This window comes from Suillus subalutaceus (genome assembly GCF_016647625.1).
Source record: "Suillus subalutaceus strain FC151 chromosome Unknown DFJ58scaffold_45, whole genome shotgun sequence".
Lineage (NCBI taxonomy): Eukaryota > Fungi > Basidiomycota > Agaricomycetes > Boletales > Suillaceae > Suillus > Suillus subalutaceus.
The window spans coordinates 1-131,682 of NW_024540294.1; the positions used below are offsets into that span (position 1 = coordinate 1).

At 47.7% G+C, this 131,682-nt stretch overlaps 33 protein-coding genes across 33 annotated transcripts in view; 18 read left to right on the forward strand and 15 right to left on the reverse strand.

The window, feature by feature from the left end:
* Positions 1 to 1,228: 1,228 nt before the first annotated feature.
* DFJ58DRAFT_840916 (uncharacterized protein) lies at positions 1,229 to 3,888 on the forward strand (the record flags this gene model as incomplete). Its single annotated transcript, XM_041392656.1, has 13 exons — positions 1,229 to 1,280; positions 1,301 to 1,302; positions 1,342 to 1,440; positions 1,501 to 2,068; positions 2,119 to 2,180; positions 2,236 to 2,388; positions 2,442 to 2,627; positions 2,698 to 2,855; positions 2,902 to 2,969; positions 3,329 to 3,538; positions 3,610 to 3,641; positions 3,689 to 3,718; positions 3,772 to 3,888. The coding sequence occupies 13 exons, from the start codon at positions 1,229 to 1,231 to the stop codon at positions 3,886 to 3,888; spliced, it is 1,737 nt and encodes a 578-aa protein (XP_041244452.1).
* Positions 3,889 to 4,045: 157 nt separating this feature from the next.
* On the forward strand, positions 4,046 to 10,417 carry DFJ58DRAFT_716108 (Ion transport protein-domain-containing protein; the record flags this gene model as incomplete). Its single annotated transcript, XM_041384184.1, is given in 21 exon segments — positions 4,046 to 4,050; positions 4,742 to 5,452; positions 5,474 to 5,520; positions 5,545 to 5,614; positions 5,667 to 5,837; positions 5,887 to 6,021; positions 6,050 to 6,464; positions 6,561 to 6,643; positions 6,699 to 6,854; positions 6,874 to 6,897; positions 7,336 to 7,771; positions 7,822 to 8,107; positions 8,171 to 8,355; positions 8,394 to 8,465; positions 8,496 to 8,662; positions 8,713 to 9,251; positions 9,282 to 9,502; positions 9,580 to 9,737; positions 9,790 to 10,020; positions 10,071 to 10,086; positions 10,115 to 10,417. The coding sequence occupies 21 exon segments, from the start codon at positions 4,046 to 4,048 to the stop codon at positions 10,415 to 10,417; spliced, it is 4,431 nt and encodes a 1,476-aa protein (XP_041244453.1).
* A 3,671-nt stretch (positions 10,418 to 14,088) lies between these two features.
* Positions 14,089 to 14,436, reverse strand: DFJ58DRAFT_840918 (uncharacterized protein; the record flags this gene model as incomplete). Its single annotated transcript, XM_041392657.1, has 1 exon — positions 14,089 to 14,436. One exon carries the CDS (start codon positions 14,434 to 14,436, stop codon positions 14,089 to 14,091), a length of 348 nt encoding a protein of 115 aa, XP_041244454.1.
* A 404-nt stretch (positions 14,437 to 14,840) lies between these two features.
* On the forward strand, positions 14,841 to 17,335 carry DFJ58DRAFT_716109 (uncharacterized protein; the record flags this gene model as incomplete). The annotated part of the gene is made up of 9 exons (XM_041384185.1): positions 14,841 to 14,919; positions 14,985 to 15,117; positions 15,170 to 15,278; positions 15,327 to 15,520; positions 15,568 to 15,700; positions 15,749 to 15,877; positions 15,934 to 16,079; positions 16,131 to 16,216; positions 17,292 to 17,335. 9 exons carry the CDS (start codon positions 14,841 to 14,843, stop codon positions 17,333 to 17,335), a joined length of 1,053 nt encoding a protein of 350 aa, XP_041244455.1.
* A 2,067-nt stretch (positions 17,336 to 19,402) lies between these two features.
* On the forward strand, positions 19,403 to 20,909 carry DFJ58DRAFT_879839 (UbiA prenyltransferase family-domain-containing protein; the record flags this gene model as incomplete). Its single annotated transcript, XM_041394514.1, has 7 exons — positions 19,403 to 19,487; positions 19,555 to 19,707; positions 19,760 to 19,877; positions 19,929 to 20,017; positions 20,069 to 20,116; positions 20,310 to 20,551; positions 20,606 to 20,909. 7 exons carry the CDS (start codon positions 19,403 to 19,405, stop codon positions 20,684 to 20,686), a joined length of 816 nt encoding a protein of 271 aa, XP_041244456.1. The 3' UTR covers positions 20,687 to 20,909.
* A 1,773-nt stretch (positions 20,910 to 22,682) lies between these two features.
* On the reverse strand, positions 22,683 to 25,556 carry DFJ58DRAFT_784933 (glycoside hydrolase family 16 protein). Its single transcript, XM_041390005.1, has 9 exons — positions 25,501 to 25,556; positions 24,520 to 25,451; positions 24,112 to 24,465; positions 24,045 to 24,051; positions 23,878 to 23,990; positions 23,658 to 23,807; positions 23,442 to 23,605; positions 23,207 to 23,381; positions 22,683 to 23,148 (listed from the first exon to the last, which is right to left on the reverse strand). Exons 2-9 carry the CDS (start codon positions 25,242 to 25,244, stop codon positions 23,118 to 23,120), a joined length of 1,719 nt encoding a protein of 572 aa, XP_041244457.1. The 5' UTR covers positions 25,245 to 25,451; positions 25,501 to 25,556; the 3' UTR covers positions 22,683 to 23,117.
* A 2,075-nt stretch (positions 25,557 to 27,631) lies between these two features.
* On the forward strand, positions 27,632 to 31,190 carry DFJ58DRAFT_879863 (glycosyl transferase family group 2-domain-containing protein; the record flags this gene model as incomplete). Its single annotated transcript, XM_041394515.1, has 16 exons — positions 27,632 to 27,685; positions 27,741 to 27,940; positions 28,008 to 28,113; positions 28,168 to 28,558; positions 28,614 to 28,723; positions 28,777 to 28,814; positions 28,865 to 29,005; positions 29,062 to 29,533; positions 29,582 to 29,651; positions 29,704 to 29,945; positions 30,004 to 30,112; positions 30,158 to 30,292; positions 30,349 to 30,363; positions 30,414 to 30,957; positions 31,007 to 31,037; positions 31,090 to 31,190. 16 exons carry the CDS (start codon positions 27,632 to 27,634, stop codon positions 31,099 to 31,101), a joined length of 2,670 nt encoding a protein of 889 aa, XP_041244458.1. The 3' UTR covers positions 31,102 to 31,190.
* Positions 31,191 to 32,966: 1,776 nt separating this feature from the next.
* DFJ58DRAFT_727257 (glycosyl transferase family group 2-domain-containing protein) lies at positions 32,967 to 36,476 on the forward strand (the record flags this gene model as incomplete). Its single annotated transcript, XM_041385452.1, has 13 exons — positions 32,967 to 33,019; positions 33,076 to 33,276; positions 33,329 to 33,437; positions 33,489 to 33,915; positions 33,965 to 34,074; positions 34,128 to 34,165; positions 34,231 to 34,371; positions 34,427 to 34,901; positions 34,961 to 35,030; positions 35,084 to 35,434; positions 36,061 to 36,286; positions 36,344 to 36,374; positions 36,438 to 36,476. The coding sequence occupies 13 exons, from the start codon at positions 32,967 to 32,969 to the stop codon at positions 36,474 to 36,476; spliced, it is 2,271 nt and encodes a 756-aa protein (XP_041244459.1).
* Positions 36,477 to 38,541: 2,065 nt separating this feature from the next.
* DFJ58DRAFT_905982 (cytochrome P450) lies at positions 38,542 to 40,982 on the forward strand (the record flags this gene model as incomplete). The annotated part of the gene is made up of 13 exons (XM_041394985.1): positions 38,542 to 38,758; positions 38,810 to 38,907; positions 38,966 to 39,101; positions 39,164 to 39,261; positions 39,320 to 39,425; positions 39,476 to 39,548; positions 39,623 to 39,852; positions 39,910 to 39,976; positions 40,041 to 40,239; positions 40,299 to 40,465; positions 40,526 to 40,633; positions 40,685 to 40,732; positions 40,793 to 40,982. The coding sequence occupies exons 1-13, from the start codon at positions 38,605 to 38,607 to the stop codon at positions 40,980 to 40,982; spliced, it is 1,674 nt and encodes a 557-aa protein (XP_041244460.1). The 5' UTR covers positions 38,542 to 38,604.
* An 814-nt stretch (positions 40,983 to 41,796) lies between these two features.
* DFJ58DRAFT_784954 (uncharacterized protein) lies at positions 41,797 to 42,925 on the forward strand. Its single transcript, XM_041390006.1, has 5 exons — positions 41,797 to 42,020; positions 42,083 to 42,107; positions 42,172 to 42,257; positions 42,311 to 42,406; positions 42,526 to 42,925. The coding sequence occupies exons 1-5, from the start codon at positions 42,010 to 42,012 to the stop codon at positions 42,695 to 42,697; spliced, it is 390 nt and encodes a 129-aa protein (XP_041244461.1). The 5' UTR covers positions 41,797 to 42,009; the 3' UTR covers positions 42,698 to 42,925.
* Positions 42,926 to 49,378: 6,453 nt separating this feature from the next.
* On the reverse strand, positions 49,379 to 50,583 carry DFJ58DRAFT_659582 (uncharacterized protein; the record flags this gene model as incomplete). Its single annotated transcript, XM_041382097.1, has 6 exons — positions 49,379 to 49,512; positions 49,647 to 49,820; positions 49,877 to 49,969; positions 50,024 to 50,137; positions 50,203 to 50,248; positions 50,299 to 50,583. 6 exons carry the CDS (start codon positions 50,581 to 50,583, stop codon positions 49,379 to 49,381), a joined length of 846 nt encoding a protein of 281 aa, XP_041244462.1.
* An 834-nt stretch (positions 50,584 to 51,417) lies between these two features.
* DFJ58DRAFT_784968 (uncharacterized protein) lies at positions 51,418 to 52,613 on the forward strand. Its single transcript, XM_041390007.1, has 5 exons — positions 51,418 to 51,706; positions 51,766 to 51,956; positions 52,013 to 52,196; positions 52,246 to 52,400; positions 52,452 to 52,613. The coding sequence occupies exons 1-4, from the start codon at positions 51,535 to 51,537 to the stop codon at positions 52,359 to 52,361; spliced, it is 663 nt and encodes a 220-aa protein (XP_041244463.1). The 5' UTR covers positions 51,418 to 51,534; the 3' UTR covers positions 52,362 to 52,400; positions 52,452 to 52,613.
* Positions 52,614 to 60,770: 8,157 nt separating this feature from the next.
* On the forward strand, positions 60,771 to 61,868 carry DFJ58DRAFT_659649 (kinase-like domain-containing protein; the record flags this gene model as incomplete). The annotated part of the gene is made up of 3 exons (XM_041382099.1): positions 60,771 to 60,840; positions 60,904 to 61,175; positions 61,233 to 61,868. The coding sequence occupies 3 exons, from the start codon at positions 60,771 to 60,773 to the stop codon at positions 61,866 to 61,868; spliced, it is 978 nt and encodes a 325-aa protein (XP_041244464.1).
* An 8,470-nt stretch (positions 61,869 to 70,338) lies between these two features.
* DFJ58DRAFT_879881 (uncharacterized protein) lies at positions 70,339 to 71,454 on the reverse strand. The gene is made up of 4 exons (XM_041394516.1): positions 70,808 to 71,454; positions 70,681 to 70,745; positions 70,518 to 70,626; positions 70,339 to 70,469 (listed from the first exon to the last, which is right to left on the reverse strand). Exons 1-4 carry the CDS (start codon positions 71,228 to 71,230, stop codon positions 70,377 to 70,379), a joined length of 690 nt encoding a protein of 229 aa, XP_041244465.1. The 5' UTR covers positions 71,231 to 71,454; the 3' UTR covers positions 70,339 to 70,376.
* Positions 71,455 to 78,459: 7,005 nt separating this feature from the next.
* Positions 78,460 to 79,654, reverse strand: DFJ58DRAFT_840930 (NAD(P)-binding protein; the record flags this gene model as incomplete). Its single annotated transcript, XM_041392658.1, has 7 exons — positions 78,460 to 78,597; positions 78,658 to 78,725; positions 78,827 to 78,895; positions 78,957 to 79,049; positions 79,102 to 79,215; positions 79,269 to 79,314; positions 79,370 to 79,654. 7 exons carry the CDS (start codon positions 79,652 to 79,654, stop codon positions 78,460 to 78,462), a joined length of 813 nt encoding a protein of 270 aa, XP_041244466.1.
* A 709-nt stretch (positions 79,655 to 80,363) lies between these two features.
* DFJ58DRAFT_785016 (P-loop containing nucleoside triphosphate hydrolase protein) lies at positions 80,364 to 82,663 on the reverse strand. The gene is made up of 8 exons (XM_041390008.1): positions 82,563 to 82,663; positions 82,482 to 82,514; positions 82,326 to 82,402; positions 81,945 to 82,266; positions 81,646 to 81,884; positions 81,396 to 81,588; positions 81,214 to 81,335; positions 80,364 to 81,160 (listed from the first exon to the last, which is right to left on the reverse strand). Exons 1-8 carry the CDS (start codon positions 82,573 to 82,575, stop codon positions 80,537 to 80,539), a joined length of 1,623 nt encoding a protein of 540 aa, XP_041244467.1. The 5' UTR covers positions 82,576 to 82,663; the 3' UTR covers positions 80,364 to 80,536.
* Positions 82,664 to 83,967: 1,304 nt separating this feature from the next.
* On the reverse strand, positions 83,968 to 85,320 carry DFJ58DRAFT_785026 (uncharacterized protein). Its single transcript, XM_041390009.1, has 4 exons — positions 84,722 to 85,320; positions 84,500 to 84,666; positions 84,377 to 84,440; positions 83,968 to 84,320 (listed from the first exon to the last, which is right to left on the reverse strand). The coding sequence occupies exons 1-4, from the start codon at positions 84,941 to 84,943 to the stop codon at positions 84,258 to 84,260; spliced, it is 516 nt and encodes a 171-aa protein (XP_041244468.1). The 5' UTR covers positions 84,944 to 85,320; the 3' UTR covers positions 83,968 to 84,257.
* A 67-nt stretch (positions 85,321 to 85,387) lies between these two features.
* Positions 85,388 to 86,378, reverse strand: DFJ58DRAFT_344621 (uncharacterized protein). Its single transcript, XM_041379951.1, has 4 exons — positions 86,032 to 86,378; positions 85,808 to 85,983; positions 85,691 to 85,754; positions 85,388 to 85,639 (listed from the first exon to the last, which is right to left on the reverse strand). The coding sequence occupies exons 1-4, from the start codon at positions 86,167 to 86,169 to the stop codon at positions 85,577 to 85,579; spliced, it is 441 nt and encodes a 146-aa protein (XP_041244469.1). The 5' UTR covers positions 86,170 to 86,378; the 3' UTR covers positions 85,388 to 85,576.
* Positions 86,379 to 86,750: 372 nt separating this feature from the next.
* Positions 86,751 to 88,394, reverse strand: DFJ58DRAFT_785036 (3',5'-bisphosphate nucleotidase; the record flags this gene model as incomplete). The annotated part of the gene is made up of 5 exons (XM_041390010.1): positions 86,751 to 87,205; positions 87,267 to 87,521; positions 87,569 to 87,768; positions 87,818 to 88,093; positions 88,148 to 88,394. 5 exons carry the CDS (start codon positions 88,389 to 88,391, stop codon positions 86,993 to 86,995), a joined length of 1,188 nt encoding a protein of 395 aa, XP_041244470.1. The 3' UTR covers positions 86,751 to 86,992.
* A 1,398-nt stretch (positions 88,395 to 89,792) lies between these two features.
* On the reverse strand, positions 89,793 to 91,452 carry DFJ58DRAFT_879897 (uncharacterized protein; the record flags this gene model as incomplete). Its single annotated transcript, XM_041394517.1, has 7 exons — positions 89,793 to 89,959; positions 90,004 to 90,063; positions 90,092 to 90,364; positions 90,406 to 90,546; positions 90,602 to 90,844; positions 90,921 to 91,096; positions 91,311 to 91,452. 7 exons carry the CDS (start codon positions 91,450 to 91,452, stop codon positions 89,864 to 89,866), a joined length of 1,131 nt encoding a protein of 376 aa, XP_041244471.1. The 3' UTR covers positions 89,793 to 89,863.
* A 1,210-nt stretch (positions 91,453 to 92,662) lies between these two features.
* On the forward strand, positions 92,663 to 94,760 carry DFJ58DRAFT_659673 (amidase signature domain-containing protein; the record flags this gene model as incomplete). Its single annotated transcript, XM_041382100.1, has 10 exons — positions 92,663 to 93,091; positions 93,144 to 93,252; positions 93,304 to 93,374; positions 93,423 to 93,517; positions 93,569 to 93,667; positions 93,716 to 94,034; positions 94,092 to 94,229; positions 94,276 to 94,403; positions 94,457 to 94,593; positions 94,645 to 94,760. The coding sequence occupies 10 exons, from the start codon at positions 92,663 to 92,665 to the stop codon at positions 94,758 to 94,760; spliced, it is 1,641 nt and encodes a 546-aa protein (XP_041244472.1).
* A 194-nt stretch (positions 94,761 to 94,954) lies between these two features.
* DFJ58DRAFT_344686 (uncharacterized protein) lies at positions 94,955 to 95,917 on the reverse strand. The gene is made up of 2 exons (XM_041379952.1): positions 95,792 to 95,917; positions 94,955 to 95,738 (listed from the first exon to the last, which is right to left on the reverse strand). The coding sequence occupies exon 2, from the start codon at positions 95,701 to 95,703 to the stop codon at positions 95,149 to 95,151; it is 555 nt and encodes a 184-aa protein (XP_041244473.1). The 5' UTR covers positions 95,704 to 95,738; positions 95,792 to 95,917; the 3' UTR covers positions 94,955 to 95,148.
* Positions 95,918 to 97,416: 1,499 nt separating this feature from the next.
* On the reverse strand, positions 97,417 to 99,838 carry DFJ58DRAFT_879903 (carbohydrate esterase family 4 protein; the record flags this gene model as incomplete). The annotated part of the gene is made up of 11 exons (XM_041394519.1): positions 97,417 to 97,856; positions 97,903 to 98,074; positions 98,130 to 98,312; positions 98,360 to 98,407; positions 98,459 to 98,460; positions 98,514 to 98,558; positions 98,614 to 98,634; positions 98,690 to 98,773; positions 98,821 to 98,911; positions 98,958 to 99,265; positions 99,712 to 99,838. 11 exons carry the CDS (start codon positions 99,836 to 99,838, stop codon positions 97,663 to 97,665), a joined length of 1,275 nt encoding a protein of 424 aa, XP_041244474.1. The 3' UTR covers positions 97,417 to 97,662.
* A 2,425-nt stretch (positions 99,839 to 102,263) lies between these two features.
* DFJ58DRAFT_716121 (uncharacterized protein) lies at positions 102,264 to 105,680 on the reverse strand (the record flags this gene model as incomplete). Its single annotated transcript, XM_041384186.1, has 9 exons — positions 102,264 to 102,943; positions 103,218 to 103,584; positions 103,609 to 103,786; positions 103,834 to 104,009; positions 104,060 to 104,189; positions 104,240 to 104,468; positions 104,517 to 104,718; positions 104,769 to 105,286; positions 105,344 to 105,680. The coding sequence occupies 9 exons, from the start codon at positions 105,678 to 105,680 to the stop codon at positions 102,264 to 102,266; spliced, it is 2,817 nt and encodes a 938-aa protein (XP_041244475.1).
* Positions 105,681 to 106,691: 1,011 nt separating this feature from the next.
* On the forward strand, positions 106,692 to 108,842 carry DFJ58DRAFT_727275 (uncharacterized protein; the record flags this gene model as incomplete). Its single annotated transcript, XM_041385453.1, has 6 exons — positions 106,692 to 107,267; positions 107,306 to 107,701; positions 107,758 to 108,078; positions 108,136 to 108,489; positions 108,553 to 108,767; positions 108,815 to 108,842. 6 exons carry the CDS (start codon positions 106,692 to 106,694, stop codon positions 108,840 to 108,842), a joined length of 1,890 nt encoding a protein of 629 aa, XP_041244476.1.
* Positions 108,843 to 109,219: 377 nt separating this feature from the next.
* DFJ58DRAFT_840941 (uncharacterized protein) lies at positions 109,220 to 109,803 on the reverse strand (the record flags this gene model as incomplete). The annotated part of the gene is made up of 3 exons (XM_041392659.1): positions 109,220 to 109,263; positions 109,318 to 109,573; positions 109,624 to 109,803. The coding sequence occupies 3 exons, from the start codon at positions 109,801 to 109,803 to the stop codon at positions 109,220 to 109,222; spliced, it is 480 nt and encodes a 159-aa protein (XP_041244477.1).
* A 364-nt stretch (positions 109,804 to 110,167) lies between these two features.
* Positions 110,168 to 113,099, forward strand: DFJ58DRAFT_716123 (uncharacterized protein; the record flags this gene model as incomplete). The annotated part of the gene is made up of 6 exons (XM_041384187.1): positions 110,168 to 110,395; positions 110,446 to 110,736; positions 110,789 to 111,110; positions 111,261 to 111,293; positions 111,320 to 112,722; positions 112,806 to 113,099. 6 exons carry the CDS (start codon positions 110,168 to 110,170, stop codon positions 113,097 to 113,099), a joined length of 2,571 nt encoding a protein of 856 aa, XP_041244478.1.
* A 1,913-nt stretch (positions 113,100 to 115,012) lies between these two features.
* Positions 115,013 to 116,544, forward strand: DFJ58DRAFT_727278 (uncharacterized protein; the record flags this gene model as incomplete). Its single annotated transcript, XM_041385454.1, has 3 exons — positions 115,013 to 115,589; positions 115,644 to 115,804; positions 115,855 to 116,544. The coding sequence occupies 3 exons, from the start codon at positions 115,013 to 115,015 to the stop codon at positions 116,542 to 116,544; spliced, it is 1,428 nt and encodes a 475-aa protein (XP_041244479.1).
* Positions 116,545 to 117,069: 525 nt separating this feature from the next.
* On the forward strand, positions 117,070 to 117,885 carry DFJ58DRAFT_727279 (uncharacterized protein; the record flags this gene model as incomplete). Its single annotated transcript, XM_041385455.1, has 2 exons — positions 117,070 to 117,432; positions 117,478 to 117,885. 2 exons carry the CDS (start codon positions 117,070 to 117,072, stop codon positions 117,883 to 117,885), a joined length of 771 nt encoding a protein of 256 aa, XP_041244480.1.
* Positions 117,886 to 123,764: 5,879 nt separating this feature from the next.
* On the forward strand, positions 123,765 to 126,641 carry DFJ58DRAFT_727281 (P-loop containing nucleoside triphosphate hydrolase protein; the record flags this gene model as incomplete). Its single annotated transcript, XM_041385456.1, has 11 exons — positions 123,765 to 123,940; positions 123,992 to 124,044; positions 124,098 to 124,136; positions 124,196 to 124,615; positions 124,667 to 124,774; positions 124,947 to 125,209; positions 125,262 to 125,662; positions 125,717 to 125,908; positions 125,964 to 126,081; positions 126,149 to 126,343; positions 126,393 to 126,641. The coding sequence occupies 11 exons, from the start codon at positions 123,765 to 123,767 to the stop codon at positions 126,639 to 126,641; spliced, it is 2,214 nt and encodes a 737-aa protein (XP_041244481.1).
* Positions 126,642 to 127,437: 796 nt separating this feature from the next.
* DFJ58DRAFT_345131 (P-loop containing nucleoside triphosphate hydrolase protein) lies at positions 127,438 to 130,614 on the forward strand. Its single transcript, XM_041379955.1, has 12 exons — positions 127,438 to 127,549; positions 127,600 to 128,002; positions 128,054 to 128,106; positions 128,160 to 128,194; positions 128,265 to 128,299; positions 128,353 to 128,690; positions 128,742 to 128,849; positions 128,905 to 128,973; positions 129,022 to 129,319; positions 129,370 to 129,735; positions 129,791 to 129,982; positions 130,038 to 130,614. Exons 2-12 carry the CDS (start codon positions 127,848 to 127,850, stop codon positions 130,441 to 130,443), a joined length of 2,055 nt encoding a protein of 684 aa, XP_041244482.1. The 5' UTR covers positions 127,438 to 127,549; positions 127,600 to 127,847; the 3' UTR covers positions 130,444 to 130,614.
* DFJ58DRAFT_345091 (uncharacterized protein) lies at positions 130,469 to 131,050 on the forward strand. Its single transcript, XM_041379954.1, has 2 exons — positions 130,469 to 130,620; positions 130,670 to 131,050. Exons 1-2 carry the CDS (start codon positions 130,582 to 130,584, stop codon positions 130,916 to 130,918), a joined length of 288 nt encoding a protein of 95 aa, XP_041244483.1. The 5' UTR covers positions 130,469 to 130,581; the 3' UTR covers positions 130,919 to 131,050.
* Position 131,051: 1 nt separating this feature from the next.
* DFJ58DRAFT_344912 (NADP-dependent oxidoreductase domain-containing protein) overlaps positions 131,052 to 131,682 on the reverse strand; it is a 1,756-nt gene continuing 1,125 nt past the window's right edge. The window contains exons 7-9 of the mRNA XM_041379953.1: positions 131,505 to 131,633; positions 131,406 to 131,455; positions 131,052 to 131,355 (exon numbers count right to left, since the gene is read on the reverse strand). Of these exons, the coding sequence (XP_041244484.1) occupies positions 131,193 to 131,355; positions 131,406 to 131,455; positions 131,505 to 131,633 (342 nt within the window). The 3' untranslated portion in view covers positions 131,052 to 131,192. The remainder of the gene's footprint in view (positions 131,356 to 131,405; positions 131,456 to 131,504; positions 131,634 to 131,682) is intronic.

Here is a 131,682-nt window from a genome sequence, read left to right on the forward strand (position 1 = left end):
TCTACTCCGAGACTTAGGATAGATTCCTATAGTCTACATATCCGCCTCTGTCTTCGGACAGTCCTCACCCGTTAGTTGCTAGTCCGGATCCGATCCGGATTGGCCATTACTCTATATGTTCGATATCCGGAAGTCCTTAACGGATCCATTGCAATACTTATCCGTTTCACTAGACGCGATACTTTAGCTCTCTGAAATAAGGGGCAAGACTCGGGAAAGGGGCACAGCGTACGAGCTGAGGCCGAAGCCCTTCGGATCCGATACTACTTGAGTACGGTCTTAACAGCCACTGTAAACGAACACTGAGAGATGAAAGATTGACCGAACATGATAGCCTCACATATATAGACGAGAGTTGATGTGCGTGCCCAACGTATCCTAAAATAAGAATCGGCCAGACTGTTAAGACCGTACTCAAGTAGTATCGGATCCGAAGGGGCTTCGGCCTCAGCTCGTACGCTGTGCCCCTTTCCCGAGTCTTGCCCCTTATTTCAGAGAGCTAAAGTATCGCGTCTAGTGAAACGGATAAGTATTGCAATGGATCCGTTAAGACTTCCGGATATCGAACGTATAGAGTAATGGCCAATCCGGATCGGATCCGGACTAGAAACTAACGGGTGAGGACTGTCCGAAGACAGAGGCGGATATGTAGACTATAGGAATCTATCCTAAGTCTCGGAGTAGACAAGAGTAGCGTACTCAAGTCCGGATGGATAACGGAGGGACTCAGAGTCCAGACGGAATGAGTGCAATCTAAGATGATATTCGAACTGATCTACTACAGCGCATATACAAAGGTTTATATACTACGGATAGCTAATGGAATGATCATAAGCAAAGGTGCGAGGCTATGTACGAAAGTATAAGCAAAGTCTAAGTGGAGCGTATTGGTAAGTTGGATGGATCACGAATCATGAACTGGGAATGAAGTACAAGTAAAAGCGGATTCGTAAGTGTAGCGGATCAGTAAGCATAGCGGATCTGTAAGCAAAGCGGAAGTAAAGGATAACCGGTATACCGGTGTACAGGAATACCGAAAGGAGATGAACGATAGTTAGAGTTATATGAACAGGAAATGAAATAAGAATCAAAGCGGATCTGTGGACCGGACGATGGATATGTTCATCGGATCTGGATCGGATCTGAGATCCAGATCATCGGATCTGTAACCGGATATATGGTATATGACAGTGGCCCGAAGAACATATCACTCTCGCACGGCCACCCCATGACATCCTGCGGCATGTTGGATATTTGCTTGTTACAAATGACACCACGCGGTATTCTATTTACGAGATAGAGGTAAGAGCTCTATCATGCTGTTAAGTCCTCGTTTGATAGGATGAACGTATTAGGGTCGCCGGCTCCGCTTTTCTCAAAGATTGTAAGACCAATGTTTGCGCGCCCAACTTGCACGGGGGTATCTCTCCCATCTGGTTGGTGAGTACCTCTCTAAGAAATTAGTACATCATCGGGCTCATCATGTTGCATACTGCATAGCTCGATCAGCTAGTCGATGTTCAATTCACCCCAGCAATTTACCCTCACGGATTCCCTCCTCCTTCCCTTCCTATACCCGTCGATGCTCCGGCTTGGCAGACCCTGTTGCCTCAGCCGTTGGCTTGTCAGGAAGGGTTTTTGCAGCCGCCATTCGGCCAATCCCTAGATTTCGACTACGAGCCTACACTCTTCAAATTGACCTCCGTATTCGATTTCGTACCCGCGCCCACTTTGCCGGACGACGACGATCAGGAAATGTGCTTCGTTAGTACTCAGACCTCCGGTGAAACGCAGCCTCCCCACCCAGATCTTCCCTGGAGACACACTTCCCGAGGCGATATCCTTGACAAAAGTCAAAAACTGCTGCTCAAAAGCTTGTTGGCAGCGTCACCGTGGGGTCGCTCGATCAAACTGGCCAAATACCTTTTCGTTGGCAATTTTCTGGTTGGAATGCAGGACAATCCGTTCATTGTTCCTGAGGCAATTTCCAGGCAGTTGATCACAACAAGCTTTTTGAGAGCTCTTCGCTTTAACCAACAACCTTACGAGGAGCTGAGTGAGAAGCCGCGTGAGTGTCTACATCTAATTCTAATTGTCACCAACTAATGTTATGATCAGTGACGATCGTGGATGACGATGGCCAGGAGACTGTTGTGAGATGGTCATACTTGCGCAACCGAGTAAGCTTGTCCTGATGCATTGGTGCTTTTACTCACCACCAAATGTCACCGGCAGTTCATGGACTTCTATATAGACATTACTTCCGAAATCAGGAAAATCACGCGAGGGAGTACATCCCCATTGGCCGAATTTGTGACCCATGAGGATCAGAAGTTAGAGAAGATTCTTAACTTAATTGTCGCGCTCAACTCAGGCGATCAAAAACTGGTAAGGGACATGGAAGCCGCGTAAAGTGAAGGTTAAGACTCTTCTTCCGTCAGGTACAACAAGCTATCTGCGACCTCATCAAAACACAAGCTTTCAAGGAGGTCCTCTGGGCTGCATTACTCCGACCCATCGCTGAGCTTGCTGAAGGCAATGCGAGACTAGCGGATTTATACCCTGACGCCATTCAAACTTGGATGGGCTACCTACGCAAAGGGATTGTAGGCGTATTGATCACTCTTGTAAGCTTTTTCTTTTTCTCGGGTTATCCTTCCTCATATGAATAACGAAAATTGCGCCGATCTGTACCAGATGTATCAAGCGTTTACTTTGCAGATACCATCTGATTCCATGAACCTGAAAGCGGCCGAGTTACACCCAAAAATCATGGCTGCCCTTGACGATATGTATTCGCATCCAGACCGCTTCACCCCCTTCATCCGGGTGGCACGTGAGCTTCCTTCGCTACAGTTAGTCTTTCATGTTCATTTGATCTTTCACTCAATATTTGTTTAGGGAGTCAAACGTCTTGGTAATGGATCCCAAGCATAAAGTTCCGAAGTTTATCACGGACAAGGCGGGGAGTGAGGCGCATGAAGACCATGAACGACCTCAAGCCTATAGATGTCGTTGCGACCTCTGATTTCGAAGTCCCGCATGCGAAATTTGTCTTTCCAGTGGTTAGCAGCAATGTGGAAATGGATCTCAAGTACTTCACGAAAGCTTAGTGGAGTCGTGGTGATTTCGGACTCTCGACAACGTTTTTCTTGTAGATTACACGTGTACTACTAGTTGAGGAATTATATACAGTCTATTCGGATCGGCGAAACAGTGAAAATGACAGCGCCCGAGATGAGATTACTTAGGTGAAGCGGAAGCTTGCGCACAATAATACTATGAATTCTTCTTACATCCTTGTTACTGTCCATGCATATTTCTATAGCTACTAACCTGAACTGCAATCACCAGCACCCATCACGAGTCAGTACCGTCACACCCTCGAAAATCGACTGGACGAGATTTTGTCACACCGGCACAACACCGGCACGTTTATTTGGCATTATTTGGTGCCAATGTTTTAGAGCCCGGCGGTCTGTCGTTCACGTCAATCACTACACAACCGATAAAGCCAAAATAGGAATATTCACGGCAGGTATGTTTAGATATCTCCGATCACACTCAGTAAAATTCACCGTTAATAGACCTACTAAAACATGTCGCGAGTGATTTACGGTCCTCAGATTGGTAGTGGTCGCGTAAGTCGTTCTCGTATTTAATGCAGCCCAATACTTACATTTAACAGACACAGCTTGAGCTGTTAGCGGCAAATATGGTACGCATTTAGTGCCGCGTCGCCGTCGCGGGGACCTGACTTCATTACCCGAGGCGGCCGCTGCTCCGCGAGCGCCAAGCCTGTTCAGCAGATTGATGCGCTCTTGCGCCGACATATGGACCCGGATAGTGGAAAAACTAAAATCGGTGTTCGATTCATTCGCATACTAACAGAATGCTCTAGAATTGAACTTGATACCCACAAGCATATGCATACCACATCGCTAACTAGTAGTCTATACCATGCTCCCGACTTCCCAATCACCCAACATCATTGTATCATGCTTTCAAATCACATCACATCTAGTATATACTGTATAAACATACCATGTAGTATATACTATTAATAGAACAGTACTGGCACACGACATCGAGAATATTTCCAATATTTTTGTCGATCGAATCGATTTAACTAGTCCGATTTCTTGTGTTTCACGCTCAATTCACGCTGATTTCGAGTCTTCAAAGATCAGGCAAATCGGATCGCAGATCTGAGCGAAATCCGATCGAATCATTTTTGCAGCACTGCCACATGTTCACCGGCGGCATCGCAACCGTGACTTCAAGTTGAAAACTCCCACTGATCATCATTTTTGCACATCATACTCTGGTCACACGCTGTGACCACCGTCGCCTCATACACAAACTCCTTCATGATCTCTTGCAAAGCTTCGCGTTTGAGATCTGGCGAGGAAGCACTATGGCCTCGATGTACCGTCCTCCACCTCTACCTGTGAGATCTGGCGACTTTTATGGATTACAAGGTATGCTTTCTAAACGTCAGATGTTTTTCTCGATTCTCATTGTGCTACTGAAGATTCAACAGCCTATTGATATAAATCATGTCACGGTAACCGTAGCTACGGTGTGTATCTTCATGCAGGTGTAACTTACTGTGGTCTGATTGCTTTGTAGATGAAGATACACGCGGATTATTTGTACTTTCCGGTTTCAACGCTACGGTAGGGAACGCGCATGATATGGATAGCCAGCATTTGGGCGGCCAACATCATCCATCTCTCAGTCATTCAACCCAAAGTTCTTCTTCTTCTGCTATCGACTTAACTATCACTATCACAGGCCTTGCCACTTCAAGTTCAGCTCCTCCGAGTCCGAATCCGTCTCCGACACTTCATCCTTCAGTGGATGGTGGTCATTTCGTCGCTCGCAGACGAACAAGCTGGGCAAAGTTAGACGCAGGGCAGGATCCCTTACGCCCGAACCTTTCGTTAACTATGGAGGCTGGTCCTTCACGAACACCGCCCAGGCCATTTACTCCGGATGGGAACCCAGTTTATTCTCCTAACAATGGATTCTTTGCAAACACATTAACGTACAATGGGAATTCGATCTACAGTGGCTTGCTCTATACTGCTGCACAAGCTGGTCCATCCTCCGCTTCCTTAATGTCTACTCCAGAGTCTGACCTTGACTCATCGAAGGACGGAGACGATGTCCATCTCACTGGTACCAACTCTCGATGGAAATCTGCAAGTGGGAGTTGGGCTAGTGCTGATTTAAATGTCGACTCCGAGCGTAGGGGAGGTACTACAGGCCCCACTAGGCGGTGGACACTACATTACAGTTCTCCACCTTCCCCTCTCAAGCGAACGGGCTCAGCGTTCAGGGTAATGTCCAAGCACCTTCGACGCGCGTCTCTCCGCATCGTTAATCTTTCAAACCATCCCTTGGACAATTCCATCCGCATACCGGACGAGGACTTTGACGATGGCGAGTACTCTCCCACGCAAGATAGCAAGGAACCCTTCGAAGAGCAATGGAACGAAGAACAAGTTTTCCTCAGTAGAAAGCTGACTCCCTTGCGAGGGCGCACTCTCGGTTTCTTAGACTCCTCAAGCACATTTCGTCTTCGCCTTTATCGCTTCCTTTCTCACCCGTAGGCCTCTTTCTAGGTTTCTCCCGCCCGACACTATTAATCATTCCTGTAGATGGACAGAACCTCTAGTACTTTGTTTGATAATTCTTAATGCTTGTGTATTGATATCTCAAGCGTCTCACTCGGCTCTTCTTCCCTCGGAACAATCTATGCCAACCCCACAAAAGGGTTTCTTTCGTGCTTGGGAGGATTATGTTCTTTTGGGGTTGTTCATCCTATTCACGTACGTTTCCTATTGGTTACCATCCCCTCAGCCTGATCCCTCCTGTTAGGTTTGAAGCAGTTGCTCGAATATGTGTTTCTGGATTTTTGCTAGATCCTGAAGTTCCAGTATCGGCTTTCTTTGTATCTTCGACATCAGCAATAACCCCTACAGTCGACTTCGAGGGCAGTTTCTTCTGCATCCAGTTCCTTGTCACGCGGAATCTCCTTAAGGCCCTTTTATGATCGTATATCGCGGCCATTCAAACTCTCCGAGACTACCCCTTCACGTTCGATGCCTGACACAGTGTTTGGTCCAAGCCATTTGCCTCATGAGGCTTCGCGTCAAGAAAAACAGGCCATTGTAGATGAACATTCTTCATGCGCCCATCTCCGAAATCCCTCGCAGCCAACTTTCTTCTCCCGGGCCCTTCGGTCAGACCAAACGCCCCCGGACGTGATCTCGCTGCCATTCCGATTAAATATCAATAACGCACGCGACAAGGTGTATCGCAATATGCCATACTTGCGCCAGAGCTGGGGAAGAATTGACTTTATCGCCATTCTTAGCTTCTGGTTGAGCTTTACACTCGCCATGGCAGGCGTGGAGTGTGGGTCTCATCATGTCGCTGCATTCAGAGCGATGAGTGTGCTGCGAATCAGCAAGACTTCTCGCTATCACGTCTGGAACCACTGTGAGTTTGCGGACGGCACTTTATATCTGTGTGCTTACACCATTCTACAGACAATCATGCACTCACTGAAGATCGCTCGGCCGCTGCTTACTAACGTGGCATATTTTGTTATTTTCGCTGCTGTGTTATTCTCGTGAGTCTATCCAGTTTCTTTCTGGATGCTCATCGAACATGAAGCAATCTTGAAGAATAATTGGAATTCAATCTTTCAAGGGTTCTTTTCGACGGAAATGCTATCTTCAGCCCACCTTGGGAGAAAGTCAAACGCAAATATCACAATCTTGCGGTGGTTACATTGACCCGACTACCCTGAACGTCTCTCCCTATTTACAATTGGACGGTACGTCAGGCCCTGCGGCCAAGGGTTATATCTGCCCTCTGGGGCAGGTTTGTCAGGTTCGTCGCTTGAAGTTTCATTGACGGACGATGATCTCATAATTTCGGTTCAGGAGGGAGACAATCCATACAGTGGCATCCAGAGCTTCGACAATATTTATTATGCCGCGCTTCAAGTTGTCGTTGTGACCTCTGCCAATGGCGTACGTGTTCTTTATTCATATTTCTGTCGCGCTAATGTCCTCTCAGTGGTCCCCTATCATGTACTCGATCATCGATGCCGAGTTTTTCGTCTCCTGCTTCTTTTTCACTGTCTGTATCAACATGATCGTGTCGAACATCTGGCTTATCAATCTACTCGTCGCAGTGACCACGAACACGTTCTCTGCCATATGTGCGGATATGAAGAAGAGTGCCTTTGGTGCTGCACCGTGCGTTTCTTGACCTATGTATATATATGCTGATTTTAACGTCAATCCAATCTCACAGACTAGGACCTGTCGTCGAGGATTGCGAAGAGGGTTGGGTGGATGGGAAACACGTTTCTCAGAACAACTCTCTCAAGGAATTCTACACCCATACGCGCTGGTGCTGGGTATTTCTAGCTCTCGCGTCGCTCGTCGTACAAGCCACCGCCAGTGCCGACATGAGTGACCTACATCAACAGATACTTGACAAGTCAGAGCTAGTGCTTACAGTGGCCTTCGACATCGAGATCATCATGCGCATCGTAGCAGAGCTCCCAGCTTGGCGAAGGTTCTTCAAGCATGGGAACAACTGGCTGGATCTCGTGTTGGCTGTGGGGTCGAGCGTCATTCAGATTCCGGCCACTCACAACTCGGAGCTGTACCCCTGGTTGACAATATTTCAACTAGGGAGGTTCTACAGGGTGATTCTAGAGTTCCCAAGAATGAAACCGCTCATGGTGAGTCTAGTCACCATCTGAACATCTGACAGATGACTAAACCGCTTCAGCTCACGGTATTTGGGAATCTGTACGGTCTAGCGAATATGACGCTTTTCTTGCTCCTCGTCAACCTCCTTGCCGCATTGGTCTGCGAGGAGCTCATTCGCGGCGATATGACCGACTCAACCACGTTGAATTTCGGACAGCTGTGGAATTCGTTCCTCGCTGTGTACCAGATCTTTTCTTCCGAGAATTGGACGAACGTCTTGTACGAGGCAGCTGATGCAGAAATCTCCTTGGGGCAAGCGGTGATCGTGACCGTTTTCTTATCTTCGTGGCTTATATTCGAAAATTGTAAGTCGCCGATAGTGCTCATGCGTATCGCCTTGCTTCGTTAACATGCATTGTTTTCTCTAGTCATCGTGATGCAGATGTTCATCGCTGTTATCCACGAAAACTTCAGTGTCGCGGAAGAAACGAAGAAGAGTAAACAAGCATCGGACTACTGGGCTCAACATCACCCGCAAAGAGTCACGCACAAGAGTTGGACTCGCAAGCTGAATCCGTATCGATGGATCAAGGCAGATCCCGTTCGCGTCAAGGTCGAAACCTTCCTTCAAATCTGGTCTTGCCGATGCAGAAGACGCTCGTGCAAGATTACGGGGTTATTGGACAGGACAATCGAAACGGGGCTGTATGTGGTTTTGAGTGTGTGAGTTGACAGGTTACTGATATTTCGAAGAAACCCGTTCCATTGAAGGGTGCAAAGCATCTCCCTTCGAAATCGTCGACAATGCTTCAACAACTGTTTTCTGGGACTACGAATTCTAATGATGTACCGTTGGTAGCCTTACGACAGGGCCGTCGTGATTCGACAACTGTGCAAGACGAAGAGACGGAGCGTTATCTGTGAGTTTCTGGTCACTGTAAGCAGCAGTTTTACTCACACGAACTTGTAGCGATATTCTCGCCAAGGCGAGCAGCGGCGCTGACGCAACTGAGAACGACCATGATGAGCACTCCGAGCGGAAGGCCCAGAAGGCGGACTTCATCATTGACCACCCGACGTATGACAAGACCTTTTGGCTTTTCTCGCAAGAAGATCGTCTCCGGAATATGTGCCAGAAGGTTGTCAAGCCTGCTGGCGGAGAGCGCTTATTCGGATGCCCACCCTCCGACGTTGCCCATACGCTGTTTCAGCTGCTGATCTTGTTGACCGTGCTTAATGGTAACATCACGGAGGGCGTAGCCACCCCTTTGTACCGGTGCAATTACTACATGGAGCACGGTGTGGCGCGTGATACTTGGTTCAACATCGCCGAGATAGCGTTTGGCGCTCCTTTCCTAGTCGAGTTCATTATCAAGATTATTGCCGATGGTTTCCTGTTCACTCCAAACGCCTACGTCAAGAGCATATGGAATATCCTGGACTTCATTATACTCATCGGTATCCTAGTCAACTTGTCGTTCGCGCTCATTTTCGTCAGCGGATTGACTCGTTCCATCCACACCCTCAAGGCTCTTTGAGCTCTCCGCCTCGTGACCTTGATCGAGAAGATGCGAAACGCGTTCGAATCACTCATTATTTCCGGGGCGACTCGTATCTTGGATGCCGCCGTTTTGGCGATCCTGTATCTGATTCCCTTGAGTGTGTGGGGGTGTAACGACAACAGTGTCCAAGGCGTCGATGGTTGTACCAACGAGTTTGTCAACACAATATACGGCACATCTTTCGGATTTTGGCCCCTCGTGCCTGGGACAATCCTTCACCTTCTATGACGTTCTCCTTCGACAACTTCCGATCTTCGATGCTCATTCTTTTTGAGATTGTGTCGTTGGAAGGGTGGATCGATGTCATGTCGGTCGCGATGAGTATCGCTGGGAAGAATCAACAACCGCAGCGCAACGTTTCACAAATCAACGCCATCTTTTTCATCATCTACAATTTACTTGGAGGCGTTGTGATTCTGACACTTTTTGTCAGGTGAGACTTATCCTTTATGGATCATCGGTCTGTTGGCTTATGGCTTACTTAGTATCATCATCGGCAACTTCTCATCTAAGACGGGCTCTGCATTCCTGACCCAACCTCAGCGAGAATGGATCGACCTGCAGAAACTGATCAAACGCCAGAAGCCGTCAAAGCGTCCTCAGATTCGGCCTACTCAACTATTTCGAGAATGGTGCTACGACCGTGCAATTCACAAGCACGGCTGGTGGATGCGAATGATGACGTGCTGGTTTGTCGTACAAATTATCGTTCTCATGTTTGTGCCTCTTCCTTTGCTGGTTAATTATCTGAACTTATGTTTTTCAGGACGCAAACATTTACAGTCCATGAAGCTGTTCCAAAATTTCAAGGTTAGTAATGGGTTTGCTTCTATCTCCTTTCGGTCCTTCAATGTACTTCCAGACGACTTTTCGTTGATCATCACAACGATGTACGTCATCGATATCGCAGTCAGGTTCTACGGTGTTGGCTGGAGGAGTTTCCGAGCTAACGGGTGGAATCTGTTCGATGTTGTGGTGGCCGGCGGCAGTTTTATCACGACATTGGTTGTCCGGTTTGGGTACACGGGTTTCGTTGTCGAGCAGCTACAGAAGCTATTCCTCGTCAGCATCGCATTCAAGCTCGTACAGAGGACCAGCTCTTCAAGACTGTGATGTAAGTGGAGCAGTCATGTATTGATTAACTGCTGACTTTTTGCAGGGCGAGCTTGCCCGTCATCTTGGACCTCCTGGGACTGTGGTTCATACTCTTTATCTTCTTCGCTATCATGTACATGGAAGGATTCAGCTTGACAAAATGGTATTCTGCAGAAACTCACACTCAAAACTACCAAACCATGGGCTCGGCACTCGTGATGCTTGCATTCATGAGTACGGGGTAGGTATTTTCAACGCTTTCTCATGATATTTTCTGAGATGTCTACTCGTAGCGAGGGCTGGAACCAATATATATGCATGATTTGTATGTGATCAGACGGTCCTTTTTTCTGATGTTGACGTTGGTTTAGCACACTGGCATATCCGCGGTGCACTATCAAACCTACCTCCGACGTTGCCCATACGCTGTTTCAGCTCCGGATCTTGTTGATCGTGCTTGGTGGTTCAACATCGCCGAGATAGCGTTCGGCGCTCCTTTCCTAGTCGAGTTCATTATCAAGATTATCGCCGATGGTTGAAACCGCTAAGAGGCTCGCTCAGCATGACGTACGTCTCCACGGCATCGTTCTCATCAACTGTCCTATCCTTTAATACCATTGTAGTACCATTATCTATTGCATTGTCTTTGGATATACAATTCAGTGAATATGTGACCTGAATCTGTCGTTTATATCTATAAGAACCTTCTCACTGGTTTCCTGATGCTCACTAGTAGACCACCGCCCTTACATCTTTACCAGTGGCTAGGAGGATGCTGGGTGCATAGCTGAATTCTAGTTATAAAAATTTTCAATGCACTGTACTTGCACCGTACAGCATGTTGATATTCCAAAAGAGGTAATTACAGCAGGTAGCCGCATGGCAGTGCGGAAAGAGTTTGTATGCACAACCACGACTTCAACTACAAGCTGGAAAACTGATGGTAAGTCAAATTGTCCTGACGTACATACTTCTAAGGTTCGCGTCACACTCTAGGCTCAACAGCAAGTCGCGAAGTTGCTCGAGCGGGGTATTGGTATTTGGCCAACTCAACTTCCACGGTACGCTGAAGTAGTGATGCTGTGAGTTCCCGTCTATAGCTACTAGTACTTTAATTCTGATTCAATTATCGGTTTCTCCACACCGTAAGTGCAGACGATGCTTATGAAAATACCTCAGTCCGGACGAAGGAAATTGATAGCCCTCAGTAGGTTGCCTTTGTCACTGCTTAATGGCCTCAATCTAACGCTATCAACAGACCCGCAATATACGGTAATTGGCAGGAGTTGGTTCACCCGTTGGGAGGTACTTACTATCATCACATTACAAAGGTGAGCGCTGATCAGTTGTATGAGTAATGCGCTCACATGATGTAAATTTAGAATGCGTTTACGCCGATGAACCTAAGGCGTTATCTGGATCTTCACAGCCTTGAGGATTTTATTGACGCGTCACGAGCCGCAGCAAACGAGGATGGGTGGATACTGGTCGTTCTCCCGACGATCTTTATGGGAGAAGAACGATTTCGATATTATTATGTGGTTCCCAACCAGCACGTCATTGCATGGCTAGAAGATATGAATGGTGAAATCTTATTCGGAGAATGTATCCAGCCAAGTGAATGGGGACATAAGAGTATGTTACCTTCCCCTTTTCTTTTTCTTGGTTTGATTTTGATTATACAGGACTCGAACTCGAGGCTCAATATTGGTGAGTAGTTACCCAAGGATATCACCCTGATTGACTAAATGTATTCACTGCTTGATAGGAAACACTTCGAGTTTTTTCCGCATCAATTCCAAATGGCAAGCTGGCAAGTGAGATCTATATGAAGAGAATTTGTCTGCTACATCGGAGGTAAGTCCTATACTACTTCAGCGAGTGCCAAAATCACCCGAGCGAAACAGAAGCCACAACTTTGGGTCAATCCTCTGCTGTTTCGATGTTCTGGACTCTTGACCAGATGAATCAGATTGGTACACATTTGGCTACTATCGGTACGTGCTCACGTCTCCCTTGCGCATCATCCTGACGACTGAGAAACAGAAAGCCTTGCCAACAATGAGATTATAGAGGAAACTGGCACCGTGTTCTGTTGTACGTGCGCTTAGAATTTTTTGCCCTTTCGGATGCCGATTTCCATTTTAAAAGGCAGGATATTGTATATACTGCGTACGTGGTTTTCTTATGATCAAATGTCATTAATATTTTAGACCACGTAGGGCACCACCAGTTTCTGAACCGCCACAATCAACCTGAAGCCCGTCTTATTCGAAGCCATGTGGTGAGAGAGACGCACAGGTCGTGTAAACTTTTTATTTTCATGAGCAATGCGGCAGCTATGATGCTGTGCATGCCAATCACGATTGGGCGCATTAGGAGTACTTCTATTGACGGCGTCTTGAATGGAGTGGAAGTGAATTCGTTTATCGACGGTTTCAGCAGCCAAGCGAAAAGTCAAATCGCCCTGGTAAGTTCTTTGCAAATGTAAATCCTCCTTGCTTATTTTGCCTTGACAGGCAGGAGTCTCTATGGCCATGGATATCGCCATCCTTGCCATACCGGGTCTCGGGACAACAGAGACCTCACAGACTCTGTGCTCCTGCTCTTTTCTTTTCGGTGTTGGTTGTATTTTTGCGGGCACGATGGTGCAACACTTTGGCGAGAGAATGAGATCCATGGACTTCGCGGTACGATTAAACATTATCTTTCTGTAGCTTAAGCTTGACCTTTCTGACCTCACAGTCATATTACCTGCGACAAAAGACGAAAATGTTTATCGTTATTACAGGCATACCAACTACTTTCTTTGTACTGAGGTAAACAAATTCTCATTATGATTGCTTGCGTCTCTAATAGAATCACCGGCAGTGTGACAGGTTCCATTCTCGGATTTCTCTCTGGTGTCGCCACTGATTTCAAGCCATCCGCACCGATAATGGCCGCAACCCTTATTACGCTTGGCGTTGTGATGGGTTCGCTGCTTGTTTGGTGCTTGCCAGTTATGGCCCAGGACCTGGCCAGGGTGCGGCCCCAGTGATATCCTTGTCTGGATATCCTTGAAGATACTCTCTGGAGCAGAGTACCGCAAATAGAGTGGAATGTACTTCAAGTTGGACAAACGTACTCGTACGTGCTGCACGAGTACTTTCAGTCCAGTACCCAAAGGGTAGTTAACGAATGCAACATTTCCCAGCCAAATATGCACCCCAATTTCCCTCATTCTTCTGATGGATTGCCTACTTATCCAGGCGTTTTTTGGTCAGCATTTTCAAGCGTTGAAACGGGCGCCGAAAACCCACAGCTTTATTGTACTTTTATGCTCGCAACGGGCATCCAGCTTATTTGATCAGAGCGCAGATGTTCATGGTTTGCTATCAAAATTCTACATTACGACAGTGAGGACTAACGACGCTAGACTGACCTTACGCTGTCGATGTTCTCTGCGCTGCAGCAATAGTTTTTACGGCGGTGCTACGGTATATCTTCTCCTTTCATCCATTCAAAGTCGTCATCCATTCAACGTCGTCGTCATTATCGCCTAAGTAAGCCAGTCAGTTTATTCGAGGAAAGGCTGCGTCTGACGCACTGAAAATGGGAAATTGAATGGGAAAAGGGGCATCCCATTCAATCTGACGAGGAGAACATGTGCTGACTCCAATCGGCACATATTCTTCAAAGATTCTTGCTCAATGATATTCCTCCAGCCAGCGCAATCTGTATACTTGGTACTGCGCTTGAAGCCTCGAGCAGCCCAATTCTGCGAGCCATAGTTGCTCCTTCAGCTTGGCTATGGATTCTTCCTCGCACCTTTCGTGGATGTGCTCCGGCAAATGAAGTACTTCTTTGTTCTCTGCCAAGGCCGAGCTCTTCTCGATATCCGCCTTGCTGGTATATGATAAGCTTTGAGAAATGACAAGGATCATGTCCATGCACCTTACACCAACAAGCCCCTCATGCTCGCTCTTTTGGTTGGCATTGCCTGTTATTTCGATTCTAGGGAACAGAGTTAACAAGTCCTGCCAGCGAGTAGGCATAATTGGGTTTACTGGAGATTGACACTAATGATATTTCCAGATAGATTGAAGGTCTGAGTCTGACGCAAGGATTGCTGCATCTTTGGGTTGAACCTAGGCGGCCGTATTCTCTAGTTGTGATATGCAAGAAAATGCAACATCAGGGAAGCTTTATTATGCGTATTAATCTGCTAACGCTTTTTAAGCCGTGAGGTTAATTGCCATCAATTTGACGAAAGGTAGTTCAGCCCTGGTGGGCCATTTGTCACTCCCCTGGCTGACGGCCTGCGCCACGGCCAGCGGTTCGCCCTGCCTGCGCCATCAGGTACGCCCTTGCTAAAAATCTCACACGACTCAGTACTGGAGATAAAAGGCTGAATTTTATCCTTTGCAAAGTCCAATCTATCTTTTCCTCGCTAGCTCTCATGACCACTGAAGATTCAACTTCCAGCATCCCGAGCAAACGCGCCACGTCAGCCCTTCAAATGGGCCTCTGCAAAAAGTGTAAGTTGTCCCTAATGTTGGGGACAGGTTTGGCTAACTCATCTTGTCGGCCAGCTCTTCGGCAGATCCTCTTGTATCACACGGGCGCCACTTCGGTCGAACGGTGTTCGCGTTATGCAACTATCCCTCTCTGCTCACCAATGGAGTCCTTAGGTTAGAACAAATGGAAGACACTCCTCTGGAAAATTTCTCGGCTGAGTAAAAAGATATCATCTTTGTCTGCTAGCTTATGGACTGACTCGTTTGGCAGAGAACGACGCGAGCATCGCGTATTCGAACAGCTCTTAGACTCTTACCCTGGCCTATTAGAGCGACTTAGGAACGGTTCCGAAGAGGAAATTCTGCACGTTGGAGAGCTAGTATGTTTGTTCTTTACATTACCGGGGTTCAAGCTTACGATTTTTAAGATTGGCAAGGGAGCGTCAGGCGCGAGAGGTGACGACACTAAATCTTTGAAGTCTGCAATACTCGATTGGATTTCCCCGAAAGGAGCCTCGATCCAGCCTCCTTTACATAGGAACTCGAAGATCGATCGTGGATTCAACCATGAACTTACCGGGTCACTACTTTGCCCCGCAGGGTTAGACTGGCACGACCCAGAGTATGCTTTCATTCTTTGGTGTCCGCAGTTCTGACAACTTGAAACAGGACGAGAGAGAACCTGCGCAGTGGTGAAATCTTGGTCTGCGGAGACCAATGGCCCGTTTTCTTATATGCCAATCAGACCTATGACGATGAGGATCCATGGTGCGGCCTCCTCAGGAGTCGCTTGCTGACATCTGTAAGTGGGCACACATATTCACTGATCCGTTCACTATACTATTGTCAGGCTTATAAGCATGTCTTCACATCCCCAAGCTCGGTCGACAAGGACCCAAAAGCCACGCGATCCGGAAACGCTCGCCTCCATGGCATGAGCTGTGTCACCATCGCCTCCATCGCCTATATTGCTACTCAGGTTCGTCAATGCCATATGTTTATAGCTCAATGATCTTGATGTACATGCGTTTGAAGGTTCGATTTGCGCTAAGCTCGTCCTCGGTGTTTTCACGAAGCGACACATCTACAGATTCAGAGACATTCTACCACAGCCTCCTCGACCTTTTCGAGGACCCGGACGAATCTAAAGAAGTTGACGAGCTACTAATATGGTGGAATCGGTATTGTCATAACTTTTGACCATTTCGCCGAGCTCATTGCTTTGTATCCAGTCAGGTCTTCCCTACTTCCTCTGCCGCCCAGCGGCCTATTAGTGCCAACAGTGCCCTATCGAAAATACGAATCAAACGTCTTGCGAGTAAAAACGCTACGGATCCGAATGCATCTGTAGCCTCTATATAGTCTTCATTCGATGTTTTATATATAGTAAATACATATACAACCTAATACCAGCATGATCTGACTCTCGCAACCAAGCTAACGCGCTAAAAGTTCAAAAATAACGAGTTGCAAGGCAGATGATACCGCATTGTCAGTTAAGCCGCTCCTATGGACAAAAGGCAGCGTAATCCAAGACGGGCTGCTCTGAAATTGATTATCTAGCGCCGGCGTTGATGACCAGTTGCTGCAGTATGGTACTACTGATATCATTGCTCCACATCCATGGGCCGAAGGCAGCTCAACCCGACACAGTCTACCCTTGGAAGATATACAATTGTGCCAGTATTTATGGGGAATGGATGAACTCCCTCACCTTGCGATTGATGATCACGGCTCAGCGGGCGCTGGAGTATGGCACCACAATATCATTGCTACGCACCCTTGGGTCGAAGGCAGCTCAAACCGAGACGGCCTACCATTGGAAGGCATAGTCTGGGGCTGGCATTTATGTAGAGTTTGTAAGTAATACACCGACTCGCTCGCGTTACAACTGATGATCACACCTTAGCGGGCGTTGGAGCACGATACTACAATACCATTGCTCCACACCCTTGGGCCGCAGGCAGCTCGAACCAAGGCAACCTATCCTTGGAAGGCATAATCTGGGGCTGGCGTTTATGTAGAGTTTGTAAGTAATACACCGACTCGCTCGCGTTACAACTGATGATCACACCTTAGCGGGCGTTAAAGTACGGTATTGCAATACAATAGTTCCGCACCCTTGGCCCGCAGGCAGCTCGAACCAAGGCGGCCTATCCTTGGAAGGCATAATCTGGGACTGGCGATTATGGAGAGTTGGTGAGTAATGCACCAACTCGCTCGCGTTACAACTGATGATCACACCTTAGCGGGCGCTGGAGTACGGTATTGCAATACAATAGTTCCACACCCTTGGGCTGAAGGTAGCTCGAACGAAGGCAGCCTACCCTTGGAAGGCATGACCTGGCGCTGGCATTTATGGAGAGGTTGTGCAGGATAAAATAGTGAGCTAGCATTACATGTCATGAACATATGCCGTCAGGATTGGGAAGGCTGATAGCACATTGTCATTACTTATTCACATTCCGTACTCTACCATGGCTCTACACGATTGCACCCTCGGCAACTTCGATCCCACGTAGTCCGGCCATATACGACTCTATCTGACATAACCATTTTTATAGAGATTGTGAAGGATGAAAAATCTGCCAAAGGTTATATGTCATGACCAGGGTAGGGCAAAGTTATTGTATATTACAAGTATAATCTACTAGGTGATTGTGGGGTACTTGAAAAACACAATATTGTTTTGTCATGCTGGTAGGCGTGACAATGTAAGCCACGTTGATGACGAGCTGGTAGATAATTGTAACAAAACTGACACATATGTGTATTTGGCGGGTTCTATCCGACGTAGTCCGGGTATTCAAAGCTTTCTCAAGTGAAATATAATTATGATATATATTATACGGATTGTACTTCAGACAAAGCTTTCTCAAACCTTATCATTTTCGGGTCGGTTTCCTGATGTAGTAGTGTGGTATACACCGCTTTTACTTAGGTGAATAAAGTCATTCTCTCATCCTTCCTTTGGATAGCAGCTGAGTGCAGTATACACTGCTTTTACTTGGTTTTGTCAGATTCAAGTTGAGGACACTCTCCTTTATTTGCCTTATGAACTTCTACATACGTAGGAGTCTTTGAACCGACCTTAGCCTGACATTGCTTATCACGTTGCTATACGTCAGAACTATCCCAGTTCGCAACAACTACATGAAAATGTCTCTAAACTTAAAGTGCAAACCTTGTGACGAGCCCACTGTCTACAACCAGCCTGCAAAGCGGCAGAAAATCACCAAGGACAATCCTCAAACTTCAGCTCATTCTACAGCCAGTGAATGCACTTTTTCTCACCAAAATCTCACACTCTCTGATTGGATGACAGTCTATTATTTATTGATTCACATCCTACTGTGACACAAACTGAAATTGTCAAACACTTGAAATCTCTCAAATCGGGTGCACTCATTTTCACGCAGTCAATATCACACAAGTTACGGGAATGTCCAAAATGGAAGCACAGGTCAATGATAACCCTAGTGCATTGTCATCAAAGCAGCCAAGAATTGTGACGAGGCCTGATGTCGAGCATGCCTTGATTCTATGGGTTAGGCACAATATGGAGAATAGATGTGAAACAGTGATTGGGCCTATGCTGCGGGAGAAACGGAAAAGGTTTGAAGACGAGTTTGATGTCACACTTTTGGCGGAGGTCACATGTGTCACAATTATGTGACAAATATCGTCTTGCATATTCCTCATAAATTATAAAGCATGACATTTTGGCGGTCCCATCGGTATGCATTATGACCATTTCAACTGTACTACAAACCCTAGACTGGTAGTTCAGTAGCGAGATATTTACAGTGTAAGCACAGAAAAATATGTTCCACCAATCGCGTTGCTCCATCACCAGCGCCGTAAGCTCACCGTAAGCATCAAACTTCTTTTTGACAAGCGAAAATTATGGGTCTTTTGCTGATGAAAGTGAAAACTTATCGCGCAAGCTAAGCGAGAATGGACGTCAGTCAGGTATAGTGAGAATAAAACATACAGTCAGTTCCTGAGCTAATACTGGTCTAGACCTGATAACGTTCCTCGCGCATCAATCTTGGTTGTGTGTGTCTTGGCCTGCCAGCTAACGGACATCGGCGTGTATCAAAACCCGACTTGGAGTGTAATGACTTTACAACAACTCTGCACCGACAGACAGTCGAGTTGTTAAGATGGCCACGATTCGGCAACCGTCGACCCAGACCGAAGGATTCAAGCATGCCACCTCCCTGAGGGCACCGCACACTCAAACTTTTACAGATTTGAACGTAAAATCAGACGTTATTGAAGATGTTATTGACAATGAGTGGGAACAAGGAATTCCCATGCCAAGTAGCATGCCATACCCCTCCGGTATTGCAAGCTCAGGGATATCTGTTAGGAAGCTCTCCTTAACAACATATTCGAAGACGGTCGTTCCAAGCGCTCACGGAGGCATATAAAATGAGCACGGCTGGTGTACCTGGTTTTCCGTTCCAGTTTTTTCCCTCCTTGCACACTTCAAGTCACAATGCCCTCCAAGGCAAGAGCGTTGGCCGAGCTCACCAGGATTCACTGGTTTCCAGTGGGGTGTGACTTCATGTTCTGGCCTTTCGGTGAGTCATAGGATGCATGCGGGACGTTACTTGTTGGTTGATTTAAATCTCAATTCATCGTACCTAGCGTGGGGCTCCCTGGCGGCGTCATACCATGTGGCATTACCCATGAATGAAGTTGTCATAAACACTTTGTTCTATGCATTGTTGGGAACACTGGTGCATAGTGCAGGCTGTGTCATAAACGATATGCTTGATCGCGACTTCGATCGCAAAGTTGGTATGTCAGTTCCGTCTTGACTGTCACTCATCTCTTGACGCTGTTCAATCAGAACGTTCGAAAGGCCGACCGATCGCGTCGGGAGCTGTCACTATGACAGAGGCCTCGATTCTTCTGTTCGTGCTCGTTGCTGCCATCTTTTACATGTTTTCGACTGCTGGCACTACGGCGTAAGTAGATCATTCAACAAGTATCAAGACTTCCCTGACATGCAATTCCAGTCTCACACTGGGTCTTGTTGGACTCCCTGCTTGTGGCGGGACATATCCACTGATGAAGCGTTGGATGTATTGGCCGTCTTTGTACCTCGGTACGGCTTTTTTGAAATTAAAACTTGTTTATCGTCTTATCCAGTTCCAAGGTTTTGCTGCTAGCTGGGCCGTCCCATTCACGTGGGTGGCAATTACGGGTGAGTTCGATTGGGGCATGATCCTGAACGTCGCAGTTGCGTCGTGCTGGTAAGTACCAGCAAGACGTTTTTTCTTCGAAGGGCTGACGGTGCCTCCCTAGCTGGACGTGTCTTTACGACACTATCTACGCGTGCCAGGTGACTAGCCCATTTTATTTGCATTGAAACGTGGGTATTAATTGCATTATCTCAGGACAAGAAGGACGACGAGAAGGCTGGAGTCAAGTCCATGGCGGTTCGTCTGGGCGATGGCATTCGTTTGGCATTGAGCGTATTGATGTGATTTTCTTTGCGTGTCTTCTGTGGGCTGGATACTTGAACGACCAACATCTCCCGTTCTACGTGATGAGCGTCATTGCGCCCTTCCTCCTCTGTCTCTGGCACATATGGTCATTTGATCATAACGATCCTAAAGACAGCTGGGAGAAATTTACAGTACGTTGGACTGATATAACCACAAGCTTATTCTGATATCCTATTGTACTACAGGCAGGTCGCCATGGTGCAGCGTTGGTTTGTGCAGGATTGTTCGTGGATCATTACTTCAATCTTGCGTCTCTGGCCATTTGAGCATGCACTTTCATCTCGGCTGGATTCATGGTGGCACCTTCAATAATCATATTAATGTGCACACTCCAGTGACCTTGCGCTTTCGTGTTTTTCTCTTAGAGTATTGCTTATGTTTTCCTATCTAACTCATAGACAACTGATGACATAGTATGATAATTACATCCAGATGTCAGGCTACAAATTTGGGGATGTTGCTTGCCGTGCATGACTTTCATACTCTGGCAACATATTAATGTAGTCTGTCTACATACGATGATGCAGAGTATTGAGAGTTGCTCCGATGTATACGGCTACAGAGAAATCAAACAAGCCTGTCGTCCTTCCACTGTGATTTACTTGGAAGGAGAGACTAAGTAACTATATAAGCAGTCCATAGGTGCGTATTGCGCATAGCGATTCGTTGAGGTATGCCAATTTAGAATCGAAGGCCCTCCTGAATCGAGATGCTACACTAAGACCTTCATAGTGCGAGTTATGAGATTGGATCCTCATCCGTCCTCATCGATCATCTCTATTAGCTAAGAAGAAGAAAGGTCTGCAGTTCATCCGCTAAGTCAATGGCCTTGTAAGGATGGCTTCGCCTCTAGCGATGGATGCACGCTGCATCAAACACTTCAACGATTCTGACTTCTCCTTCACATTTTCCCATTTTGTTCATATCCCTTAATTATCTCTCGACTATGCTCTTTCACTGCTTTAAGTTTACTTTGATTATCGTCTCATTTTCCTTTACACTTATACCGACGCTCTTCTCTTTCACGTCTCAAGATCTCACCACAGTGAATCAATTCCCCACAGAAATCATCGTTTCAGTCCGCCCAAAGAACTCAGATTATTCGGAATCTATCTATATACCAAAGTCTCTCAAAACTCTTGCCATTTGTATTCCCCTTCGAACTCGTCAGCACTCGAGCGATACACGTCGCATCCGCTTTACACCCAGACACACTACAGTCTTGAACATCGCGTCTCGGAAGTTATACTACCATTAAGTCTACACTTGATGTCCGTGCAGCCCCTCGGGTGTCCCTTAATCGAGACTGTGTATATCTTTGATCAATGATTACACCGATACGTGGACCGCCGACTGGCTTGACGACAGTCAGACGACTCCACTGGGTTTCCGTAAACGGGATATCCATATCAAAAACCATTCACCATGATGCACATGATGCACAAATCAGATGTGCATTTGCAATTCATTTGTATGAAGATCTGGTCCGCGGTGCCAGCGGCGGTAGCAGTGGTTGTACCGAATAGCGATCAACTCTTGCGTCATTTGAATTTCAGCAACACCATTTGGGTGATCTGGCAAAATACCTTGAACGAGCCGAAAAGCTGCACTACGATCCGGGATAATCCTTGGAGTTAAGTACGTTAGGCTTCCATACGAATCTGGGCTATCCTGATTAGCCAGCGGGGGATCGTGGAGAGAGGCGGTGGCCACGGGGACGCTGGTGCATGCACTACGATATGCTGTGCATTGTGTCCACGGCGTTTTGTCCCTGATGCATTGATGCGGAAACCCCGAGCATTGAACAACGCTGCGTATTGGATAAAGACAAGAGCTTACAGTGACAACTCCGACGTGTAAGAGGCCAAAGCCCATGATCCAAACCTCCGTTCAAGGTTGAGATCTATTATATGATAGGCCTCGAACCGGATGCGCAGCTTTTAGAACGATATTCCGGGTTTGCGGTTGTAAACATGGAGTGCCGCGTCAAAACGTAATGATTTCGTTGATACTCGTTCGAACTTCTTGAACAAGTCTGTCCAGCTGAATGAGTACTAAGTACTACTTGAAGGTAGACGGATCGTTCGGATATCTCTTGAGCTGTTCAAACGTTAGCATTTCCCCACGTGGGTGTCCCTACTCCTAGTCAAGAGTCATATAGAAGGGAGACTCTCTTGGGAGTTGCTTGAGACTCAGAGTCAGTCAGAGATAGAGTCGCAAATTGTTCAGGTGGCTGTGTTTCTGCAACTGTCACATGTCACAACAGATTCGTCCAGCCTAGCATGCGGTCCCGGACCTCACTGATGCACCTACGTGCATCTCGAACTTCGAAGAGGCCCCGCCAGTCGGCTCTTTTCCCGACCTGTCTTTTACCTGTGACGCAAGTGATCAGCAGTCCTTCGATGAAAATATCGCTCGTCCCCAATTCCCAACGAATCGTGGAGCGAGTTCCCGTTTCTTCTCACCCAGACGCTAACTCTCGATCAAAGAAAGGAACAACTGTCTTTCTTATTTCCAGTCCTGACTATTGAAGACAAACGCTAATTTATAATGGGTATTTAAACAAGAACTCAGGAATAGCGAATTACAACGATATGCAAGGTACTATGCCACAATGTCCACATGATATGATCGAGGTAAGTCTATAATATGATGAGATATGGCCAAATCTTAAATCCGAGGTTTTACATGGCTCTACTAACAGAGCTCCCACATCTTGACGGAGTCCCTGCGATATATCTCAATGTCAGAAGACGAACAACACGTTGAGGCACCAAACGACTTACACAACGAACGAACCACTCTCCCCGTCTGAACCCCAGGTGGGGTACCACGTATCCTGTGCCTGCGCAAAATCAAGCATGGCTGTTGGCGAGTTATCCAGCCATGGCTTGTTGTCTGCGTTATCGGGGAACCATCCGTTAGTCCCGCCAACTGCGAGATTAATAATGAGATAGAATGCTGTGTGTCGATCGGTGAGGTCAGGATACTATGCCTTCATAACTGTTCATAAGAGCTCACGTTGGTCGAAAGGTGTTGCATTGGTCCCGTTGATCCAAGGGTTCTGAAGAACAATGGGCTCTGATCCATTTTGGACCACAGCAGGGAAGTCTCCACGTGAAAAGAAGGGCTCGTTGAACGAAAGATCAAGCATATAGTGCAAACGAGTGTCAACGTAAATGCGACTGTCGAGTCTGTCAGAGGGTTGCCTACATTCGGAAGTAACTTGAAACTCACAGGAAACTGTCTGTCCACTCCAGTGCATAGGTGTGGAAGCCCTCCCCATAGTCGGTGCGTCTCTGTGTCCACCAGCCGAAAGTCTTGGACACGGCGTTCAAGAATGACAGGGGTCCCCAGTTGAGTGATCCGCGGACATAGTTGATACCCCTGTCAGGCAGATCGGCAATACAATCGCGGTCAGCAAATCGCGATTCTGTGAAGTGATCAGATGCCTCACTGATCAGGATAGCTGGGACCGTTTCCGCGTGATTCCATGATGTCGATTTCACCGCTCATTGGCCATGGTCCGTAGGTGTTGTTCACAGGAAGCATCCAAATGGCAGGCCAGAGCTGCAGAGCCGGTCAGTAAGTAATACGGTCTTGTTCTGACGGTGCAATACTCACCCAATCACTACAGGGAGCCAATGGTAAGTCAGTCTACACATCATATTGAAAAAAGAGTAATACGTACCCCCGTGGAACCTTGGCCACCACCTCAACACGGCCATATCGCATACTAGCTGAGTTACGTGTGGTGATCCTTGCACTTTGTATAGGGTTGATTATCGTGCCAGTGGTACTGTTGCTTACTGCACCGCAGGATTGATAGTAGGCAGTAGCGTCAAAGGTTGTGGTGTTTGTTGAGCCCGGATTTGCTTCCGGGTTCGTCACGTTGTACGTGCAATCGGTAAGGTTGTATGTATAACCGTTGAAGATAGCATCCGAGCCGATCATGTTCGATGTCAAGGTAGGTGTTATGTAAAGGTATCCGTCGGACGTGTATGAGTTGTTTGATGACGACGTTGTCATCTCAAACTCGCCGTTCCTGGAAGAAGTGTAAGTAAGTGTTTCTGTTCACCCAAAGTACAAAATCGCTGACCCAAATCCGCCTAATGACACTTCACGGAACCAGTTTCCGTTAGGTCCGAAAGTCGTATCGGTGTCGGAAGTAAAATCTTCATCCAACACCATGCACAAGTTACCAGTGATCAATTGTACGCTCTTATAACCAAAGTAACAGCGCACAGCAGATGCTGCTATGCCAAGGAATGCTACCGAGTAAGTCAAGAGATAGGCAATCCTTGCATATGGGTCTTTCGTCGTTACCCAAGGTTTGTCCAAGGTGGTTGGATCTTCAAGCATGGTAGAACGCATCCGGGTTGTCTTGCTTGGAGCTAGGCTCACAGAGGTTGAGACTGCTGTCAAGGGACGAGCTGGTGGTGCTGCGAAGGTTTCACGAAGACGAATACCGGAGGTCACGCGACTGGGGTTATCCCCAGTGTTCGGGCGGGTGCCATAGTACGATGTACTGCGAGGAAGTGCGGTCACGCCAAGACGAGGTACAGGATCTTGACCCTCTTGTTGTCCTGTTGGGGCAATGGGCATCGAGGCGTTGGTTATGGGATCAACGCTAAAGCTGATGATGCTGGCAGGTGGAGAGAAAGGGTTGACGATAGAACTTGCGGCAGTTCCTGCAGTGGATGGACGAGAGAGGTTGGAAACTGAAGGAGTGGAGTGAGATTTGTCCTTGATTCGCTTTGAATTTTCGCTGAGATAGAATGGTGGTGGTGGCTTGACGCCATCCTTATCTGCTGATGTCGACATGATGGAATCAAGATGTAGAGCGCTGGCAAGTCTCACGGACTGTATGGGGAATATTTGTTGAATTTCATTGCAGCTTTAAGGACTGTAAAGCACAGAACAAACTGATGCAAATGATCCCTGAGACTTGCAGACCTGAGATCACAGCCATGACAGAGAGCAGTCTAGATCGGCATATGTGATTATGTTGGACAATCATCACGCGAAAGGCACGCAATTGTTCCCTTGAGCGTCAAAAGTTTGATTGAATCTCGATAGGGAGATTAATCGGTTTTCCCTTAGTTAGCTCAAAGCTCCATCATCATCGGAGATTCGGAGATAATAGAATTGACAGGACATGACAATGGGCTTAATACAACAACTGTGATCCGCTTTGACCAAAATGGCAGCTCTGCTGTGGCGGGGTATCCTCGTTCGTGGATTGCGATATTCCTCCGCACCAGGTTGCTCTCATCGCAGAGCCGCTTCACGCGCTTTGGCAAGGTGTGATGTTAACGTCCATGTCAACGATATGATGCTTAGTGACGTAAATAATGGTGTACCCTGGGAGGGAACAAACAACCTGCAGGGTGATAGAAGCTATGCATTGAGTGCCCTTGATTGAGGGCCTGAGCCTGATAACGATACCAACAAAATATCACACGTGTGGCAACAGAGAAAGGCCGATCCATTTTAGGGAATTATACAGCCCTACTCGACGCCGGTTGTGGCCCTTGCCTTCTTCCTTGCTGATCATGCCATGGCAGTGCGAAGAACCCGGCATGCCGAATTGATGTTGCGTGCGACTTCCAGTAGCACCGATAAACTATTTCGAGCTTCTTCCGCTGAAAAATAGCGAATGGCACAATTACCTTTCTGACCCAGATCTTCCAATGCGGGAGGTGCGGCCCAGATGATAACTTGCCTATTGCACGTTGCTCGCCTTGATTACAAGCAATCTGATATTCGACTTTGCCGCCAGCAAATCAAGGAAGCAAGGTATGATGAGCAAGTGCCAAACCTTGCTTATCGCACAGGAAGTGCAAGGATGATCTATTGATCCAATGAGTTCCTGATGAGCTTCGTCTTCGGCTGCAGTCAAAAGTGAGCGATAACACCAAGTTGGAGAAACCATCAGGGCATTTTGAGTGGAACACGTTCAAGTTCCGGATGATAGGATCATGATCGTCATCATCCCTGCGATGCACGGACAGGCGACAGGCCCATCCAGGGCCAGGAGATTTCGTAAGTTGGAAAATATCACATCGAGTCTTTATTGATTCCTGTTCAGTAGGGTACGAGGATGTCCTAAAATTATGACGAGCTAATCTGAGAGTTGAAACTGGACCGTCATCAGACTGGGACGCACGATGCAACGGAATCCTTTGAACCAATCGGCGCCTCTCTGAGCGTCACTGAGCTTACACCGATTTGCCAAGATCACCCTGGCAGATCATTGCAAGCTTTGACTCGGAAGTACTGTTTAGTACCTCGGTGCCCGAGTGATCTGATACGTAATATCCATGCATGACGAGGTACGGAGGATAACGGTCACTAGTGCTTCCAATCTTCGGCTTGAAGGAGCTCATCAAGCATCACGTCCACGTCAATTTATCTTTTTTTTCCCTACAAACAGTCGCAGGCCGCTGTCACACGTCTCGCCAATTGAGTTTAAAATTCGTTTCCGTGTCGAGGCCTCTTATTACTGGTCGCGGAGCTAAAATTGACTTATGTAATCTAATTGTGAACCACCAACGCAGACTCGGAGCAAAGTCTCACTGTGACTAACGACATAGGTTACATTCTCAGAGGCCCTGTAGGGAACTCGGAATTTGTCAGGGATATGAAGGCAGTGAGTCTAACGCTCAAAGGCTAGACCGTACGTCTTCAAGGGGTGGGCTTTTCCACTGGCAGGTCACCCGTGTATAACTCCCACATCCTTGAAGTCACGAGCTATTCGTTGACCAAAAATAATTTTTCCAGGTACCCGTGCTACAGTTTGTCCTGAGTGGCCTCCGTTGGTGATATCGGATCCTTCTCAAGACCGTTCACTAATTCGAGTTTTTTGCCCTTGCGATTAAGTCTACAGGCATATCCAAAGAAGATACCAGCCCGATGAGGCACGATCGTTCCCATTATTACGGTATATGATATTATGATGCTACATTCAGAGCTTTGGCATATGCTGTTATCATCTTTTGATCATTCGAGCTATCGTTCAATTTACACTGCTTCATGTGGAAGTTCCAAATCCGGTGTCAACCTTTCAGCGCTCTTATATCCCTCTACAAATCTTGAATGAATCTCAAGTTCAAATTCTTCCCATATCCCTCCTCTGAGCTACGAACGGTCTCTATCCCGACGCTACTTGTTATTTCTTCTCCTAGCTCTTACGTCGGGCTTCAACTACTATGGCTATGGACTATGACGCGTATGATGCACTCCTCCACCACATATTTAAGCAAGTACGTGTAAATATTTTGATATCGTCTTCTGCTCATAAGTTCTTTGTGCCAACAGACTCAGGGTGACGCTTGGTTCAAGCCAACCGAGGAGAATCTTTCTGCTGGGGTCTGTCTCCGTGTCGAACCTGGTCACTTCCGTGTCTTTCCCTACGAGAACAACTACCTTGCGCCTTTTGAGGCAGCAGTGCGCATCTTAAATCCTGTCGTTGCGGTCAAGGTGAGGAGTGCTGCAGTTCATGCTGCATTAGCAATTGTGTATGTTGTGTCTCCTCGCTGTCGGTTATCCGGTGACTATCTAACGGTCCGTATTCCGTAATTCTAGCCCCGAAGATGCATCTGCCATCTACGTCGATCATAACACACGCATTCAGATAGTACCTTCCATGGCCATGGTGCCACGAGCTGAGAAGGAACAATGCGGTGCTTTTGTGGCAAGTTCCGCGTCTCACTGCGTCATCATAATTTTCTGATAAAACCCTTAGCGAGACGAGGCTGTCCTCATTCTCTGGTCCGACAACTTGGACAACATCATACCCCTATGTCGCGACTTTGAGGAAAAGCTGATCAAGCTTGTCTGGAGACAACGTACCAATGTCACCGCAACTCCCTCTGAGATCATACCATCTACTCTACCGTCGCATGACAACTTGCCAGCAACAAAGGAAGACTCTCCGGAAGAAATACCTGTTACTGAGAAAGAACTCACAAATCGGAAGCCAAAGCCTAACCCGTCGTCACCATTTTGGAAGATTTTCAGCTGGAGCACTACACGTCAAGAGCACCAAGGTGACGCCGAGAAGGGTGCGAAGAAAATCCGGCGAACCAAGCTCATTGCGCCAATCTACAATGGGTTAGGCTGCGGTTTATCAATTTGTAAACAACTATCGACTTTACATATTACCAAACTTGGACTTACCTCTTTTGATAGTCTTCATCGGTACTGGTGCCAGCATGCTCTTGCAGGAGTCCATGCTTGATGGCCAATGGATTCGGTTCTGTCTGCTCATTACAGCCCCGCTTTCATTCTGCGTTTCTCTGGTATGTCGTAGGCCCCAAGACGTTTCTTGATTGAAACTGACATGTGATCTCAGTTTTTCTCCCTCCAAATTATCGGCAATGTCGGCATGATGTAAGCATTCATTTACGCTCGTCTTGACCTGTGTTCATTCATTTTCGTAGTATCGGTCCCGTCTCCCAGTATTATGAAAACTCTCGTTACTATTCCGCTATCAAACCCGAGGAAGATAAGGATGTCGATTCGGCTCTCCCTCATGTTACCATCGAGCTTCCTGTCTACAAAGAGAGTCTTGAGCAAACAATGTAAGGTCGCAGTCGATTTCTTTTGCCTGTATTCACGGAATTTCTATCTTTCTTAGCGGGCCATCCGTGTACTCACTCAAGAAGGCCATGCAAACATATGCACGCCAGGGTGGAACATCTTCGATATTCGTGCATGATGACGGTCTACAGCTCATTTCGGAGGAGGAACGCGAGGAACGCATTGCTTTCTACGCTGATCACAATATAGGCTGGGTCGCACGCCCTCCCCATGAATCCTCTCCAGATGGATTCAAACGTGCCGGCCGGTTTAAAAAGGCGTCGAATATGAACTACGGGCTCGCGCTTAGCTTGAAACTCGAGAAACATCTGAAAGTACTCCTTGAAGCAGAAGAACGAGGGGAGCTAGAAGACGACGGTCAACCTCTGGAGGATCGCGCTTTGAATATGGCCTGTGACGAAATCTTCATGGAAAGTGGAGAGAAATGGAAACCGTGGGCTTGCAACGGTAAATCTATTAGAATGGGAGAGATCATTTTGCTTGTCGATTCCGATACCATTGTGCCCGAGGTGAGCGACATGTCGCCTCCTTTAATCACGAAACTGACGTTGTTCTAGGATTGTCTCCGTGATGCTGCTCGTGAACTTGCGGAGAGCCCCGAGGTTGCGATCATTCAGCATGAATCAGGTTAGTCAACATTCATGTTCCTGTCTTAGCATAACTCAATTTCGCACACAAGATGTCATGCAAGTCGCCCACCACTACTTTGAGAACGGTATTGCCCACTTCACTCGGCGGATCAACAAGTGTATATCCCTTGGTTGTGCGAACGGCGAAATAGCTCCTTTCGTGGGACACAATGCTTTCCTTCGTTGGTCGGCACTCCAAGACGCCGCGTTTGTAGACCCGGCTGACGGGGAAACGAAGATTTGGTCAGAATCAAATGTGTCCGAGGATTTCGACATGGCTTTGAGACTTCAGGTACGTTCTTGTATTGTTGGACCTGACGTTTATCTGACTGATGTTCCCATGTCTGCAGCTAAAGAAGTACGTCATACGGTGGGCGACATACTCCGAGGGCGACTTCAAGGAAGGTGTATCGTTGACGGTCGATGATGAACTGAATCGGTGGCAAAAATACTCATACGGTATGGATGAACGGTTATGCCAACAATATTTGTGCTGATGGCTAGGATTTGGTAAAGGCTGTAGCGAGTTGATTTTCAACCCCCTTGTTCAATGGTGGAGGAAAGGTCCTATCAACAAACAGCTGCGTGTCTTCGTATGGTCCAATGCACCGGTCCATTACAAAATCAGTATGATGGCATGTGAGTAAGACTCATGAGAAGTCATGGCCAATTATGCTGACTTTTGTTTTCGAAAGATATGTTTTCCTATTGTGAGACAAGAACTTTTGTTGTACTCGTGCCATGCTCACGGATTTGACAGACGGTATCGCAGCCTCGGCAGTTTTGTCGGTCCTCAACTATATCCTTCTTGGACTGGCATTTGAAACGGACGGCTACTATCTTCACAGCTTTGAAGTGTTTCTCGCGATTCTGGCCGTGTTTCCTGGATCGGGCAATGTTGGCTATATTCTTCTTGAATACAGACTTGGGCACCGTAGCATGTGGGCCTCGCTTGTTGAGACCTGCACATGGATCCCTTTCTTGTACGTCTCCGTCGCTTATGTCGGGCCTAGGCTCACACCGTTACTCGTAGCTTTTTTCTTTTTTGGTGGTCTTAGTGTCCACCTCACCACCGCTGTTTTGGCCCATATGTTCTCATACAACATCACCTGGGGAGCAACGAAAAAGGAAGTCGAACGTTCGAATTTCTTCATCGAAGTCCCCCGAATTATCAAGCGATTCTGGCTTGCCCTTCTACTGTCTTTCGCCACGTTTGGTATGATCATTATCTTCAGTCTTTCCAGTATTGTCGGAGTGGATTGGCAAATTCCGGGTTCATACTGGGCAGTCATCCTCCCTCTTGCGTAAGTGGTTTGTCCAGACCGTCCCTCCACATACTCAAATTTCATATAGGCTCGTTGCTGGAAGTCACATTCTTTTCCCTGTGCGTACTCGTCATTAAGACGCCGTTTCCTGGTAACTGACTTCGATTGCAGATCGTTTCTTAATCCGTGGTTGATGATTTTCTCGTATTGAGCGGTGAGAATGCCGCTGATAGCCGTTTTTATTGAGACCCGAATGGACTATTATCAATCTGCTACTTTTCTTGATCATTCACAAGTCCATTGTAGAGTTATCATACGAAGATATCGATGTAATTGCAACATCCAATCATTTATTCGCTGATAATAATCAGTCGTACATAGCCTCTCACACAGTACAAGGTGTACCTAAATATATACTATTTTATACGTGTTTTCTTGTATACTGCTCTAGACTCTGGCTGGCAAGCACGTTTTGACAGTTTTTGACTTGCGAACATGTATTCATGGACGACTTGTTTGGAACACGACTTGCTCATGTTGGAAATATCTTACTAATCGGGCGATCTTCGATCATGAGTGATATTAGTGTGGGCGTCCAAGGGCCCAGCCACGAACTCGTGCAGCGTTTATGACAGCTGGACCGTCGCCCGATAAGTATCCCCGGGCCCGCCTGCAAATCAGAATTAGGCGCGAGGCACGATTTCCTTTTATATTTTTTTGCCTTGTAAAGGTTGCTTTGATTCCGAGTCAAGATTCGCATGTAGTAGTACTTGACGCTGATTCACATGGCATCGATGATCGATCGAGACCCGCGGCCAACTGGACATATGATCGTATAGAGAAACGACTATCTATGGTCTGCCTATAAGCTACATGGGTATGTATCATGATTGATTATGATCTCATCAAACTCTTCCACTGATCTGCCTCCAACTTCCAAGGAGCACGGTACCGTACGTTCGAACCTGGAGTGTGAGGGGACAAAATTAAACAAATAATTGCGCGGTGAAAATGAAAATTCCCGATTTCTCAAAGAGGAAACTTTTCTGACGAGTCACCGCCACTCATTGAAGTTGGAACATTCAACACAAAAACAGAGTAAGTAGGTCTCCATTAACAGTTTCTATGGACTCTGCAATTTCAATGGATGATTGGGACAGACAGACCGCGATGGCTGCCAGTTTCAATACATTTCTCTAGACTGAAGGTCAACCGTGGCACCGTTCATCTAGTCTCAAGAGTCCAGACCAGTCACTGGACGCTCCTCGAGGCGTTGTCTGTCAGAACAATCTCCTACAATCTCCTACAATCTCCCGATGTTCTGTACCATTTCAAACTTCGACATTTGGAGATTGGGAAGTCGGGTGTACTAGTGAGGTGGCATGCTTGAATCTTTCGGTCCGGGTCGACGGTTGCCGAATCGTGGCCGTCTTAACAACTCGACTGTCTGTCGGTGCAGAGTTGTTGTAAAGTCATTACACTCCAAGTCGGGTTTTGATACACGCCGATGTCCGTTAGGCAGGCCAAGACACACCCCTTGAATCTTGATCAACCAAGATTGATGCGCGAGGAACGTTATCAGGTCTAGACCAGTATTGGCTCAGGAACTGACTGTATGTTTTATTCTCACTATACCTGACTGACGTCCATTCTCGCTTAGCTTGCGTGATAAGTTTTCACTTTATCTCGCTCTTTGTTCATCCTTACGTTCCTGGTATCGTAAGTAACCCTGTCTGACTGCCACAGCCACGTTCGTTCCCTTCAGGCTAATCATGATTGTTATGTCAATGATCCCGGCCCCACGTCAAATCTTTCCGTTACCGACAAGGCCTGGCCAAGGGGTAGACTCAGTTCGGCAGAAGCGAATGCATATTCGACGTGGTGTGTGCTCTCAGCCCTGATAACCGGTAAGAATTTCCCTTCTGCCACATCAAATTTCATAAGTGCAGTGTAGGGTCAATGAGGGTCAATGTGAGCGACCCCTTCAGTCCCTCCCACTTATATGCAACGTTCCCTGGTGCCATCTGTTATTCAACAATCCAAACGATATGGATTATGATCCGTACGACGCTCTTCTTCATCACGTCTACCAACAGGTCAGGTGGTTTAACTTGTGTGCTAAACGCGGTCCGTTATTGATATTCCGCATCTGAACAGACTCAAGGGGAGGCGTGGTTCCGGCCTACGGAAGAAAACCATCGCAACAGGTGTCTGTCTCCGAGTGGCTGCAGGACACTACCGCGTTTTTCCGTACAACCAGCTGTTACTAGCTCCCTTTGAGGCCGCAGTCAGACTGCTCAATCCAGTCGTTGCTGTTAAAATCCGCAGTGCCGCCGTGCACGCTGCATTCAGTACAATGTAAAGATCTCTTGTCCTATACAAAACTTTTCCATAATGATGAAATCCACAGAACTGATACAGATGCTTCGATCTATATCGATTCCGACACGAAGATACAGGTGTTCGATTCCATGAACTTCCTACCTCGGGCTGAAAAGGAACAGTGCGCAGCTTTCATTGTTAGTCGACCCCTTTCTTGATTTGTATAATACTAACACATGGTACTACAGCGCGATGAACGCGTCATCGTTATATGGTCAGATAGCTTTGACACTATCATACCTTTGTGTCGCGACTTAGAGGAGAAGCTCATTAAGTTGGTCTGGCGTTTCCGTCATTTGGCGTCGCCTGTATCTACCACCCCACCATCTACCAACTCTGTATCAGTTACCGCTTCTGCCGCTAATTTGGTAGAAAAGGACAGGGTCCTCACAGAGGCCATCCCTGTCACAGAGAAAGAGCGAAACAATGCACGTTCGAAGGCACCACCCAAGAAATCGAGGTGGGCCTGGAGTTGGCGCGCATCACCGGAGAACAGAAGCATGTATGCCGACGAATATGACTTAGAGAAGGAAGGTTCTCCTGGAAGTCAAGGGCCTCGGCCCCTTCGTCTCTACGCCCCATTTTACTGTGGCCTTGCGACGGCATTGTCGATATGTAAGACACGTATTTATTATCTGCTCCCGCATCGTCTAATCTGTCCAAGTTTTTATTGGCAGTGGACTCAGTGTCCTTTTGGCCGAATGGCTTCTCGATGACAATTATACACGTTTCATCCTGCTCGTCACATCACCCTTCCTCTTTTGCATATCACTGGTGAGAGACTGATGACATTTCCTCCGGATCCTTAATTTGATCACTAGCTGTAGTTCTTCTGTTTGCAGCTTGTGGGCAACTTGTCCTTGGTGTATGTCATTTCATCATTGACGCGTGGATCCATGTAATCATGTATTGACAAATTAATCATCTTAGGCTTGGTCCGGTTGCCCAGTACCATGAGAATTCAAGATATTACTCCGCAGTTCCCCCATCACCGAACAAGGCAGTCGATGCCGCGCTACCCCACATTACCGTCGAACTTCCGGTGTTTAAGGAGAGTCTAGAACATACAATGTCAGATCCCTCTTTCGGTGGCAGTAGAATTGAATGTGCTGACGTGTTCCATCAGTGCACCGTCGGTCTTCTCGATCAAGAAGGCAATGCAGACATACGCCAGGCAGGGTGGCACGTCTGCTATTTTCGTGCATGACGACGGGTTGCAGCTCATTAGTACCAAGGAGCAGGAAGAACGCATTGCATTCTATGCGAATCACAACATCGGGTGGGTCGCGCGCCCGAAGCATGATAGCGCACCAGGCGGCTTCAAGCGCGCTGGCCGGTTCAAAAAGGCATCGAACATGAACTACGGGCTCGCGTTAAGCTTGAAGCTTGAGAAGCATTTGAAGGTGCTCGAAGACGCGGAGCAGAGGGGGGAACTGGATGACAGCAAATATGAGTGTCTTGAAGATATGGCGTTGGAATTGGCCACGGAGGAGGTGTACAATGAGAGTGGTGGGAAGTGGCGGCCCTGGGCAAACAATGGGAAGTCTTTACGCATTGGGGAAATTATCTTGATTGTCGATGCAGACACGATCGTGCCCGAGGTAACAGACCATCTCTGTCTGACAAAGTGACAGATGCTTATTTTCTATTTATTTTGCAGGATTGTTTCCGTGATGCCGCACGAGAGCTTGCAGAAAGCCCCGACGTCGGTATTATCCAGCACGAATCGGGTATGTCTCACTCATCACAGCGACTGCGAGATGCCTGACACGCTCTTCACCAGACGTAATGCAAGTCGCGCACCACTACTTTGAGAACGGAATTGCGCACTTCACACGGCGGATTAACAAGTGCATTTCTATCGGGTGCGCGAACGGGGAAGTGGCTCCCTTCGTGGGACACAACGCCTTTCTTCGGTGGTCGGCTCTCCAGGATGCGGCGTTCATCGATCCTGCAGATGGAAAGAAGAAGATATGGTCTGAGTCGAATGTCTCCGAAGACTTTGACATGGCTTTGCGGTTGCAGCTGAAGCATTACAGTATCCGATGGGCGTCGTACTCCAAGGGTGGATTCAAGGAAGGCGTGTCCCTCACTGTCGACGATGAGTTGAATCGGTGGCAGAAGTACTCATATGGTAAGCCATTCTCGCTATCCAAAGGATCTCAAACTAAGATAAGTAGGATGCAATGAGCTTATATTCAATCCGCTCATCCATTGGTGGAAGATGGGACCGATTGCTAAGCAGCTCCGCATTTTTGTGTGGTCTGGAGCTCCGGTGCACTATAAGCTTACTATGATGGCTTGTAAGTGCTTCTCATCGCGTATAAAATGCACCCATTGAAATTTATGCAGACATGTTCTCGTACTGTATGATGATTTCTTCTATTTTACGTTCGGTGAACACTGACAGCACTATGATATGGAAGACGGCATTGCAGCGGCGGCGATTCTCTCTTTGGTCAACTACCTTTTGCTAGGGCTTTCAAATTGAAGTCGACGGGTTCTTCTTAGCACAGCTTTGAAGTTTGGCTAGGCGTGTACTGTTCGTCTTCCCCGGGGTCGGCAATCTCGGATTTTCACTTCTCGAGTACCGTCTGGGTCACCGCAATCTTCTGGCTTCGGCAATCGAGAACGTGACCTGGATACCTTTCTTGTGAGTGCCAAACCTCTCTACGTCGACAAACAAATACTCAGAAGTACATCATCGTACCTGATATAGTTTCTTCTTCTTTGGGGGGTTAAGCATTCATCTTTCTCAAGCATTGCTCTCCCATTTATTTTCTTACAACATCACGTGGGGCGCTACGAAGAAGGAGGTCGAACGATCAAATTTCTTCATTGAAGTTCCGAAGATCCTAAAGCGCTTTCGCGTTGCACTGATATTATGCACGATTACCGTGGCGGGGATGGTCATACTCAGCACGTCACTGGTGCCCGTTGGGTGGCAGGTGGAATCGACTGACTGGGCAGTTATCCTGCCGCTTGCGTAAGTTGCGTGTTTGCGCTGCAACAAACTGAAGCTTATGATTACCTGACCGTGCAGCATCGTTGTCGGAAGCCACATTCTCTTTCCTGTACGTCACGCTTGCTCAAGTCTTAACCTCGCTTCCTCACTGACGGGAATTTGACTCATATAGATTGTCCTTAACCCCTGGTTGATGATATTCTCGTACTAGATCAGTATCTTGAACTGCACAAATGTTTTGCACGCGTTGTGATCTTTTTTTAACTTTGGGATACGTATGCACTCATTATCATCTTTCTACATGGACTAATGGAATTATCCTCATATTGGGCGTATATGGAGGTCTATTACAAGAGAATACGAAGCTAGATCTAATCCCATTCCTGTCGCCGGTACCTTGTACATAAACACTGTACAGCGGATAAATGGACCACATTTCATGATTCGAGATGCTCGGGAGCGGTTCTGTTACGCGACCAAGAAAGGCGAAGCCGCAGAATCGGACGGGGAACTATATCTTCAGAGTGCATCCCATTGCCTGTAACTTGTGTCCACGGGTGGTCACACTAGGTTCTTCCAACATCATCCTACCCAGGCGCGACCAATCTGCCAAACCAATAGAACTTCCAAGTTTTGCCCACAATCATATTTTCAGGATATAAAAGCAAACCCGTCCACCTCAGAGTAATTCAGAGTCCCTTTTGCAAACCTTTTATCACTTCGCATAAACCATGAATTTCTCCTTTCTTGTCATTACTGTTTTGCCAGCATGTATGTCTGTCACTGCATGCAGTGCCCAATTCAAGACCTGAAAAACGGACGGTGATTGCTGCGGTGACTTGCGCTGTAAACTGATGTCAGTGAGTATGAGTAGTTTGCTTTGCATCCACGATTCAACCCCGTTGCTCACCCCTTGCACCTTGCAATGCCAATAGCCTAGCGGTCACAAAGCATGCAACAATTGGACTGCTTACCGATGGGCTGGCAGCCTGTCTATGAACACACCTGGACAGTGAGTGTGTTTCTGCTTTCGCATTGGTGCTGTGGCTGATGGCACAATACGCAGTCGTTGCTGACTTGGTCAATATGGTTGGTCCTGGAGTCTGGACAATCTACCCTGCTTCATGGGCAATGGAGGCGCCTTTGAATATTCAATATCGACTAACTTGAAGGGACGTGAGGAGTGATTTCAATGTCGAGATTTGTACTGCGTCATCCAGAGGTTGCGGGTTGACCGGTAACTGGTCGTATTTTGGTGATCGATATCAGTATCACATAGCGCATGATACAGAGTACGTACTAATCTTCAAACTGCCTTGTTGGCGTCCAGTCATTTAACTCACCCACGTCGAGGCCTCAGGTCGCTCCAACTATTATTGATTTTAACTAGAATACCCACGGAGATCGACGTGCACCTTCGTTTGCTATATATACCTGTTGTCCTCGAGCTCCTTTTTGAGTGTATTCCAATTGGCCTAAGTTAGTACTCAACGCCTCGTATCTCAATCCTAACTGCGAGGCAATGGGGCAGGAGTACTGTAAAGTCCGGCCCGACATTGGGCCGGCATTGCCTACCATGACTGACACGTGGCCTTCAAGTGCAAGAGCGTCCTGAGGCCAACTTTAAACAAGCGTTCAAGACTTCAGACCGTCCTACTTATGTAATTCAAATCCATTCACACACAGAAGGAACGACTATATCCTTCTATATGGTCTGACTACGGGAGGCTACACTCTTGACTCAAGTCCCAAAAAATACGACCATCATAACCCAGTGATAACTAAGCCACTGCATGGGCCGAATGATTAATGATTCGTCCTGTATCCTGGCAACCCTACTCCGTGAATCAGTGCATGGCTGTCATCATCTGATCTCGGTGAAGCGCTCCCGGAGGACCGCTCGTGACCTAGTTTTGCAGGAGTGAGTACTATATTACATTTGTGTCGTTATGTCATGATAAGAAAATGACTGTCGAATCATTATAGCTACAATCAGGACGCAGGAGTCATCAAAATACGTCGGTAACACTCCTGGCAGGGGACTCGGATGTTTTAGCCCGCTGTGTGTAAGTTCCCAAGAGCTGGAGCCGACCTACCGCCTACAGAATGATGAATCTTTGTTGTAAAGCCCTATGACATACCCAACGCTTCATATAGATCTGATTTTTCTCTTTGCTGCCCGAGTTGTATCATCAGCGCCCAATTCACGCAATCATTAGCTTGTAAAAAGATCAGGAATAGGCAACTTCTGGCGATGCACGCGCGGCTACTGAGGAATGCGCATCATGCTTTAAGTGTCATCTAGTCCATACGAGAGACATTAATAAAGCTGCCTTCACATGCTTTTTGAAATCGTATTTCTTGTGACCATGGATCCTGTCTTTATCGCTGCTGGTTTTGTGGCTCTAGCGATTGTCTATGGGGTGTACCGTCGATACTCTCATATCTCTTTGGCAGACGTTCCTGGCCCAGAGTCTGCATCGTTTATCATGGGTATGTCTATTATCTCTTGCTGTATCACTCCGCTGCTGATATGACCACCAGGGAATCTAAAAGAACTCTACCAAGGTCAGGCAGCGGAGGCTGACTTCAAGTGGCAAGCTCAGTTTGGGAATATCGTTCGCTTCAAGGGCTCTTTTGGCGTAAGTAATAAAATCCACATTTGCGGCATACATTTCCTGATCCTCCGCCGACTCATAGGAAGACCAATTGATGATTTCTGACCCGGCCGCCCTGCAATACATATTTGCAAAGTCAGGCTACCGGTTTCCCAAACCACCTGATCGCCGCGTCCTCTCCCAGATGGTCAACGGAAAGGGAATCGCCTGGGCGGAGGGTAAGTCTTTAGCTACCAAATTAAAATTAAAACATGGAATGATCTGTGGTTAACTTTTGAAGGCGACGATCACAAACGACACAGAAGAATAATGCTCCCTGGATTTGGTGGACCGGAGTCCAAAGCCTTCTTATTATTATTCAAGAACTGCGCCGAGTCTGTAGGCATCGAAGTCACTCAATACTCTCAATGCCCGTCAATAACTTGAATTCTCACAGATGAGCAACAAATGGATGGAGATCATCAGTAAATCTAAGGAGGGGTCAGTAGTGTTCGATATTCCTGCTTGGCTGTCCCGCGCAACCTTCGATGCTATCGGCGAAGGTACATGCTATCTAGGGTACACAAGCACCTTTTTCTCATGTCATTTTCAGCTGCTTTTGATGTCCGCTTCAGCTCCATTGATAATGATGAAAGCGCTCTTGCGCGCTCATACAGGAGTGTAATGTCAGTCTTGACTATTGCAAAGCATCTGGCTTTCCCGTAACTGATCTGAATTGAATGCAACTTCGTTGCAATAGGGCTGACGTATTTGGATCCCCGTCAGATGGGCAGGTACTCTTTCAGGGGATTTCAAAGTATATCCCACCTCGGATTCTCCAATGCATCGTAGAGATGGGAAAAAACCCACGTATCGCGCGCATGCGTGAGACAGGTAACTTGGCAACATCTGTTGCAAAGCAATTGGTGAAAGAGAAGGCAGAGATGCTATTGGAGGGCAAGGGCAGCCGAGATGTCTTTAGCTTACTTGGTGGGTTGTCGTTTTCAACAGCCTCATTCAGATCTAGGCCATCTGATTATAGCACAGTCAAAGCCAATATGGATACAGATGCAAAGGCGAAGTTAACGGAAGAAGAACTGTTTGCTCAGATGCGGTGGGTCCGTTCCGTTTGTCGTAATTGTACAGCTTTCCGATCACAGATTGTTATAATCACACAGTACCATCCTCTTCGCAGGTCATGAGACGACCTCGAACACTGTCAGTTGGGCGCTTCTCGAACTAGCCAGACGCCCTGAGATCCAATCCCGCCTCCGGGCAGAAATAAGGGAAACAGAAGCCGCTGTGCACGCACGCGGCGATGTCAACTTCACAATCGCTGATTTTGACGCTATGCCATATACTGATGCTGTGGTGAAAGTGCGTGACGTTGTGCGAGCAATACTTGGGCTGTCATAACATTGCGCTTGTCATTGTAGGAAGTTCTGAGATTTTGTTGTGTCGTATATCATGCACACCGATACGCCAGCCAAGATGACGTCCTTCCGTTGTCACAGCCAATCACCACGCGATCCGGGAACGTCATCCGTGAGCTACCAGTTCCGAAGGGTACCCAAATTGTTGCATCAATTGCAGCGTATAACCGGTAGGTAGTTCCGCATAGCGTCAACATACTTTGTTCTGACGGTGCGCTCATATCGGTTAGAAACAAGGAGCTCTGGGGCGAGGATGCGCACGTGTTCAATCCGGATAGGTGGCTTAATGGCACGGTGAAAGAGAAGAAGGTGGCGTCAATAGGAGTGTACTCCAATTTGTAAGCATTGGTCTCTATCTTGCAACACGCATGAACCCAATTTGTTTCTAGAATGACATTCCTCGGAGGAGTGAGGTCATGTATCGGATGGCGCTTCGCGTGAGTGTTAACGGGTTGTCCGGCAACGGTAGAGTAAATCTAATATGAACGTTTACTCAGGGTGATCGAAATCCAGGCATTTCTTACGGAGATAGTTGGAAAGTTTGAGTTCGCCCCAACTGATAAAACCGAACTTATTCGGCGGGAGGCTTGCGTTGTGATGGCTCCAACAGTAGAAGGTGAAGTTGGAAATGGTGTTCAGCTGCCGTTGAGGGTTTCACTGGCGCCACACAATGGTAAAGGATGTTAAACGTCATCCGCCCCGTGATGCAAATAGTTATTTTGTCTGGTTGTCTCGGTGGCCCGACAACCACCAGTATTCGAAGATTAAAGTCATGCGCCATTGGCCAAGTTGGGCAGTGTCTGGCTCCTCTTAGCTCCTCGAGTTGCGAGTGTGCGGGACTCCGCTGATCGACGTTATCAGATATGTCAGTGGAGCTGGCCGAACGTTAGCTGCGGACGTACTTACACTAAACGTTTTTTATCACCAAAGATTCATCCTCTCTTTTCCTACGTTTTTCTCATTTTTAAGAACAACGAGTAAACCGGTGAGACTACTTTATATTACTTTATATTGTTTTATAACGTCATGTAGAGGAAACAGGTACAAAACCTGGGAATATCTGAGTCTCACCGGTTTACTGATCCGTGGTCGTGTCGATTGTATACATGCCATAGAGATGGCGGGTAACAAGAGAACTGATGGCAGAACTAATGGCGGGGTAGGATAATCAGCGGATGATATAATACGGCGGGCACTGCGGCAGACAGACCTCCAACGGGCGGCTGCTGCGCACTGGCCGGAAACTCCCGAACACAGACGTCTGCGTCAAGTCTGCCAGACAGCTTACATGCACACCAATTGACTCTCTGAGCCGGTCATGGTAAGTTGTCAAAGGCCAGTCCTGGTATACGTGACCAGAATCTTGAGTTCCCAGACACCACGACTTCTCGACGGACTTTCTGCTAATTTGGGAGAGCTGAGGGAACCTAACGTTAAATTACGTACATCCTTACAAACGTCATACTTAAGCACAGCTTATTTAAATTTCCTCGATCACTAAGCACTTTCAACATCAAACAATTAGTAACTAGGTAGTAGACGCTCACAAGTCATCTCTCCCCAGAATCTATTCCGTTACCACCCACTTCTGCTTGAATTCTATCTACGCATATCTGGTCTTCGAAGTTGCCCTCACAAATTGACGATATCACGCTTGTTAGTGCTTGTTGGCTCGTCGTTATTGCCGTCGTGTGCTGCCTGAAACATTTAAACAATGGCTTTCTGGTGTGTTCCCTGTCTCTCGCCTTCTAAACCATTGCCTCATGTCTATATATTCATGCAATCAGGATTGACGTGTTCTCCTTTCTAACCGTGAGCATAAGGCCGGCGTTTCTCACCCTCTAATCGTCACTCCTAAACTCGGCTGAGCCTGCAGATAACGTCCCTTTTTGTTGGGACCATCCTCGGCATCGTCTTCCTTGCGAAACGCTTCTCAGCGGCCGCTCAGAATACGAAGGAATCGTATGTTGAATTGTGTGCTCACCGAGTCTAAACACTCAACTGGGTTTTTGTAGTCTTCAGAACAAAGGCATTTCTATATCGGACAAGGGTATGTCGATTAAGATGTCGAAGAGGTTTGACAGGGAAGATTACATGGATGCGACACAACGGTCAGCACCAATGATTACGCTGTTATTTTCGTCTCTTGCTCACGTGAACATCTTTGACCGGTTACTTTGCCTCTCGACTGCGTCCCTTGTCTATTCGTCCCATTTCATCGACTCTACAGCGGTGTGATCAAAGTTTTAGACGCATCCAACGTCCACCCCGCCGGCGTGGATGACCCTTACCACATCAAATCTAAATCAAGCAGCGACCTGTTATCGGCAGATCATGATGGGACCACTCACAGCGCAAAGATATTTGGGATCCGGCGAGCGCACAGCGGGGCGAGTAAGTGAGAACTAAGAGCAGACCTCTGGGTAGAGGTATAACCCTCCGTGGAATTCATCCTGTGCACTCGTGCCCAAATTATTCCCAGGGAGCTATTGGGAAGGTAGGTACTATTTTATCAACTTGTAATTGCGTGCGGATAGCCTGGATAGTATTAAATAAGTGTATCTCGAACTTCGTTTTAACTATAATATCTGTCTCTCAGCCATATGTTTCTCGAGATATTCGTTTTGCACAAGCATGGTCAGTCTATTTTTAGTCTCCTATTCATCGTGTCCGGCCAGTAATGTAGGTGGCGTCCTTGCCCGCGAAGGGCGATACCAGATTCGCGATATCCTCTGCCGTTGCAATCCGCCGCAACGGGATGCATGCTTGCTAGTGCAGTACAGGTCAACTGATTGGGAGGTAAAAGTGAAATACTGAAACATACATGTTGGATGAAAGTCTTGCCATCAGGAATCCCCAGCTGTTGTGCCATTTCTTAAACACCAGAGCATACGATGTGTTGTGAGTGACAAGCGGCCAGGCATATCGACTGATCCAGGAGCGTACGCGTTTACAGTGATGCGGTGTGATCCAAGCTCACTCTCACTCGCTGAATGTATAACAGTGCGAGTGCCTGTGTAAACGATGGAAAGGCAGCTTTCGATGCACTGCCAGAGCTGGTTAATGTCGACCATTTGCTCCCTGTCACCGATGAAGCGGCTATAACAACAACAGATATAATCATCAAAGTGCGAGATAGTAAAAGGTGTGCATACCGATAATCCTTCCGCCACGCCTACGTTCGATCATGGCCTGCGTTGCAGCGCGCAAGTAGAGGAACGTCCCGCGCCCATCGGTGTTGAGGATCCTGTCGAAATCGGCGGCGAGGGTGGCTATTTGTGTTTGTAATCAAAGTTACAACATCGAAGCCGGTGACTGAAGAGGGGTCCAGCTCATAACCAACAATGGACTTCATGAGGATTCGTGCAGCAAATATGTGCTACCATCTAACCCATCCGTCGAACTATCTGATATGGTTGCAGCTGGTGAGAAACTAACAAACGGCCAAGCCATCAGACTCTTACTTCGTAGCCCAGTAGGCACCAAGTAATCCGTCTTGTGTGAAAAGCGAACTCCTGCTTTCCGTAGTTTTGATATTATAGACGGGCAATCCTGCCACCTCATGTTAGAGAGCGAGAACTAAGGTAACGCGAGTCTCAGTCAATGGAAGAAAGACTTGTTCATGTATGCTAACCTAAGGTAACGCGAGTCTGTAGGGCGCTAGTAAGTATCATGTATAGTATAATGTGAATGGTATACGCACCTCAGTCAATGGAAGAAAGACTGAGGTGCGGGTGTAGCGTCTAGCCATCCTTAAGTAGCAAAGAGAAAAATGGTCAGTAACTAGGGTGGATGACAGTCAGTAACAGTGGCAGCTAAGGTACATAGAACTGGAACCGTTAGATATATCTATCTGGAACCGGCTCAGTGCTCTGACGGATCACCTCTCAACACTCCCACTCGTCAGAGCGCCTGGCAGGTCTTGACGACGTAGTCCCATGTTTTCCCGATGCTGGACCCCAGCTGGGCGAGGGTAACGCCTTCGTTAGACTATCAGCAATCATCTCTGAGGTGGATTTGTACTGGAGTTCGATCTTGTTTGTGTCGACGAGGTCACGGATGAGATGGTAGTGGACGCGAATGTGCTTGGCTCTTTCGTGGAACCTTGGATTCTTCGAGAGTGCAATACTGGACTGGTTGTCTCCATATAGGAGTGCGGGGTCGTAGAGTTCAGGGTCGAGGCGGAAGTCATGTAGAAGCTGGATCAGATATAAGGCCTCGCGTGAAGCGTTCGATAGACCGATATATTCGGCTTCCGTGGTCGAGGTAGCGACCACAGATTGCTTCTGCGACTTCCAACTAATGGGCCCTCCGAAGAGTTGATAAACATAAGCGCTGGTGGACTTGCTATCGTCCCGATCTGCAGCATAGTCCGAATCCGAGTGCCCAACGAGTCCCTCGTTTGACGAGCCGAAGATAAGTACTAAATCCGTAGTTCCACGAATGTACCGGAGAAGATGTTTGAGTTGACGATGATGGTCGATACTGGGATTCTCCATGTATCGGGAGAGGCATGAAACTGGGTAAGCGATGTCGGGGCGAGTGGTTCGCATAGCGTAGTTGAGTTCCCCGATAGTTCGGCGATATGGGATTGACGCAATGGCGTCCGCTTCTTCACTCGTTGGGGGGCGAGTGGCCTTCTGCAAGGTTACTCCAGGTGTCATAGGCGTACTGACGGGATTGCACAGTGTCATGCCGGCGTTCTTGAGAATCTTCTCAAGGTAAGCCTTCTGGCTAATGGTGAGGAGCCTCTTCTCTCGGTCGCGCGTAATGTGCATGCCAAGGAAGTGGCGAGTGGGACCGAGATCTGATAAGTCGAAGCGTCGCTTTAGCTCTGTCTTGAACTTGTCCAGGTAATCGCGAGAGTTCGACGCTGCGAGCATGTCGTCGACGTAGACGACTAGCCATATGACTTTGTCCCCCTCGTGGAGGACATATAGACTGTGGTCAGCTTCGCTCCTTACGAATCTGAACCCCTCTATCCGCAAGTACTCATCCAGCGTCTGGTTCCACTCATACCCTGCCTGCTTCAACCCATAAAGCGCTTTCTCCAGCTTCCACACCCAGTCCGGATGTTCAGGGTCTTCAAAACCAGCCGGTTGCTTGAGGTAGATGTCCTCCTTGAGGTCAGCGTTGAGGAAGGCAGTATGTATGTCCATCTGGTCTAGTTCAAGGTCGAATTTCGCCGCGAGGGCGAGGAGAATACGAACCGTGTCGTACTTGGCGACAGCCGCGAACGTTTCTGTATAGTCGATCCCCTCGACTTGCGTGTATCCCTGCGCAACGAGGCGTGCCTTGTGACGTGTGATGTTGCCTTCTTCGTCAGTTTTTACCGTGAATACCCATCTCGAACCAATCGCTTTGCGTCCTTCTGGGAGTGGCGTGAGTTTGTGAGTTTTGAGGTCCTGCATTGACTGCAGCTCAGATTTGCAGGCGTCTGACCATTGAGGCCACTCAGGTAATGACCGAGCTTTGTTGATGGTTTCGGGTATGATTATGTTTGAGCGTTTGGGAGGTTCGGTAGCTGTGTGCATTGCGGATTCGGTACTGTCGTTGTCGTGCTGACTGGTCGAGGACTCTGGTACATATGTCCAGCGTTCGGCAACGGGAACTCGTCGCGTTGGTATGGCCGTTGCGCTGGTCCCAGAGGGTGCGATATGACCTGCTTGTACCGGTTGGCGTGAACGAGTGCTGCGACGCGGAACATCTGAAGGAGGTGCAGGAGGAGGAGGTACTGGAGGTTGCTGTGGGGGGATAAGCAGTGTTGCCTGTTCGGTTGGGCCAGGGATTGTTGGCGGATCGTTATGGTCAGGTGGGTTGTCACGTTCTCCCACTGACACCTGTGGTACGCAGTCAGCAGGGGTCAATAGCGGTGGCTCACCAGCCTGTGCTCCCACTGGCTGAGTGACACCTCCCACCGATGAAGTGGCACCAGGGAGATCCGCCGAGTCAAGAAGGAGAGGAGCGAGGGGTGAGGAAGCAGGATCCCCGTAGAATACGTGTTCATCGAAGTGGACGTGACGGGAACGCACGACGCGTTTGGTAGAGGGATCCCAGAGAGTGTAGCCTGCATTCCGCACATGGCCGAGTAGGAAGCAGCGACGAGAGACAAAGTCGTACTTGCGACGAGTGTCCTCTGGTATGTGCGCATAGGCAAGGCAACCGAATGGACGAAGGTAGCCAACATCCGGCTTGCGACCATAGAACGCCTCAAAGGGTGTGCGACCAGCGAGAGATGAGGAAGGGAGCATGTTCTTGATGTGGGCTGAGTTAAGAATCGCCCAGCCCCAGAACGAACGCGGGAAACCGCTCAGGTGGTGCGAACTGAGTGCACGGGTGACGATGGTTTGGTGCCCGCGTTCCGCGACGCCATTCTGTTGGGGAGTGTAGGGCATGGTGGTCTCATGCTCAATGCCATGTTCCCCAAGGTAGGCCAGAAACTCCCTCGACATGTACTCGCCTCCGTTGTCACTGCGAAGCCGTTTGACGCGCCCCCCAGATTGTGTTTCTATCCAGGGGATAAAATTCCGGAAACGATCAAAGACCTCGGATTTGGCACGCATCAAGTAAACTACGGAGTACCTTGTGTAGTCATCAGTGAACACCACAAAGTAGTGATCACCGGTAGAGGAGGTGATGTTGACCGGTCCCCAAACGTCAGAGTGAATGAGGTCAGCTGTCGCTTTAGCGCGGCGTGCGATGGTAGGAAAGGGAAGCCGTTTATGTTTTCCCATAACGCAGGACACGCAATGTATCGTGTCGGCGCCGCCGACGTCATGATGCAGGGTGGTCTCATCGATGTTCATCCCGCTGACATGTCCCGTGGCCTTCATAATGGTCGAAAAACCAGCATGCCCAAGGCGACGATGCCACGTATTAAGAGATGGAGGCATGGACTTTGTGAGCATTGCGCGTGCAGGGGTGGAATCAACCGTATGGTACGTTGCATCCAGCAGATACAATCCGTCTTTCTGGTGCACGTGGGCGATGTATGGCCCATTGCCGTTGTTAGAGCGCAGCGTTCCTCCTTCAGAAGTAGTCGCGAAGGATATACGAGCAGAGGCGAGGGTGGATACCGAAATGAGCGTACAGCGCAAATCGGGGACATGCAGGAACTCGAGCTCGTGTTCCGTCAACGAATCACCAAACCGCAGTACAAGTTTCACTTTACCCCATCCTGGAGCTAACACCACATGCTCATCAGCTAAGGTCACACGGATAGGTTCACGCAGTTTCGTATAGTGAGAAAAGCGTGATATTTCAGGCTCCATGTGAGCCGTCGAGGCAGAGTCTACGTGGAAGGACCCAGCTGGTAAAGCAAGGGCTGATGAGATACTGGCTGAGTGATCCTTCAGCGTAAGGATGAATGGAGGTGGTATGGTAGACTCGTCAGTTGGGTCTGGCAGGGAGGGCACCGGGTTAGCGGCGGTTGTGGCAGGGGAGGAAGGACGAGGTGCTGACTTTGGAGTTTTGTCGTCCTTAGAGAGCCGTGCGCGACACTGTACCCAGACATGGCCGGCCTTTTGACAATGGCCGCACTTAGGTCGCCATCCTACTATCCACCCATCTCCTTTTGTCTCATCAAAACCTTTCGGCGGGACACGATCGCTGGTCTTGGGGTTGGAGGAGTTTCCTCCTCGATGTCCAGACAGCATGGCCACATGGTCACTGCCACTGGTTCCAGCGCGGTGTAATTCCTGAGTCTTCAGGCGGTTGACGACATCGCTGAAGTCCAGCGAAGTATCGCTGTTGACGAGGGTTTGACGAAGGGGGTCGTAGTAGTCAGGTAGGGTGCGCAACAGGACGTGCACGAAGATCACGTCCGGGATCTTGTACTCGTCCTTTGCCGCAGTTGTAACGACACTGGAAGTGGAGGGTGCGACTGCTGTGGTGACAGAGAGAGCTGCAAGGTCGGATTTTAGCACGGTGAGGGTTTGCATAGTTTGGGCGATGGAGGAACTATCATGCGCCTTGGGAATGGTGAACAGGCGGTCCAGGTATTGATTGAATCGAATAGCCTTTTGGGGAAGGTACTTCTTTTCTAGAGCAATCCACGCCATGTGCGGGTCATCTATATCGCAGAGGTGGACGAAGTCCTGCGCATCAATCGCCGTGGACATAGCGCTGAGGGCGAGAAGTCGGCGTTGTTTATAGACTTGTACTCGTTCAGCGTGTTTCTCTGCGCGAATGATGTTTTGATCCACGTCCGTGAGTGTGGCTGGGGGGGATGGCTCCTTCTCGTCGCCGTTGACATATGGCCATAGCCCAATGCCGCCGGACCACATTTTAAAGCCAGTGGCCCATTGAGAATAGTTGGATCCGTCGAGGGTGAGCTTCTCATGCGGATATCGTTCAGTTTTGGGAAGGGAGTCCGAAGACGACATGGTAACGTCAGAGCCGAGTATTATCGGCGGGAATGAGAGATTTTGAGGAGAAGATGGCGCTACCCTTTAGGCAGGGCTCATAACCTGTTAGAGAGCGAGAACTAAGGTAACGCGAGTCTCAGTCAATGGAAGAAAGACTTGTTCATGTATGCTAACCTAAGGTAACGCGAGTCTGTAGGGCGCTAGTAAGTATCATGTATAGTATAATGTGAATGGTATACGCACCTCAGTCAATGGAAGAAAGACTGAGGTGCGGGTGTAGCGTCTAGCCATCCTTAAGTAGCAAAGAGAAAAATGGTCAGTAACTAGGGTGGATGACAGTCAGTAACAGTGGCAGCTAAGGTACATAGAACTGGAACCGTTAGATATATCTATCTGGAACCGGCTCAGTGCTCTGACGGATCACCTCTCAACACCTCATCATCGAATTAGTATTATCCGCCGAGTACGAATATGCACCGGGAAAGGAATCTTTCCCTGCCTTCTTCACGGGCTCTTTTCGATCATCTTGGTTTCACCCAAAACACCAAGTCAGCCTGATGAGAAGGTCATATGGACCAAAATGTATCAACACGCATCTTAACGAAAAGGCAAGTGAAGATTTCGTTGTACAAAGAGTCAGGATATACTTACACGATTGGTTTGAACTTTGGAGACAAGTTACATTATTTAGTATGATTCTCGGCCATAGGCACGAGATTAGTCCATCCAGCCTCCCCCATCAATTGTGATCGTCTGGCCAGTGATGAAGCCAGATTCGTTGCCCGCGAGGAACGATACCATGTTCGCAACGTCTTCCGGCGTTCCAACATGCTTCAGTGCCGAATTCGCTGCTTGGAACTGCAAGGCGATTCAATTGATTAGGAGGCGGGGACCTCGCTGAGAGATGGAATCTAATACATACACCTTGGATCATTGCCTTGCCATCAGGAATCCCTAGCAGTTGCTCCAATGCATCTGCGGAGACTTGCACTGTATGTGTACATGTCAGGATCAGGGTACATATATAAAAGAAAGAGAAAATGTGTGATGGACGGGAGGCAGTAGGGTAGTGGAGGAGACATGAACATACAGAGAGGAGTATCGATTGGTCCAGGCGCGTAGGCGTTCACAGTGATGCCGTGCGACCCGATTTCACTCGCTAGAACGCAAGAATAGTAAGACAAGATGAAGCATTATGACCTCTGGAATACATACCGAGTGCCTGTGTGAACGATCGAACGGCAGCTTTTGAGGCACAGTAAATGCCGTTTAATGGCGTCCCTTTCTTCCCTGATACCGACGATGCACCTATGATAAAGGGTATTATTATCCAGATGCGAGACAACAAATGGAGGTGCATACTGATGATCTTCCCGCCACGCCCTCGCTTGATCATGACCTGCGCTGCAGCACGCAAGCACAGGAATACCCCGCGCACATTAGTGTCGAATACATTGTCTAAATCGGTGAGAGTAGCTATGGAGTTTGATGTTACCATCAAAAGCTAAATATCATAGGGATCAAAGACGGCGTGGGCTCACAATCAATCATAGTCTTCACGAGGAGTCGTCCAGCGTTCGCTACCATCTACCCAGCTGTCAGGCGACGTCGCAGTTTTCAGCAGAGGAGACACCCACAACGTCCAAACCATCAAATTCTTTCTCCGTAGCCTGCACCATGCGTTGGACCTCCTCCTCCTGTGACACATCACATTCCAAGACAATGCACCGCCTCCCCTTCGACCTCACCTCCTCTGCGACGCCGTCGAGCTTCGTGCGTTGTGATGCTAAGTCTGCGATGGCAATGTCCAGTCCGTCGTCTGCGAGCCGCAGGGCAATAGCGCGCCCAATGCCCTGGGCTGCGCCGGTGATAAGTGCGACGCGGGGTCGGATGGTCAGTATTGAAGAAGCGAGATCAGACATGGTGTAGAGACTTTGGGACAGACGTCCTGATCCTTATATGATAGAGATGGGTGAGACTCGGAAATAATATAATGCAAGCTCAGTGGGTACCTGAGGAATTACACCGGCGCCCTAATGAATCGCCCTGAATTCAGTTAGATCCTTCCTGAATGAGATCATCAACTATCGTGAGGCAACAACTTCACGGTGGTGCATGATGCATTCATATGGAAAACCGCGCCCAGACACTCACGGTGGTCGCGGATCAAGCCCTGCCGGAAGTAAATATAAGACAGTCGACTTTTACTTACTTAGGTTACGCCATGATCCATGATTCTCTCAGCCATATGATCCCCATCAATTGTGGTTGTCTGGCGTCCTTCAAGTTGCCCGCGAGGAACGAACAGCGTATTTCCAATTTCTTCCGACTTTCTTACTAGTTCCAATCCGCGTCGACGAATTGTTCTACGCTTCGTGTTGTAAGGCAATTCAACCAATCGAGGGGCGCAATGGGCCTGAGACTGATATATGCACTTTGGATCAAGGACTTGTCAGCATATCAGAAGCCCAAAGGCAGCTGGCTTGCACTGGATACAAGCATGTCAGCAGCGTTTATGCATTTATATACTAAAATAGAAACGAGCATTGGATGGGAGGGTAGAGTTGGGTATAGGGTAGCAAAGATAAATATAACGAACATACAAGGAGGCGTATCAAGTTAATCTGATCACCTGGCCCAGCGGTGCGCTGAGCGTTGAGCCTACAGCGAGTTTACAAATAAGTCTGTTTGGTCTTGATGCTTAGTAATGATTGATGTTGACGAGGGAAACCCCCACAACATGCTAAGCACATGTGATAACCAGTAGTACACCATATCCCCAGTGACGTCCAGAGTATCAACTCACTTGAGCCACAATTAACCCCCACAATCAAATCCCTGTGTCTCTCGCATCTGTCGGTGTATCGCACATCATGGCTCCCATTTCCAAACGACGAAAGCTTTCAGACCTAACTTCAGGAGATACAAACGAATTGCTGAATAAGATAGAGGAATTTCGTTCCAACCTTGATGAAGGAGGCGAGGATTTGCCTGATGGTCTGATCGATAAACTCCGAGAACTGCGCGACAAATTGGAAAACGTTAAGTTGTTGATGAAGGTTGAATGACGCTGAATTGTTCACAGATCTGATTAGCCTCTCCTTAGCACACCTCCTTCTCTGAGGTGGATCCAATAACGCTTGCTTCATTGAAGATATCGTCTGGTCCACTTTTTCTGATCAGCAACAAGCAGCAACAAATCGAAGACCTTGGATTGGCCGAAATACCAGGCTGTCTTCTGATTGATACTACGCGATCTCTGATAAGTTTAGTGCGCGGCCACGTTGCAACGGTGGTATGTTACGGTGGCTGATTTCCATGATCGACTGTATATTCATTTAATTTCCAAAGACGGAAGCTGGATGTCGCATCTTGATCAACATACTCTTGTTGAGAGTTGTATCGGTGTGTCCGGGTGTGAACATAATTCCAGAATTCCCCATCCCCAAAACGACATTCAACCCAGAGTCTGGCAGATGTTCGTTTAGTGGCGTTGTCGACTTCTTGGTGGCTAAAATCCCCACTCAGTACACCGGTTAGTCATTTTCTGTCGCGTGCTAGAATGGATTTGAACCATCCTTTAGCATACCTCCTGAGCAATCCGAGCGTAGCACTGGGGTGTCCCGGAAACATCAAGGAACCAATAACGTCCAACATCTTCGAAGCCAAGCGCGATAATATTTGGGCCGGTCTATCTTAAGCTACAGTTTTCTGCGGCTCCGTATTGTCAATTGCAGGGGTCAGCTCTCTGTCGTTCTATGTTCCGTGACGTAGTCTAACTTTATGATAGCTTATTGTCATCAGGGGTGTTATCACCAGCGGAGAACAGTGGATGTTCTTCGTGTACGAAAGGCACACAGATGGTACTGGGCGAGTCCTATATTCTCCCGAATACACTCTGGGACCGAATCTCGAACATCTAGCCTTCGTTCTTGGCCTCTTGCGGGATTCGGTGCGACTGAATTCTCGTATCTCATTTTTGCATCCTCACTGTTTCGAATAGATTGATAACGCAAATAGCTCCAACCTTGCATTCTTCACTACCCCGTGACAGATATATGGTCCCACAGCACGTCTTCTTGATAAGCTCCCTGTAGAGTATTTATATTTGTATTGTTGGATGTTCAACATCCTGTGTTCCTTTTCCTCGTTTGTCCATGTCATCACGGACTCTACTGTACTACATAATTTCGTTGTGTTGCGTTATACCAGGACCTAGAATAGGTACTGGTTTAACAAAATTAAATGTCTGTCCGCCTGATCATCCCGAGCCTGCAGAGTGGATGTCTACGGACACCGTTTAATTCTGATAAGTTCAAAAATTTGCCCAGGATGATAGGCGGTACAGTGTGGACAGCTTCTGGGTAAACCTCAGATCTGTTGATGTGAACTAGGTCGAAGCCAATCCTGGAGTTGCACGGTTTCCAATGCTCCCCATCGCGTCTGGGGCATTTTCTATCTGCTGTTCACATAATGTACACAACACCCGCCTGATACATGTTTCTGGACTCGTCTCATACTTTACTGATACTTCTTCTCTAGATCATAGATTTATATTTCACTCTACCACCTTTCAATCTGCTGTGCTATTATTTGGCTGTGCATATCCTCCCGTGTAGTTCAGCAATTCAAATGAGCCGCTATCTGTCATGACACTCACCGCAGCTACAATTCTTCTGGCACGATGTATCAGAGTCCTGACTTCGTTTAATTATTGATGTGTCCCAACCTCGGCCTTCAAGCTTCATGCATCACTTCAGATCAGCATCCTGTGGACGATCGAATTTGGTGTAGATCTTGGTAGATGATCTCCACTGGGCCACTGGCATACCACACATGAACTTGAAAGCATAGCGCTGCGTGTTTTTTCTTGTTCCATATTTGAGGCTTATTCCCTACTGATAGAAAGACTTTCTAAATTTCGAGATTGCGGGAACCATTGCTTGAAGTCCGCCAGATAGTTCCGATAATAGTACAGCATGACATAATAATTGACATATGTGGTTTGTCCAGACTAAATACTATTCAATCACTTCAGAACACCAAAAAAACACCAAATAAATACCGCGACGAAACTGATAATCTGTATGCTCCCCGCATAGTACTGTGGTTCATCGTTTGGATCGTTTACGTGCTACACATCTCCGCCGGTCAACACATCTCCACCAGCTTGGAAAGCAATGGATGTCATGCATGTTCCCTCGTCGGACCTGGCCACCATCTTAGCATTATTTTCTCGAACACTGAGGATCAGACGCGGTCCCAGAATAAACATCTGTAACGCCTGAGCAAATGTCATAATGCCGTTATAGGCAGCAGCTCCCGCAGAAGATGTGTACTGTAGACATGATGAGGAGTGGTCAGATGCAGATATTATGCGAGGGTTAGCGCACCGTTATATATGGAGACAGAGCGCCAAGAGTGAGGCAAGTCACAACAAAAAGCTAACACATGCGGAACTTCAGCGAAAAAAAGAGATAATAACGTCCAAATGACCGAGCTCACACTAGAAAGTAAAACACGTGGCTTTTTGCTAACGCCATGAAACAGTCCCCAACGGTCGACCCGCTCGGCGATTGTCGCAGTTCACGGAAGTGTTTTATAACAATCCAGACCGCAAGACAAAGGACGAGGATCTCCCATATAGCGGTGGATATCAAACTCTCGTAACCCAGATTTGCCTCGTTTTGCGTGATCGCGGTCATACACAAACGATAGCCAGAGAGGATATATTCCTCTGGTATTTGTCCATGAGTCTTATGCGCTCAAGGCTTTCATCAACAACTGAAGCTTACCCCCTACAGCGCCGATGTATGCTATCGCCGTGATAACTGCGGAGGTGATCGTGGAAGCCAGTAAAACCACCACAAGAAAGATGAGCATCTTTTTGGATCGTTGATACATGGCATGTATCCGCGCCATCATGATGACTTGCATGATATTTCAGTCGGGTCAGTATCAGTAAGGTACCCCAGATGAACTCACCGCCCAGCATGGCATTGACGACGACAGACATCCATGCCTCTGCGAACCAAAAACCAGTGCCTGAAAACCCAGTGACTTCAATTTGGTGGAACAAATGCTTCAAATGAACCCACAGCTGTTGAAGTTGTTATCTTGAAGAAACAAGACGGTTGAAAATATTACTCACGCCTATGGAGAAGCGCAGTTAGTAATTGAATGGGAATGGCAGCCATCAGTAGTACCCACTTCATCTGTCATCGGGAACGGGAGCATCGCTGCATGGCGTCAGTCAGGAGAAACGAATGTATTTTGGGACGCATACACAGTGGGTAGATGCTGGTTGTGAGATATGGCTCATTAGCATAGTGCAGTATCATTAAGTCTGCCTCGCAAACATACACAGAATATAGTATCCCCACGTAGCGCACCTAGATATATGTAAGCTAGTACAACTTGCCGAGTACGCTTGTAACATGAGCTACTCACACCGACATATAGCAGAGTCATGAGAGACCAGCGTTGCCTCTGCCCCGGGTCAACTGCATTATTATGTTTACTTCCGATATAGGACTTTGCTCACCCAAATCAATTCGAACTGTGAAAGCACCCTTAGCGACAAGGCCACGCAGCTCATGACATCAACTTACCTCTTGTCTGAATGTTAATGCTTGGATACTATATAAATATCAACGATTCCCTCGTATAGTATTATCCCGCTTACCCCAGTCATATACAATCATAGTAGAGGATACGACTGCGAAACAACAGTCAATGATCGTGAGACGTCAACATCATCATACTTGCTCTTTACGAACCTATGAAATAATTGCCAAGTCGAGTATTACTGATAACCGGCCACCAAATGGGATCACTTGAGATGAAGGTCATATTGGGATGGGGCCTATAGGGTCTTACGAATGAAGAGGCTCGGACTAGGAACGGGAAAGGGAGAGAAATCAATACGCTGATCGAAACGGAGAATCAAAGGTGAACGTCTATGAGACGTATAACGAGGAGTGATCGTGTCTGTAAAAGAAAAGGATGAGCACGCGTATGAGAGTGACGTCGTGTCTCAATTAACACGGAGTTCGTACATCTAGATATACCATCGTCCAGCGCTTTTTTAGTGATAAATTTGGATGTCTGCTTAACCGGCTAACCTTGATTGATCGTATCATGGTGCCAAGTATCATGAAATCAAGTCATTTGAATAGCCCTCATAATGACATATGATACAACCGTGGCAGGCGTGGAGTAGCGCAGAGTGGACACGAGGCAAGAGTCAGGGGTCTTAGACTACACGTACAGAGGTTAGAGAACACATCATTGCATTCCCTTCTCCTTCTGAGCGCTAGGCTGGGCCATGTCTCCAATGGGTAATTGACCAAATATTGTCCAACTGGATGTATCGTGAGGGGAAGCTCTCGGTACTTGCCCTTACCACGAAGCACTAGTGACAGAAAATAGCTTGCATTCGAGGCTCAAATTATTGTGGCTGTGACACTGACCGTCTATAGAAGCTCACCTTATTTTAGCCTGCAGAAACAACCTGTGTGTGTCATCACATCATCTTTCCTCCTGTCATTCATGTGATCATATTGACATATGCCTGTGCTGGGGTATTATGTATCAGTCAGTGAGAGGCTATGTTATATCAGTGCCTTTGGCTTACAATGTGATATATCACACCACAGGTCCACAGCATCACACCTCTTGCTTCAAGAGTGTCTTCTTTCTTTCGAACTCCGACTTTAGCTTCTCAGGGAACGTCGAATGCTTCAGCACCCGATCATTGCTTATACCGCCATGTCTTGAAAATATCGCCCAAAGCTCGCCTGGCGATCCACATTTCCCAGAGGCTGTCTTGATGCTGATCAGTCCTCCCATCCAGAGGAGATACAACATGGACGACTTCCATTTCATCGATGCTCAACTACGCTGAGTACCTCCAAGATTAATATCTCACAGGCCGGGGCCCCACTGTTCGATATCTAGCGTCTGGTACTCCTTGCTTTGCCGGTACCGAAACTTGCACGGACACTTCAAAGTGCTTGTTGCCAAGTCTGGGTACCCGCGGCACGCGCCTGTCGGTAGCAAGCAAGAAAAGCTAGTGTGCTGGGCTGGAGGCAGGGTGAGGTTTTCATATACGAAAGCGTCTCTACTAGTAGCACTGGTTAACAAATTTAGAGCAGTTGTCCACAAAGGTATGACAGCCGGCGTACACTTGTGCGATACAAGTGGCAAGTGGGATTTACCAAAAACTGTATAGCAGATGAGATTGATGTTAGGGTTGCAAGAGCGGTAGCGAGAAATCAGACGTATGAATCTAACAAAGACCCTCCTCTACTAACATGGCCCGATACTCGCAACACGCTAGGCACATGTGATAACCAGTGGTACACCATATCCCCAGTGAGTGGATGTCCATTGTCTACGGACACCGTTGATTCTGATAAGTTCAAAAGTTGCCCAGGATTATAAGCGGTGCAGTGTGGACAGATTCTGGGTAAACCTCAGATGCTGTCCGTTGATGTGAACTCTAAGTCGAGGCCAATCCCGGAGTTGTCGTCAACCGGTTACGGGCGATCCTGGAACTGGACTGGTGTTGCGCGGTTTCCAATACTCCCCATCGCGTCTGGGGTATTTTCTATCTGCTGTCCATATAACGATAATATACATAGGTGAGGACACCCGCCTGATACATGGACTCGTCTCATACTGTACTGATACTTCTTCGCTAGATCATAGATTTATATCTACCACCTTTCAATCCGCTGTGCTATTATTTGGAAAGCCCGTGCAGATCCTCCCGTGTACTTCAGCGATTCAAATGAGCCGCTATCTCACTGCAGCTACAATCCTTCTGGCACGATGTCTCAGAAGTCCTGACTTCCTTTAAGTTTTATTGTGTCCCAACCTCAGCTGAATTCAAACTTCATGAATCGCTTCAGGTCAGCATCCTGTGGACGATCGAATTCGGTATAGATCTTGGTAGATGATCTCCACTGGCCCATACCACACATGAACTTGAAAGCATAGAGCTACGTGTTTTTTTCTTATTCCGCATTTGAGGCTTATTCTCCACTATAGAAAGACTTGCTAAAATCTTGCGATTGCGGGAATCATTGCTTGAGGTTTCACACATACGGCAGGATTTGCGCAAAATTGGGAATAACCATCATTGTTTTCGAATTTGAAGCGCACGCCGCCACATTTCTGGTGTCATTAGGCGAGACTTCTTGTAAATAGCAACACATGTGTATCTAAACTCGCATGTTTTGAGTGGGAGATGTCGTGTAGCTCCGCACATGTATGTGTGGGCAGATAGTTCCGATAATAATACAGCATGGCATAGCTGACATCGGTTTGTCCAGACTAAATCGTATCCTCCAAATCACTTCAGAATACAAAAAAAAAACACTAATTAAATACCGCAAAACGAAACTGATAATCTGTATGCTCCCCGCACAGTACTGTGATTGGTCGTTTGGGTCGTTTTACATGCTAGCCTTACACATCTCGGCTAGTCAACGCATCTCTACCAGCCTGGAAAGCAATGGATGTCATGCATGTTCCCTCGTCGGACCTGGCCACGATCTTGGCATTATGTTCTCGAACACTGAGGATCAGACGCGGTCCCAGCACAAACATCTGCAACGCCTGAGAAAATGTCATAATGCCGTTATAGACAGAAGCTCCCGTAGAAGATGAGTACTGTAGACATGATGAGGAGTGGTCAGATGCAGATGTTATTCGAAGGCTAGCGCACCGATATATTTGGAGACATGGCGCCAAGAGTGAGGCAAGCCACGGCAGCAAAGCTAACATATGCGGAACTTCAGCGAAAAAAGAATATAATAACGTCCAAATGACCGAGCTCACACTAGAAAGTAAAACACGTGGCTTTTTATTAACGCCATGAAACAGTCCCCAACGGTCGATCCGCTCGGTGATTTTCGCAGTTCACGGAAGTGTTTTATAACAATCCAGACCGCAAGACAAAAGGCGAGGATCTCCCATATAGCAGTGGATATCAAACTCTCGTAACCCAGATCTGCCCCGTTTGGCGTGATCTCGGCAATACACACACGGTAGCCAGAGAGGACACATTCCTCTAGTATTGTTTCATAAGTCTTATGTGCTCAAGGCTTTCATCAACCAAAGCTTACCCCCTGTAACGCCGGTGTATGCTATTCCCGTCATAACTCCGGAGGTGATCGTGGAAGCCAGTAAAATCACCATAAGAAAGATGAGCATCTTTTTGGATCGTTGATACATGGCATGTATCCGGCACCATCATGATGACTTGCATGATATTTCAGTCGGGTCAGTATCAGTAAGGTACCCCAGATGAACTCACCGCCCAGCATGGCATTGACGACGACAGAGATCCATGCCTCTGCGAACCAAAAAATAGTGCCTGAAAACCCAGTGACTTCAATTTCGTGGAACGAGTACTTCAAATGAACCCACAGCTGTTGAAGTTATTATCTTGAAGAAACAAGACGGTTGAGAATATCACTCACGCCTATGGAGAAGCGCAGTTAGTAATTGAATGGGAATGGCAGGCATCAGTAGTACCCACTTCATCTGTCATCGAGAACGGAAGAGTCGCTGCATGACGTCAGTCAGAAGAAAACAATATATTTTGGGACACATACACGGTGGGTAGATGCTAGTTGTGAGATATGGCTCATTAGCATAGTGCAGTATCATCAAGTCTGCCTCGCAAACATACACAGCATATAGTATCCCCAAGTAGCGCACCTAGATATATTTAAGCCAGTATAACTTGCCGAGTACACTCATAACATGAGCTACTCACACCGAAATATAGCAGAGTCATGAGAGACCAGCGTTGCCTCTGCCCCAGGTCAACTCCATTACTATTTTTACTTCTGATATAAGACTTTGCTCACCCAAATCAGTTCGAACTGTGAAAGCACCCTTAGCGAGAAGGCCGCGCAGGTCATGACATCAGCTTACCTCTTGTCTGAATGTTAATGCTTGGATACTATATGAATATCAATGATTCCCTCGGAAAGCATTATCCCGCTCACCCCAATCATATACAACCACAGTAGAGGTTGCGACTGTGAAACAATAATCAATGATCGTGAGACGTCGACATCGTCATCACTCTTTCTCTCTACGAACCCATGAAATAACTGGTAAGTTGAGCACCACTGATAACCGGCCACAAAGTGGGATCATTTGAGGTTATGGTCATATTGGGATGGGGCCTATAGGGTCTCACGAATGAAAAGACTCGGACTAGGAACGGGAAAGGGAGAGAAATTAATACGCTGATCGAGACGGAGAATCAAAGGTGAACGTGTATGAGACGTATAACGAGGAGTGATCGTGTCTGTAGAAGAAAAGGATGAGCACGCGTACGAGAGTGACTTCGTATCTCAATTAACACGGAGTTCGTGCAGATATACCACCGTCCAGCGCTTTTTAGTGACAAATCTGGATATCTGCTTAACCGGCTAACCTTGATTGATCGCATCATGGTGCCAAGTACGATGAGATCAAGTCATTTGAATAGCCCTCGTAATGACATATGATACAACCGTGACAGGCGTGGAGTAGCGCAGAGTGAGGTTGCCAAGAGTCAAGGGTCTTAGAGTACACGTACAGAGGTTGGAGAACACATCATTGTATTTCCTTCTCGTTCTGAGCGCTAGGCTGGGCCACGTCTCCAATGGGAAATTGACCAAATATTGTCCAGCTGGATGTATCGTGAGGGGAAGCTCTCGGTACTTGCCCTTACTACGAAGCACTACAGAAAATAGCTTGCATTCAAGGCTCAAATTATTGTGGCTGTGACACTGACATTTAGTAATGCCACGGCTCGGCTATGGCTGGCTCTGGTTTGGTATTTACCGGTTTGCCAGAAGTTCGGCGATACCCGTTAGCCAAGCCACTGATCACTGACTTGGTCCGATTCGTAAGCCATGTGAACCAGCCCCAACTTTTACAAGCCAAAAGTTTATGAACCGCGGCTTGAACCGCTTTAAGCCAGCTCAAGCCAGTTCAAGCTACGCGGTTGCGTGGAATAATAGCTTTTTTGTTGCCTCCAGTGTTGTTGTCGGATCCCCTGGATTTTTATACTTGTGGGCTATTGTTACTTGTATACACTATGGATAAGGTCCCCGTTCGAGTTGATGGAAGATTTAGACTAGGAGATGTATTGGGATCCAGCTCGTATGGTATGTTATTCACATATCATGATTACTGACTACATGTTGAATTTGACATTTGGACCCCATTAGCTGTCGTGTATCGTGCATGGAACATCATAAAGGATGATGCAGTTGCCGTCAAACTCGAACCCATCACCCGCTCATCTTCCGTGCAGCGCGAATACAACGTTTTGAAACACCTTGAAGGTGGTATTGGTATTCCCCGCGCCCTCTGGTTCGGTAGGGAGTCGACATATCATGCTCTCGTTCTCGATCTCCTTGGGCCATCCCTCCACAGTCTCTTCCTTTCCCACAGCCGAAAATTCAGCCTTGACACTGTCATAAATCTAGGAGATCAGCTGGTCAGTCAGTGTGCGGGTTGCATCATGCATGTACAGATCACTAACCCCTTTCCCCAGCTCTCACGTCTCGAATACATTCACTCGCACAGTTATATTCACGGTGACATCAAACCACAGAATGTTGTTCTGGGTCTTGGTGATTTGAGGCACACCGCCTTTATTATTGATTTCGGTATCACGAAGGAATTCTGGAATATGTCAACCAGTGTCCATATTCCATTTCGCCAAGGTCAACGTCTCACTGGCACTCCTGCATTTGCATCAATCAACAATCACTTGGGAGTCGAACCAGGTCGTCGTGACGATCTCGAGTCACTTACGTACATGTTGATATACTTCTTGCAGGGCTCCCTTCCATGGTTAACCAGTGACCAAGAGAAACTTTCCAGCACTTCCATACTTGAGCGCAAAGTGAACACCACCATCGAAGATTTATGTCATGGAATTCCTGTCGAGTTTGCAACAATTCTCATTTACACACGCTCACTCGCATTCTCAGAGGATCCCGACTATGACCACCTTCGCTCATTGCTTCACGTACTTCGTTCTACACCACCTGCACCAGCTGCGTGCTTGCTGGATATAAACCAGCCTGATGTACCTATCACACATTCCCCTCCATTCTTCGACAAACCCTGTGTAATTGAGGCAGTGCCTCCATGCCCGCCGCTTCGCAGATCGACTCGTATGTGAGTAGTCCATTTATCTTAGTACTTACGAACTAATGTGATTGCAATTTGCAAGTTTGCGCCCACGTAATGACTCCCCATTACATGCAACATCTTCAACTCCACGCCGGAAAAGACCTAGATCATGATGCTGTTGGACACCTGTATGGAGTAGTTTGTACAAGCAAGTACTGTACGCGTACTTTGTGATATAGTAGGATTCGCAGCACATACAATTTCTCACAACGAGCTTTGCATACATATGACGTGGCGGATGCAATAACCACCGAACCGGATATATTGATATCTGAAAAACTTCAACTCCCACGCAGCGCCTCTTATCTTTCAACATCCTTCAGCCTCCAGCCCTGCCTGGAAATGACCTTCGCAGCTTGCGAGGGACTCATCGTGACTTCCTGGACCATTAATATCGGCAATCCAGCCACACCACATAATAATGACGACTCACTGAGTGCTTATCGATGGAGATCTAGTTTTGATTCCATCGATCATTCAACTGCACCTGAGGATGAAGACGTACTCGACTTCAACCCTTTGGGCCCTCTGGAATCTGGAGTTTCAAGTTGGAGTTGATTCTCTCCAGGTACGCACAGTTGCGTGAGTTTTTTTCACCTCCCACTCACCGCTGAATCAGATTTGACTTGCATGAGGCATGCAAGAGTTGCGGACTCATACCTCGTGACAATTGTTCTCTGGGCTTTTCCATCAGGGGCTCAAGATCACTGCACATCGGCATGTTCTGGGGTTTCCCCAGATGTCATGATATATCTAGACCGGTAATTCTGCTGTTGGATCATCTTCACCACCACCTGCCACCAACATGCCTCCTCAACGGAAGAACACTACCCAGGTTACTGCCAGAGTCGCTGTCGCTGTCCCCACTGTTGATCCCATTCCTCCCACTCCTGTCGCTGCTCCTGTCGCTCCGGTTCCCGTTGCTGTTCCTGTTACTCCCGCTGCTGCTCCCGCTCCAATCGCTGCTGCAGCGAATGCAAACATACTTCATAACCCTCAAAGGCATCGTCAGCGTCCTATCCGATTTCGAGAAAATGCCGCAGATGAAGGGGAATCCTTCCACCTTGAGAACGTCTCTGGGGATGAGGAGGACGAAGTGGTCAACCCACCTGCGCCTGCAGTTGGGCCTGATGCAGGCCATAGTCCACTGCAGACTGCAATGAGTACCGTTCTAACTGATCCTCTGGCCACTGGTGGCCGAGTCAAACTGCCTAAATCCTCTGCCGATGTCCACTTCTTCTTCAGACAGGACCCTACCACTCTGTCGAATATATGCAAAGCCTGCGAGTGAGTATCATGTCTGGAGTCTGTCATTTTTTCTGACATCCTTCACCAGAAAAATCCATGAGAACGACGGCACTCACCATGTCATGTCATACCTTCCTAGTACAGGCACTTCAGCTCATCGTGCACACGCCTTCACCGATCATACCGACACTTACCTGGAGGAGGCAGAGCGTCAGCACTGGCATGTCCTCCATAAGTCATCACGTTTGAAGACTTTTTTGGATGAAGGCTGGACAGTCGCGACCATGCGTCAAAGGCTGAAGGATCCGGCTTACACGCTAGACTCACTCGGTACTCCCCCTAGTCCTGGCCCACTCCCCGGAACTAGCCTGTCAGTTCCAGACGACGCATTGCCTGCATTTAGTCTGGACGAGATGCACAAACAAATCGTCAAGTTCATCATTGCGGACGATCAAGTGAGTCAATGTATACTTTCTACACACAATGTTTAATAATTGTCCTCAGGCCATTAATGTTATTGAATGTCCGGAATTTCGCCGTCTGATCCATCTTCTGCGGCCATCGGTGAATGAGACCGATATATTTCACCGTACCAAAGTTCGCGAGTTGGTCATCGACACTTTTCACGAATACTTCAATGTGTTGAAGAGGGACCTTGCGGTAAGTCTACAGCTGTCAAGACCCTACAAAGTGCCTTATATTTTTTAGGCCGCCCAGGGAAAGGTCTCATTCACATCTGACCTCTGGTCGGATTCTAACCTTCGCCCATTCATGGCACTCACTGCCCACTGGATCGCTAAGGCCGACCACAGTTCAATCCTCGTTTTGAGGGGTGCGCTAATAGGATTCCATCACATTCCAGGCAGTCACACAGGCGAATTCCTGGCAGGAGTCCTCTTGCATCTTCTTGATCGCGCCGGTGTGACTAAAAAGGTCAGTGTTTATTTGTACCGTATAACACGCTCTGACTTTGTTTAGACTGGTCATTTTACCTTAGACAACGCTGCAAACAACCAGGTTTCCATGCAAGAGCTTTCGGAGAAACTGGAGTGCCGTGGTGTCGATTTTCACCCCATCGACCACAGAATCCCATGCTTCCCACATATCATCAATATATGTGTGAAGCATATTATTGATGATTACCACAATGCCGACTTTTCGCTTGTGAACGAACATTGGGTAATCGGCGATCGCACAATCATCAAGGCGGAGTACCTCGAAGTGGTGACTGGGAAAGCTATCAGCAGAGCTAGGGACCTTGTGCGCACGGTTCGCGCGTCAAACCAGCGACGTAATTCTTTCAGGGACACGATTCGTCACAGGTAACGAGAAGGAGTGGTTCCAAGATGACGCGGGCAAGACACTATGCCTCCCTGTTGTCGAACTCCTGCTTGATGAGGCAACCCGTTGGGATTCAGTCTACGTCATGCTCAACCGTTTACGAGCCCTTCACCAGGTAAGGCATCACGCATGAAATATTTGTCATGAGCTAATATTTTACCCAGGCAGTAAATTTATTTTTCGACTCTCCCACTCAGCGCTCCATCAGCAAGTTCAAGTTGAGTCCGATGGAGTGGTAGTTCCTACAGGATGTCGAAGTAATCCTAGAGGTTAGTTTTGGTGTCTTCAAAACTTACAGTCCATCTGATCATTCTATACTAGGCGCCCCATGCTGTCCAACAATGCATGTCGGGCGAACGCACTCCCATGCTAAGTGGTGCATACCCGGCATTCGAAATGTTGATCGAGCGGTGGATTTCTTTGGGCAAACACGTCCCACACTGCGGCCCTCTTGTTGAGATAGGTTTGACTTGGGCAGATAAGTATGACGACAGGCTGGGCGCCACAAATGCCTATGCAGTCGCTATGCGTGAGTCCGGTATCTTTTTTTTAAATATTTGGTTGCTCACGATTGCATTTATAGTTGTTGATCCTGCGGTCCGAATGTCATGGGTTCGGAGTCGTTGGACGGAACACCTGGTTAAAGATGTAGAGAAATATATAATCGATTTGGTACGTCTGTCAAATTAATAAATGCAACTTTGATCTAATATTAGCACATGCAGATGCATCAAAAACGAACCACGAACAGCTCAGCATCTGTCGCGTCTCCAGCTAATGAAGTAAGACCTCGGCAACAACTGTGCACGCTAGGCTCCCGTCTTTATGGACTTCCTGACATCGGCGTCCTGCCATGTCACAACAGCGGCGCCCAAACAGTCAAGCAAGAATTTGAGGCCTACTCTACAGCTAATCTCAGCCCCAAGGGAACAGACATACTTGGGTTCTGGATGGTAAGCATCCCATATATCTACAATTAAAATATTTATTGACCATGAGGAGGTCTCGGAGACCTTATTTCCGACGCTTTATGGTATCGCGATGGACTACCTCCCTATACAGGCATCTGCTGTTCCATGCGAGTGAGTATTTTCGTCCAGTAGTGAGACGGACACGAAGAAACGTAATCACATGAGCCCAGTCCTGATGGAGGCCCTGCAGGTGGTAAAGTTTCTCGTGAAAAAAGAACGACTTAACTTTACGAAAGGTTGGGCAGCGTCGCAAAAGGCTATGGAGTATCAGGCGTTGGGTGAGGGAGAGGAGACTAACACTCTTTTGACATCTTCCAGCAGCGAAATGACAGGTGATGTTTATGACACCCTTCTCAGAGTTATTGCAGAGGAGGAGTGTGATGATGTTGATGATACTCCTATTACCTACGACTTGTGATGTTTGCTGTTACTCTTTGTTTCTTCTTTGCGCTACTTTGCAATGCCTCTCGCATGGTATTATGATTTCAGTTTTCAACTATATATTCTCTCTTTGCTTGACTGTCTTTCTTTCACCACTTTCATTTGCTGAGTGTCACCTCGCTCTGATGATTTATGACATTGTGAGGGTGACGGTATCTACCATGCATCTTCTGCGCTATAATCCTCTCAGTACTAGGTGCACCTTTTTTTCTCCCATCTTTATGATTGCTAAACCATTGCTATTAGAGTAGAACGGCTGATACGAGTGTAAGTCCCTCACCACTGGGAGAGTCGATGGGTGTTGCTCACCATACTCAGCCTGATCTATGGCGGCATTGGATATATCATCATGTTGTCCGGTCTCGTTGTCTTCTTTCGTGCCACCCCATTGGCATTCATCGCCTTGCACTTGGTGCACCGCACTGAGCCCCCCTTAGTTGCGCCTTCAGATGGCAATTGGGGCATGAGTCCCCGGCTGAAATCTTGGTTATGACCAGCATGCTGCTGCATGATCAGCGCCTGAAGTTCTTCCAGGATAGACGACTCTAACATTGATTGCTGATGTCATGCTGAACACCTTCTAGATTTACAACAATGTCTCGACTGAGCTCTATCACAACAAGACCTGCGCTCACTGTCTTCCCCTGCATTGGTTGAGCAGGATCGTGGAATCGCTGACTACCATGAAAATGGCATCTTCACGGACAAGTAAGTCAGTGGTATTGGTCACCGTGAGCCGATTTCGATTCAAGCACACTCTTCACCGCTAATCCTATCATTGTTCAGTGGCTGGCTGCACGATCCTCCATGCAGTTTTGAGCTCTCTCCAGCGCATTGCATTCAACAGCGACCTTGCCAAACTCTGCACCACCCACTTACCATGATCGAGTCTTATGGAGTCACGTGCTTGGCCTTGGGTCCGAAATGTTTGTCACTTTGAGGCAGCACGTGCTATTTGCGAGATGAAGAATGTTAATGCTTCACAACTCACCAAACCAATAGCGGGTTTGTAGCTCTTGGACTCTCTTCGCATAGCAATCTTCAACTAAACTTGGCTGTTGGGAAGTAACATCTTCCTTGGTGGCTTACACTGCACGAGCTCAGATCGTGCAGTTCTGGGAGCTTACCAGGCCTGCTCCCAGACCTCACCGTGAGTCCTACACATCTTTTTCATCATCTCTTCCTGAACGTTTTTAGGAGCGCCCATATTTTCACCATCATTCCCACCACAGCTTGCTGCGATACCACCTGTTCCGCAGATACCGAGGAGTACTTGAATGGCCAGCACCTCCCGTTCTATCTGACAAGTGTCATAGCGCCATTCCTCCTCTGCCACTCCTGTCCCCATGTCACTCGCGTTGCTCGTCAGTTTGAACCTCGTCATATGGGCCAGAGAAAGGATCGACTACACATTCCAATGAACTCGATCCTTTGCACTTCGAATTCTAATGGTTGTTTGGCTGTCCTGCAGATATTCTGCTTGAATTGGTGCATGCACAATCTCCTCATATGATTTCCGTTTGTTGATATGATCTACTCCAACAGTCCTAACGCATACATCTACCCGCTTCCCTAAAGACAAGGAACTCCCCCTCCCTCCTTCCACTCTGCCCCTCTCCCTACCAATGAAATCAAGGCCACGAACCGACAACCGTCTTGAGCTATCAGAAGATCGGGGAGTGACGACAAGTCAACAACACTCAGAGGAAGATCTGATGACAACATCATCTTCCATCCCTACACCTGCACCAGCCCTCACGAAACGCCGACATGCTCTGCTCGAGCTTACCTCTGAACGTGCCTATGCAAACGATTTGGCGCTCCTCAGGGATGCTAATCGTCGAAAACGACGAGGGTGAAATCGTTCGTGAATTCATGAAGGAATCAGATTCCATTGTCCTTTGAAAGCAGATGCAGGAGCTACTGGTCTATCTTACGCATCTTGACGTTGTTGCGCTATCGCATCCTTCATTCACAGCCTTCACAGCGATCGCCCTACTCCCCCACCCTGCGACCCAATGCTTTCAACACCCAGTGTCGCAACTTCGATTTCCACAGCCCCTGAACGGCCCTTTCGGCTCCTTGTCCTCCACCACCTCCCTCAACGACCCTTTCGACTACTTGCCCTCGACCACCTCCCTCAACGACTCTTCGCGATGCCATATCAGCGTCGCGTAACGCTTGATCAATTTTTCTCGCTCGAGCGAGGCTGCAGTATTGCTAACGTTTGTTTTAGACTTTGATCGAACATTAACGGGAATACTCACGTCATTTTGGGGCCCCATGTATCTGTTAATTGTAGAAGTATGTGTGTTTGTGTAGTTGGTATGATGATCCATGATCAATGTCAAGTGTAGCGCAAATACTTCCCCATTGGGCTCTCGAGCCCCGAAATCCCGATGCTCTAAATTTAATCTTAATTTGGATTTAAAAATATATTTAATTTAATTTGTGCTGGCTTTAAGCCCTTAACTCGGATTAAAAATAGCTACTTTGGCTGAGCTGGGCCGTAAATTATGTAAGCTAAATTACGCACTCCGCTCAAATATTTGTGGCTCTGGCCACGGCTAAAACCGGTCGGAGGCCGAAGCTGCGGCAACACTACTGACATTCTATAGAAGCTCACGTTATTTTAGCCTGCAGAAACTCCCAGGTGCAACTACCAACTCAATTGTGTCATCACATCATCTTTCCTCCTGTCAATCAGGTTCGCATAGCCATATGCTTGTTGTATCAGTCGGTGAGAGGCTGTGTTATATCAGTGCAATGTGATATGTCACGCCACAGCATCACACCTCCAAGAGTGTCCTCTTTCTTTTCGAACTCCGACTTTAGGAAACGTCGAATGCTTCAGCACCCGATCATTGCTTAGCGCTTACCCGCCGTGTCTTGAAAATATCGCCCAAAGCTCGCCTGAGGCGGTACAATATTCAAAGAACATAGTCGGGCCTCCAGCTGATAGTAGTGCGTCTCAGTCTTCTTTTCTCTCTTTTGATTTTGATCTGATTCTAATTATAGTGTTGTATAATTCACCAGATATCAACGTTATCAACCACGGATTATGATTCACAGAGTATCTAGCTGTAGGCATGACCAATATTCATGCATCGGCTGCACTATTACTTTGTGGCGGGTTTTGCATCGGATTCAGATTCCAAGCTCACCCCTTGTGCAGTTTGATTTTACGAATATCACGCTTTCAATAACATTCAGTCAAACTCCAAAGTCCTCCCTGCTCAAGTAGCAGTAAAATGGGTAACTTAACTCGGAAAATGTAAGAGTTGTGTCCCGAGTCGATGACATTGACAGAACCTGGATGCACGTCGAGTCTGGAAGAACCCAGGTAGATGCCATATGTGCATGATAACTGTAATCCAGAAGTATTTTGTGACCTACACGGACTAATAGCTCTGCTGTGGACTACCAAGCGACACCTTGTGGTCCCAAGCAAGAGCACATTCATTATGCGACCTAGAGGGAACAATAACTCCGCTGTGGACTACAGCGTGACAGCTTTTGGTCCCACCATGCACACAATGTGTTTTCACTGCTATGGATGACGCCGCGGTGGACATTGTTTATGAGGTGAGTACGAAAGGGTGGACCGGACCTCAGCCTCCTGGCCCCAGTCCTGCTGGCTACACCTTCCATCGCAGTGGACTTTGAGAATGTGGGCCTTCTGTCAGGCTGCATTTTCCATGCCTGGAAATCCCGTGTGGACAACCACGAAGGTTCTCCAGCTCTGTACGACCCAAAAACCTTAACGGTAACAGGTTTTGAGTGCATGACTCCCGAATGGTCATCCTTCACCAATTCCGTGCATGGAGCGGCTTTCCTCGCTTCGCTATCTCATGTCATCTCCATCACATACACAATGTACGAACAAAATCGGCACGTGTGTCGCCTCTGCCACTTCAGCAATAAATGGAAAATATACCAGCTGCCTAAATGGATGGAGCGGGCTCCATTCAGAAGTCTCCAGACTTTTTCATTGCCCATTCCGCATAGCGCACACCATCTTGCTGAATGTGAGCTTAGCAGCACGGACATGAAAGTAGAGCTTTCGACGTTCTCTGTTTCCAAATTGTCGTCGCGCCAACACACACTGGGAATAAGGACGATTCGGGAAACAATGAGTTCTAATGGTCCTTTGGCGTTGTCCTATCCTGGACTATCATCCTCTTGTATCCTTTGTCAAGATTGGCTGAAAGCTTGGGCCTGTGGATTAGGAAGCTGACGAGTAGTGTTATGAGATGACCAGTTATTAGATGTATATGCTTGCTCGCCAGCGGTTTCATACTGTTTGCAAACGTCACCCATTAGTCGGACATGGTCAAGACTAGTTTGTTGCCTATCAACTACTTACATACAGATTCTGGATTTTTTGTATACTATACAAGTTGTTGATTATAGAAATACTTTCCCTTCGAAATCATGATGAGTCCTCCGACTCGACGCGTTGCAATTATGACATATTATTATTCAAGTAAAACACATCACCAGAGGAATGGAATGACGCGCGCAGGCACCCTTTGCATGTATGCGCGGTATTCTGCTGCAACAGCAGCATCCTCCATAATAAGAGCCTCCTACAAATAAAATAAGTACTGCTGAGTACACAAAAACAAGACACTCACCTCGATAGGTATCTTGACAGCGAATGCGCCAGCAGCGATACTCAGACCCACAAGTGGCGCATAGGACCAGAACATCACTGCAAAAAGCGCCTGCTGGATGAGCACGTTCCTAAGGAGGATATCAACACCAAATCTGACCGAGATAATGCAACATGAGACCCACATGTATATCGGATGACGCACCAGTTCATATGGACCTGTCTGCACGACTCTGGACTTCTCCCGTCTCTAGTGAGGAGCGGTCAACTTACACATATCCTCAACACGCAAGTAGTAAGAATGGCACACACCCCGATCGTGTGCCACTGGTTCCCAAGGTGTGTGAATGCGCGTCCCGCGAACCTGAGGAGCACAAAGGTCGATGCACATGCTGCAATTCTCAGCGCGACTTTGGTCTCGTGTTGGAAGTAATCATTAGGTAGGCTCATGCGCTGCATCCATGCAGGCTGCATGAACAGGTTGCCGGTGACGCACAGAGCATATGTCACGGATGGGATGAAGAACGTGAGGGCGTATATCGGGGACACGGCCTTGCCAATGAAGGTGGTTGGGCTTGTGCGAATGGCACCTGATTCTGCTTTAGCGATAGGGGCGATTGCACGAGTGCGGGAAATTCCATATTGCAAGGACCGTAAAGTGGTTAATACTGCCAGTCCCTCCACGGTTTGTGGGCCCGGTGGTACTGGAATAGCGAGGCCGGCAATGGAATACATGCTGGAGTTGGATATCAGTCAATTGTTTTTGTTTCCGATTTCCAGGTGATTGTTTTTTATCCTGTTTTGCGTGCGGTTTTACATAAGTCCACTGACTTGGCAAGTTGGAAGTATTGCCAGTGCTTTATGGCACACTTCTGACTGGCGCGATCCCCACGATCAACCGTGACATAGGGAACATTAAAAGTCTCATTTGATGGGTGTTGAAGCTATTCCAGCTGTAGCTAGATCCAAACCGATGCCATCGTCACCCACTGCGGTCCATATATAGCCTAGCATATAGACTGGCGCGCCCAGGCTTACCCCCAGACGGCAATTTTTACTTCGCTCTAGCCTGATGAAGAAAGCACATATAAAGCTATTTGAACGTCCCCATGGCACCGGCACCCTTCCGAGGTCCCTTTGTCATCTTGTCTCGATCATTATTCTCCTTCGAACTCTCACACAGCCTTACACCACGAAGGCCCTCAAGCTTGACGCGGACGTCTCCCATATGCATAGCGTCATTCTCCAGCTTTTACAAAATTCCCATTTTACTACCGAGTGGCGACGTATACGACAAGAAGGATCATGCCATCTGCAGGTTATACCATGCTATCTAAAGTCGCCATTCCTACTCAGTAATCATGCCTGTAGAATTTGAGTATTTGGTTTTGATACATGCAAGTACTTGTCTCTGTTGGACTTCAGAGCTTCGCGCAGACTCAGACGCACAGTCGTTAATACGCCGGGCATCTCAATTTGCCTTGTATCCTTGTGAGCAATTATAGGACGTTTGTGTTCTTCAAAAAATCTACAATATTTCTTGGGAACTCTAACTCAATGGTTTGTCGGGCCGGTGTTGCCAAGTCTGGGTGCACGCGGCACGCGCCTGTCAGTAGCAAGCAAGAAAAGCTAGCGTGCCGGGCTGGAGGCAGGGTAAGGTTTTCGGATACGAAAGCATCTCTGGTTAACAAATTTAGAGCAGTTGTCCACAAAGGTATGACGGCCGGCGCACACTTGTGCGATACGAGCGGCAAGTGGGATTTGCCAAAAACTGTATAGCAGATGAGATTGATGTTAAGGTTGCAAGAGTGGGTAGCGAGAAATTAGACATATGGATCTAACAAAGACCCTCCTCTACTAACATGGCCCGATACTCGCAACACGCTAAGCTACATGTGATAACCAGTAGTACACCATATCCCCAGTGAGTGGATGTCCATTGTCTGCGGATACTGTTGATTCTGATAAGTTCAAAAGTGTGCCTAGGATTATAAGCACTGCAGTGTGGACAGCTTCTGGGTAAACATCAGATGCTGTCCGTTGATCTGAGCTCTAAGTCGAGGCCAATCCTGGAGTTGTCGTCAACCGGTCACGGGCGATCCTGGAGCTGGACTGGTGTTGCACGGCTTCCAACACTCCCCATCGCTGTCTGGGGCATTTTCTATCTGCTGTCCATATAACTTTGGCACCTGCCTGATACATGAATTCGTCTCAGATTTATATTTTACTCTACCACCTTTCAATCCGCTGTGCTATTATTTGGAAAGCCCGTGCAGATCCTCCCATGCGGTCCAGCGATTCAAATGAGCCGCTATCTCACTGCAGCTACAATTCTTCTGGCACGATGTCTCAGAGTCCTGACTTTCTTTAAGTTTATTGTGTCCCCAACCTCGGTTGAATTCAAACTTCATGTGTCGCTTCAGGTCAGCATCCTGTGGACGATCGAATTCGGTATAGATCTTGGTAGATGATCTCCACTGGCTTATACCATACATGAACTTGAAAGCATAGAGCTACGTGTTTTTTCTTATTCCGCATTTAAGGTATATTCTCCACTGATAGAAAGACTTTCTAAATTTCGAGATTGCGGGAACCTTTGCTTGAAGTCCATCTATACAGCAGGATTTGCGCAAAAATTGGGAATGACCATCATTGTTTTCGAATTAGAAGCGCACGCTGCCAGATTTCTGGTGTCATTAGCCGGGACTTCTTGTAAGTAGCAACACATGTTCGCATGTTTTGATTGTGAGACGTCGTGTAGCTCCGCGCATGCATGTGTGGGCAGATAGTTCCGATAATGATACAGCATGGCATAATGAACATAGGTTTGTCCAGACTAGATCCTATCCTCCAAATCACCTCAGAACACAAAAAAAAACACTAAATAACCACCGCGAACGAAACTAATAATCTGTATGCTCCCCGCACAGTACTGTGGTTGATCGTTTGGGTCGTTGTACATGCTACACATCTCCGCTAGTCAATGCATCTCCACCAGCCTGGAAAGCAATGGACGTCATGCATGTTCCCTCGTCGGACCTGGCCACCATCTTAGCATTATTTTCTCGAACACTGAGGATCAGACGCGGTCCCAGCACAAACATCTGCAACGCCTGAGCAAATGTCATAATGCCGTTATAGACGGAAGCTTCCGTAGACAATGAGTACTGTAGACATGATGAGGAGTGGTCAGACGTAGATGTTATTCAAAGGTTAGCGCACCGATATATTTGGAGACAGAGCGCCAAGAGTGAGGCAAGTCACAACAAAAAAGCTAACACATGCGGAACTTCAGCGAAAAAAAGAGATAATAACGTCCAAATGACTGAGCTCACACTAGAAAGTAAAATACGTGGCTTTTTGCTAACGCCATGAAACAGTCCCCAATGGTCGATCCGCTCGGTGATTGTCGCAGTTCACGTAAGTGTTTTATAACAATCCAGACCGCAAGACAAAGGACGAGGATCTCCCATATAGCGGTGGATATCAAACTCTCGTAACCCAGATCTGCCCCGTTTGGCATGATCACGGTCGTACACAAATGATAGCCAGAGAGGACGAATTCCTCTGGTATTTGTCCATGAGTCATATGTGCTCAAAGCCTTCATCAACAACTGAAGCTTACCCCCTACAGCGCCGATGTATGCTATTGCCGTCATAACTGCGGAGGTGATCGTGGACGCCAGTAAAACCACCACAAGAAAGATGAGCATCTTTTTGGATCGTTGATACATGGCATGTATCCGCACCATCATGATGACTTGCATGATATTTCAGTCGGGTCAGTATCAGTAAGGTACTACTGATTAACTCACCGCCCAGCATGGCATTGACGACGACAGTGATCCATACCTCTGCGAAGAAAAAACTAGTGCCTGAAAACCCAGTCACGTCAATTTGGCGGGACAAGTGCTTCAAATGAACCCACAGCTGTTGAAGTTATTATCTTGAAGAAACAAGATGGTTGAGAATATCACTCACGCCTATGGAGAACCGCAGTTAGTAATTGAATTGGAATGGCAGCCATCAGTAGTACCCACTTCATCTGTCATCGAGAACGGAAGCATCACTGCGTGGCGTCAGTCAGAAGAAACGAATATATTTTGGGACACATACACAGTAGGTTGATGCTGGTTGTGAGATATGGCTCATTAGCATAGTGCAGTATCATGAAGTCTGCCTCGCAAACATACACAGAATATAGTATCCCCACGTAGCGCACCTAGATATGTTTAAGCCAGTATAACTTGCCGAGTACACTTATAACATGAGCTACTCACACCGGCATATAGCAGAGTCACGAGAGACCAGCGTTGCCTCTGCCCCAGGTCAACTCCATTACTATTTTTACTTCTGATATAGAACTTTGCTCACCCAAATCAGTTCGAACTGTGAAAGCACCCTTAGCGAGAAGGCCGCGCAGGTCATGACATCAACTTACCTCTTGTCTGAATGTTAATGCTTGGATACTATATGAATATCAATGATTCCCTCAGAAAGCATTATCCCGCTCACCCCAATCATATACAACCACAGTAGAGGTTACGACTGCGAAACAATAGTCAATGATCGTGAGACGTCAACATTGTCATCACTCTTGCTCTCTACGAACCCATGAAATAACTGGTAAGTTGAGCACCACTGATAACCGGCCACAAAGTGGGATCATTTGAGGTTATGGTCATATTGGGATGAGGCCTATAGAGTCTTATGAATGAAGAGTAGGAACGGAAAAGGGAGAGAAATTGATACACTGAATGAGACGGAGAATCAAAGGTGAGCGTGTATGAGGAGTCGTATCTTAATTAACTAACATGTAGTTCATACAGATACTTATACCATCGTCCAGCGCTTTTAAAATAGTGATCAATTTTGATATCTGGTTCCCGAATCAGAACCTTGATTGATCGCATCATGATGCCAATTGTTATTCGTTTGAACAGCCTTCGTAATGACGTATTATACAACTGTGGCAGGTGTAGAAGGCAAGAGTCAGGTGTCTGGGAGTTGGGGTCTTAGAGTACACGTACAGAGGTATCATTGATCATTGACATCGCATTCCCTTCTCCGTCTGAGCGCTAGGCTGGGCCACGTCTCCAATGGGTAATTGACCAAATATTGTCCAGCTGGATGTATCGTGAGGGGAAGCTCTCGGTACTTGCCCTTACGAAGCACATAGAAGCTCACCTTATTTTAGCCTGCAGAAACTCAACCATCCCCACTACCGTATGGCAGGTGCAACCTGTGTCATCACATCATCTTTCCTTCTGTCATTAATGATGTATCAGTTGTTTTTATGAGTGAGAGAGGCTGTGCACACGTTATATCATTGCCTTTGGCTTGCATTGAATCGTGGTATATCACTAGGCTCGTGACCAGCAGCTGGCGTATACTACCACGGATACTCGAGTGGTTTTGACTACGTCAAAAATTCTCACCATCTCAAATTGACGCAATGCTAGTCAGACTGAACCGTTTAGACTGGTGACCAGCCCCTCTATGAGACAAACCCTCGATAGAGGGACTGGTAAATCTGGGTTTGAATTTGGATAGTGCGCGCTTTGGAGTAATCACATGACTGAAAATCCTTTTCGGGAGTTAGATAAGTCTTTGCTAAGTTCTCGATTACATACCGAACGTGTCAACATTGCTCGTCGACTCCGGCAGCGATCAGCTTTGTTCCACTGGCCGCTGCAGGGCAGCGTCACGTTGCACTCGGACAGCCCTATTTATGATTTGAATTCAAACTTCGGCTTCTTCTGAGATAGTACTGGTCCTAAGCGCCTGTTCTCAAGGGGAAAATGTCTCAAGGATGGTCCTGGGATGACGGGGACCTCTCGATGCTCATTGATACTGATCTGGAGACATTTCAGAGGTGAAATCGTCACACCGATAGTGTCCGGACGAAGTAGATTAGGAATTATGAGACACAAGGTCTTTCCGCAGCCTGTACCGGCTGTAATTATGCTGTCACGGCCATTCAATGTTGCAAGAATGGCTTCTAGCTGGAATACTTGTGGAACAATGGTTGTAGCCGTGAGGATGTACACGAGCAGGCAAGCGCGTAACACATCCGTCTCGCACTATCCAAATTCAAACCCAGATTTACCAGTCCCTCTATCGAGGGTTTGTCTCATAGAGGGGCTGGTCACCAGTCTATGAAACGTTACGAGTCTAGTATATCACACCACAGGCATCTGATCAGTGTATTCTTTCTTTCGAACTCCGACTTTAGCTTCTCAGGAGTCAGGAAGGTCGAATGCTTCAGCACCTGGGCCTGAGGCCTGATCATTGCTTAGCCGCCTTGAAAATATCGCCCAAAGCTCGCCTGGCGATCCACATTTCCCCAGAAGCTGTCTTGATGCTGATCAGTCCTCCCATCCAGAGTGGATACAACAGAGACAACTTCCATTTCATCGACGCCATTTGACTGCTCAACCTCAACTATGCTGAGTGCCTTCAAGATCAATATCTCACAAGCCGGGGCCCCACTGTTCGATATCCAGTGGCTGGTACTCCTTGCTTTGCCGGTACCGAAACTTGCAGAGACACTTCAAAGCGCTCTGTTAACCATCAAAATCATTCCGCAAAGTAGTTAAGGACAACAGATTTTCGACTTGTATACTATGAGTACGTGCTCATGATTCGGGTGGACAGGGTGAGTTTCATTCCATGTCAATTCCACTCCTACTCGGTAATCATGCCTGCAGCATTTGAGCATTTGGTTTTGATGCATGCAAGTACTTGTCTCTGTTGGACCTCGGAGCTTCGCGCAGGCACTACTTCTATTCTATTCGAGATTCCTTGTAAGTGACTCTGCATAAGGGCCCGATCCCTCATGGTGGTTACCCTGTGTACAATGTGCCGTGAGTCAACACGATGCTATTTGATGCGAAACTACTCTTATTCATCATTGGGGTCCGGTTCCGGAGAGTACATGGCATAACAAGGCTTACGCGCGTAGGTGCTATTTTCTGGCGCGGGTCTGGTTCGGAAGACTCTTCCTGCGTACATCACATGGTGAATTTGAAAGTTCGAAACAAGTCCTACGCGCGCAAGTACTACTGGGATTGACGTAGGTCTGGTTCTGACGCCTCTTCCTCCGTCTCTTTCGTGTCATGTGTTTCATATGCACAATGATAAGCAAATATATGTGGATTGCGATGGCACATTAGATATGAAGCTGGAGATGACATGAAAAACTAGTGTTGGTAAGCTAGTCCTCACACGTTTGGCTAACCTCGAGAATGACAGACGAGTTTTGCTCTCCAACTTAGTCTATCCCAAGGAACGCCAGTAATGCAGTGCATGTCACTTGATGGCAATACAACAACCTGAACGCAGCGCTGGAGGACTACTTTACGTGCAAGGTTTCGGAGATGGAAAATGAAGGGTGAACGAGATGCGTACGCTTTCTGGATCCCTCATTACTTCTATTTTCTTATCCCGATGCGTGTCGCTACTAGTGCACAACCTATGATCTAGTGTCGACTTTTGCATTAGTGAAACCCTTTATATTTCGTCTTTTCCTGCTCCATGCTTGGAATGGCTGATCTAAGGTCTAGGACATACCTTTCTCGAGCTCGTCTACGTTTTCGTGAAATGGTTAGAGAGGTTACGACCTATTGGCGATGATTTTTACTCGCCTTCGTGTGCGACGTTTTACAGTAAACCTTATTCCATGCGTTAACGTTCAACTGTAAATCACACCCTTACTGAATTTGAGGCTTCACATAGGATCGTACAGTCTTAGGTGCCTGTCTTAAGAAGGGAGTAGATACTTCAAGCCAGTATCGTTGTTGCAATACCTTGCTTGCAAGCACTTCGGTCATGTGGGCGTACTAGAAAGAAGGCAAGTAAAGACATAGTCATATAAACAGGTTTATTCTCCACAAGGACTCGAATGTGGTTTGGAAACAGCTAATATTACACGCTGTGTTTCTCGCGGGCCACAAGTAACATGGTCAATCCATCCATGATCCCCCATCAATTGTGATCGTCTGCCCAGTGATATAGGCAGAGTCTTTGCCTGCGAGGAACGACACCATGTTCGCGATATCTTCCGGCGTTCCAATCCGCGGCAGTGCCGCGTTCGCTTGGTACTGTAAAGCAATTGAAGCAATTAAGAAACTGCACCTCGAGAGAGAAATACTGATACATACACTTTGGATTAACGTCTTGCCGTCGGGTAGTCCTACATGTTTTGCAAATTCATCGGCAGAGCCATGCACTGGATACTACGTCAGCATCTGGATAACAAAGAAAATGGGTAGTGGATGGAGGTAGGGGGCGAAGGTGGCAGAGGAAATAACATGATGGAGTAAAACATACTGAGAAGCGTATCAACTGGTCCAGGAGCGTAGGCGTTCACAGTGATGCCGTGTGATCCGAGTTCACTCGCTACAACGCAAAAAGGCTAAGATGAGATGAGACGAAATAATAAAACGACTTGAATACACACCGAGAGCCTGTGTGAAGGACCGAATGGCAGATTTCGACGCACAGTAAATACTATGGAACGGCATCCCTTTCTTCCCTGATACCGACGACGCACCTATAACAACGGTATTATCATCCAAGACAAAAGAACAAAGGGCCGTGCATACTGATGATCCTCCCGCCACGCCCCTGCTTGATCATAGCTTGCGCTGCCGCACGCAAGCAGAGGAACGTTCCGCGCACATTGGTGTTGAAGATCCCATCGAAATCGGCAAGGGTAGCTATTGGAATATGATGACATCACGAAAACGGATCAAAGACTTGGTTGGCTTACCATCAACCATAGGCTTCACAAGGATTCGTCCGGCATTCGCTACCATCTAGTATACCTTCCATCAGACAGTTTGGTAGATTGACAGCCCATGAGACACGCACGACGTCCAAACTATTAAACTCTTGCTCCGCAGCCTGCATCATGCGTTGGACCTCTTCCTCTTGTGAAATGTCACACTCCAAGACAAGACATCGCCTCCCTTTCGCTCTTACCTCATCTGCGAGGCCGTCGAGGTTCATGCGCTGTGATTTCAAGTCTGTGATGACAATGTCCAGTCCGTCCTCTGCGAGCCGCAGGGCAATGGCGCGTCCAATGCCCTGGGCTGCGCCGGTGATGAGTGCGACGTGGGGTTGGTTTGTCTGTACTGGAGCGGCGGAATCGGCCATGATTCAAGTTGCAGTAATCTGAGAACCAGGCGTCACACCTTACTTATATACTGCAGAGGGCCGAGGAGTGATGTGTCAGTGATTCTGACGAATCGGTATGATAGCTTTGTTACCGAATCACCTTTTTTCCCTTCAAGTCCTCGATTGTGAGACCTTCAACTGGTCAGGCCTGAACGTTCATGACTCAACTTCTGAGCCCAAGAGCTTCTAGCTATACAGTTTCATACTGCCGATTCAGTACCGCAAAACAAGGCAAGTTCCAAAGATGGGCAAGCACACCTTCATAGACGCCCTCTAAGCTGAAACCTGTCAGAAGGATCAGAAAGATCAGCGGCGTGCTGACCACACAAATGGACAATGGTCATGTGGTACGCAAGGACCCTGGAGTGACGACATACGCAATCACGTCCTCCGCACCAATTTCGAAGCGGGAAAAAGCCACTACCTCGTAGGAATGCGCAGTGTGCTGCTGTGCGAAGCGGATATTGTTTCAGCCGCAAACTCTGAGCTTTGGAGTTGCTGCAAAGGTAATGACGGCACGATGGGCTGCAAAATCACATTACGCGATTAATATTCATCGTTGTCAACCGTACTTATGCTTAAGTTACTTAGGTTATTCCTTCCGTCGGCTTTTGCTTGATCCTACGGAATTGCAATTGGTAGGCATTTTATGACCAAATGCAAACCAAATGACTGGCAACATGGCAGATTGAACATTTTTTTAGTTTAGCATTGACAATAGTCATCGCAACAAGGTTAGCTCACAACGAAACTTGATATAGCGATTTTTGGCTGGGGCTCTGACGGGTAGCGCTTCCCAGAGCCAGAGTTGACATTGCACAAAACCAAATGCCATGATATGCAGATAGAAAGAACAATGGTTTACCCCTGCACATCAGCAATAAACGTCTCCTGCAGCCCATCAACCTCCATCCCCGACTCAGCCTTTGTCAACTTGTTAGCGGCCCTTCGTGCGCGCTTGCGGTCTTGCTTCAGCGACCGCCTATTCATCGTGCGATTCTGGCTCCGCGCAGCGGCTTCTTCATATGCAGAAAGGTCCTTCGCGCGACGGAATCGCTTCGGTATGCGCAGTTGTACCGAGGAGTCGGTAGCCCCTGCCTGTGTGACCAGCGAGGGCGAACGAATACGCTTGCGGGATGACGGGAGTGACAGTGCGGATGCAGTCATGCCATCATCGACTATCATACCAGATTCCTGTGCAGCATTGTCATCGTTGACTTCACCGTCATCCATAGCTGCCTCCTCCTGCATCGGTGCATTTTCATTGAACGCGCCAGCGTCCGCTGTGCCAAACAAACCTGCGAGCTCAAACGGTTTGGAGAATGAATTAAGGATTTGTGCCTGCCCGACGGTTTCTGCGCCTGTTGTGGCAGAAGGCATTGACGAGGGATGAATGGTGGGCGGGACGGAGAAGTAGGGGATTTTTTGATGATTCCAATCCATGAGAACATGACGTGCGGCTGAAAGTAGGTCAGGGGTACCTCCCTGTGGATGTAATAGTTGTGTGAAGTGTCAGAATTCACAATAAAAAAGCTGACCTTGAGTAAGCGTCCGCTGTTGAGCGCAAGCATGGTGAGAAACTCCAGCGTACTTGAGAATTGAGGCAGATTATATAGTTTTTGGAGTGTCTCGTGTTCTGTCCGCGCAAGGATCTCTTCCACTGAAACAGTGAGATTAGCAATCCATCCATCAGGAACTGAATTTGTACTAAGAAACGCACCAACAGCAATGGGATCTTCTATATCCTCTACTTTGACTACATTTCGCAGGAGAATGCTGCCCTTTTGACTAGAGTCACTTGATTCATCTTCATCAAAAACTACACCAGGTGAATCGACGATTTTGATTCCTCGCTCCAGCTGCACGGATTGAAGGTCTTTCGTGTGACCTGGCTGTGCAGCCACTGCACAAGCCTGAACTCACATAGCATATAAGACATTCGGTACGAATAGTAGCAAGAAGATCTAGACCTTTGATCGCTTCAAAGAATTGATAAGGCTGCTTTTACCGACATTCGGGAAACCAACAACACCGACTGTGATACTCTGTGAACTAGGTTTGAATGCCTTAAGAAGGCGCATAAGTCCGGGTGCCGTCGTAGAGCTAAGATTAGAACGTTGATTGGAGGAAGCAGAACGGAATGGGAGTGTCGGCGTGGAATGTCGCAAGTATCGCAGCCACTGCTGAGCATTCTCTTTTTGGACCAGATCTTAGCCCACAGCACACGGTGAGGAAGAGTGCAAACACCCATTGAAACCAACATTCATACCGATTTTATTCAGCACAAACACAAGCTTCTTCCCTTCACTTTCTCTCCGTCTTACCTCTTCTTCGACCAGTCGACTCCTACATCCCTCCGGATCACGAGCATCGAGTACAAGAATGACGATGTCACTTTGATCAATTACTTTGTGTAGCATACGAACGTAGTGACGGCGAATTTGCTCCTTTGTCTTCTGTGAGGAGCCCGCATAAGATGCGGCATCCTGGTCTACAGCCTCCTGGGTCTCTGAAGCGAGAGCTGCTAGTGAAGATAGAGTAGGTTCAGTGGCCATATAGGCATCTGGATCATCGCGCGGGGTAATCGCAGGCTATGAGGTGCAGCAACTCAAGATGAAGTAGTGACAGTTAAGACGCGAATGCAACATACAGAGCTAGATTTCCGCTTCTCCGCATTCCGAACCTTTAGTTGAGGAAGCCTTGGTATTCCAGGGTCTTTCTTGAGCTCTGGTGCCCAAAATTTGGGGCTCAATCAATGTTTGTTCTTTCTGCAGTAGCTGCTGGAGAAATGGAAATGGGGACTGACTGGATTTTTGCGGTATTGATGATTTCTGGGATTCTATTGGCCATCAGATGAGAAAATATGAGCGTGGAGTGCTTTGCGTACTGTTCCTGCCCATGATAGTCGTGAATGAACTTGGTATAATTCGCAGATAGTTTTTCACCGAATGAAACAAAGATGAAAGATCGACACTTTCAAGCTCCGTGGCAAATGTAGTACGTGTAGATCTGAGCCTCTCCGAAGGTATTCAACTTGGTCAACTACGCACGACGCTCTCTTTCCATCAAGTTCCCAGTCTTTCTATGCATTACTGCATCTGATGATGCATTTCCTGTCTAAAACTATGCATGGTGAGAGCGCTCAACGCAGTGACCAGGACCATCCAAATCATTCCACTTCAAACCGCCCGCAGAATCTCCTTCTGTGACCACCCCTTGCTGCCCACACAAACCGCACCATGATACCGGTCGGCAGTTTTATTTTATTGCATCAAGGTGGCGCTTATGCAGGCTGGCTCTTCTTGCGTATGTATGGCATGTGTTATGCATGCCTCAGAAGAACCAGTCACGCATCTGATGTTACGACACACACTCAACTTCCTGACACGCCCCTGACACACTTCTTGCCAGTGGACGATTTGCAGATTGTTTTTCTATAACGACGTGACATCCCCGTCTCCACGCCTCACTGTGGAGTTGTTTTCCAGCAATTCCATGACACGCGCTCTACATTGTGGGGAATTTGCCTGTAGTTGTCGCACTGTATTGGCAAGTTGTTTGATCAAATTAAGTCGTCTTGTCCTTGAAATAAACTTTTCAGACATAAAACCCAGCACGAGGTTTTTTTTGTCAACTGACTTGGGATGCTATTGTGATATAATCACTGGACGCCCAACAACGCCGTGGACCCAATGTGGGTGCATATCGAGCGTCTCTTCCTCCACACACGGCTGCGAGTCTACTGGGCAGCCCCATATCTTGATAGAACTGTTCAACCAGCACTGGCAAACGTTTGAAAGACACGGCAGGCTGTGTATAATGTTGTTGCGGATGAGTATGTGGTCCAGGCTGTGTCATGGGCATCAAAAAACAGTCAATGGTGTGGTGTTGAAGATGCCAGCACCCTGCTGACCGTCATCAGTTGGATATATCTTGGTGAGTACAAAAAGGGTGCCACCTGATGACGCACAATTTCGAATAGCGCTACGCTTATGAGGAGCCCCTGACACGGAGTTCACTGAAGGCGGCCTGCCAACACTAGTCCCGCGTACCTATTGATCACCGGTACGCAGAATGACAAAAATTTGACATTACATCAAATTATCGACCTGTTCTGGGACCATGTGCCCACTGAATTTTGATGATTCCCTGCGAACAACATCCAAGACCTCCACCATTCTTCACGTCGCTGAACGTAGTCAAGACGGGCATCATCTAGAGCTAAATTTGAGCGCGCGTTCAGATAGCAATATCACTCGCTGCTGCGGTCGTATCATCATGTGAGGTTTTAACTGGAATCGATTCTTTTCTTGTCACGGTTGTTCGGTATGCGGATAGGCTATTGTTACAAACTAACGTCATTAAATGATTGACTAATACAAAGGTGTAGCTTGAAGAACCTGTCTGAGTTCGAATACATAGGTAACAAGATCACATATACTATCGTACCAGCGCCTCCACTTAGCTTGCCGCCTCCCTCAGTCACTCCGCGTCGAACATGAGATTTGGAGGATAGGAGGGCTCCTATTCTATGATGAGTTCAACTATCATGTGCACTGCAGCCCATTGTCCATTCATGTCTTCAGGCCGACACACGATGCAAGTACCAATGAACGGTGCTGGTCCGATCATCCGTCAACAGCGCCTATACGAGTCAACTGCTATGTAAGTAGACCCTACAATTCACGCGAGCATTGATACCTGTGAGTGATCTCCGGATGTTGTCAGGCTCCAAAATAACGAAGCGTCTGAGTGTGGTGATATCCTGGATGTATATGTGCGTCTGTTAGATTAAGACGTAATGAACTCTGATGGAAGACAGACACATATGTTCCGTATCCAGTTGGTCTGATGCTCCAAGGGCACACCTCGCGCCCACATGTGAGTGCAGCACTTCTTTTTTGCGCAGAGTTGACAGTGGCATACGAGTTGTGCGCAAAATTCCTAATGTTGTACCTGTCGTAATACCCACTGAGTTTTTCAAGTACCCACTATAGAATGTTGTTTATTTCATGTTCCTCTACATGATATGTAGGTTGGACGTACTGCAGCATTCTCTGCTCGGCCATCGTTGCTTGTTACCAGGGTAGCAGCTTTTGGGCCTTGTACAATGACAAAGTCATTTGTACTAGCATTCCTAAGAGTATAAGTCCCAGTTCGAAGGTTGCCTGGAATCGTCATCGTCGCGAAGGTGAGTGCGCAGTAAATGAACGAGTTGCGTTTATTGAAATGGGATAGGTGTAGAACTTTTGATGGCAAACCTTGCATTTACCAGGCCATTATTATAGTCAAATCGGAGTCAAGACACATATGGTCCGAGTTTGCCGACGACAGTGATATCGAGACAGTATATGAAACAGTGTTCATGGGATAATTTCGTATCCGGATTCTCAAGTTCAACGGACTTCGCATGAACTCCGCATGCACAATGGAGGATGGGCATGCGGCAGGCGGAAATGCAAAATTGGGGTGGCGCCGAGCCGCCACAGAGACTTCTGGGCATGGTGTCCGGGCTCCAGATGACACCGTGAATGTCATCGTTAATAAATGAACACAGCCTATGGGTATGTTGTTCCCTTCTGAACCAGTGGTACATGCCGGATGTGAACAGCCGGCTGTGAAGTAGGCATCACTTCTGACACCAGAAGAAAAAAAAAGAAGCAAATGGATTACCCCCATCGCAAGCACAGCCTTAAATGCATGGCGTAATCAGTATTTTAAAATTTTAATCAATCATTGAGAACACAGAAAACAATACTATCTACACAGAAATTCCGCTGAGAACTAGCTGGACGTGACCCTCAGGACTATGACCCCTCAAACCTCATACTCGGACCCCGCGCACTCCACTTCGCTACCCAGGCCCAGTGTCACAGCCCACCCAATTCCCAGCTTGCAACCTTAGGCAGACATTTTAACAAATTGCCAGTATACATGATGTTGTGGATCGTTGGTTAGTATAGCCTGTAACAGCTGATGAGTATGAGGCTGCAAGTCAAACTCAGATAGGCTTACTTTCGTGCCATCCCTGGTCTTCACGATGGTCCAATAGAGTGAGAGATCTGAATGAGGTGAAATACTAGGTACCTTGCATATTTAAAAAAACGTGTCAATGATAACTACGTCACTCACAGGTAGAAGTCACCAAAACCGCTGGCAGCAGGACGAATGAACCACGGGTATGATTCCGTCCCGGAAATGATTTCAGCGCCTGGGGTAGGAGACTCTCCCGTCTGAGCAAAAGTGTTCTGCAGGAAACTCCTGACATGATATGTGTCTTCAAGTCCGGCCAGCTTGTCCAAAACCCACTGTCAAAGAAAAGTTAGCATATAAAGGCTGACTCAGTGAAGGCTCACTGCAAGGTGTTCGAAATGGCTATCTTGGAGGACAATCAAAGTCGATGTTCTCTTGGTGTCCTTGAGAGCAACGTATTGCCCGGTAGCTATATGCCTGATGTTATATGTCGCAGTCTGAAGAGTGGCCTGATCAATCATTTTTGCCAGGTAGCATAGAATGTCGAGGGAGCTGGGTAAATAACAGGTGTATTAGCGCTGAGTGGTTGACGCGGCCGATGACCATGAGGCAAGAAGCATTCTGAGAGATAGCGCTCAGGCTATCAAGCGCCTAAATTGTGGTGCTCTCCGCGGCAGGGAAGCGGCGAAACGGGAGCTGCTGAAGACAAATGTAAGCGCCAGGTTGTAAAAGATACAGGCAGATTGCACCGCTCTTCACAGGTTCACACGCTCCTTTAGTCAGAACTCTCGTGCTGAACTCGTGCTGAGCGCTGAAGCGCTGAACCCTTATTCGACTAGCAAGCCTTCCGAGTCAGTACTTAATTGATGGCGGTTAGGTCAAAATCATCACATGCGGCGTAATCTTAAACGCACGTTTTTGTCAGTTCCGTCTCGGAAGCTTAAGATCAGCGCTTCACTATCATTCTTTGTAGTAACTTAGTATATGGCAATGACTGACCAAAAGATTGGACTGATCAGCACCGGCGCTAGTAGATGAGCCAACTAGACGCTGAACGCTGATTCACCACGCATGCGCAACACCGCCCCGTGGGACGCAACAGAAGTTTCCATGGAGTGTTTTAATTCATCCATGGGAGGCAGTGTGGAGGGGCCACTAACGGCTCCCTTCAAGGTTGAGGTTCAGAAAGCAACAAAGGAAATGATGGCGCCTTTATCTAACGTCAGGCTGACACTTAATTTCCACTAGTTATCCGATTTGGCAACCCTAGGAGGTATGCAGGGAACCATACGTTGTACCAGCGTCTGATAAACGCGAGATAGCAACTCGTTCTAAGGGGCTCTCTTAAGGTGTAGCCTTCGTCTTTTTAGCATCCTCTGTGGATTGAGCCTGCTTGATAGCTGATACCACTCGCCCGTGGAGTTCTTCATCGACTGTGGCTACAAAGCCACGATTGTCTCCCATTCCCCTCCCAAGTCCAAACCGAAGCGGAGCGCCCTCAGAATCTGTGATTTTGCCGCCCGCCTCCTCAACGAGGATGCTTCCAGGGGCATGATCCTGCAAGTCAGAGTAATGGAATGATTAGCGCTACTAAATAATTAATTGTCCAACGACTTACCCAAATTCGCTCCTCGTAAGGTTGTTTACCACCAATGGTAGGCGCCGGCATGCGAAGATACACAGCGCCCTCTCCTCTAGCAAGACAACAATATTTGGCCTGGCTGTCCATTCCCCATTCAGTCAGGTGGAGCTCGTCGGCAACCCGTTTAATCAACGGCATATTTGTGTGCTTCGGCTCTTCCGATTGTAGGACATATGACTTCTCTGGAGGAAAGTAAGGGAGTTTAATCGCACCGGTGCCAGACAAGGTGATCTGTGTAAGGAAATCAGGGGGATCATACGCACAGAATTTGAGATTACCTGAAAGGCGCCTTGTCCTCGGACCGCGACAAAGATACAGCCCTTCCCTTCATCAGGGTTTGCAGGGTATATTTGTAGATTCGGACATCCGATGACGCCCAGCACAACCTGGCTATTCACAATGAGAGACAAACAAACGGCATATTGGCCGCCACGTAAGAAGCCTTTCGTTCCATCGATAGGGTCAACTGTCCACATGCCTAAGTGCAGGTCAGAATACGAAGTTAACGACATTCAACATAGCCTCACGTTTATTTGAACCACCCGTATCACTTCCTTCGTCTATCGCCTTCAACAGGGCCTCTGAACTGTGCTCGTGATGAGAACCTAAACCCCACTGCGCTTTCTCCCCATCGATGAGATCTTCCTGCAATGCGTTGGTAGCCAAGGAAACCATTCGTTCACGCAGTCTAGCATTTGATTCTTGCCGGAGGGCATCTGCACCCTCCTCGCCGACGATAGGATCTTCGGGAAATGCATTCCTCAAGACAGTATTGATAACCGCCTGTGCAGCATAATCTCCGACTTTATAAAATTGATTAGCTCTGACCCTCAAACCTGAAAGATGGAAATTGACACCTGTCACCGGTGATTCGTCTTCCTTCTTGAGGGTATCCGTTTTGTCTCGGACTAATTGATTGAACACGGTGCAAGTCACCAGACATGCTCTTCGTACTGCTGCGATCGCAACGTGTTTCTCGATTGAGAATGCCTCGGGAGATGTAAGAGACATTGATAGTAGACGTCTTGGGTTGTTTCTGAAATGAGCGTTCAGGTGCTTGCTAGCATGGTGCAACAACATGCAGGTCACCTGGACCGTCATCGCGTCATCATCAGATCGTGGGATCAATCAAGAACATTGATCATCACTTGCAATTGCAGTAGCCTGCTGTTAATTCCAGCTTCAACATTGCGGGATTCTATCGATATTCTGTTCGAACTTTGCATTGAATCTTTCTATCTTTTCCTTTTCTTCAAATCAGAGCTTTGCGCAAGAGTCGCAGGGAATCCTAATGAGGTACTACTTCGGACGGTACTAGTACACTTGCCCCGACATGTGCGGCCTCACTGTTGCTTTGGGGTTTGGCTCCGGTTTCTTAACGAAATCGCATCCAATCAGCCTCTTGTGCTCTATTGTGAGTACAAGAACGAGAGCTTCCAAGTTCCGCCTGGCATTAAGTGCCTTGGGAGCCCGAAACCGGTTCAAACCCAGACAAGCGCGTCTGAGTCTCGAAGTTGGCACTAGCAGGACACGTTTTCACGAGCATCAGATGGTTCTACTAGTAGAGCCAGCAACATCAATACCGATCAATCATCCTGCTTAGCATACAGGCGCCTACTTATATCCAAGGGCCAAAACCACATGTGTATTCTTCGAAGCAGATGCGCACCGTGACAACGTGAGTTTATTATAAAGTTTGAGAACTAACATCAGACTAGACTCCCCTAGGCTGCCGGCAGACCGTAAGCCAATGAGACTGTCATTCACGATGCGAGAAGTGGCATGAATTCGGTATTATGCACTGATCCCAAAAAAAAAAGTTGGATTCGGTTGGAGGGTACGTTATCCCTGCGGAGTCGGCCCCGAACTCTGCGTGTAAGATTGCAATTTTGATTTTGCGGCGAAGTACCGTATGCCGTCGACGCGGCGGCTTAGGATCCGGCATATTCTGTCGTCTCGCGTTGCACCCACCCTGAACCCGGTGGACCACCGGGTTCAGACACGCCTGGTATTGCAGCCTACCCGAAGTTATTTGGATGACACTTCACTCCCATGCCTTCGTCATGCTGGGAAACCATCACATTCAGTTAGGTCTCGATTCATGCTAGTCTGTTTTAGTCGCCCAACTCAAGTTCATTCTCTCCTGCAGTGAAACCAGCTCGGCGCTTGACCTGTATTCATATTCACCCCATTTCCGTCTAATCGGAAAAGACCTTGATGCTCCTAAGCCGAGTTTGTGTCATGCACTTCTTGCTGCCGTTGGGCAGCCACGAGTTTTCTATTTTTCTGTCCTACGACCGGTACACCGGTGATCGTTGCTGGCTAACATTATGCCGGTTTAGCCATATCATGACCCGTTTCTAATTTTTGGAGGCTCGCATATTTCAGATGGGTTTTTGCAAGCTAGCATGTATCTGTGACGCTGCACAATCGTCCAGGACAAGTCGAAACTTTACGGCTAGATCTTTGACATGCCTTACTGAAGGTTCTAGATCAAGTAGCTATCTTATGTGCTAATTCTCGGCGACTTCTGTGCGCATATATTTGTCATTTCATTTACCGCGCATACATTTTTATCCTTCCTCCCTCCGAAGCGCAGCAAGGAAATAGCGATGCTTGTGAAGTAGAGGAAGGTCCGTGTCCTCGAGGTCGGAGCAGAAGAGCAAGGACTGACATTCCATTATGGCAGTTACTAGGAAGTTATTGTCATAACCAAGGTCTTTCGGAAACCAGCCCCGTGGTGCGTATCACCGATCTGATCGATCTCCGAAACCTAAATTGAAATGCAAGTTGCTAGTGACCTCAATTTTTGGCCCTCTATGTTGGGAAGGGTGATCATGCAGTGAATGTTTACCATTCCTGTCGTGGTACTGGCGCCGAAGTCTTTTTGTGCCCTGCTTCTTGCTCCCATCGGTAGCCACGGAATTCAGTATAATGATAGACCCGCGGATGTACGGGAGCCCACAATCTGGTGCAGTGACACAATGGAACGATATCATGGAGATGCAGACGTTCACTAGTCTCGAGTTCGCTAGCCAGTTAAACACGTGGCGAGTAGTGCTTTCGTTGCGCAACTGCGGACGGTTGCAAGTGTTGGGGTGGCAGATGCATGTACCAGGGCGATCACGCGCAGGTCCTCCTGGAGTGCCAGGGTCCCTGCCCTGCAGTGGCTGGAGTCCTGGCTCATATGTTGTATATCCTCCTGGATAGATAAAGCCGCAACCAACATATAACTCAACGTCTCCTTGTCACTTCCCTGCACACATTTGTGGCCTCCAAGAGACCATGACTGGTATGTCTGTGCGAGCTACCGTTGACGTCCTTATGGTGATCCCGGTGTTAACGTTCCAGTGGAACACCTGATCATCCACTGTCGTCTGCGCAGCATGCAGCAATACGTGCTCTTCTTGCACTCGTGTTACCCCCAGGCCAATTGGAAAGGGTCTGTGTGCAATTGGATCCTGTGCTCCGTGGATTTCATCAGTGCTTTGACGGTTGTGGGAGTTTGTTTTATCTTCCATAGATGCACGAAGCCCTTCGAATCGGGATACATGCTAACGATACTTTCTGCCCTGATGTCACAGTTCATGACGGCGGTGGAATAAAATTAGGGAATGGGAGCTATCGCACGATTCCAGTGCACGTCACGACGACATCCGTCCGCTTCTCCCCATTCACCAGCTGGCGTAAGTACTCCATCTGGTAGTAGATCTTCTCACCAACAAAATATCCTTCCTGCTTGAGATATTCCACCACTACATTCTCGAGCTCATACATCTCTGTCGTGCACACACCCATGTCATGTACTATAGCACGAGCGTCACGGTGGGAGGGTGTGTTATGCTTGCGATACGATGCTTCGAAAGGCTCAGACAAAACATGATTAGGACTATCGAGTCTGGAACACTTCCGAAAGCCTTATGTAAATACGAGACCAATTCTCTATAGTCTAAGTCCAAATGAGGTCGTCGGACCGGCAACCAAGTGGAGCCGTGTTGACGGACATTAATCTTCCCAGACCTGGCAGGCCTCTTCTAGGCCCGTACGTCTCTTGCTTCGCACTGGAGTTGTCCGTAGGATTTAGAAATGCCTTCAGATTCAAACATCCAGATTCCAAACCTCCTTGTGCCGACAACCGATGTCGTTTTACATAATCGAACATTATTTTCACACTCCGCCTGTCACAAATCACTCGTTCCAAACTCCCGGAGTCTGAACAAGGGGCCTTCTAGCTTCAAAATGGCTTTCAAATATAGATTTCGTAGTCCGCGACACCGGCGGCAGTCTGACACGTGATCAGGGAACTCACTCATGGCGGCAAGGTAAGACGCTCCGAGTCGAACTCTAAGATGTCAAACTAATCATTTACCAGGAGAACCATTAATGCACTGAGGGCCGGGCCCGATGAAAAACTTACCATTTACCAGATGCACTTAGGATCGGGCCTGCTGTGTTGCAAACCCAGCATCAAGAATATAGTAAAAACCTTCTGCATCAAAGCCCATTGTGGTGATGAATGTCCAGTCATTTCGTGCATGGTAAACTATCTGCCATGGAGTAGCAATGGATGGACTCGGTAGTAGGTCACTCCGCACGAGATATGTGCGATATAGAGGTCTGCGTTCGGTGCGTCTTTGTCGGGCTTCGTCAGCGCCTGCAATTATTAAGGCTCCCACACAGCGACTCGCTGGAGTAATTCCTGGTCGGGGTACGTTTCATCCTCCAGAATATCGTGCTGGATCCGTACTCATCCATGTGTATAAGTGCTCGTCTCGCTGTTTCAGTCATAATTGAAGATATATTTCTCTTCCGATTTTCAGACTTTGCCGAAACTCCACCGATAAGGTTTACAAAGAAATCCACGACTTCGAAATTCAAATCCTACGGGAAATTAACCACTATCAAGAAGGAACGATTATCCTCCCTCTAATGTTTGGTTTGACTACGCCAGCTTCTTGAGGTCAATGTATCTGTTTCCAGAGCTTTGCCTCTGTCCTCCCTCCATTGAAATTATTTACTCCTGCAGTGCTGTTGAGTAAATTCGGTGCTCCCTCACCGCGCGTCCCAGGTCTCGGCCCTGCCTGCGTCGATAATGTATCCTACGTCATATGACGTGGCACAGGTTCGTTCTCGACCTCTGCGTTGTCCATTCATGATACGCAATCAACTCTGCTTATCAACCTTGTGACTCCTTCCTTGCTGGCATTCCTGTCATGGGACGTATCATCTGCCCACAAAGAATTTCAGAACTTCAGAAGACACGCATATTTTTGGCGGACAGCTTATCTGAGGAGCTACTTCCGGTACATATATCGCAACTTCAGTGTGTCAACTTTGCTATCTCCCTCTCCCCAGTCATAATAATGGCTACAATGTCCTTCAAAGAGAAAATCAAAGGCATAGGGGGTGACGCTTCATACGAGGCAAAGGCTCGCGTCTTACGAGAACAGCTTGAAGCTAAGATTCCAGCGGGTCTCAAACTTCCTCCAGCAATTCTCGAGGACCCACCTCTTGATACCACTCACATCCCTGAGACGTGTGGCTTGCTTAATGCCCAAGAGTTGGCTATCACTGAACTAGATGCAACCGCTGTGTGCCAAAAGATTGCTGCAGGCGAGCTGACAGCAGTCGAGGCTGTCACTGCCTTTGGAAAGCGCGCAGCTATCGCTCATCAGCTCACAGCTTGTCTTGTGGACTTCTTCCTCGATGAAGGTATAAAACAGGCGCAGCAGCTGGATGAGTACTTCCAAAGAGAAGGCAAGGTCATTGGGCCATTTCATGGATTACCAATTTCAGTCAAAGTTAGTCTACCATTACTTGCAATCATCTATATTTAATTCCCAATTTCCTCAGGGCCATTACCCAGTCAAGGGGACTGTTGGATGCGGAGGCTTTCTCGTGGATATGGAAACTTCGACGGAAGACTGCGATATGACAAGCATTCTGCGTTCGTTAGGTGCAGGTATGTGATTGATCCATGCTTCAACACACTGTCGGTCGAATATTTTCGCAGTCTTCTATGTCAAGACGAATCAGCCACAGTCCATAATGCACCTGGAGTCTATGTCTACCTACGGTCGAGTGGTATGTCGTCTCTTGAATATAAAGTATTTCTCGGCTCAAGTCTATTAGTTGAACCCCCACAATACGGACCTTACTCCGGGAGGATCTTCCGGTGGCGAATCAGCCCTTATCGCCATGAAGGGCTCTTGCATGGGTCTTGGCACGTAAGTCCGTTTCCTACACGTGACATGGAAACTGATGTATTACCAATGAAGCGATGGCGGGGGATCCATTCGAGGCCCGGCCGCTCATTGTGGTATATATGGAATCCGTCCGTCCTCTCGAACAACGCCCACCTATGGACTTCTGTGGTAGTGAGTATACCAAGCTCTGACATGGAGTCGTGTTGATAACCACTATAGTCAACATGGCCAGGACGGAGTCTTTTCTTCTACAGGCCCGATGTGTCGCTCAGCACGAGACATGCGACTCTTCCTCGAAGCTGTTCTTGGGGCCAATCCTGCACTTCGGGACCCAGATGTTTTGCCTATTCCACTGAAAGTGCCAGATCTGACCCAGAAGAAACTGCGTGTGGGAATCATGATGCACGATGGGGTCGTAATGCCTCATCCTCCAACTGTCCGAGCACTGAATTTGGCGAAAGCAAAGCTCGAGGCATCTTCAGAGGTCGAGGTGGTAGACTACATCCCGTATGACCATGACCGTGGATACAGCATAATTGTGAGTCTGGTGGTCTTTTGGGTTTACATAATGCAACTCATCATGATGTGTTCCTAGCGCGAGCTCTACTATGAGGATGGAGGAGCCACGATCCGACGTCTTCTAGAGGAGGGTGGAGAAGAGATGCATCCACTGACAGAATGGGTAATCAGTCCACCATACGTGAAGAATCATGATGCCGCGGAAATTTGGAAGGTAATAGGTTCTGCTGTCTATATACACGGGCGCTGACCTTGACCAGCTACGTGATCGACGTGATAACTACCGGCGGGAGTACTCTGATCACTGGTGGTCCCAAAACGTCGACGTCGTCGTATGCCCACCCTACCAAGGTACAGCCAGCCGCCACGACACTGCAAAGTATTGGGGGTGCGTAACAATATGTTGCAGGATGCCGGGCAATCTAACAACTCATATCTTAGCTACACGGCCATCTGGAATTTGCTAGACTACCCAGGGGCAGTCTTCCCGACAGGTCTCGTCGCTGACCCAGCTGTTGACATATATCAGGAGACACCTAGCCCGATGAGTGCGGCGGACGAGTATAACATCTCCTTGTGTTAGTCGGGCTCTTACAGGTTGGATGGCATGAGCTGACTATTGCGTACAGATGATGCAACGATATTCAAAGGGGCTCCGGTGTCGCTACAGACCGTGAGCAGAAGATTCAACGACGGTTTGGTGCTGGCTGCACAGGATGTAATTGAACGCATCATCAAGTCTTAGGGGTGTCGCCATTGTTACACTGAAAGCACCATACGAGTTTTTGGATCCTGTATGTATCAGTATCGTTTAAGCGCTAAGGTTGTTCGAATCAGGACTGTCTATGCCAAACACATATTATTGGTGTCGCTCAGTCTTTCCTGCAGTGATTGTGCCCAGAGCCAACCCAGAGCGCACTCATACAGATACTAGAGGATACACGAGTCTGATAATATTTATAATTCCTACGATGCGGTAAGTACTAGTATCTATCTCCGACGTTACAGTACTGTCCTCCATGTACATGGGTAATTTAAATTACAATCCTGTTAGAGGATCGCCAAACCCAACCACTTTCCCAAGTCCTTCACCAACGTTGCCCGCAGTGCCTTCACCACCATCGGGGGGCTCTTTAATGCGAGTCCTCAAGAAGAACCTTCATCGCCTCACTAGTAGCCTGAGGCGCAAGACTAGACAGTGTCGCAGGTGGCACAAATGGTTTGACAGCCGAAGCTAGGTCTGTTGCGTAGATTCCGAGCGCAGATGCAAGCTGACTGAGATGCCCCTCAAGATCCCCCGTCGCTTCCTGACCTCTCCACTGGTCGCGATTCAATCCATCATGTTGCCTCCCAATTCGTCCAATAAACATTCCCCACCACCCGACTTCCTCTTTCCAGTGCTTGAGCCCCACAGCTGTGGTATACGTATACCACGCTGTGGAGAGAAGGGCTATTGTCACCAAGGTGTATATGAAGTAACGTAGAGGTGTTGTATTTCCCGGTAGGGAGACAGGCGTCAATATCTCTTTGTGTGGTCGTGAAGGCGGTAAGTCTGAGTGGTTGACATGGTCAGACCCTTCGGACATAGAGCCCGGCAGATGTTTCTCTTTAGCCAGAGAATTGGGCGTTTCATGCGATGCTTTTGAAGTATTTCTGTGGTCCCTTTTAGATCTTTTTCTGGTGGACATCGCGATCCTTAAGGAGGGATGTGAGAGGTATTTTCCTGCAACCGTCAAGGTTAGCGCGACACCAAGACCTTCTGTTGTACAAACCTACCAAAATTTAGCCTGAGCTCGAGAGAGAAGTGGTAATAGGAGTGCTGAGGATCCGGGACAATATTGGGAGCTACTTAAGATAAATGGAGACTTTAGGGTGCATGATGTCACCATGGCGTACTTTGCTACTTACTCCAACGTACAGCCACTTCAATCCAGCCACAACTAGTATTTGTACATGTTGAATTCTAAAGCTCTCCATCATGCATCAAGCAACCTTCACGTGTTGTACTAGTACTCAACCAGTGCATTCTCAGTACTCAGTCCTCGTCGCAGGTCGAAGATCTTGGTGGACGACTCGGTCCTTTATTATCATACATTCAATTCATGCCTTGACTAATACATTCTACTTTGTAGCCTACTAGTACTACCTCCTTGTTACTCACTCAGTGGTCGGGACTATCCGATTCCGCCGAGCGTTGATAGTACATTTTCATTAACCGTTCCGTATCACACAGCTAGCCGACAACGCATCTAGTATCGACAGAGCCACCTGATGACGCGGACGCGTGGTCACCTGTTTGTTGCGTTAAAAAAAAAGAGTCTCCAAAACTCACGCCAGCATTACGGTACATACGTCACACACAATGGCCCATCAGTGCCTCGTGCCCGAGCACCCGGAAAAGATGCAAACTTATCACCGAAGATCACGAGATGTACATATTTAGCTATGTTTTTTTTAGCCGTGAAAACTTCGGCCAACGGCCTGCAAACACATCATATCAGATCGTTTCATGTCTAATTTCAGTCTCTAGGATCCACGTCAAGAATCTGAATATTTTAATGACTCAATCATCGTATATAAAATAACACTTGGAGCTTGTCGTGTGCAGGTCCCTCACTCCTACCTCTCGTTCCTGGACCATCCCCAGGGTACTGGCACAATCTCTCTCGAAGTGGGATACAACAAATGATAATAGAGCGAACATACCAAGTTTGTACGCAACCCGAATTGCATAGTAACTAGCTTGTACTACAAATATCCTTCATCCGGATATTAAAAAAAAAAGAACAATTGTCTTCTTTCAGGCTGCTCCGTTCAGAGACCACTACCGACGGATCTTAGTCACCAGGCGGCCAGCTCACGGAACGACGTTGTCGAATGAACGTTCATACCGCCCACTGCTCATACTACAATCTAATTTGTCAAGACTGTGAGTAATGGACCATGAGAGGCCGAGAGGCTATTCCCGATGCCTGTAAAGTCGACGGCCTCCCAGGCAGACCCAGGCTCCATCAAGTCGTTTGCACGTATACTTAATTTTGGCACCCTTCATATATCAGCGCCCGTTGTCCGTCGCAAGGGCTACTATACGTAATTCTGATTGTTGCTCGCAGAAGTTCAGTGTATTAAAGGGCCTGTATCTAAAGAACTACGGACTCCTGAGCACCTGACATCCCCGTCATCACCTCACTGTAGAGTCTAGACCACCCTAGCGCCAGCGTTCGCTGGCAAATGTTTGCATTGTAACCTCGGTCGTAACATCTCTGTTCGTCAAGTATCGTAATTAGATTGTTAAGAAACATCGTCTTGACACGTCCGTAGTGGCTCGGGCATCATATGAAACAAAAAAGCGGGAAAAAAAGTTCTGGTAACATCGAGATCAAGTGATATCAGCCAAGTCCGGTATATTAAATGGCATGCACAGGATATAAGAAAAAACACCAGCGTATTGGTGCTATCTCTGTCGATCAGTGCGAAATTCTACTGAAGAGGGAAGAAAAATGTCAAGGTATGCTATGCGTGGAAAAGGTTGCAATGTACAAGGATATAGCGTGACCAGGAATAAAAGCATCATCGAGCATGCCGCAGGTGCAACCAAAGATAAGAGAAAAGGAAACAAAAGGACCAGCGATCGGAGGGCGGAAATCCTAGGCCAAGAGTTTCACGGCAAACCCAACGAATGCTGCACCTGCAGCAAGCATTCCCAAATCGTCAAATGAGGTTCTGTCCGCAGCACCAGTGGTATTGGTTTTCCCAGAGGTTCCAGAAGACCCTGTTGAACTGGAAGACCCATCTGTGGGGTTTGAAGCGCTACCAGTGACTGTTGTCGTGCCGCTGATATCTGGACAAGTGTCAATATAGATGTGACAAAATAATATTGGTCGTACATTGTTCAAACGATGGTAGGGAGTAGTTAGTTTCGACGTATGGCTGAGTTTGATTTGTAGCAACACCCATGGGAACGAGGTACTTGAATGCAGCTTTCAGCTGGGTGTAGAACTTCACAGCCTCGGACATGGTAAAGTTGTTTAGCTCGTGTGTGAGCATGATAGTACCTCCCTGTAAGCAGTGTCAATCCTTGATGGATGGTGATAGGAGTAGGGAAGGCATTTACGGTAGCAAATGTGCCATTTTGTGCACGAGCAATGAGATTCTCATAATTCTGGTCGACATCAGCATCCGTAATATTACCAGTGCCTGCACGCCAATCGTTGGAGTCATATTGCCAAATAATCGTGCGCAAGCCTAGTGCATGGCCAACGGCCCGGACCCGATCGTCGACATCGCCGAAGGGAGGCTTTGAATGTATTAGACAGTTGTACGCTTGGCAATAATTAGGCTTACCCTCCAGCACGTAGGCGTCACGCCGACAACCAACTTGATCGCTTGCATCTATAAGTCAAAGTCAATAAATTTCTGACTGTGCTCGGTCAAAAATCTCACAGCTAAGAAGAGGTCATTAGAGTGAAAGGTAAGGGGATGATGCTGGACGACGTACCATAGTAAAACTCCGCGAAGAGTTGCGTGTTGGTCAAAGAGGTCACTATAGAGTGATATGATCAACCACCTGAGCATGTTCGTTCCCATGTAGCACTTACTATATTTGTGCGACCAAGTGTCTGCGCCAGTATGACATCAATGCGTGATCACGACGGCGAGCGTGCAAATACTCACGAACACAAATTTCATGACCATCAGCGAGAGCGCGCTGCGCCTCGAGAGGCCAGTCCATGACATTACTGCCAATATAGAACATGGCTAGATTGCAATAAGGATACTTACAATAAAGTTGAAAATTGACGTACTGGCTTTCTGGTTATTTTGCGACAAATAGTCGTAGAACACATTGTGGGAGCAATTAGGTCCATCGTCGAAACCATAACCTAGAGTGTCAGGCTGGACAAAGTCAATTATCGGACTACGATGGGATAGGAAAACATACCTCTGGGACGGCAGCCAGATCCGGAGGCAATCCAGCCAATTTTGGAGTAGTGCATTGGTCATACGTCCACCAGCAATCTGGGTCAGACGAAGAGTACGAATAGTTGCTGAAATCACCCATAAGGGAGGCAGGCTGCGTGCCCTTAGGCTGAATATTTGGGATCTGGCTCTCGATGGACTGGTACTTGGCTTGAGCATTCGTGTCGGTGCTGAGAATGTCTGCGACTGTCCAGATAGCCGGGAACTGGTTCGCAGCGAGAGCAGCAGTGACGGGCGCGTAGGAATATGCCGTGCATTCTTCATTCGGGTCTGAGTTGATGAATGATCAGCGTGATTTTTCAACATGGCAAAAGAATTGTTGGTCAGGCAGGAAATATGAAGTACGTGATCCAAAAATTCAGGGCCAAGAGTAACCGAAGCTATTATCGGCCATCCTGTGATCAGAGATATATATATCGAAAGGATGAACGCAAATAGCAATGGGGTTTCACCAACGTCATCATATCCGCATGGAAGGCCGAAGCGTTCCTCGGATCCCTCTTATTCGGAGGGTTGCATGGTGATGTTGTATTCCAGTGCAAAAGGGCATGTTCAATCGAACATGCCCACTCGAATGGAGCGACGTCCACTGCTTTGCATGAATATGACGATCCAGAGAATGCGCACTGGCCTCGCCAATATATATATATCCTCATTTCGACCCACTTTGGCTAATGCCTGTAACTCGCACACACGAATAATATTTTAAACCTCACCAGTGATCTGCGCCTCGCCCTGTTCAGTGGTACGGTCCTGCGCACTGGCAGACGAAGTAAAGAGTGTGGTTGCAATGAGAGCTGAGGAGACTGCTGCCTGTGAAATAAAGAGCGACGAGAAACGCATGCTGATGAAATTGGGTGGTTGGAAGATATTTGGAGAAGGAGAAAATTAAGAGTTGTCGGTTCGCAAAACTGGCAGGAGTTTAAACTTGGCAGTAAGGATATTTTATCTCAGTGAAAACTGAATCTGCTGGGAAAATGTATGAGCTGTACAGGTGTGATGAACACCGTGTTACAGAAATTTCGATGGTGGGAGGAGAAACGACACCCGGGTGCAAAAAACACGCAGAAAATGGTATATATAGCTACCAGCCGACAGTGGTGCCGTTCACGGTATGTGTGTTCGAACTTCGTAAAGGCTCCGGCTAAAAATAAACTATCCTTAATAAAAATGGCCAGCTCGTGGCCTGATATATTTAAATACAAGCCGCACTATGTCCAACTTGAGTAAATATTGTTGTACCGATTAAGAGGGGACATAGAATCTCAAAGGATGAACTCTGAGAGTGCCCGTCCCATCAGGCCAACAATTTAAAGAATGTTTGAGCCAAGTCATAGAAAATCCTCAAACATAAATCTAAAACAGGCACCTATATGGATAATAATATCAACTTTTAGAAGTCAAGTTCCACGCGCTCTAGGTCCAATAGCGTTCTGATCGATGAAATAGTTTAGCAGGTGTGCATCGAGCCACCTGAACGGGTCGCGTACCTCACAAAATAACAACGAGGGACCGCCGATGGGCCGAGCGCGTTGACCCAGAACGGTAAGATTATTACAATGAGAGTAGGGACATCTAGTACTACTACAGGCCGTGACACAGGCACGAAAAAATACCGATGAGAATATTAGTACCTTTGAAGTTTATCTATGGACATTTACGCAGTTGGGCGCGAGGTAAGAAACGCAACAACCCGTACAGCAGTAGTATAATCAGTCTTCAACAGTCAGTTGGATCCAGAAAATGGCACTGTCCCCTGAGAAGATTCAATCTATATACCTGCGTTTGATCTGCACACGCGATGATTGAGTCGATGATCAGTAGGCTTTAGTTCAAAATTAGTGCAGTCAAAAATACTTGATTGAAAGTTTGAAAATAATCATGTGAACTGTCGAGTGCCACACCCGGGCCGCACCTCGCGCGGCGGTTCATTGGGCGCTATTAGGGTCAGCATGATGCCAGTAAACTACGGCGAGTTGACGGCGAGGTACTATCATTGGCACCACGATGAAGGGTTTACGTTCATGGCCGCCGATGTCGTTCTGGTGATCATGAGTGACTAGTAGTCGTTGTGATGGTGCCAGCACTAGTACTCCATGCCAGAGTTCACGGCTACTATTATACTTGGAGCTACGCCGCGAAGCTTCCGAAGCTCACCACAAGACACCATGGAAGTACTAGGGTCTTTCCTTGGAATCATCATAAGGCGCATGCTCGCTGTAGTATGCTTACTCTCTCTTTGGTCTCATATCGGCACTCCATTCAACTCCAAGCATAATTGTGGTCCGGGATACAAACAAAATACTCAACGATCACCAGATATTGAAATCACGTCTTCTTCCTGAACTTAGCTAGAGTGGTCTTGCAAGGTGATAGTCGGGCTTGCCATGATTTTGGTCCAATATTACAAACTAAATTTGATACAGGTAATGGATTAAGAACTACTGAAGACGACTGAATAGTTGTTGGTTCAAGTACATGGGCGGTTTGGAAGCATTGAAGGTAGCACCGCGTCAGCTATTTCGCACTACACGAAAGCAACGTAGTCGGGTAGAGTGTATTTCACACCAAGCTTATATATCAAGGCGCTCGCGGTCTCTCTTCCCCCGCCTCATAATCATATCCGACAGGTCCGAAAAACGACCCCTCAGTCTATGAAGTCTATGGTGTGACATCTTGCCATGTCTCGCAGACAGATTTTACAACTCTTCCGATGGCCTCGTTCGCAGATGGCTTAGCGGTGGAGTTGCACAGAACCCTGCACTCCGCCTGTAAGCTTTTATGCCCAGTCCATTAACATTCTTTAGACATGCCGCAACTAAGATAGTATATGTTGCGATGAAGTTCCTTTCCATCAACTCGCACTGCCGTTCTCCCTGGTGGGGGTGCCGGTTACGAGCCTGCGCATGCTGGTTACACATGCAGCAGAATGTTAACATCCTCCCTTTCTGGTGCAAGTCCTAGTGCAAAACGAATTTTGGCCGCCACTGAGATTGCTGCACAAACAGCCCCACCCATCGAGATGTGGTGGTCATCGTCAACAATTATACTGGTGATCGTTTGAACTTTGGTCTACATCAGGAAATCACGAGTTCACTTTTCTAGCTTTTTCGGCACTTAATTAAGAGACAAATTGCTCATGGTCACTTTTTCACGCTTATTTTTCGGATGCGAGAACTTCATGAAATTGAATGATAACATAAGTGAAAAAGTTAGAAAAAAGTTATAAGTAGGAAAAAAGCAAACGACGAAGAGAAAAGTAAGAGCACTAGCAAACTATTTCAAAGGCATGGTGGTCAGCGTATCTGTTCACGTAGAAGAGGGTGAATATATCAAGGGCATGGTGGGATTTAATGGCCATGGGGAGCGGTTCAATACCATACACAGGAATAAGATGAGCAGACCAAAAAATTGACTCAACGTGAATCACTGCAAAGTGCGCGTGGCCATTGATAGAAGATGGCTCCACCATCCATAGGCCTGTCTCGTCATCTGGTGCGTTGCCGACTTGGTTGAACCACTGGACAACCGCGCATGGATAAAATCCACCTCTGAGCCGAAATGAAAAAAATGTCAGTACCCAGGCAACATCCATGCCCCGCATTCCATGAATATTTGGATCAGTAATAACAAACACGCAGTCTTTGCGTGTGTGCCCGTTTCTCCAATTGGGAGACACACGAATGTGCTCGCGTTTCATCCCACCAATGCCACTCAAGTTGCTTGGTGCGAAGAACATTGACACTGCGGAATTGAACACTCGAATCCTTCCTTCGTAACGAGGGCAGTCCATAATGCTTTCGGGAATCTCTGCGGCGCGCATTTCCGGATACAGTTGTTCGACGAGGAAGTCTCGAACAAGATCAGCTAAGTGAGGGATAGCGAGCTCATTGGCCAATGCAGGAATGGTCTGGGCACGCTTTTTCCCTTCTGTTTGTACCAATAGCACTTAGTATATTGAGACGCAAATGAAAAAAATGACTTACGAGATGTTCGGGCCAGTTGAACGTGCGCAAGGACTGACATTGGTGCATCGATATCCTCAGGAATCGGCAATAACGTCGATGTCAGGTATGCTGGCACTTTCGCGCACAATAGGTGGCTCCTGTTGGTTTGAATCGTGCTCTTCTGCACTGGTGGGCACAGGTTGCTCGGCCTGCGCAGGTACATCTGCTGATGGTTCTAGCAACAAAGATAGTGATTAGATGGTAGTAAAAAAGACAGAAATAACACGTACCAAGTGCTGCAAGAACAGATGATAAGCAGGTACCTGCAAGCATCCCACGAGTGCGGAAATCCACACGCGATGCTGTCAATTTGTCTAGACGCTGATTGGTCAGGAGCATCTGACCGAGTGCGTTATATCGGCTGGACTGCCTCCAAGGTTCCTTGACGGCTTTAATATGCTTCGACTCCATGATTGAAGAGCATAGGCCGTTTGGCGCACCGAAGAGCCGAATACAATGGACGTAGTGTACCATTGAGTGTTGTCGTGGAAGCGAAAATGTCATCACTGTTCCGGTGGTCTTGAAAATTTCACGGTACTGGTGAAAACGAGTGAGTGCATCTTGAATCTCCTTGAGGGACTTCTCCGTGAGTACGTTGCGTCAGACAAGGTAACAGAACTTGAGAAAGGCGCTGAATGCGCGCACGACATCTTCAGGGACATGACCCTCAATTGCGGGCAAGTATACCTTCATAAGGGCTTTTGAGTCGTCACCGGTCCATTGTTTAAAGTGACGTCCTTGTGGAAATTGGCGCAGGCCAGGGAAAGGAGGAACTGCTGCAATTCTATGAAACATTAAGAAAAAATCAAAATTAAGATTGACGAAACGTACCGTCGGTCGATATCATCGAGGATGATGTTAGCCCGTGTCTTTCCGTGCTCTTGCAAGAGGTATCTCTCAACCCATTCAACTAAATGATCCTTGAATGACCCCTTGATGATTTGATGGAGAAGGTCGGGTGCGAGTAACTTGTGGATGTCAGCGTGAGGGAAATCGTTCGTAAACAGCTGCAAACGAGTCAGTACTAAGCATTATTGAAGGTGAACAATTGACATACCACGAGGACGGCAATTACACCATACTCCGCCCACAGAGTATCGAAATCGCACTCCTCAATGAGTGCATCTACATGACGTCTTGAGCGAAAGATATTGATCTCGTCAAGGGCCTTGGAATGTGAAAGACATCTATTTCAGTATCAGAACAAATACAATAGATCATCGGAAAATTTACTTACTTAGCGCACCACTTTCGAACTATGCATGCAAGTAGTACTTGCTCTTCATAGTCTGCGATATAAGGCCCAAGTCCATAGATGACACAGCGATAGTGCCCGTCCCCAAAATGTGCGACCTCAGGCGTTGTCATGCCGGGCTTCAGGCTCTTGAGAATATATGAGAGTGAGGAGTGAAACAACTGCCGGTGAAACCTTTGGAATTCTTTTGTCTCGGCATGCTGTTTGGTAGCTGTGCGAGACGTAAGGACAATAGAATAAAGAATCAACGAGCACTTACTTTTCGGCATTGCAAAAAACCCTACAACAGCGACAGCATTGCGATGCGCACGGCGCACGTTGTTCTGGACGTTTCCAATAGATGCATAGAGAGGATAATAGTCATTTTGTCCTGTTGCGACCGAAACCGTTGTTTTGTCGCTCCCGAGAATCACAGGCACAAATGTAGAGCCATGAGTATCAGTATCTTCAGAGATAATGTCCTGTAGATGCACGTCAAACCTAAAAACAATAAAGAAAACAATACACGTACCGCTTGTTTGTAAGCCCAATCTCCAGACATAAAGTCTTTCCACTGGTGCTCATCATTCTCGGTTGCAAACTCGCAATAAGGTCTAAGGTCCATCTCCGCAGCAAAATCAGGGTTAGCGAGCATATTGCGAATGACTTCGCGGGGGTCACGGAACCACACTTCGTGGCTATCTGCCATCCATGGTGCTGCGCCTTCCTCTGGAATATCACCAGTATATTTGACAGTAAACGATTCCCATTTTACATCGCCGAGAGGAGTGTTATCGATTGCCTTATAGACGCTGCGGTGATCTGAGAATATAGTTGATTTGCTACCGGCGTGTATAAGCGAAGCTGCCCAGATATTGAGTATATGGTCAATAGAATGTGCGGGGGTCTGATTCTTCGTGAACAGATAATCGGCAAGCTCGAACTCTACCCAGCTTCTGTAGGGTGTCCAGTCATCTGGTGCCTTGTCAGTGAGTGGCGGAGGTGAGGTTCCTGGTGGAAGGAAGTTGCCTTCCAGATCACAAGGTTGAGCTTTGTAGATTACGAATAAGATAACATTCGAGAGAAATTGAATGAGGAAACACATACCGGACAAAAATGGGTGATAGTTTCTGTACAGCCAGCCGCCAGGGCCAAAAAATTCAGCCGTTTGTTGCGCAGGATCGTTGTTGTCCATGATTCCATCATCTCCAAAGTCCATAGCGCCAGCATCACCCAAATCCATGGTGTCAGGCAGCCCAGGACTTGGCGAAAAAGGCCTGGATGGCTGACTCGATGTAGGAAACACGGGGTGCTTAGCGTTTGTGTGCTGTGTGTACCCTGACCGATTCTTAAACCAGCGGTTGCACCCTTGTTTTGTGCAAGGGATACAAAGACCGATTGGCTTGCGGCGCGGGTGACTTGCATCTGAGTCAGTCTGGGACATGAGTTGTTGGTATTTGGAGGGGAGGAGGGTGCTTGTTGGTAGGAGGGCAGAAGCAGGAAGAACGGCGGGTGCTGACTTTGGTACTCGAGTTAATGGTATTTGGAGTCGGGGATGAATTTGGGGAGAGCTCATCGGTAGGATGGCCAGTACCGTACCGGCACTTGAGTTAATGGTATTTGGAGTCGGGGATGAAGTTGGGGAGAGCTCGTCAGTTAGAATGGCCAGTACCGGCACTTGAGTTAATGGTATTTGGAGTCGGGGATGAATTTGGGGAGAGCTCATCAGTAGGATGGCCAGTACCGTACCGGCACTGGAGTTAATCGTATCTGGAGTCGGGGATAAAGTTGGGGAGAGCTCGTCAGTAGGATCACTACCAGCACTTGAGTTAATGGTATTTGGAGTCGGGGATGAAGTTGGGGAGAGCTCGTCAGTAGAATGGCCAGTGCTGGCACTTGAGTTAATGGTATTTGGAGTCGGGGATGAAGTTGGGGAGAGCTTGTTGGTAGGATGGCCAGTACCGTACTGGCACTTGAGTTAATGGTATTTGGAGTCAGGGATAAAGTTGGGGAGAGCTCGTCAGTAGGATGGCCAGTACCGGCACTTGAGTTAATGGTATTTGGAGTCGGGGATGAAGTTGGGGAGAGCTCGTCAGTAGGATGGCCAGTACCATACTGGCACTTGAGTTAATGGTATTTGGAGTCGGGGATAAAGTTGGGGAGAGCTCGTCAGTAGGATGGCCAGTACCGGCACTTGAGTTAATGGTATTTGGAATCAGGGATAAAGTTTGCTGGTAGGCTAGCCAGTACCTGCTCTGGTGCAGCAGCCACACCCTGTTGTCGTTGTGCTGAAGTATAGGCGGACTTAGAAAATGGCGTGAGGTATTGAGTAGTACTACATTTTGGAGAGTTGTTTGTTTGGGTTTAACACTTAGAAAATTGCAGTTTGCGACTCTTACCTTTTAGTATCGAGGTCCACGCTCTCTTCTGCTATTTCCTACCCCCCATAACCACTATGGCACCCCCCGTTTCCCCTCGCCGTACACGCCCTGCAAATGCGACTCGACACCCTGGACTTGTGCTTCTCGAAGGTCAAAAGAAGCGATGTACCAAAGCCCAGGTTGCAGAAGACAAAGGCCGTGCTCTCGAAGCCCAGGCCGCTAAGGAAGCTGCCCTGCAGCGTGGAGTTGATCGAATTGCAGGCATTGAGGCTGCCATGCAGGTGGAGCAGGTGGCTGAAGCGACCAGCAGGGCAAAACCGGTAAAACCCCGCACTAGACCAGTGAAGAAGAAGGAAAAGCAGCAAGATGAAACTAATGAGCTTGCCTTAGAGCACCCCTCCATTCCCCCAGCACAAGCCAAAGTTCAAGGCGCAGGCAGTCAGCACCCAGTTGATAGTGTGGGTGGAGGCAATGGCAAGGTGGTTGAAAATGAGGCGGCTGGGAATGAGGAAGTCAAGATGAAGAAGAAGAAGAAGGTCAACCCTACAGTATCGCGAGAAGCCATAAGTGCGGCTACAAGGCAGATCATTGATGGCGATCTGGTTCAAGGGAAAGCTGATAGCGACAAGAAAGGAAATCTTAACCCGTCAGTAATCTTCTCACCACCATGCTATTGATGCTTACAGAGTCTACGCTTCGCTTTATGACCCTTACTTGGGGGCTCAGAAGTAAGAAATACAGTCTGACGGGCAAGGTTAATAATTGGTGCACTCACCTTGAACCTGAGCCAAAGGCTGCTGCAAAACCTTTTCCTGTTCACAGCATTCACACTGAAACTGTTTCTGTTGACTCTCTGGGTATCTCGTTAGCAAAATCAAGCCAAACTGTTGCAACCACAGTCTCACTCGCGAAGGATCCGCCTCTTTCTTTGACAGACTCATCCGAGACTTCACATGCTCCCGCATTGGATGAAGATGGAGACGACGACACCGACATCGACACCGATGACGAAGAAGACAACAACAACAAATTCAAAGAGCATTTTGTGGCCAACACAAAAGGAAAGGCCCGGGAGCAGATGCAGGTAAGCATTCGACAACATCGATTTTGACATGATTCAATGCGCATTGACAATTTTAGAGTGTCGTGGCGATCTCTGGTGAGATCGCTGAACATTCAGATGACAACAGTTCCGAGATACTGCCGGTGTCGACGCCATTCAATCTATTGCCCTTCACTCAGCAAGCTGAAATAGTGCAATTTGCTCTAGAACAGGCCCAGTCAACTCGCACTGGTAGTTCCTCAAAGCAGCCAATCGAGGCAGTCGACTTAATTACCTCGTCTGAAGAGGACTCAAACGTGGCTGACGAGGATAATGCAGATGCATCTTTTGATGCAATGGTACTCAATGCCACTCACTTCATGTCTCCTGAGGTTGAGCCAGCATGGGTCACTTCAAAGGTAGGTTTTTTTTTCAAGTTCAATATCTAATTCTATCGATACTGAGGTTCTCGATAGACTAGTGTAACGGTCTGCAAGAACGCGAACCCGCCCAAGAAAATCAAGTTGGAACCAGCTACCAAGAAGATGGATGCTCCGGTATCACCTGAGCCCAGTGTGATGTCCGCTGACATGATGACGAAGCCGAAAAGCGGAAACCAGTGGCGAAACACTGATCTTCCCCCACTTATGCTGGAGGATGGTATGTGGCGAAGGTCTTTTATCCCCACCGTCTTTCTGTGGGCAGGCGCTCAGCCTAATTTCTGGTCCATTGAGACCGAGAAACTCCTCCCAGCGCTCCAGGCTATCTTCAATGTTGCTTATCCAGGAATGAATCATAAGGTTCAACCGCGCGGCCCTATCATTGGTCTGGTAAGTCTTCTATTTCTTACCTTCAGACTAATATTTTTAACTATGACTCATCTCTGATTAAAGGTGAATCAGCGCATTTGCTCCTGGCGCAGTAATTTTGGATCCACGGCCATTGCCCTTGTTGCAAATTTTCTCGCTACCTCAAAAGATAACGAGGACGAGGACGAAGACGAGGACGAAGACGCTAACTTCGAACAAACACTGGCAGCTGAACTTCTTCAGGAGTGGGCCTTCCTCTACGAGGATCCAGAGGTTCGCGATCCAGGTCAGATTTACCGGTCTGAATTTATGTTGGAAATGATTGAGGCCACTCATCTCACATCAGTAAACCCCAATTTTCTCCACAGACATAACATTTCCGACAGTTTCCCACAGTAACCCACAGCGCCCCACAGCGGCACAGAGCTCACAGTAGATTTCTCCCAGCATCGACATTTTCTGATACTAGTTCCTCACAGCAACCCACAGAGGGACAGAGCTCACAGGGTGTACAGCTGCTTACAGTGTTTGTCAGTAAAATACTAGTACTAGTCACCATTTCCATTTCTCAAGCGCTACTACTAGTATGTAGTTTGAGCTAGAGCTATACTTAGAAAATTAAAACAATTTGAAGCACATCCGCCAAGGTCAAGACATAAACAAAATTTCATGGCCGAATCATATTTAGTGAGAGTACTACTGCCAAATACAATGTTTCTATTTGATACAAATCAAAAGAAGGTACTTGTCATCAGTCCAACTGGATGGCGACCTGACGGCAGGATGCGAATGAGTCTATGATACGAAGGTGTTAGTTGGTAGTACTATGTAAATGATAGGCGTACTTACCGTGAAAATTGTGTGGCGCTGGGTGGTGAGAAAGACCATGTTTCCTGAATGTGATGTGCATATGACCCAATCCTACATCTGCCTTGTCGAGCTTGCGCTTAGAGATGGCGGACTTGTGTTTTGAAAGAGACGTCATGACTTCATGTTCTCGGACGATGCAATCAGCAAGTGTTTTCTCTGCATCGAATACATCACGTCGGGCCCTTGCAAGGTCCATGATGAGGTTGGCTTCAAGATCATCAACATCATTGATGGTCTGTGGGCATGTGAACGAGCATTGCCTAGTAAGATATCACAGTCACTTACCATTGAGCCAATAGCGTCGACCACATCGTACAAATCTGCAATACCACTGCCAGAGTCACCCAGGACATAGTTGGCTTGCCACTTATTGCATCGCGGGCGCATACGTGACGCCGATGATACGTCACTATCACTAGAGACATTCAGATTGAGATGTATTGGTGTGTGGCTTGACTCGGACATGAGGGACTGAAAAACTAATATGTTCGGATTCCGGAATCAATACCTTTACAGTTGAACGTCTCAGAATTCTCACGTGCACGCTATGTCGTCATTCCAGTGTCCTTCATGCGGCAAAGGCGGTTTCAAGAATGACGTCGCTGTTGCTCGTCACATGAGCCAACCTCGTTCTGGGTGCAGTACGTGGCTGCAGGATTTGGCATGCTTTCGCCCCAAGTCTGATGACTCTTGTATGGACTCGGATGATGAACCAAATATTTCCATGGATATGGACGATGGACCGAATATACCCGACATCAAGTCTGGTGGTTTTGGGGATTGGGATGAGATGTCTCGAGGGAGTACTGGTGGTAGTGAGAGCCAGGGAATGCCAACTCACAACTCGGAAGTTATCGACTCATATCCTGACTGCGCTCAAACATACGGCAAGGGCTACACATTCCTCGATCTATTCAATTCCGACAATAACAGCAAACACCGTGCAATGAATCCGTATTACCCATTCAGCAGCCGGAAAGACTGGGAAGTTGGGTTGTGGCTCCTTCGCTCAGGATTGAGCATGGGGAAGATAGACAGTTTTCTTTCACTCGAGATGGTGAGTAACAAATTCGTCGATAATATTTACAATTTTTCTAAGTGATTCAGATAAAGACCCTTCCGTTGTCATTCCTTTCGGCCAAGGAACTTCGCAGTAGAGCGGAAATGTTGCCCAGCGGTCCGCGCTGGATGTCTCAAATCATACCTACAAAATTTCCTACAAAATTGCCCGTTGTGTTGTATTGGCACGATCCCCTGGATTGTATTTCAAGCCTTCTCAACCATCCTGCCTTTCATGATCAGCTGGACTTTACGCCTCGCAGGGTGTATACCACTGCACAGAGGTTGTGTCGCGTGTTCTCGGAATGGGCGACAGGTGATGACGCGTGGAATATGCAGGTACGCATAGTATCATTTGTGCGAGTTGTCATACTTATCAGTTTTCGGACAGTCAGCCCTACCAAAAGGTGCAACACTCCTTGGGACCATCTTATCATCTGACAAGACGAATGTATCGACCATGACGGGCGACAGAGTTGCACATCCCCTTCTCGTTAGCCTTGCTAACATACGCATGTCTACCCGACTCAAATCGTCTTCGAATGCCTTTGTCCTTACTGCTCTACTCCCCATCCCAAAATTCATCTACAAGAAGAAATGCATGCGAGGTGTACTTGAGGATCGCCTCATTCACGAATGCTTGGATATAGTTCTACGTCCACTCAAGGTAGCTGCCCGCGAAGGGGTCATGCTGTCAGATCCTATCGGACACAGTCGCTACTGTTTCACACCGCTCGCAAGCTATATTGTCGACACCCCGGAGGCCATGATGCTGGCTGCCGTTGGCGGGAAAACCTCTCCGGTTACTATGGCCATGTATAAACAGTTTGGAGATTCTTTCTGTCACGAACCTCGCACACGAGCAACTACACTCTCCCAGCTGGCTACTGCACGGAGTAAAGTTGATCCCGATGACATCGAGGCTTTTTCCGTGAGGCCCAGAAGTTTCGTCTGAATGGCGTCAACACACCATTCTGGCTAGATTGGCCCCTCAGTGATCCATCACACTTTCTTACTCCTGAGTTTCTTCACCTCATCCATCGCGAGTTCTACGACCACGATGTAAAGTGGCTCATTTGCGCAGTCGGTGACACAGAGATCGATTTTCGGTTCTCTGTGTTGCAGGTCATCACTGGGTTCCGTCATTTTCATGGCGGGATTTCAAAACTTAAACAGGTTACAGGACGCGCTCAACGCGACATCCAGCGCTCAATTGTCGCGGTCAGCGCGGACGCAGTACCTAGCACCGTGATGGCTGCCGTACGAGCTCTCATGGACTTTCGGTACCTCGTACAGTCACCCGTAATCGATGACATCCAACTCACCCGTATTTCCACGGCCCTTGAAGAATTTCACGCCAACAAAGATGCAATTATAGATGGCGGATTTCGTCGTGGTCAGCGTGGTGGAGTCATTGAGAACTGGTACATACCAAAGCTGGAGCTCATGCAGTCCATAGTTCCGAGCATAAGGAACACTGGAGTTTCTCTGCAATGGACCGCCGACACCACCGAACATGCGCACATAACGGAAATCAAGGATCCTGCTTGCTCCAGCAACAACAACAACTACGATCCCCAGATATGTCGCCATCTTGACCGTACCGATAAGTGCCGCCGCTTTGACCTCGCTATGAGTCTGCTTAACAATATGGCAGACTCGAAGCGGCAGGGTTCAGATGACGTTGGCGATGTCAATGACAACGTTGATCTCGATGCAGACGACAATCACGACGATGGTGATGTTGATTTCGACGCAGATGTCGATCATGATATCCCACACCTTCTAGCGATGAACAAATACCCTGGGCATTCACGTCCGACCACTAATTACTTCGAAATTGCCAAGGTCCTTCAGCACAGGGAAGCGGGAACAGTCCCTGTGCCATTGCGCTCGTTCGTTATTGAACGCACAGCGTTCCACCTCGCCTACGACCCATCCATCAGAAATATATCTGTTGACGATGCTGCCATTAAGTTTGGCCTTCCCGACTTACAACCAGCCATTGCCGACTTTCTTCGTCGTGAGGATACTCATGGGAGGGATCACATCCATACTATTGGGGGGGCTAGAAGAGCTGGACCCACTACTCCACTTCCCTTCGACAAACTACAAGTCTGGTTTAAGCTTCGGCTCCAGGACACCGATTTTCATGATATCAGCATCATACGGCCTGCACAGACCCTCAACTGCGCACCCCCTTCTGATCCCTGGACCTCTGGCCAGTATGACACAGCCATCATCAATAACGAGGCGAGATGTGTATGGCCCACAGATGGTCTTCACGGTATGTTATTCTTACATTGTACTGAATATTTACTTATTGTCAAGTCGTAGGTCATACTATTGGTCAGATCAGGCTTCTCATGCGTCCTGTTGGAAAGAGTGGCACAAATTGGTCATGGAAGGACCACTTTCTGGTATATGTACATCGCTTTGACATTGTTCCCCAAAGCTCCGGTACCAATGATCGTGAGCCAAGTACGCAGCTCCACTTGCTCAAACGAGCGAAGCATTCAAATGGTACTCGGGTGGGTGACATCGTGCCTGTGACACAGCTCAGAGCACTTGTCAACCTCGTCCCTCGCTTCGGTGCAAGTGCGGACAACCGCCTCACCCCATATAATAGCATGGAACATGCTTCGCAGTTTTGGCTCAACAAGTATTGGGACAAGAACTCATATTTTCCTCTTTCCATGTAACTTTGACGTAGTCACCCTTTTTTATGCAATGCTCGCGTCAGTTGTGTATCTAGCCAATGGTTATTCTAGTCTATCTTATTCTTAGATCATTGGTCCAATCTTTGATGGCGCTGTGAGGCGCTATGTGGCGTGATAAGCTAGCGTTTGTCTCACTATTGTCACATACAAAATGGCTTGTTTTTTCAGGACTGTTGACAACGGAATCAAATTGTCATCACTTGTGCCTATCCCCGATGTCACTGACGTCCCTGCTATGAACAAGATCATGTCCAACGAGCTTAATCAGGCTGGTCACTCACGAGGATACACCAAAGGCCTCACAACCGATACTAGGACACTTACTCACCCAAATCTTCCAGTCTTTCACAATTCCTCTTCCCGATGTGTCCAACCTTAAAATACCTTTTGGAAAAATCCTTCATCACAACCAGCGCATCAACGAAAAGTTTAGCAGTACATCACCAGATACCCTAGTGCCGCTGTATGACACTGAAGCGAAGACTTGGAACTGGGCTCTTCCAGTTGACCCCCCAGAAAATGGTAGTACTCCAGCTGGGGTTGACTCGGGGTCAGACTCGGAGGACAACGCCACACAGGAAACAACTCATGAAGAAAATTTTGCAGCGTTTCTCAATGCTTTTGCTAGTTGCTTGTCACGGTCGCGGTCCGAACTTGTAGCAATGCGCTTTGCAACCGGCACATGGAGTGCGGCCAATGCACAGAAGGCATTGCCTGGCAGCGCCATCAAGCGCAAGCCAGATATTGTCCTATCTGACGATATATCTGCCAAGTGGGGAAACATCAGGGTATCAGCAGAACTCACGCACAGTCGATACCAGCCTGCGATGCGACTCGGGAAGGCCGCGGATACCCATGCCTATATTATGATGAGTGAACAGCCCTGGAGGCGCTTCGCTCTCATATTATCATTCACAAATAAATATCGCCACCTTAGGGTCTTGATGTATGACCACTCAGGTGGTGCTGTATCCCCTCGCTTCGATATTTACACGCAACCCAACGCATTTCTACACATCATCGCTGCTATCATGTTTGGGAGTTTAGAGTGCATCGGTTATGACACAACAGTTTCCTTCTCGAGGATTGTTTCACCACCCCGATCCAAAGATATCCACGGCTATCGTCCCATCAGAAATACTCCTGCCCGACGGAGTAGTACGACAGACCATGCTGTTACCACATCGAGCTCTGATTCTCTTCCAAATCCTGATGTATCATCCGGCGAAGCTCTTGAATCGGTCGTCTCCGATGATTCTGATGACTCTGATGACTCTGTGTCACAACCCTTATAACGAATTAACGCAGGGGCAGAGACTAGGACTCAAACAAGAATATCACGACAAAGAGAAAAGGATAGCAGGGACGTCTTAGGATTGCTAGCAGTAAGCTAATACAAAAGAGGTTTGAACTGAAGAACTACTGACTACAATGAGCTACCTATATACATATATTGAAGCGGAGACTGAATCTGAATCTGAACTAACTAGCCAATCATTAAATAGGAAAGGTAATCGTACGATGTTCTAAATATAATTACACTATGATGTCATGGAACGTGTTATAGCTGTGCAAGGGTTCTCGAAGGTTCTGGAGTCATGTGACTTGATTGCTTGAGTAAGGAAGTCAAAATCAGGGATATCGGATATAGAAGTAGTAGGCGCTAACGGAATAGAGAAGTTCGGGTTAGGGTTTGGAAAGGTTATAGGTACAGACGCTGGCTGAGCGCTAACAACAGGCGCTTGTGACGGGCGCTTAACAGGTGTCTTACGAGTATTTAGGAAAGAATAATGGTTTGTATTTGGAACTCGTGACACTCTGATGACTCTGATGAGTCCTCTAGTGATTCTGCTCACGACTCAACTGAAGAGAGTCCGAGCGCCTTGCATGACTCAATGGATGAAGAGAATTCCTCCCCCCCTCAACCCACTGCAACCCGCAGCGCTCCCCTTCTTAGCCTCATATCGCAAATACCCCAGGCTGAGATGACCGAGAGCATCTATTCCGTCACCCCTCTCCCTTCCCAATTCCCTTATTCTACTCAATCACCCGAACCTTGCGGCAAGATTCGTGTAGGGGAGAAAATCTACACCATAAAGAGGATTCTTTTTGCGACCCGAGGCCTCGTTGGTCGCGGAACCGTTTGCTATTTAGTCACCTTGGACGATGAAGACTACATCATCAAAGATCATTGGGTTCTGGGCAAGGACGATAATGTAGTCCTGAACGAGATCAAGATGCTGGAGTTAATGGACAACATCCCTGGCGTTCCAAGGCTGGTGGATTATTGGGTTGTTGAGCGGTCAGATGGTGAGCCCGACATTACCCGCAAATATTGGCACAAGGAACGCCGGAGTACCAGAGGCACCAGTCGTACTCATGTGCGTCTTGTCTTGAAGCCATGTGGTCGCCCCCTTCACATGTTCCGAATGCTTAAGGAGTTCGTGCGAGCACTAAGAGATATTGTTAAGAGTAAGCATCTAGTTCGTGGTACAGGTGTCTTAAACTGATGCTCTCTGATTTTAGTCCTACAAACTGCAGTGGAGGAACGTCAGATTTTGCATCGGGACTGTAGTCTTAACAACGCGATGATCCTAGACGAGCTTGGCAGTAGTGAAGGGTTTCTTATTGACTGGGAGTTCACAGTTCGTATTGCCGCGGATAACAAATATCCCATCGGTGGTACAGTAAGTACACCTCATTCATTAAATATTCAGTTTATTAATTCATTTGCCAGGGCACAGTCCCTTTCATGTCACGTGGGCTACTCAACCAGGTTGCAATCCTGCAGCAACAGGCGAACTCGGAATCGATGAAGAAGAAAACTCGGGCACATAAATCAACGAAAAAACCGACAACCCCGAAATCATCGTCGGATTCTTTGGCTCTGCCAATATCATTTGTCGTTCACAGATTCGCGGATGACTTGGAGTCTCTTTTTTTTATATTCGCTTGGGTTTGCATCAAGTTCAGTGGTCCCAATGGCATGGTGCGCCAGGGGCCCTTACCCAATTCCTTGCTGGATCGATGGACAAGCCTTGACTTGGAAACATGCGCCGCCTTCAAGATCACCTTTTTCGTGAATCCAGCAGAAGAAAAGCGTCTCACTGATGAATTTCACCCGTACTTCAGGGACCTCATCCCCCTCGCAACCGAGTGGCGTAAAGCTCTGGCGGACAACATGATTCACCCCGTCACCTTCAGTACCATTCTTGGTATACTCAACTCGCATCTTAACAAGCTTCCCGACGACGAGGAGCTCGCAACTACTGTGAATATGCTCAAGAATGATGCTGCCGTTCTCGCGGATCGTTTCAAGGGGAAACGGCTTGCTTCAGAGTCTTTCTCTGTTGTGGAGCCTAAGCGACAGAAGTCCCATCATACTGGAGACACTGAGTCTGATTCAGCATCGGGCAGTGACGCATGACCAGGAGGGAAAGGTGATTCGATTTGTCCACCCGCTCGTCATACGCTATCTTCTTTGTTATTAGCTTGTTTGCACTGGCATATGCATACCTAGAATCTCGTGTACTGTGTTACGTTGTTATGATAGTTCACCTACGAGCACCCTACTGATTTTTCTCTTTCTCTTCACAATCAGACAGTTTCTTTTACGTACTACTATTCATCTTGCCAATGATGCGCACTGTTTTTGCTTATGTAATCGAAATTTGAATGTAACTCTCAGGCTGGGTGCGAAACGTTTTCTTAACTGACGTCAATATGAAGCACATCTTCTCTCGCTAGTCCCATCTGAATATCGAGTACGAGTCATGATACACAACTCTTGCGACACATTGACTCAGGTGTGTTGCTCTATTACTATCATTACTAACAATGAAGTTTTTCTCTCGCTAGTCGTCCGAATATCGATTACTGAGACATGATATAAAATCCTCGTGAGTCTGGTATAATTCATCAGCGTTGCCTCTTCCTGTTCTTTATTGCAGTGATGCCTCCCCGTGCCGTTGCCAGTCCCAAGAGGAAACGATCCAAGCGCAAAGGATCTGATGCTTTAAAGACCGGCTTGCCAAAGAAGTCGCGGGCTGCAGACATTGCCGAAGTACCCAGCATGGTACCTCTCGTGTCACTCGGCCTGGCTGGAGCAGAAGCAGCAAATGATGCTCCCCGACGTTCTGGCCGCCCTAATGCAGGAACTGGAGGTAGGAACGCCCAGCTGGAGAAAATTGGATTAGCGCTACAATCTAAGCCTCGAGCTCACGAACACAAGGGTAGGACGTCCCTTGGTCCCAATGTTCCAGTCAATCCCCAAGCCCCAGAGCCACGTCGTAAAGGTCGAAAGAAAGATTCTAAGGTAAGTGTTTAATTAATGTTGTTACTCATGTTGATTCTCCCATAGGCGGTTCCTCCACCGTATAGCTCGCTCGTCAGTGATGCTCCAGATGCCTCAGCCATGGATATTGCAGAGCCCAGCTTGACATTACTACAACCTAGCAGACGGTTTGGATTTGCTGCTTCAAACACCACAGACTTTGTTCATCCCGGTACTGCTAAGCCCGATCTTCAGGTGTCGGAAAACCCATATGTCACCGTTGGGATGAAGGTCGCTGAGCAGCGAGCTAGGGACGTTATTGCTGAGCAGCGAGCTAGGGACGCTATTGCTGAGCAACGAGCTAGGGACGCTATTGCTGAGCAACGAGCAAGGGACGCTATTGCAGAGCAGCGAGCTAGGGATGCTATCGATGAGCAGCGAGCTCAGGATGCTATCGATGAGAAACGAGTTCGGGATGCTATCGCTGAGAAATGAGCTCGGGACGCTATCGCTGAGCAGCAAGCGCAGCATACCCAGAGGTCCGTCTTTTTGGAGCACAACTTAGACCCAGCTCTGCGCCAGGAGGATGACACTGTTAGGGCTCAACGTCATCTGAGGCTGCTAGGATCTGAGGAGGACAGCGACTCCAAAAGCAGCAGCAGCAACGACAGCGATGACAGTGACAACAGCGACAACAAAGATCCCGACGGAGAGGCTGACGGAGGCTGAAGAGGATGATGAAGAGGGGGAGAATGATGACACTGTCAAGAGCTCGCAGGAGTTTGGTTGGGGGGAGGCCGGCCGGCGCCAGAAAGAACATCCAGGTAAACATCTTCGTGGCATGATTTCCCTTCATTAAATTGATATCATAGGATTTTCAAAGGATGCGCTACCTTCGCAACCTCCAGTCGCTCGTCCACTCACACCTGAATTTGAATTCCAGTATTCACATGATGAAGATGATGTTGTTGCCCTGACGAGCCTTGATAAAACCTCCGTAAGTTTTCTAGTCTAGCTGAGACCGACTCACTTCATTTTGTTCGTCCAGCGGAACGAAAGCTCTCAGGTATGATCACGTTACTTAATTGTGACACGCTTACATTTCTTTTCTTTCAAGGGCCCTCAGGACATCTCACCAGGCCTACAGCGGCAACAGTCCCAACACATTGAGGTGAGATTAGAAATTGTTCTAATTGGCGCTCACAATTAAGTAGACCATTACCTTGAAGCCCGAGGATGTATTGCAGCGCCACCATGAGAAAAACAGAAAGCCCCGTCTTCCTGACCCTGACTCCCTCAAGCTGCTAAATCAAGAAACCGAGTCTAGCGTTCAGCCATCAAGAGCCAAAAGGTCCAAGGCATCGGGTAGTGGGCCAACACCCGATCAACTATCTTGGTATGGCCCGCGCTGGAAGCGTTTTCTGGAGGATGCCAAAGCGGAATGTCGCCTGCAACATGCCCTGGAGAATCCGTTTCCAGCCTTGGTGAAGAACCTACCAGGATCAATCACCGAAGTTCTTATCGCAACGTTGGTTATGTGGGATAGGAACGGTGAACAATTTGAAGCTGGTGAGTGCTCATTTGTTCTCGTTCGTTCTCAAACTAATCTGTCATCGCAGGGGTTTGGCCTGAGCAAAAAATTAATATGTCTCGGTTGGTGCGTATTTAACTCATTCTGGGCCGATATATCGCTGACAGTCTGTACTGAAGCTGTACGACGATCTTTCAACTTGGCGATCAGACTTGAAGAAAACTGCCATAAGCATTGCACCACTATCATATTCGCTCATTCCCCCGCTTTCGGTCCCCACTCAAGAACGTGCTGCTTGGATTGAACATGCGGCTGCTGGTTTAATCAAAGAATCGCTATTCTTACGGTTTGGGGTGGATGAAATGGTGAGTGATCTTGCACTGATCACATCTATACTGACAGAAGATTGCCAGGGGAAAACGCGAAATTTTGCCCATCCCGCCCTTCGTGAGGTTGCCATCGCATTCTTTTACACAGGGCCATATCGAATCGCGCAAAGGATGCCAGAGATCTTCCGTACGGAATTGCCACTCTCGTGTTTGGCTTTGGTTGCCGCAGTGGTAGGTTATCTCCTTCACAAATGTTGTATTAATTTTTTTTCTATACTAGTTCAATTGCGTCCTCGACGGTCTTGCGAAAAACGGACATGGAAAATCATACCCGAATTTTTCAAGCAAGGACTACAGCCCTATTTACAATCAGATGCTCGTATTTCTCAAAGATATCCTTGGAGACGCGTATCATGGTCCGAGGCTGTCAGCTCAACTGCAAGAATGGGCTGCAGCGGGATGGCAAGGATCTCCACCCTCTCCGAAAACTTTTATACTAATTTCATTTGCACAGGGCCGCGGCATTGAATCTCGAAGGAGTTGTTGAGGCGAAGCACGACCACCTGCAAATTCTTCTCGACTAGTTTTCTATTCCCGCGCCCCTCTTTCATCGTTTTAGACACCGTTGTATCATTGTGTTCCCGATCGTGATCTAATACCGTCCAACATAGTCATGTGATTGAATATATTGGTTTTGTTTTATTTTTAGTGTCGTGTAAGCAGTACAGCGAGCAATATCAGTACAGTGAACAATATCTGCACAGTTCCGGTGCTCTGTGAGTGTCTGTACATACATAGACAGCAAATTTTTTTGCCAATTTAAGTAGAATTTCGTAGTTGCTGGGTGGTCTGTGAGTGTCTGTACAGAAATTCACAGAGCAAGGTGCTACTTGATGAACTGGCTAACAGGGACCAAGCTGTGGAGCTTGCACACTGTACAGCGCTGTACAGCGCTGTACACCACAAAGTGGTTTACTGATGCAATGCAATTGCTGGGTTCCTCGACGTGCCTGCGATCAACACGGATGATCTGCAATTGCAGGGTATGCAGGCCGTGATTGCAGCATGTGCTGCCTCAGTAGGTCCTATTAAAATATTCTAACTCTAACTAACCATCATTTTTTATAGCTCGAACGCGCTTTCAACTTTGTTGCAAAGCCCAAGGCTCTCGACGATGACCAAAGCATAGCCACTGGTAGTGTGAAGGGCAGTACTAAATCTCGCAGAACGATACCTTCGAAACGCAATAAATCCAGTAACAAGGACGCTGGCACGTCGGCATTTTCAGAGGCAAATTGTGGATTGGCGACGACTGATTATTACCAATCACTCGCAAGGCGGGGGCTGAAGTATACAATAGACACCATCGCCATGGTGCAGCAGCGCCAGGAGGCAATCCAGAAGCTCAAGAATGCTCCTGCCGAGGACCTGAAACCCAAGTGTGGGCGTGCCCTGCTTTGTATGTATTTTTTCCTCGTCATGCGCTCTACAACTACTGACTCATCTGACACCGGCAGAATATTGGCTGTTTGTTCCATCCCATGCTCTCTGTGCTTAGTACCAGTACCGTTTACACACTAATAGATCCCTGCTGCATTTCCCCTGCCCCCACTCCGATCATTGAAGCCATACTACCTACAAATCCACACATTCAGCGAGCTTCCTGCATTCTTCTGGACTACTTTTTAGTTGCTTTTTCATGCTTTTGGACCCCTTTTTTTGATGTGGTCAACTTTCAATGCTCAGTATCGTGCTTTTTTCAATCCGTCCCACAAAAAATAAGTGTGAAAAAGCTGAGGATAAGTAGAATTTGAGTAGTGAGATCTACTGAAAAAAGTCCGTGCTACTTTTTTGACTTTGTGCGATGGTTGCTCGCTAAGTCGTATGAAAAGTGGTACTTAAGTGGGTAAAAAGTGATCTCGTGATTTCCTGATGTAGCTATGGAGCATGCTCGCACCAAGGACCTTGCATACAAATGTTTCCCCCGAGACCTCTCGGACCGACCACCCTCACGACCTTCCTATCTTGCCTTGTCTGGGGCAAAAGCGAAACGTCGACCGCATTCAGCACGCTCACAACCTTCAGTCCCGGATGTTTCGCACCTATACAATATTCGGTGGCAAAGGGGGTGAGTGCTAGAATTTCTTCGTAGTTTGCTTCTGTCGGTGCTCATGATAGATCTCCTTATAGCACATACTTCTCCAAGTGCCCCTAGTCCCACACTTTTACGTGCGAAGTGCCTTGGTGACGCACATTTGCGTAGCATTGGCAGTGCATTGGTGGTGCACTCGGACATTGTCATGTTCCTTGACGCGAACCTCATTCAGGTCTGAGTTCAGGCACCATTTATCATATACATACACTGACATTCGGTAACGCTCTAGATTCCACTGCTCCACTGTCAATTGCGTGGCATAAAACCATGTAGCTTTTCAACTAATTGCCGATGACAACGTTGGGTTGGAACTCGGTTTATACGATGAACCAGGTGTCTGCTGTGCATCGCTGGAATCCTCTTGTTGGCTCGCCACCGTGATGTTGTTGCGCTGGTGAGTATGTCTGGCGGAGGATGGAGCAAATATCTATCAGGGTGAAGGTACATTATTCAATTCAGATTACCTTCCAAAATTAACTTCTTTTGCATTTCAGGGGTGTCCACGTTTGATACTTATGAGCCGTGGCTCCGCGAAGATGGCGTCACTGTATTGTTTATGAACAGTCTTGGCGGTATATCGCAACTAGAAATTGGTGCAGTAGTGGAAGAAGTTCTTGGCGTTCTTGGTAGGTGGAATCATTCCACCAAGGTCCAAAAACAACTGACATAAATTAGCGTCGCAGAAGATTGTTCCGTCTCGTGTCTACTGCGTTCCATTTATGACCTCGTTGAGTGCGCCTGGATTCTCCATTTCCGATGTGAATGTATCCAGGACTTACGAACTTATTAACGGTGATTCAAGTTCCTTCCGCATGGCCAGGAAATACTGATGGACTATTTATTGCTGCAGGCAACAACGAGGACGATGAGATCGACTTACTCGCGCTCCTGGATGCTCCAACTGATGCCCATTCCTAGCTTTGTGTACGCTCATGGCCGGCTGTCAGGGCCACCCCTGTCGAGGAGGAATATTTACATCTCAACATACCCTGCCCTGTCCCGTTACAGCAAGTTTCACTGGGGATGAAGCGCAGGTGGAAGTCTTGCTGCGAACCTTCACTTCTTCTCCATCTGACAGTTCTCGTTCTTCATCTGATAGGGGTTCGACCCAGCAAGGTTTGGGTATGTCAGAAGAGAAGGTGAACAAGGGTATTAGATATGCATGTCAAGCTGTGCTAGTCCCTGAGCCAGGTATGCCACGATTTGTCACAGTTGTGGGCGATGGTGGCTGCAGAGAGACGTTCACTTGTAGCGCTAAAGGTTTGTTTAGGAGTACATGCCGCTCGCTTGCCTGTGATCCTGATCAGAATACAGCCATTCTTGTGGCCCTCGACTCTGGGACCCTGGATCCAGCGAAGACAGTTCCTGCCGCATTTGTTAGTAACGTGGGTGAAATACTGGAAGGGAGCATAGGTGGTTCTACTAGTGCTCGTGAGCTGGTTGGACGTGAAGAACATTTCTGTGCTTTGATAATCGCAATCTTCACAGCATGGTCCAGTGCCCTGCGTTCACTAACTGGCCGATCTAAACGCCGCTCTAACTGTGTTAGGAATACACACACACACACTCGTCCGGAAGATATAATTGTCGTTGACGCACTAGTACCATTGTGCTGTGCTTTCGTCAGAAGCTTCACTGGAAGATGCTGTTATCGCTGTGAAAGAAGGTGCGGCAAACTTGAAGACCCGGGGAATGAAGGCACGATTAGAACGAGCATCGTATGTGGGAGGTGGAGAAGGAAGGATTAGTGTTCCTCCTGATCCCGGTGCTTTGGGAGTAGCCAACATCGTGGTTGGGTTTGCAAATGGTATGGCTGTGTAAAGCCCATCCTTGGAACTTCGACTCTATACTTAGTATACGCGTCCTGCACGTGATATCGTGTGCAACCTTCTTCAAGCTGTCGTCTCTGTATTATGGACCTACAAGACCTCATATGGGACATCCTGTATACTGAGATAACGATTTTATGTCCTGTGCGTGTCCGTTTACTGGCGATTCTCATTGCATCTTTGCCATGTATGGACAGGTTCTAATAGGCTCTGATATCAGAAAATATCAGAACAACACGATTTGCCGAATGGGTCGTCGCAGATCTCTTCTAATTGGTTAGTATGAGTCTTATGATATTCACATAGGGTGTCAATGAACAATAATGTCACCAACAGATGATCATGCACTGATGTATGCTGTGTGCACTGTGTGCGACATCTCACAGCGCGCTCTCTTCTTATACCTGCCTTACCCTGAATTTCAAGTTAATGTCGTGTGCTTTGACACGCTTGTCCAAGAAGGCGCCGGGGCATAAAAACAAAGGTCATTCAGATATTGTGCGCAACACACTTCTCGCATCCAATCTACTATGAACAGACTTCTCGGACGCAGGCAAACCACATCTTCAGGCCATACGTCTCCTGATACCATGTCTCTTCCTGGTTCCGCCAGCCCTCCAGATGTAGGGATTGACATATCATCCACCGACTATGCCCTCAGGCGTAGAGAGCTTATGAAAATGATGTCTGACCTCAAATCCATGGGGTGCGTGTTTGTTGATCTGACTGCGCAGCTTGTTCATGTGACCCCTTATAGTGCCGAGGCGCTCATCGACTTACCATCCGTAGTCGTCATCGGTGGCCAATCAGGTTCGTGGTCGCCTCCTCTTGCCACCACAGCTACACTCAACCCAATATTTTAGCGGGCAAAAGCTCGCTTGTCGAAGCCGTTAGTGGGGTACGTCGGCAGATAGTTTGTCCTTCTGTCCCTTGACTCATTATTTTTTCCGTTATGATAAAGATCAATGTCCCGAGAGACAGCGGAACATGTACAAGGTGACCTTGCCACCATCAGTCACTGCAAGGGATGCTTATGCTACTCTATGGAGATGCCCTATGGAATGTACAATGTCTAGTTATGCCACGTCATGGTCTTGCACTATCACCTTACGGATGGGCTTCGATAATAACGGCAAAGACATGCCAAAGACTGTTACGGTGCCCTTCGGCCGAGCGATTACTGACAGAAATGAGGTTGAAGTTTGGCTGCGTCGTGCTCAGGCAGCCATTCTGAACCCTAACGTCCCTTCCTCGAGTTTTCACAGGAAGACTATCGAAGAACTCAGGAGCTTAAAGAATACACTGAAGTTCTCCCGAAACGTGGTGTGCGTCTCGATTGAAGATCCCGATGCGACAGACTTGTCGTTCTATGACCTACCTGGTAAGTATATGCTGATCTGGATTGAGATGATATATCTGATGTGCAATGAAGGTTTGATCCAAAACGAAGAAGCCGAAACTGTTGCCCTCGTGAAAAGTCTGGCGGAACATTACACCAAGAAAGAGAACACCATCATATTGACCACAATTCCTATGAGTGGTACGTGCATGAACTGCGAAATCCTTTTTGCTTTAGCTGATGCGCGCCCTCCTAGATGATATGGAAAATCAACAATCCATGACTCTTGCCAGAGCCGCAGACCCCGACGGAAAGCGAACGATTGGCAAGTCTTCCATATTGCGATATGATTAAACAACTCAAATTTTTTCAGGTGTCCTTACGAAACCTGACACGCTCGGCGCCGGTGCTATCAACCAGCGCCGAAAATGGGTAGAAATCATTGAGGGTCGCTCGGAGGATCACACATTAAGACACGGTTTTTACTGCGTGCGTCTTCCCGATGATGCCGAACGGACACAACGCCTGTCTCGTGCTGAATCGCAAAGGCGTGCTGCTGAATACTTCGATACGACGTCGCCCTGGAATAGCGTGACCGACCGTCATCGGTTTGGAATTCCGGGTTTTGTCTCCGATGTCAGCCGACTGCTCATCCAGCTGATCGAGGAAGCGCGCGTGGATCTTCTAGCTCGCTTGCTATAACAGAACTTACGTTGCTTATAGTTTACCGCGCCTCAGAGAAGATATCGACAAGCTCCTTGCCCAATGCAACAAGGAATTCGATGCATTACCCCCGCCACTTGCAGATGACCCGCAGATTGAGGTTTTGGGGCGTGTTAATGCATTCTGCGATGTCTTCAAGGGCTTCGTGAATGGCAGTCATGAAGACAAAATTCTTGCGCAGCGGAACCGCGCGCTCTATGCTATCTTTAAGAGGGATATACGCGGCACTGCTCCTGACTTTAGGCCTCTTGAAAACCCGGAAGAGTGTCCTCCACTGGATGATACCCAAGGGAAGATGACTCTTACTGAACGAGATCCTGGCGTGAAAATGATGGGTATATATGACATCAGCAAAGTCATCCAAGAGTATGTTTTCGCATTTTTTGTGGTAGTTGGACGGCAGCTCAACCATTCATCAAGGGCAATTGGATGGGAGCTTCCAAACAACGTACCATATCAGGCGAAGGCGAACCTCATAGCTCAATTCGTCAAACTCTGGGTTGCTCCGTCTGAGCGCTGTCTCGCTGGCATCAATGACGTGCTCGATCAAGTTATCGACACACTCATAAGTGTCCATTTTGGACGCTTCAAAGTGCTCGAGGGTTATGTTGGGTAAGCATTGACTCTTCATAACTATTGCCTTGGCCTAAGTTATCTGCGACACTAGCAATTTGATAAGAATTCAGGTTGATATCTGCAAGGCGCTCACCAAAGAAGCTGTCAAAATAGCTTTGGATTTGGAAACTACCCCATACTATACTCAAAACACTCACTATCTTCAAACAGTCAGCGAAAAAATGGCTGGCCTACTATAAGGTAGTTCGGAATCAACGCAAGATTCATCATGCACAGCCTGTACTTCCTGAAGTCGCTAACCCATATTATCGCGGCGAGTCTCCTGAGTCCAAAGCTTTGAGGGCTCTTGCGGAGGCGGGGTATACAGGTCTTAGCATACCAGATCTCGCGCGTCTGTTACCTCCCGACTCACGCGAGAAAGAGCTAATCGTGATGGCTGATGTTCGAGCTTATTATCACGTCGCCTACAAGGTGAGTCTCGTTTATCATCTGCATCTCAATTTGCTTATCTCCCGAGCAGCGCATCATTGACCATATTCCTCTGACGATCGAGCATGCTCTCCACCATGCCCTGGCGGAACAACTGTCGCAAAGCCTTCTCACGAGCTTGCTGACCGATGTTGCATCTGGGCCCAATTTCTCTGAGCGTATGAACGAGTTGGTCAGTGAGGACGCTTCCATCGCTCAGAAACGTGCATCGCTCTCGACGAGGAAACAGCGCCTATCGGGCATTCGCCGGAGACTCATGACTTTCGGTAACGGTACTTGATCGCTGAGGGGTTACGATGTATTTTCGTCTGCTAGAATTTCGTGCAAATATAGATCTTGAGACCTGTTGTTGTTTATGTAGTGGTTACTGTATTGTTCTGTTACAAGCCGTGACCTCCAGTCGTTGCATGGTTTTGTGAGTGGAGGGGCGTAAATTAGAAAACGAGTGTGGGTACACGATATTTGCTCGCGAGCAAAATGGTGCGTTCAAAGATCGGGAACGGTGCCCGGGCCGAGAAAGTAAAAGCATCAGCAGTCCTTGAAAGCAGTCGTGTAAGCTAGATTTAAAGGGAACTGGTTGCGGATAATTGTCCAGCTGGAGCGGTAGGGGTTGGAGGAAAAGGTAATACGTGTGTCGTTAAGCAGCTGGACTTGACATCCATGTCTGCGATAAAACTTTTATGAGCTGCAGGAGAGAGATAAAGTGTCAGAGCTACTAATGAGGGCAGACGACAACAGCTGAGATTATCCGATCAGCTTAAGAAGTCGTGTACGAACGACTCGGACATCCATATATCAACTTAACGTCACGAAATTATTTCCTAGGCCTCGAATTCATAATGCCATCGTCTGACAGTTTCATTCACGGACTTGAGTGAGAGACAGAGGCATGAATATTTGAATCCCCGACTCTACGAGTAGGACAAATCTAAACGTCCAGGCACATGTGCGTGTAAACATATTTCCTTTTCTGAAATGACCATTCGCACCTTCAAGTTAAGCTGGGCAATTGCCTTTGTATTTATGGACCTAGTACGAGTGCTCGTGACATCCTGTATGAGATAACAATTTTATGTCCTGTACGTGTCCTTTTGATTCTGGTCACATCTAGCTAGGTGCCACTGGACAGTTCTGATAGGCTCTGATATCAGAAAATATCAGAACAACACAGCACGATTTGCCGAATAGGTCATCGCAGATCACTTCTGATTGGTATGAGTCTTACGACATTCACATAGGGATGTCACCAGATAGCTGTCAATGAACAGCAATGTCACCAACAGATTATCATGCGCTGATGGTTGCTGTGTGGGCGACATTTTACGGCGCTCTCTCTTTTTATACTACATGCAGGTGGCTTAGTACCGGCTGCGGATATCAAGTTAACGTTGTATGATTTGACACGCATGTCCAAGAAGGCGCCGGCGCATAAAAGCAGAGGCCATTCAGATATTGTGTGCAACACACATCTCACATCCAATCTACCATGAAAAATACATCATCAGGCAATACATCTCCTAATGCCAAATCTCTTCCTGGTTCCGCCAACCCTCCAGATGCGGGGGTTGACATATCATCCACTGACTATGCCCGCAGGCGTAGAGAGCTTATGAAAATGATGTCTGACCTCAAATCCATGGGGTGCGTGTTTGTGTATCTGACCGCAAAGTTTGTTCATGCGACTTCGTATAGTGCCGAGGCGCTCATCGACTTACCATCTGTAGTCGTCATCGGTGGCCAATCAGGTTCGTGGTCGCCTCCTCTCGTAACCACAGCTGTACCCAACCCAATATTTCAGCGGGCAAAAGTTCGCTCGTCGAAGCCGTTAGTGGGGTACGTCGGGACTCGGTAGATAGTCTGTCCTTCTGTCCCTTGACTCATTATTTTTTCCGTTATGATAAAGATCAATGTCCCGAGAGACAGCGGAACGTGTACAAGGTGGCCCTACCACCATCAGTCACTGCAAGGGATGCTTATGCTACTCTATACAGATGTCCTATGGAATGTACGATGTCTAGTCATGCCACGTCGTGGTCTTGCACTATCACCTTACGGATGGGCTTCGATAATAACGGCCGAGACCTGCCAGTGCAAAAGACCACTACGCAGCTCTTTGGCCGAACGATTACCGACAGAAGTGAGGTTGAAGTTTGGCTGCGTCGTGCCCAGTCAGCCATTCTGAACCCGAATGTTCCTTCTTCGAATTTCCACACGAAGACCATCGAGGAACTCAGGAGCATGAAGAATACACTGAAGTTCTCCCGAAACGTTGTGTCTGTCTCGATTGAAGACCCCGATGCGACAGACTTGTCGTTCTATGATCTGCCGGGTAAGTATATGCTGATCTGGATTGAGATGATATATCTGATGTGCAATGGAGGTTTGATCCAAAACGAAGAAGCCGAAACTGTTGCCCTCGTGAAAAGTCTGGCGGAACATTACACCAAGAAGGAGAACACCATCATATTGACCACAATTCCCATGAGTGGTATGTGCATGAACTGCGAAATCCTTTTTGACTGAGCTGATGCGCGCCCTCCTAGATGATATGGAAAATCAACAATCCATGACTCTTGCCAGGGCCGCAGACCCCGACGGAAAGCGAACGATTGGCAAGTCTTCCATATTGCGATATGATTAAACAACTCAAATTTTTTCAGGTGTCCTTACGAAACCTGACACGCTCGGCGCCGGTGCTATCAACCAGCGCCGAAAATGGGTAGAAATCATTGAGGGTCGCTCGGAGGATCACACATTAAGACACGGTTTTTACTGCGTGCGTCTTCCCGATGATGCCGAACGGACACAACGCCTGTCTCGTGCTGAATTGCAAAGGCGTGCTACTGAATATTTCGACACCACGTCGCCCTGGAATGGCGTGACCGACCGTCGTCGGTTTGGAATTCCGGGTTTTGTATCCGATGTAAGCCGACTGCTGATCCAGCTAATTGAAGAAACGTGCGTGGAAATTCTAGTCATTTGATTAACAGAACTTACCTTGTTTATAGTTTACCGCGCCTCAGAGAAGATGTCGACAAGCTCCTTGCCCAATGTAACAAGGAATTCGATGCATTGCCCCCGCCGCTTGCAAACGACCCACAAATCGAGGTTTTAGGACGTGTTAATGCATTCTGCGATGTCTTCAAGAGTTTTGTGAATGGCAGTCACGAAGACAAACGTCTTGCGCAGCGGAATCGCGCGCTCTATTCTATTTTCAAGAGGAATATACGCGGCACTGCTCCTGATTTCAGGCCTTTTGAAAAACCGGAAGAGTATGTTCCACTGGATGATACTGAAGGGAAGATGACCCTTATTGAGCGAGATCCTGGCGTGAAAGTGATGGGCATATATGAAGTCAGCAGGGTCATCCAAGAGTATGTTTTCGTGTTTTGTTGTGGCAATTGGAGAGCAGCTCAATCAATCATCAAGGGCAATTGGATGGGAGCTTCCGAACAATGTGCCCTATCAGGCGAAGGCGAATCTCATCGCTCAATTCACTAAACTCTGGGTTGCTCCGTCTGAGCGCTGTCTTGCAGGTATCAATGATGTGCTCGATCAAGTCATCGACACACTCATAAGCATCCATTTTGGACGCTTCAAAGTGCTCGAGGGTTATGTTGGGTAAGCATTGACTCTTCATAACTATTGCCTTGGCCTAAGTTATCTGCGACACTAGCGATTTGATTAGAAGTCATGTTGGTGTCTGCAAAGCACATGCCCAAGAAGCTGTTAAATCGGCTTTGGCTCTGGAAACTACTCCGCACTATACTCAGAACACGCACTATCTTCAAACACTGCGCGAAAAATGGCTGGCTCGTTATAAGATAGTTCGGAGTAGAGCTTCTCAGTATAAGGCCCCCGTACATCATAATCAGGAGCATTATTCAACCACGTCCTCTGATGACGATTCTGAGGAAGCGTCGATGGTGGAAGGAGTGACGGAATACGAAGGACCGACGGAGCAGGTATATTTTTCGGATTCACCAAGGGCATATCGTCCACAGTCGTCGTCTTCGGCACGGATACAACCAGCTATACGGGCTGTACCCCCACAGGCTCCTGTTTTGAATTCGACCTCTTGATCCCGCGTTTACTCGTCGTCGGAGACGCCCGAGGCCAAAGCTTTGAGGGCACTTGCAGAAGCGGGGTATGCCAATATTGGGATACCGGATCTTGCGCGTCTGTTACCTCCCGACTCCTTCCAGGAAGAGCTAATTGTGATGGCTGATGTTCGAGCCTATTATCACGTTGCCTACAAGGCGAGTCTCGTTTATTGTCTGCGTTTCAACTTGTTTATCCCTCGAGCAGCGCATCATTGACCATATTCCTCTGACGATCGAGCATTCTCTGCACCATGCCCTGGCGGAACAATTGTCGCAGAGCCTTTTTACGAGCTTGCTGACCGATGTTGCGTCTGGGCACAACTTCTCTGAGCGTATGAACGAGTTGGTCAGCGAAGACGCTTCCATCGCTCAGAAACGTGCATCGCTCTCGACAAGAAAGCAGTGTCTATCAGACATTCGCCGGAAACTCATGACTTTCGGCAACAGTACTTGATTGGCGTGGGAGGTTGCGATGTATTTTCGTCTGCTAGTACTTTCGTGCAAATATAGATCTTCCCTCTTGTTGACCGGTGACCTCCTATTAACCTCTGTCGTTGTCATGTAATGCAATGCTTGCTGTATTTATCTGGTATGTGTTTTTGAACGTTGTTGTATTACATACTCCCAAACGAAGGAGTCGGATTCTTTGTTCGTACTAGCACATTGCTACCTAAAACTTGTGATGACAAGGAGGTAGCCCTGAGGCCTGAGGTCGGTGACCTAACTCCTTATTCGACGTCGACATCGACTGGATTCCAGGTAACTGCGCCTTCCTTCCCACGGTCCAACGCGTCAAGCTTTGCCATGTCCGTAGGTTCGATATTCCAATCAAATACTTGGCCGTTAGATATGATACGTTCTGGCTGCGAGGATTTGGGTAGAGGCACAAATCTGGGCGGATGCAAATAAGACCATAAGTAAATATCAATCGAGTCACTCACCCTCGTTGTAAAGACCACCTGACAAGAATCTGAGCAGGATCTTTGGAGTACTGTAACACATCAAACATCATGACGCAAGAAGATACAGTATATAATCACCTTTGTGGAGAGTTCCTGGATGACCGGGTTGTCAAAAGCACCACGCAGAAGAGGCGAGTATGCCTGGACAACGATGTTGTTCTTTCTACAGTATTCGACGATGGGTTTTTGCTGGCAGAATGGATGTAACTGATGACGGTTTCAGCTTCCTCGCAATGGTTGTGAGCCAATCGCAGTA

Coding starts and splice junctions, on each gene's coding strand:
- DFJ58DRAFT_784933 (XM_041390005.1), bottom strand. CDS start 25,244: ATGTCGACATCAGCAGATAAGGATGGCGTCAAGCCACCACCACCATTC. Junction 23,606..23,657: donor GAGTGGACAGACAGTTTCCT/GTGAGTTTCAAG, acceptor CAGACTCGACAG/TCGCATTTACGTTGACACTC. Junction 23,382..23,441: donor TGCAACACCTTTCGACCAAC/GTGAGCTCTTAT, acceptor ATCGACACACAG/CATTCTATCTCATTATTAAT.
- DFJ58DRAFT_784968 (XM_041390007.1), top strand. CDS start 51,535: ATGGCTCCCATTTCCAAACGACGAAAGCTTTCAGACCTAACTTCAGGA. Junction 51,707..51,765: donor CGACAAATTGGAAAACGTTA/AGTTGTTGATGA, acceptor TAGCCTCTCCTT/AGCACACCTCCTTCTCTGAG. Junction 52,197..52,245: donor AATCCCCACTCAGTACACCG/GTTAGTCATTTT, acceptor ACCATCCTTTAG/CATACCTCCTGAGCAATCCG.
- DFJ58DRAFT_785026 (XM_041390009.1), bottom strand. CDS start 84,943: ATGCAAGGTTTGCCATCAAAAGTTCTACACCTATCCCATTTCAATAAA. Junction 84,667..84,721: donor GCCGAGCAGAGAATGCTGCA/GTACGTCCAACC, acceptor AACATTCTATAG/TGGGTACTTGAAAAACTCAG. Junction 84,321..84,376: donor CATCCGGAGATCACTCACAG/GTATCAATGCTC, acceptor TGACTCGTATAG/GCGCTGTTGACGGATGATCG.
- DFJ58DRAFT_344621 (XM_041379951.1), bottom strand. CDS start 86,169: ATGATTGATCAGGCCACTCTTCAGACTGCGACATATAACATCAGGCAT. Junction 85,755..85,807: donor GGTTTTGGTGACTTCTACCT/GTGAGTGACGTA, acceptor CAAGGTACCTAG/TATTTCACCTCATTCAGATC. Junction 85,640..85,690: donor AGACCAGGGATGGCACGAAA/GTAAGCCTATCT, acceptor CAGCTGTTACAG/GCTATACTAACCAACGATCC.
- DFJ58DRAFT_785016 (XM_041390008.1), bottom strand. Junction 82,403..82,481: donor ATCAATACCGCAAAAATCCA/GTCAGTCCCCAT, acceptor TTTGGGCACCAG/AGCTCAAGAAAGACCCTGGA. Junction 81,161..81,213: donor ACAGCGGACGCTTACTCAAG/GTCAGCTTTTTT, acceptor TTACATCCACAG/GGAGGTACCCCTGACCTACT.
- DFJ58DRAFT_784954 (XM_041390006.1), top strand. Junction 42,108..42,171: donor ACGTGTTCTCCTTTCTAACC/GTGAGCATAAGG, acceptor CTGAGCCTGCAG/ATAACGTCCCTTTTTGTTGG. Junction 42,407..42,525: donor TACATGGATGCGACACAACG/GTCAGCACCAAT, acceptor TCGACTCTACAG/CGGTGTGATCAAAGTTTTAG.
- DFJ58DRAFT_345091 (XM_041379954.1), top strand. CDS start 130,582: ATGGCTGATGTTCGAGCCTATTATCACGTTGCCTACAAG. Junction 130,621..130,669: donor ATTATCACGTTGCCTACAAG/GCGAGTCTCGTT, acceptor TCCCTCGAGCAG/CGCATCATTGACCATATTCC.
- DFJ58DRAFT_879881 (XM_041394516.1), bottom strand. CDS start 71,230: ATGTATTCCATTGCCGGCCTCGCTATTCCAGTACCACCGGGCCCACAA. Junction 70,627..70,680: donor GTGCGTCATCCGATATACAT/GTGGGTCTCATG, acceptor TATCCTCCTTAG/GAACGTGCTCATCCAGCAGG. Junction 70,470..70,517: donor CTGTCAAGATACCTATCGAG/GTGAGTGTCTTG, acceptor TTTTATTTGTAG/GAGGCTCTTATTATGGAGGA.
- DFJ58DRAFT_344686 (XM_041379952.1), bottom strand. CDS start 95,703: ATGTCCACCAGAAAAAGATCTAAAAGGGACCACAGAAATACTTCAAAA.
- DFJ58DRAFT_345131 (XM_041379955.1), top strand. CDS start 127,848: ATGAAAAATACATCATCAGGCAATACATCTCCTAATGCCAAATCTCTT. Junction 128,195..128,264: donor TCGTCGAAGCCGTTAGTGGG/GTACGTCGGGAC, acceptor GTTATGATAAAG/ATCAATGTCCCGAGAGACAG. Junction 129,320..129,369: donor ATCCAGCTAATTGAAGAAAC/GTGCGTGGAAAT, acceptor CCTTGTTTATAG/TTTACCGCGCCTCAGAGAAG.